We start from the raw sequence: 144179 nt of genomic DNA, 5'->3' as shown, positions 1-144179 counted from the left end.
CCGTCATATAGCTGGAATATTGCTGAGTGCGGCGTTAAACAACAAACAAACAAAACAAACAAACAAACAGTTATATGGCACACTTCAGCTTGCTATGTCAAGGGTCAGTGATTCGGGTAGTTCCGCTTTCGTTTTGTTTGTTGGTTGTTTAACGACGCACTCAGCAATATTCCAGGGCGGTCTGTAAATAATCAAGTCAGTGTTGGTTTTAATCAAGCGTCGTTATTTATTCTGAATCTCATTTGTGTCAGTGTGACAAAATTCAAAACCATAAGCGTTTCTCATAAGTTTTTTTCATCTAAGATCGTGTGCGACTAGCGGTTTTAATAATTGAATTTTAATTGTACAGTGTACATGTTTATTAATTATACATGTCATAACATATTTGTATAAAGTGTATGTTTAACTTTCTTTGGCAAGAGTAATTGTATTTTGTTTCATTAAAAAAAATCCCTTCTAGATTATCTAAAGTATTGAAAGATAAATGGATCCCCTGGACCCACCCAAACAGCCTACCACCCCGCCCTCTGGACCCGCCAATGAATAATGTGACCTGTCGCGGTATGTGGTAAGGCGGGTCCTATGGAACGGGGTAAGCGGAAGTTGTAAGTATCGGAGGGGTCCGGAGGGCCTCGGAGGAACATACGATTTCGCTAAAATTAGCGTAAACATTATAGAATGAAATTATGAATAAAAATAGGTAACAAACACAAGTCCAGATAAACAATGAACACTTAAATAGTGTAATAAAAGGGTTAAATTGCGTAATTCAATACGGATTTGTTGATATCCAATTTCCGATGACGGAACATGACAGTCATAAATGATTCTAAAGAAAAGTATGTGCGTATAATATGCACGAGAGAGATATATTTCCAGGACTTATGCACATAATTAACGGTGCATATTATACATGAACAAATAAGTTTTGTGTACAGTGATCAATCGAAGGGCGCTTTTGGGATTGTTCACTTGCCAATATATATTAGCAAATATCTCCGTGGGCACTTTCTAGTTGGAGCGCTTATTTCATCGAATACGGTTTGTTGCAAAACCACACTGGCGAAACAATACCCGGTGCCGTAAGCTTATCAACATTGTTGCTGGGCTCGGCGGGTGTGCATAAACTCCTCTCAGAGATCTATCATCTCTACACGCAATGTCATTAAAAAAGCCCAGCGATGTTGAGAGTTTTGAATATATGTTTACTAAATACAGCCTGCGATGTCGCAAGTTAGTGCTGCGTTGACCGTCTTCACACACCAGTATAGAGGTACAGTCGAAGTAGTCGTCGTTCTATACGTAAACTAGAAGCCGTTTTTGTAGTAGTAGCAGTGGTAGTTGCTGTGGTTTTCATGTTAGTTGATTATTAGTTTGTTGAGAAATAGATGTTGTCATTGCTGTAGTCGAATGTTACCGTAGTCGTTGTGGTATACGGTAGTTGTTTTTCATCCTTTTATTTCTCAATAACCACCATCAGTAGTACATGAGTCATTCACTAACATGAATGACAAAGCTGTAATAGATGTACATCAAGATGGCATATGTGGTCGAATAAATGTCAGGGTATAGCATTCAAATGTCTAAAGAACTGCATCAGCTTTTTTTAAGTAGCTAATTTATCAAGTTAGGATAAGATATATGGATGAACAACTTCTTTATTACAATCAGGAGGGATGTTTTGGTGTAGGTTCTAACACCGTTATCAAGCAAGTGATGTACAGGGTATGGTTGACAAGCATATATACAGGTATAGGAGGCAGTGTTTATACTGTTGAATAGATTGGTATGTAGTTACACTGGAGTCGAGACAAGCATACATTTATATTTACAGGCTGGAGGCAGTGTTTACTGTTTATACTACTCTCCTCTTGAGTGTAATGACTAGGGCTGGGACGAGTCCACATTTACTACCCGGGTACCGACCCCCTATTACCCGACCCTACCCGGGTACCCACTGCAGGTCTCAACAGATGGGAACAAAATGTCTAATTGGGAATCGTTTTACCACTGCCCTTGCCCAAACTATTTAGATACATGTATCAGACAATCAGATCATGCGTTCACTGAAGTTGACTGAAGCTTTATCTTTTCTCAAACATATACAATCAAAAGGAATGTGTGCATCGTCAGAAAGAAATGCGAACATTAGCGACTTGTAGTGTAACCACTGTGCTATAGTTTTTGTCATTAAACAATATATCACGTGATTAACCACCTGTCTGGGTAGTCCTGTGGGTACCCGGGTCCTACTCAGTACCCACCCGACCTGGGTACCCGAGTTACTCGTCCCAGCCCTAGTAACTACACCCTATCTACCTCTGAGCCAGGTTTTTGGTAACAGTAACAGGGTGTTGTTGTACAAAACAACCTTAGCGCTGCGACAGTCGTAAGTCTATGTTAAGGTATGGGAGTTACGATCGCTTTGTACAACGGCACCCAGATACAATATAAGATTGCAATAATCAACATAGACTTGCTTCAAATGAGAAAATGAGGCAATATCTCTTCATTCAACATAATTTAATGTCATCATAATGAGATAGATTGTCATAGCAGCCTTCTGAGAAATATCAAATTCACTCTCAATACATTTCTTAAAATGTCCATAAAATTCTTCAAACATAACATCATCCTTTCTGATATAACAATAAACGATGAGTGGGATTTGTTATCATTCAGTAAAACACTGCAGTGAGAATAAACCATGGTCTTTCCTGCATATTCTTACAATTTTCACGTCGATTATCTGTACCTTTTCTCACACTATCGATTGTCACATCTCTCCCACTTTTGGATGCGATTGTTCGGCCATTGCGTTTATCTACGTTGCCCAGCTTCATCTATGGGGAACAACTAACTAAACACTTCCCTCTGAAAAATAATGTTGTCCAACTTACAACGTCATAAAGTTGCGAGCACTTGTTCGATTCTCCAGAAATGACGTCATGACAGAACAATGTTTTATCGTGAAATAAACCAAGCTTCGTTCTTCATTGTTCTTTGCGATTTATCACATAGCTATCTTATATATATATATAAATATATATATAAGACATTGGCTTCCTTTCTTTTATATACCGTATTCAACGTAATAAGAAAATTAGAAATAGGGGGCTCTTATTAGAATATTATTTTGTCAAAAAAAAGAGTTGAAAGATAAATTTTGTGGTTTATGCTGACGGTCTGATGTTTATATACGAGAGATATATTTTTCCAGAATTTAATTGCCCATAATTAAGGGTGCATATAACACACGAGTCCGTATTATACACGAATAAATAAGTATTGTGTACATTGATCAATCGGAAAGGGTGGTAATTGGGATTGTTCACGCACCAATATATTAGCAAATATCGCCGTGGGCGCTTATTAGAGCGGGGCGCTTATTACGTCGAATACGGTATATGTGTGTGTCTATGTGTCTGTGTGTGCGTGTAAGGGAGGGCATGTGTGTTTTTTGTGCCTTTGCATTCTATGGTATTTACCCTAAGAGTATTTTTATTCTGATTTCAAGCTTTGAAAACTTGTAGTCGTTTACATTCCTGTCCAAACCAGGGTTTACCAGAACTGCTACCATGTTTACAATGAATAGTAGTATTTACCTTAACGGGACACACCCAAATACAACCCGTACAAAATCAACAAGTACATGTATGTGCGTTACTTTATAAGAGAGTGAATTAATTGCGTCAGATAAGTCTGGGTCAGTGAATTTATGTCCATCTTCCTGAGGCAAGATAGTTAACTGACTCTAAAAGTCCAGTTTCCACCCTTTCTGAACTAGGCTGGTATTATGGAGTTACATTTTGGCTGGACTAATGAGTCTATGCATAGCCAAATCAAAATCGCGCACCGAAATCGAAAGTCAATTGTAGTCAATTAACTCTCTTACTTCGGGAAGATGATTTATGTCATGTTGTGCAAAGACTGACAGTTTACAATTATCAATCTTGTTTTGCTGCTTGCCAGTAGACAGGGTATCTTTAATGTTGATGACATGATTCACACTCTCTTTATTTATAATTTTTAGATCCCACCAAACTGGACCATGTACCTCAGATAACAATGGGCACAAGTCACCTACACTAGAGTGAGAGAAGAAAGGCAAAGCGGATGGAGAGGAAGTAATATAGTCAATGGTATTTGTGTCTTTACATGTGATTCTTCGATAGTATCGTCACCCAATCCAGCATTAATAATAGACTGTCTCCGTGGTCTAGTGGTAGAGCGTCCGCCCGGAGAGCAGAAAGTCCTGGGTTCGATCCCCGGCCACGTCACACCGAAAGACGTTGAAAGATGGTACTTGTTGTCACCCTGCCTGGCGTTCGGCATTAAGGGGTTAAACAAGGATTGGTCGGCTCGGAGTTATTCATTTTAAACTGCGGTATGGTATCTTAGTGAGCTAGTACTATAAATCGGCATCAGTCCGGACTAGTACAGGCAGCCGCACACACGTGCATGCACGTCGCTACATAAGTGCAATAATCTTGGACGCGACGTTAAACCCCATTTCACCTCACCTCACCTCACCTTGCTGTAACAATCAGACGATTTGTTCTTTAGAATGTTTCGGGGTGGGGGAGATTTGTCATCTTTTGATGACTCTTGTTGAATATACATTGAGCCCTGAGAGTTGTAAATGTTAATGGTGCTTTGATTTGGTTTTGGTTGTTTGTTGTTTAACGCCGCACTCAGCAATATTTCCTGTTATGACAAGCATGGGTTGCTGACGACCTATTCTATCCCTGATCTTCACGGGTCTTGATTTGGTAGTATCTTCTTAGTCCTCTACAGCACAAATAATATTTGTTTTTAATAATTTGGTAACATCTGTTTTAGGAACTGATATTATTTGAGAAATTGGATGCCATGGATACCTCTCCTGATCTGGTGTGTTTGTGTTTCAGGCCCATGAGGTGGTGAAGCAGCTCCCCGACAGCAGCTACGACTACCTGGACTCCGACGAGATGAGGGAGCTGACCGGGGCTCTTCAGCAGATGCCGTCTCCCATGTCCTCTCTCTCCATACCCCTGTCGTCCTTCGAGGTGAGTCCTCTTTCTCCCCATACCCCTGTCGTCCTTCGAGGTGAGTCCTCTCTCTCTCTCCATACCCCTGTCGTCCTTCGAGGTGAGTCCTCCCTCTCTCCATACCCCTGTCGTCCTTCGAGGTGAGTCCTCCCTCTCTCCATACCCCTGTCGTCCTTCGAGGTGAGTCCTCTCTCTCTCCATACCCCTGTCGTCCTTCGAGGTGAGTCCTCCCTCTCTCCATACCCCTGTCGTCCTTCGAGGTGAGTCCTCCCTCTCTCCATACCCCTGTCGTCCTTCGAGGTGAGTCCTCCCTCTCTCCATACCCCTGTCGTCCTTCGAGGTGAGTCCTCCCTCTCTCCATACCCCTGTCGTCCTTCGAGGTGAGTCCTCCCTCTCTCCATACCCCTGTCGTCCTTCGAGGTGAGTCCTCTCTCTCCATACCCCTGTCGTCAATCAAGGTGAGTCCTCCCCCTCTCCATACCCCTGTCGTCCTTTGAGGTGGGTCCTCTCTCTCTCCATACCCCTGTCGTCCTTCGAGGTGAGTCCTCCCTCTCTCCATACCCCTCTCATCCTTCGAGGTGAGTCCTCCCTCTCTCCATACCCCTCTGGTCCTTCGAGGTGAGTGCTCCCTCTCCACACCCATGTCGTCCTTCGAGGTGAGTCCTCCCTCTCTCCACACCCCTGTTGTCCTTTGAGGTGAGTACTCCCTCTCCATACCCCTGTCGTCCTTCGAGGTGAGTCCTCTCTCTCCATACCCCTGTCGTCCGTCAAGGTGAGTCCTCCCTCTCTCCATACCCCTGTGGTCCTTCGAGGTAAGTCCTCCCTCTCCCCATACCTCTGTCGTCCTTCGAGGTGAGTCCTCCCTCTCTCCATACCCCTGTCATCCTTCGAGGTGAGTCCTCCCTCTCTCCATACCCCTGTCGTCCTTCGAGGTAAGTCCTCCCTCTCCCCATACCTCTGTCGTCCTTCGAGGTGAGTCCTCCCTCTCTCCATACCCCTGTCATCCTTCGAGGTGAGCCCTCCCTCTCTCCATACCCCTGTCGTCCTTCGAGGTGAGTCCTCCCTCTCTCCATACCCCTGTCATCCTTCGAGGTGAGTCCTCCCTCTCTCCATACCCCTGTCGTCCTTCCAGGTGAGTCCTCCTTGTCCACACCCCTGTCGTCCTTCGAGGTAAGTCCTCCCTCTCTCCATACCCCTGTCGTCCTTCGAGGTGAGTCCTCCCTCTCCATACCCCTGTCGTCCTTTGAGGTGAGTCCTCTTTCTCCATACCCCTGTCGTCCTTCGAGGTGAGTCTTCCCCCTCTCCATACCCCTGTCGTCCTTCGAGGTGAGTCCTCCCTCTCTCCATACCCCTGTCGTCCTTCGGGGTGAGTCCTTCCTCTCTCCATCTACCCTTGTCCTTCGAGGTGAGTCCCCTCTCTCCATCTACTCTCATCCTTCGAGGTGAGTCCCCTCTCTCCATCTACTCTTGTCCTTCGAGGTGAGTCCCCTCTCTCCATCTACTCTTGTCCTTTGAAGTGAATCCCCTCTCTCCATCTACTCTCGTCCTTCGAGGTGAGTCCCCTCTCTCCATCTACTCTCGTCCTTTAAGGTGAGTCCCCTCTCTCCATCTACTCTCGTCCTTTAAGGTGAGTCCCCTCTCTCCATCTACCCTTGTCCTTCGAGGTGAGTCCCCTCTCTCCATCTACTCTCGTCCTTCGAGGTGAGTCCCCTCTCTCCATCTACCCTTGTCCTTCGAGGTGAGTCCCCTCTCTCCATCTACTCTCGTCCTTTAAGGTGAGTCCCCTCTCTCCATCTACTCTCGTCCTTTAAGGTGAGTCCCCTCTCTCCATCTACCCTTGTCCTTCGAGGTGAGTCCCCTCTCTCCATCCACCTCTCTCTCTCTCCCCTTTGAGGTGTTAATTCTTCACCATTCCAACCCTTTATCAATAGCTGACTTGCTTTTTTACACGCTGCCATCATTTAGCTTGAATATTCCTTTGTGCAACATAAAACAACACAAGCCAAAAACTCACTTTTTTAAATGATGCATTATTTCCCAGGTGCGGTCATCGAAGGCGGGAATATTCACCAGTAAGGTGTCGCTGAATGTGGACATTCAGCGAGGATGCTTCTATGCTGTCAAACCCTCCAAGGACGTCCAAGAATCAAGAAACACCTTCACACATGACCGAAGTAAATAACCAGATGATTAATAATCAACTGTCCATAATATGTCCAAACCATACAGTGTGCTAGAGGGCAAGTATTTGTGTTCAGAGAACGAATGTACATTTGTCAGGCCAATATATACTACAAAAACTCTTCTAGACAAGGTTCATGTGAGCCATTTTTTCTCAGATCTGAATTATTACAGTGAATCTGTTGTATTTTCAACTAAAAGATTTGTTTCTTTCAACTCTCTGCTCCCTCTGAAGCTGTGCATGAGAAACTCACATGATAGTGGTGACCTTGAGATCATAATCAGGGTCACGATGGCTTTAAACTTTTGGATGTGAATGATGTCAGAGCTCATGGATGTGAGATCTTGACATGGATAATTGTTGCAACGGCACTGTAAATTGCGGCTCAGTAAATTGTGACACTGTAGACCAGTCAAGGCAGTACAAAAGTATAACATCAGGGTGAATGGATGTGAATGAGTGAGTGAGATGGGTTTAACGCCACTTTTAACAGTATTCCAGTTATATCACGACGTGTCAGCTTAATGTGGGAGGGAAGCCCGAAGTGATGCAGGTCTCAGACGTTTACCACTTCGGTGAAACCCATGAGCACGGGTAGGGTGCTGACAAACCTAGAAACATAATCGGGGCGAACCGGGATTCGAACTCACAATCATAGGTTTCTGGCTTGATCAAGGGAAGCAACTCTGCACAGCAAATCGAGGCGCCTTAGGTGACTGGGCCACCCGTGCCTCCTGGATGTGAATGATGGCTTGGACTTGAAAAGACAACACAGTATTTATTTTTGTAAATGTTCCTGAAATATTTTACTTATTGTTCTACCATATCTCACATAATTTTGTTGTTTACTTCCAGTCCTTCAGCTAGTGAAAAGCACGTCCGACAACAGCCGTCTTGACGTGATCATCGAGGGCAAGAAGAAGACATCCTACATGTTTGAGAACGCCCATGCTAGAGAGAACTTCTGCCTCCAGATCCGACACATGAAGAGCTTACATTCCAAGGAAGAGAAAGTGGATCAGATCTCTGTGTTCATTGGGACGTGGAATATGGGTAGGTGGAAGTGGAATATGGTAGGGAGATGTGGAATATGGGTAGGTGGATGCAGAATATGGGTAGGAAGATGTGGAATATGGGTAGGTGGATGTGGATTATTGGTAGGTGGACGTGGAATATGGGTAGGAAGATGAGGAATATCGGAAGGAAGATGTGGAATATCGGTAGGTGGACGTGGAATACAGGTATGTGGATCCGGAATATGGGTAGGTGGATGTGGAATATGGGAAGGAAGATGTGGAATATCGGTTGGTGGACGTGGAATATAGGTAGGTGTACGTGGAATATAGGTAGGTGTACGTGGAATATGGGTAGGTTGATGTGGAATATAGGTAGGTGTACGTGGAATATTGGTAGGTGGATGTGGATTATTGGTAGGTGGACGTGGAATACAGGTATGTGGACGCGGAATATGGGTAGGTGGATGTGGAATATGGGTAGGAAGATGTGGAATATTGGTAGGTGGACGTGGAATATTGGAAAGAAGATGTGGAATATCGGTTGGAGGACGTGGAATATAGGTAGGTGTACGTGGAATATGGGTAGGTTGATGTGGAATATGGGTAGGTGGATGTGGAATATGGGTAGGTGGACATGGAATATGGGTAGGAAGATGAGGAATGTCGGAAGGAAGATGTGGAATATTGGTAGGTGGATGTGGAATATCGGAAGGAAGATGTGGAATATAGGTTGGTGGACGTGGAATATAGGTTGGTGGACGTGGAATATGGATAGGAAGATGTGGAATGTGGGTAGATGGACAGAGAATATGGGTTGTGTGATGTGGAATGTGGGTAGGTGAATGTAGAAGGTTTTTAGCTTCACTAAATCTGATCTGAGAGTGTGAGCGTTCAGCATTCAGTCATTGGTCGCCACGACAGGTGACGCCATGATCCTACTGCAACCTGTTTACCTCAGTTGCCATGGTGTCTTCCAGGGAAGTCGGCCCCCGACCACACGCTGAAACACTGGCTGAAGTGTAATGGTGAAGGCAAGTCCCTGGATCGCACACTGTCCCGCATTCCACACGACATCTACGTGATTGGCACACAGGAGAGTGCTCTCAACGACAAGGACTGGGTCAACACGCTGAAGGCATCGCTGAAGGCCACGCTCATGGTAGACGTGGAGATGGTATGCACCGTTGTTTTTATCTTGAAAATACATATAAAGTTTTGGTATTTTTTAACTTTTCCAACTAGTTGGTACATGCATTGCTGATCCATTATTTCAGCTGGAGATGTGCAACTTGTGGGGTATCCGCGTCGTTGTCCTCATCAACCCACAACACCGTCACTGCATCTCCCACGTACAGAAGTCCTCCGTCAAGACCGGCATCGCTAATGCTCTTGGTACGTCGCTATAGAAACATCACATCCATTGTACCCTGTTAGGAGAATAATACCCCATGCAGTGTTCGAAAACAAGGGGAAAACTCGGGTCCCTAAGGCTTTGTATGGTATTTGAATCCAGGGACCTTCATGTTTTACTTGTAACATTAGGGTTATGACACCTTGACCATGCTTAGTTCCAAACACTGCTGGTAGTCTTTTGGGTATAGGCCGAGTCTTTAAGACCAATATCCATGGTCGATCAACTAATGTTCTTTGAAAGTGGGGGCACGGGTGGCCCAGTCGTCTAAGTTGCCACGATTCGCTGTGCAGAGTTGCGTCCCTTGGGCGCGCCAGAAACCTATGATTGTGGGTTCAAATCCCGGTTCGCCCCGATTATGATTCTAGGTTTGTCAGCACCATACCCGTGCTCGTGGGTTTCAGCGAAGTGGTAAACGTCTAAGACCTGCCTCACTTTGGGCTTTCCTCCCACATTAAGCTGACACGCCGCGATATAACTGGAATACTATTAAAAGCGGCGTTAATTCCGACTCACTCACTCACTCACTCACGCACTCTTTGAAAGTATTTGCAGGAACAGTATATGTAAACACAATATGTGCACCAGTTTTGATGACATCATAATTACACTGGTCTTAAAAACAACAACAAATTTCTAACCCTTGAATAGACAGGTGTCAGAAGTGTAAAACAATTCTTTTAATCTAATATCTAGTTTCTAAATCTGTTCTTCACTATCTGTCATGGTTTTACTTGATACCAACTGCATCCTGTATATGAATTGAGAAAGGAAACATATAGTACAATGTGAGTCATATGTTACACCAAAAATCGTGACTGTTTACATTGTTCACTCTCATGCACTTGTATCATGACTGATATTTCTTGTACATTGAAAGCACATTGTTTTATATGTACTATGTTGAAATACTTATATACTGGAACATGCCTTATATGTGTCGTTATACCCGTGAAGATCCAGATTAGAATTGGTCTTCATGCTTGTCGTAAGAGGCGACTAACAGGATCGGGTGGTCAGGGTGGTTGAAACATGTCATCGTATTCCAATAGCGTAGCTCGATGCTCATGATGTTAATCACTGGATTGTCTGCTCGAGACTTAATTATTTTCAGACTGCCGTCCTATAGCCGGAATATTGCTGAGTGCAGCGTTAAACAAAAAACAAACAAACAGATATTTGTCATTTAGTAATACTCTACTTTGTGCAATGCCCGTATCTGAAAATATATAACAAAGAGTGACTGTTATTTCTCCTCAGGTCAGGGATAGACACCATTAGTTAAATCTAAGTAGTCCCCGGGTCACTTAGATGTCGTTATCATAATTAACGAGTACTGAACTAAATATTCTTGCACTAATCATGTTTATATTCAATAACATCTGCACATATGGAAACGTTATTTATAACTGACTGATTTTTTAAATAAATAAATATTTCTTAATTTATTTACTTTCTGTTGCTAGGCGACAAAGGAGCTTCAGCTGTTTCATTCCAGTTCAACGGTACCTCCATCTGTTTCATCAACGCACATCTGACTGCGAGGGAAGAGAATTTGCACAGGTGGGTTGTTTCTTGGGTAGCATTACTTCACTGATAAAGATAAGAAGATTTTAGAATATCAAAGAAATAGTCATATTCTGATGGTTGTGACCTTTAACTTTCACTGTGATTCAAATTATGACATTTCAGGCGGAACCAGTGTTTCAGAGACATCCTTAAAGGGTTGTCACTTGGTCCAAAGAGTTTCGAAGGATTTGATGTATCGCACAAGTTCCACCACGTTTTCTTCTTTGGAGATCTCAACTACAGAACTATGGAGAAAGTTGATGTGAGTGGTTAGGGTTAGCTTTGTGAGAACTGATCGAGTTCAGATCTAAACTACAGAATTGTGGAGAAAGTAGATGTGAGTGGTTAGCTCTGTGAGAATTGATCAAGTTCAGATCTCAACTACAGAATTGTGGAGAAAGTAGATGTGAGTGGTTAGGGTTAGCTCTGTGAGAATTGATCGAGTTTAGATCCCAACTACGAGGTAAGTGGCGAGTTGTCTAAAGGACCCTTATGATTCTATATCCTTTGCTTCAATCCATGGTTTGTCTTCATCATAGCCATGTTCTTCTGCTTTAACAAAGTCATATCTGACCAATACTTCCGTGATCTCCCCATGTTCTCCCCGTGTTCTCCCCGTGTTCTCCCCCTGTTCTCCCCGTGTTCTCCCCGTGTTCTCCCCATGTTCTCCCCCTGTTCTCCCCGTGTTCTCCCCATGTTCTCCCCATGGTGTTCTCCCCATGGTGTTCTCCCCCTGTTCTCCCCATGTTCTCCCCGTGTTCTCCCCCTGTTCTCCCCGTGTTCTCCCCCTGTTCTCCCCCTGTTCTCCCCCTGTTCTCCCCTGTTCTCCCGGTGTTCTCCCCGTGTGCTCTCAGTGTTCTCCCCCTGTTCTCCCCGTGTCCGTGTTCTCCCCCTGTTCTCCCCGTGTTCTCCCCCTGTTCTCCCCGTGTTCTCCCCGTGTTCTCCCCGTGTTCTCCCCGTTTTCTCCCCCTGTTCTCCCCATGTTCTCCCCGTGTTCTCCCCCTGTTCTCTCCGTGTTCTCTCCGTGTTCTCCCCTGTTCTCCCCGTGTTCTCCCCCTGTTCTCCCCCTGTTCTCCCCCTGTTCTCCCCGTGTTCTCTCCGTGTTCTCCCCGTGTTCTCCCCTGGTCTCCCCGTGTGCTCTCAGTGTTCTCCCCCTGTTCTCCCCGTGTTCTCCCCCTGTTCTCCCCGTGTTCTCTCCGTGTTCTCCCCGTGTTCTCCCCGTGTGCTCCCTGTGTTCTCCCCTGTTCTCCCCGTGTTCTCCCCTGTTCTCCCCGTGTGCTCTCAGTGTTCTCCCCGTGTTCTCCCCGTGTTCTCTCCGTGTTCTCCCCCTGTTCTCCCCGTGTTCTCCCCCTGTTCTCCCCGTTTTCTACCCATGTTCTCCCTGTGTTCTCCTCATATGTCAAAAATGAGGTGAAGTTAAGCATCATCGGTTGCGGAGAGTCCTTTGATGGGTGACCATGGCAGCTTGGCTCCTGAGAGTTTCGGCTTCGGTCATGCCTCACACTGATGCACATGTAGCACACGTGATGTCTCCTAAGGAAAGTTAATTTGTTCAAGCAGCGTATGGGTACCTGGTAGGATGAGATGCGAATGTGAACCTGCACTGGGTTGTATACTCCCCAGAGAGCTGAGAATGAACATCAAGGGCTCACTAATGGGTGTCATACTAAGATCTATGAAGGTTTTAGCGCATTCGAGTTGTTACAAAAAAAATTGCGCTTTACAAAATCATAATATAATGATAATTATAAACACAATCACTCATTCTATATAATAAGGGGAGGTAACTCAGAAATACACGTCGTCTGTTGTGTTTGTCTGCAGGTTGTGCTGAAGAGAGCCGAAGATCGCGACATTCAATTTCTGCTAGACAGAGACCAACTGAGGAAGACACAGTTTGACAAAGACGCCTTCTTCAACTTCAGTGAGTCGTTAGCCTGCCTGTGTCCTCATGTGTGATCTGTTTGTCTGTCCGTCGACCTGCATCAGTGCTGTCTGTAAATATCACATATATACACATTTAAAATATGTAGTAGAATGTTAATTCATAAAGTTTGTTCGAGAAATGAATTAGTTTAGCATTATATAAGCATGTTGAACTTTATTAATGTATGTTACATTTATAACTTCCTTTCACCCCTTTTTGGAATGTTCTAAGATAGCGGCCCTTCGTACCCTGTGTGGTTATGCGTTACAAGAGAGCACAGTTTTCAATGTGCTCTTGCTGTCATGGAAGAATGGAGCATAACCTACTGTGTTTTAAAATTTGTTCCAAATTAAAATAAGAGGTATCTACTCTACAGTGTGACTACGTCAAATTTGAAAAAAGGTTATCTCCTGCTTAAAACTTCACATGCTTGTTGCCACCAATGGTGACACCTGAATTTTCTCAAGGGGTTCAAGTCCTATTTTCAAAATGGCCGCCACAGCAGACCGAATCCCAAACCTGGTTATGGCCACTGCTTAGTCCTGTAATGTTCTTACATCCTCATAAACATTGTAGTCGACCCGTGAGGATCCGGGGTAGAATAGGTCTTCAGCAACCCATGCTTGACATAAAAGGCGACTATGCTTGTCGTAAGAGGCGTCTAACGAGATCGGGTGGTCAGGCTTGCTGACTTGGTTGATCCATGTCATCGTATCCCAATTGCATGGATCGGTGCTCATGATGTCAATCACTGGTTTGTCTGGTCCAGACTCGATTATTTACAGACCGCCATCATATAGCTGGAATATTGCGGAGTGCAACAACAAACAAACAAACAAACATAACATTTTAGTCTCTGAAATTGCCAGACTGAGGAAGCTTAAATTTTGTCGTCTCTGTTTCTCCTTTTGATGACATCATATTTTTCATTAGGATTTAAAGTGCTTTTTGTAAGACAATTGGAAAAATTGTATGGCATTAGGAAAATATGATTTTTCATTTGTGTTTCTTTCTTTTTCACCATTCAAATAAAGCAAAATATTCACAAATATTTCTGACGTGGTCAGGTAGCCTAGTGGTTAAAGCAGGGTTTGATTCCCGACATGGGTACAATGTGTGAGGCCCATTTCTGGTGTCCCGCCGTGATATTGCTGGAATATTGCTAAAAGCAGCATAAAACCATACTCACTCACTCACTCACTCACCAATATTTCTAAAGCTGAGTCCTGTATGTTTCAGATGAGAGCGAGATCAACTTCATGCCAACCTACCGCCTGTACCGAGGGATACCTGGCTACAGGTACGACTGGAAGAAGGTCAAGATGACTGGGGTGGGTTGGTAGCAGGGTCTATAACATAGTGGCCTCGTACTTCAGGCAGTTGTTTGCAGATTCCTTTACTTCAAACTCTTCTTCTTAGTTGAAACGTTGTTTATCCGGACTGTAGATTTCCCAGTAAAATCGTCCGACTTAACAAATTTTCGGATTAATGCAATCTTGTTAAAATCAGATTTTAGTTTTCGCTACTGCTAAACAAAGATCTGAGGACATCACATTACGGGTCACGTCAGAACGACCTTTCGCGAATTTTGACCGATCAATGAAATGACTGACAAGAAATCGACATTAGCTAATCAGAAGGCAGCTTTCACGAGCTTTACGACACTAGTTTCAAACATATTTTGACGTATTCTCGATTAAAACTGATAAGAAGAACATTCTGGAATGGCTTATAGATGGCATAGATTGTATGGATATAATCAAAAAATCCATAACTGTCGTTCGGAATACCCCGTGTTAAATATTTCGTGGTTGCATGATTAGAAAACACATTTGGACTGTCACTTTCCTGATCTGGTAAGCGACGCTTTGATTGGTTGGATGAAAGGTTGTTCTGACGTGACCTGTAATGGGATGTCCTCAGATTTTTGCTTAGCGATAGCGAGAACTAAGATCTGATTTTAATGAGATTGGGATTAATGTATCATGGGTATGGTGTTCTTTATGTAGATTTTCTCGTGTTCATATCAACAGCGTACAGAGCAGGGTTTCCCTGTACCTAACATATTCTTTACGGGTGTATTTATGTTATTTCAGGAAATAATCAATGTGCCGTCTTGGTGTGACCGAGTACTCTGGCATTCCTACCCGGGGACCTTCATCGAGAACAACGCATATGGTGGGTTGTTAAAGTATCGACTGCCTCTGTGGTCTGGTGAATAGAGCTTCTGCCTGGAGAGCTTACTCCTGTGGTTCGATTCCTGGTCAGGTCATATCAAAATATGTTAATATATGGTGCTTTTTGTTACCCTACCTGGCACTAGGCATTATGCTGTGTGGTAGAGTACACTGTGTCTGAGTGGGTCGTTCATGTTAAACTGTGGCATGGTATCTTGTGGGTTGGAACTATACTGAACAACAAAAGTTCCTGTGACATTGAATAAGATTTAATGCAAAGTTATGTTTTTTACCAAATCTGAAACAATTTCGGTTTGCAACAGAGAAAAGACTCCTGTAAGTGTTCAAATGGTTTAATTGTGTGATTTCATAAAAAACATCAAAATGTCAAAATGTCAATTACAAATCAATAGCGTGTGTGTCCACCTCTGGTTGTGATGCAAGCCACACGTCTTCGTCTCATGGAATGGACCAGGCGTCGGACAAAGTCCTGTGGGATATCTGTTCATATCTGCTCGAGCATGTTTCGAAGTTCCTGGAGTGTCTGTGGAACACGTGGTTGACATCGAAGGCGTCAATCCATCTCATCCCACATGTGCTCGATTGGTGAGAGATCAGGGGAGCGAGCCAGCCAGGGGATGACATTCACGTTGTTTTGTTGAAGAGAATCCTGAACAAGTCGAGCAATATGAGGCCGGGCGTTGTCATGTTGAAAGGTAATGCCTGGGCAGTGACGACGTAAAAATGGTAGAACAACAGGGCTGATGATCTCGTCGCGGTAGCGCTGTCCATTGAGATTTCCCTCTACCACTATCAAACGGGTCCTCTGTCTTGCTGTAATCCCACCCTATACCATCAACCGATCTTCTTCCATGACACAATGATTGACGTAACGTTCACCTCGACGTCGGTACACTCGAATCCGTCCATCGCTGTGGCTGAGGTGAAAACGAGACTCGTCAGTGAATAGAACTCGTCCCCACTGCATGGCCGTCCAGTGTAGACTCTAGCTGCACCACTGAAGACATGCTTGGCGGTGGTTTCCTGTCAAAATGGGACGTCTGGCGGGTCTTCTGGCAACAATCCCTGCACATCTGAGGCGACGACGTACGGTTTGTGAAGATATTCGTCGAAGGCCAGGGATGCTTTTTGCAGTCACTGTTGCTGGCTGGAATCAATTTCGTAGTTGTCTTGTCGATTATTGGTTACACGTAGCCTGCCACTCCGAGGTTGGTCTCTGACTGCATTCGTCTGTTGCCAACGTTGCCATAAACACCAAATGGTGTTTTTGTTGGACGTTAAATTGTCTTTTCTGTAGCAGTTGCGTTTTTGTGACTTGATTCCATACATGTACTACAATATTGAAAATCAAACTTTACTTGTTTGAAAAATACACTAAAATAGTGGTGTCACAGGAACTTTTGTTGTTGAGTATATATCAGCATTAGCCCGGACTAGTACAAGCAGCAACACACAAACACATGCATGCATGTCGCTCTATAAGTGCAATAATCTTGAACGCGACATTAAGCCCCATTTCACCCCATCTCATCCTATTAAAGTATCCGAGTTACGACACTCTTGGTGCTACGACTTTTGACCAATAGTTGGAAAGGGATTGCCTGAGAATCAAGTTTTTAAACTTTCCCGCCTTGTTTCATTTTGAGGGTGTTACTGTTTCAGGAAGTGTGGAGAACCTGCTGAACAGTGACCACCGACCTGTGTTCGCGTCCTTCACCGTCGGGATCGCGTCGCAGTTCGTACAGAGCCAAGCCATGCTCACAGAGAACTCCAGCATTAGAATCCTCTTTAACAGAATTGAGGCGCAGGTAGAGTAGGATTCTGTGAATATTTAGAGCATAATTTAACACACGGTTGGGTGTTATCCCTCAGGGATGGGGGTGTTAAAATTGAACTTGACTATGGTCCAGTAATGTCATACAATAAAATCATGCCAATATAGTTTTGAAAGAGAAAAATATCCATTTATATTTTAACTAAATGTTTTTGGTTACTCCCTTTAATGTGTATAGCCCAATCATCTAAAGTGTTTCTGTGTAGAGTTGTGTCCCTTAGGCATGACAGGAACCAATAATTGTGGTTTCAAACCCCAGGTTTGTCCTGATTGTGCTTTTTAGCTTGTCAGCACCATACCCATGATGATGGGTTTTCACCAAAGTCGTCAGTTCTGGTTGTCCTCAATCAAGCTGACACACGCCGTGATATAACTGTTCAAAGTGGCGTTAACCCCAATACAGAATGTTCTCATCCCTGAGCCCTGTGGTGAAGTGTGTACCTCCTTCACAGATGATCTGGGCTCAACTTTGGTTCAGTTTGTGAATTCAATTGTTTGATTGTTAATCGTCACCAAGTATGCTGAATAATGTTGTGTGGAAATTGGAAGGTTAATTTGTAAATTAAAGGTGATGTTGCTGTGTTTCAGGTGCGGACGTGTGTCCGGCAACACTTCATCTTGGAGTTCTATTCCAGCTGTCTGTCAGGTGAGTCCTTAACAACATTAATATATCAGGAGCATCCTGTGTGGGCCACTTGTCACCCCATGGGGATTCCATCTTCCTGAGACAAGGGCGTGAACTGACTATGAAAGTACACTTTCCACCCTTGCCGAACTAGGCTGGAATTTCTGTGCCCGATCATAGCTCCATCAGTGGCTATTTTGAGCTGTGTCACTTCTATGTCCCTCCTACTGACCAATCAGGGGCAGTCGGGTTGCCTAGTGGTTAAAGTGTTCACTGGTCACGTTGAAGACCCAGGTTTCGATTCCCCACATGGGTACAATGTGTGAAGCCCATTTCCGGTGTCCCCTGCTGTGATATTGCTGGAATATTGCTAAAAGCGGCGAAAACCACACTCACTCACTCACCCACCCACCCACCCATTCACTCACTCACTCACTCACTCACTCACTCACTCACTCACTCACTCACTCACTCACTCACTCACTCACTCACTCACTCACTCACTCACTCACTCACTCACTCACTCACTCACTCACTCACTCACTCAGGTTCCACCTCTCAAATCACTTGCATTTGCTTCAAACAAAATGGTGGTGCTAGTCAAGATGATCTGATCAATAATCAAGATTTATATTGTAATAAAACAGTTCTTACTTCGCAAAGTGCGTCATATCACGTGAGCACCTTGATTAAAAACATGAAAAGATTTGGAAAATATATGTTGACACCGCTATCCAAATCCTGCAATTGACTCCATAATTAATGTCTCCATAATTCCAGCCTAGTTCAGCAAGGGTTGAAACTGGACTTTTTTCAGTTAATTGACCTCGGGAAGATGTGGGGATTCCAGGTTAGGATAGATCCCAGCAAATTATACTTGTCGTACGAAGCGACTTAAAGTATCGGGTGTTCAGTCACGGTGACATGGTTGATTGTGTGCCACTGTACCCATGTACCCAGAAGATATGGATCATTGCTCAAAATGTCAATCACTGGTTTGCCTGACTCAATTATTTTCAGACTTGTGTCGTGTGGCTGGAATAATGCTGTTGTTCTCGACATTAAACAACTAACAACAACAAACTTCAGTTGGGCCCCTTTGCCTCAAACTCGGATGTGTCGAATCCCTGGTTGTGTCGAACTTGGGTGTGTCGAATCCCTGGTTGTGTCGAACTTGGATGTGTCGAATCCCTGATTATTTTAATGCTTTTGTTGTGTGGCTGGAATAATGCTGTTGTTCTCGACATTAAACAACTAACAACAACAAACTTCAGTTGGGCCCCTTTGTGTCGAACTCGGATGTGTTGAATCCCTGGTTGTGTCGAACTCAGATGTGTCATATCCCTGGTTGTGTCGAACACAGATGTGTCAAATCTCTGTCTGTCAAACTTGTATGTGTCGAAATCCCTGGTTGTGTTGAACTCAGATGTGTCATATCCCTGGTTGTGTCGAACACAGATGTGTCAAATCCCTGTATGTGTCAAACTCGGATGTGTCGAAATCCCTGGTTGTGTCAAACTCAGATGTGTCATATCCCTGGTTGTGTCGAACACAGATGTGTCAAATCCCTGTATGTGTCAAACTCGGATGTGTCGAAATCCCTGGTTGTGTCAAACTTGGATGTGTCGAAATCCCTGGTTGTGTCGAACTTAGATGTGTCGTATCCCTGGTTGTGTTGAACTTAGATGTGTCATATCCCTGGTTGTGTTGAACTTAGATGTATCGAACTCGGATGTGTGGTATCCCTGGTTGTGTCGAACTTAGATGTGTCGTATCCCTGGTTGTGTCAAACTTAGATGTGTCGTATCCCTGGTTGTGTCAAACTTAGATGTGTCGAACTCGGATGTGTCGTATCCCTGGTTGTGTCGAACTCCCAGCAAACATGGTCTAGAGGTAGAGTGTCCGCCTCGGAGAGCGGAAGGTACAGGGTTCATACCAAAAGTATACTAGTCGGCTCGGAGTCAGTATACTGTGTCTGAGTGGGGTATTTATGTTAAACTGCGGTGTGGTGTCTCAGTGTGCTAGCACTATAAATCAGAATAAGTCGGGGCTAGTACAAGCAGCCACACACACACACACACACACACACACACACACACACACACACACACACACACACACACAGCCCAACACACACACACAGCCCAACACACACACACACAGCCCAACACACACACACACACACAGCCCAACACACACACACACACAGCCCAACACACACACACAGCCCAACACACACACAGCCCAACACACACACACACACAGCCCAACACACACACACACACAGCCCAACACACACACACACACACACACAGCCAAACACACACAGCCCAACACACACACACACACACACACACACACACACACACACACACACACACAGCCAAACACACACAGCCAAACACACACACACACACAGCCCAACACACACACACACACACACACACACACACACACACACACACACACACACACACACACACAGCCAAACACACACACACACAGCCCAACACGCACGCACGCACACACACAGCCCAACACACACACACACACACAGCCCAACACACACACACACACACACACACACACAATCTTGGACGCGACGTTAAACCCCATTTCACCTCACCTCAACTCTTACTGTATGTACAACTATTTTAACCTGGATGTGTGTCAAAATGGATGTGTCAAATGGCTGGTAGTCCCGTACTCAATTTATAGTCCAAAGAGTCCAAATTTTGAACTTTAAGTGAAACTAAGCACAAGTTTGAAATAGTATAATACAGGTGCATCAGTTTATATTCTTATTATACAAATGGTTTTTTTACCTGACATGTGACGTGGTTCTGATTTTTTCTGATGGTTTGGTCACGGTAAGGTCGAGTCAGATGTGTCGGAACCTCAGAAATGTCAATCTTTTTATCAGGTACACATGAGATTGAGATAATGAGTTTCGACTGTATGTTAAAAAACAGTGGATTAACTGGAGAAATAGGGTACGTGAACTTGGAATGACTCTAGGAATGACTCGTATACTGGATGTACGACAGGTGTGTCACTGTGTGTTTCAGACAAGGTTATCAAGAGCAAAAGCAGCTCCTGTCCGGAATGGCATGCTGACCAACTGCCTCAGGTACGTCCTGTGTGATGAGAAATACAGCTCTTCCTTGAAACCTGCCACATAAAAGGGATGCAACTCTGCAGAGCAAATTGTGTTGCCTTAGACAATAGTACAATAGTACTGGCTGCTTGTGTCAAAGTACTGACTGCTTGTGCATAGTACTGGCTGATTGTGTCATAGTACTGGCTGCTTGTGTCATAGTACTGGCTGCTTGTGTCATAGTACTGGCTGCTTGTGTCATAGTACTGACTGCTTGTGTCATAGTACTGACTGCTTGTGTCATAGTACTGACTGCTTATGGCATAGTACTGACTGCTTGTGTCATAGTACTGACTGCTTGTGTCATAGTACTGGCTGATTGTGTCATAGTACTGACTGCTTGTGTCGTAGTACTGACTGCTTGTGTCGTAGTTCTGACTGCTTGTGTCAAAGTACTGACTGCTTGTGCATAGTACTGGCTGATTGTGTCATAGTACTGGCTGCTTGTGTCATAGTACTGGCTGCTTGTGTCATAGTACTGGCTGCTTGTGTCATAGAACTGGCTGATTGTTTTGTAGTACTGACTGCTTGTTGCATAGTACTGGCTGCTTGTGTCATAGTACTGACTGCTTATGGCATAGTACTGACTGCTTGTGTCATAGTACTGACTGCTTGTGTCATAGTACTGACTGCTTGTGTCATAGTACTGACTGCTTATGGCATAGTACTGACTGCTTGTGTCATAGTACTGACTGCTTGTGGCATAGTACTGACTGCTTGTGTCATAGTACTGACTGCTTATGGCATAGTACTGACTGCTTGTGTCATAGTACTGACTGCTTGTGGCATAGTACTGGCTGATTGTGTCATAGTACTGACTGCTTGTGTCGTAGTACTGACTGCTTGTGTCGTAGTACTGACTGCTTGTGTCATAGTACTGACTGCTTGTGTCGTAGTACTGACTGCTTGTGTCATAGTACTGACTGCTTGTGTCGTAGTTCTGACTGCTTGTGTCATAGTACTGACTGCTTGTGTCATAGTACTGACTGCTTGTATTGTATTTCTGACTGCTTGTGTCGTAGTACTGACTGCTTGTGTCATAGTACTGGCTGATTGTGTCGTAGTTCTGACTGCTTGTGTCGTAGTTCTGACTGCTTGTGTCATAGTACTGACTGCTTGTGTCATAGTACTGACTGCTGGTATTGTATTTCTGACTGCTTGTGTCGTAGTACTGACTGCTTGTGTCATAGTACTGGCTGATTGTGTCGTAGTACTGACTGCTTGTGGCATAGTTCTGGCTGAATGTGTCGTAGTTCTGACTGCTTGTGTCATAGTACTGACTGCTTGTGTCGTAGTACTGACTGCTTGTGTCATAGTACTGGCTGATTGTGTCATAGTACTGACTGCTTGTGTCATAGTACTGGCTGATTGTGTCTTGGTATGAGCTGAATTGTGCCATAGTACGCTTTACCATTATCTCCAAGAAGATCAGGGTTAGAATTGGTAGACAGCAACCCAAGCTTGTTGTGAGAGGCGACTAACGGATTGGTTGGTCAGGGTCAGTAACTTGGCTGATGCATGTCAATGTATCCGCAATGGAATGGATGTTGCTCACAATATCAATCACTGGTTTGTCTGGTCCAGACTATATTAATTAGCGACTGTGTAATATAGCATGAATATTGCTGAGTGTGTTAAACAACACACAAGCAAAACAAAACAATTTGTTTTTGCAGCTGCGGCCGATGTTCGGAGACAGGGACTATCTGGAGGAGCAGCACATACTAATAGCTGTCCGGGGATGTGATGACAATAAGTCTTACGGTAAGTACCATCTGTCTGGAACCTATATGATAACATGTCTGGGGATGTGATGACGATTATGGGTCTTACGGTAAGTAGCATCTATCTGGAACCTATGTAATAACATGTCTTAGGATGTGATGACGATTTAGGCTCTTATGGTAAGTAGCATGTCATGATTTATTAACTATATTGTTGTGTATGTTTACAGGTGAGTGTGTGGTTTCTCTGAAGGATCAGTTCTCGCCAGACTTCCAGTGTTTTGAGTGTGTGCTGACCCACAACGGAGAGGAGACAGGGAAACTCAGGTAACAATGTCACTGTAATACACAATCAAACAACATCAATATATGGAGAGAAGTAATCCTTTGACTTGGTGAGATACATGTCAGATAGTGTGCCTGTTTCTCCTCCAGGGGTGAGATATGTGTGTGATAATATACTTGTTCTTCCTCCAGGGGTATGATATGTCTGATAATGTCCTTGTTTATCCCCCAGGGGTGAGATATGTCTGATAATGTCTTGTTCCTCCTCCAGGGGTGAGATATGTCTGATAATGTCCTTGTTTCTCCTCCAGGGGTATGATATGTCTGATAATGTCCTTGTTTATCCTCCAGGGGTGAGATATGTCTGATAATGTCCTTGTTTATCCTCCAGGGGTGAGATATGTCTGATAATGTCTTGTTCCTCCTCCAGGGGTGAGATATGTCTGATAATGTCCTTGTTTCTCCTCCAGGGGTATGATATGTCTGATAATGTCCCTGTTTCTCCTCCAGGGGTATGATATGTCTGATAATGTCCCTGTTTCTCCTCCAGGGGTGAGATATGTCTGATAATGTCCTTGTTTATCCTCCAGGGATGAGATATGTCTGATAATGTCTTGTTCCTCCTCCAGGGGTGAGATATGTCTGATAATGTCCTTGTTTCTCCTCCAGGGGTATGATATGTCTGATAATGTCCCTGTTTCTCCTCCAGGGGAGAGATATATATGTCTGATAATATACTTGTTCTTCCTCCAGGGGTATGATATGTCTGATAATGTCCTTGTTTCTCCTCCAGGGGAGAGATATATATGTCTGATAATGTCCCTGTTTCTCCTCCAGGGGTGAGATATATATGTCTGATAATGTCCCTGTTTCTCCTCCAGGGGTGAGATATATATGTCTGATAATGTCCCTGTTTATCCCCCAGGGGTTAGATATATATGTCTGATAATGTCCGTGTTTCTCCTCCAGGGGAGAGATATATATGTCTGATAATATACTTGTTCTTCCTCCAGGGGTATGATTTGTCTGATAATGTCCCTGTTTCTCCTCCAGGGGTGAGATATATATGTCTGATAATGTCCCTGTTTATCCCCCAGGGGTTAGATATATATGTCTGATAATGTCCGTGTTTCTCCTCCAGGGGTGAGATATATATGTCTGATAATGTCCCTGTTTGTCCTCCAGGGGTGAGATATATATGTCTGATAATGTCTAGGTTCTCCTCTAGGGGTGAGATATATGTCTAATTAAATACTTGCCTCTCCTCCAGGGGTGAGATATATTTTTGATAATGTCCTTTTGACTTCATAAGAATGAGGTTCTGTCACGTCAGTGAAAAAGGTTAAATTTCACCACTAAACATTGCACAAGATTCATGAACTTCATCAGTAATATCCTAGTCAATATTTGCTGAGGTGGTCGGTCCAATTGCTGGCCAAGATACAGTTGCAAGTTGCTGTGGTATCATAATGATGAGTTGTTATGTCGTTATTAACTGTTTACCCTTGGAATTATAACATTAAATGAGTGATACCAGTACTAGAATCATTGTTTTTCATCTTTAGTCAAAGGTGTTGTCCTTAACAAAAGTAGGGCGGTCGGGTAGCCTAGTGGTTAAAGTGTTCACTCATCACGCCGAAGGCCCGTGTTTCATTCCCCACATGGGTACTATATGTGAAGCCCATTTCTTGTGTCCCCTGCCCAGATATTGCTGAAATATCACTAAAAGCGGCGTAAAACTATATTCACTCACTCCATTGGTGTGATTTATGTCTGATAATGTCTTGTTTCTCCACCAGGGGTGAGATATGTCTGATAATGTCCTGTTTCTCCACCAGGGGTGAGATATGTCTGATAATGTCTTGTTTCTCCACCAGGGGTGAGATATGTCTGATAATGTCCTGTTTCTCCACCAGTGGTGAGATATGTGTCTGATAATGTCTTGTTTCTCCTCCAGGGGTGGGATATGTGTGTGATAATGTCCCTGTTTCTCCTCCAGGGGTGAGATATGTGTCTGATAATGTCTTGTTTCTCCTCCAGGGGTGGGATATGTGTGTGATAATGTCCCTGTTTCTCCTCCAGGGGTGAGATATGTGTCTTATAAATTCTTGTTCCCCCTCCAGGGGTGAGATATGTGTGTGATAATGTCCTGTTTCTCCACCAGGGGTGAGATATGTCTGATAATGTCTTGTTTCTCCTCCAGGGGTGAGAAAAGTGTCTGATAATGTCCTGTTTCTCCACCAGGGGTGAGATATGTGTCTGATAATGTCTTGTTTCTCCTCCAGGGGTGGGATATGTGTGTGATAATGTCTTGTTTCTCCTCCAGGGGTGGGATATGTGTGTGATAAATTCTTGTTCCTCCTCCAGGGGTGAGATATGTGTCTGATAATGTCCTGTTTCTCCACCAGTGGTGAGATATGTGTCTGATAATGTCTTGTTTCTCCTCCAGGGGTGGGATATGTGTGTGATAATGTCTTGTTTCTCCTCCAGGGGTGAGATATGTGTCTGATAAATTCTTGTTCCCCCTCCAGGGGTGAGATATGTGTGTGATAATGTCCTGTTTCTCCACCAGGGGTGAGATATGTGTCTGATAATGTCTTGTTTCTCCTCCAGGGGTGAGAAATGTGTCTAATAATGTCCTGTTTCTCCACCAGGGGTGAGATATGTGTCTGATAATGTCCTGTTTCTCCTCCAGGGGTGAGATATGTGTCTGATAATGTCCTGTTTCTCCACCAGGGGTGAGATATGTGTCTGATAATGTCCTGTTTCTCCACCAGGGGTGAGATATGTCTGATAATGTCTTGTTTCTCCTCCAGGGGTGAGAAATGTGTCTGATAATGTCCTGTTTCTCCTCCAGGGATGAGATATGTGTCTGATAATGTCCTGTTTCTCCTCCAGGGGTGAGATATGTGTCTGATAATGTCTTGTTTCTCCTCCAGGGGTGAGATAAGTGTCTGATAATGTCTTGTTTCTCCTCCAGGGGTGAGATGCGTGTGTCTGTGGAAGGGGAGTATGTCAAGGAAGACATATGGTAAAGTGACACATTTATTTTTCAGTTTATGGATTTGACTGGCCACTACCATTTCCTTATTAAAAAAACAAAATTAAATATACTTGCATTAAACTATATGTTTCGTGAAATTGATTTCAGTGTAGAGCTGGGCTACCTGTAGATTTAATAGCACTGTATCAACTTTGGACCCAACGCAGGGGTTGGAATAATCCTTGAAGATGGGAATGTATGGTAATCATGGTAATGAGAATTGTTAGATCTACCGATACTACTAGTACTGAATTAAGATGAACAGAAAGGACACACATATGGTAAATTATGATGAAATATTTTATGATGTATTTTTTCTATATATGTTAGGATATTTGTTATGTTATTTGTTTGGAAGTTGTTTCTACAAAACATGTTTGTTTATTTTAGAAATTGTTGCCTTGGATACGGAATACTGAAGACATCCATCCCTCCACTCCACAAAAAGAACAATGCAGTATTCAGTAGAAGTCTCTTACGGGAATTTACATTAAGAGTAGTTGTGTGGCAAGCACACAATGCATCATCATCGAAAATCTTTGCCCTCCATTAGAAATGGACTTTTCATCTGGAGATGGCAGATTAGCTGATACGTGGAGAAGATGGCAACAAACTTTGAAACTGTACATAGGTCCGAGTTTGAGTGAGTGAGCGAGTGAGTGAGTATGGTTTTACACCGCTTTTAGCAATATTCCAGCAAAATCACGGCGGGGGACACCAGAAATGGGCTTCACACTTTGTACCCATGTCGGGAATCGGACCCTGGTCATCGGTGTGACGAGCAAACACTTTAACCACTAGACCGCCCCGTCCGAGTTTGAAAGATAAAGGGGAAGATGAGTGAGTGAGTTATGTTTAACGCCGCTTTTAACAGTGTTACATCACGGCATGTCAGCTTAATGTGGGAGGAAAAGCCTAAAGTGATGCAGGTCACAGACGTTTACCACTTTGGTGAAACCCACGAGCACGGGTATGGTGCTGACAAATCTAGGAATGTTATTGGGGCGAAATGTGATTCGAACCCACAATCATTGGAATAAAGGAACACTCCAATAGATGACATTGCTTCGCTTGCTCAAATAGGAATGAGTCAACAGCTGATTCAAAGATAATTAATCAGAAGACGAAAAAGAAACAACTCAAACAGAAGCAGTGACGAGAAAATTCTGCCCAAATTGAAGGAAAGAGAAGATGTTGTCCATGTACAACAAGCTGGTAGATGGAAACCTGCGGCTATAACCAAGGATGATACACCTTGATCTTATAACATGGAAACAGCAGTAGGTCAACGATGAAGAAGAAACAGGCGCCACTTGCAGAAAACTTGGAGAAAGAATTCTTGGAAGACACCCCAGCAGATGAGTCTACAGAAAAGCCGTTAGACTCACCACCAAAAGAGATGCTTACTCCAGTCCAAGAAACCAGAACTGTCAGAAGAACAAGAAGACCAGAAAGATCCAACGATTGACTGAGAATAACTCTCTGATATTGAAGTGCACAAGATCTAGACTGTAGATGCGTAAATGTGTTAGATTTTCCGATATTTCCAAAAGGCTCAAAGACTTGACAGGTTTGTAGTGTGTAAGTAATTTGTGTGAATCATTCAGTTTCCAAAGGGCTATAAATGATCAAAATTATTTAAAGTAATTTTTTTAAAGGAGAGTTGCAATTTTCAGTAGAAGTCTCTTAAGAGAATTGTACATGAAAAGTAGTTTTGTGGTAAGCACTCAGTACATGTGCGCATGCGCTTCAGTGTACAAGCAGTTTGCAGCAACGTCTCTGGTTGGCAGCACGTGTAGTGTGCGGTCACTCACATTCGTCCTGAGACCAAATTGTATGTCGCAATCCAGTTGTCTTGCAACGGACATGCATCACCTGCCTTTCAGACAAGACAGCCAGTCATGAGGTATTGCGTTGTCTGGGCCATTAGATGTACAGTGGTGTTGTGTAAGTGTGTTCGATCTGATGTCTGTTTCACAGATGCGTGGTTGAAGTCCGCTGTACATAGGTCTTATGTTGGTGTATCTATATTTTGTAAATATGCTGGTAGATGCGATGTTGTTGTCATTTATTGTCCAATGCTGCACCAATCTTAAAGAAAGTGCTACGATCGTTATTTGTCTGTCGAAATGTAGAAGTCGTTGCACTTCAAAGCGCCTTGGATTGAATCCGTCTCAAACCCGTTTTTTGTCAGCTTGGATTTTGTCTTTTTGTTGTCGCTGTGTGTGTTTTTGCTATTGTGAAATTCAAAGTAGTATGTAAACAATTCTGATGAGATTTTTATCGATATTTATTTGCTTTAAATGACTTTCCCCTTATTGGTGGTGTCACAGCATGTCTTACTGTGGGGTGGATGGGGTGTTGGGTGAGTGAGTTTTGGGCCGCTTTTAGCAATATCACAGCTAGCGAGGGGACACTATAAATAGGCTTCACACACTGTACCCACTGTAATCGAACCCAGGCTTTCAGCCTGATGAGCGAACGCTTTAACCACAAGGCTACCCCACCGACCCTCCTCTGGAGAAGCGACATTACTGTGTCACCTGTTTGTGTTGCCCTAGTCGTCTAAGGTGCTGCGATTCGCTGTGCAGAGTTGCATCCCTTGGGAACACCAGAAACCTGATTGTGGGTTCGAATCACGGTTCGCCCCCATTATGTTTCTAGGTTTGTCAGCACCATACCTGTGCTCGTGGGGTTTCGCAGAAGTGATAAACATCTGAGACCTGCATCACTTGGGGCTTTCCTCCCACATTAAGCTGACACGCCGTGATATAACTGGGATACTGTTAAAAGCGGCGTTAAACCCAACTCACTCACTCACTGTTTGTGTTGCATCCTTATTCAGTCTGATTCGTTGAAAAACATTAAAAGTGATTCAAGTCCAGAAATCTGGACATTTCACTGTGCATGAATAATATTCCAGCTATATGGCGGCGGTCTGTAAATAATCGTGTCTGGACAAGACAATCCAGTGATTGATATCATGAGCATTGATCCACGCAATTGGGATACGATGACATGCATCAACAAGCCCCGTTAGTCGCCTCTTACAACAAGCATGGGTTGCTGAAAACCTATACTACCCAGGATCATCATGGGTCACCAATCTTGATTAGTTTTTTCTTATCCCTCATTACGGGATTTTCACCTTGGTGGAATGGATACCATGATAATTAAATATTTAGCTGGATCAATACTTATCAGAACAACTTTATCTGTTTTTTTCCATTCTGCTAACCAGACGAGTCCAGTTATCTCGGAATCATGTGACGTCATTCATTGTATTATGACGATCACATTCCAGAGTGACGTCATGTCTAAATGTGAGAGTTCACGTAGAGAGAGTGCTTTAGGAAATGACTGATAACGTTTGTATATACAAATGTCAAAGTGGACACAATCAATGGATAACAACGTCGTTATTATACTGTAAAAGCACCATTTTGGTATTGATCCTTATAGCGTTGTCAAGTAAGGCTGAATAATGAACAACACCTGAAGATCCGGGTAGAATTGGTCTCAAGCATACCATGCTTGTCCCCCACGAAGATCCCGGGTAGAACAGGTCTTCAGCAACCCAGAACAAGTCTTGTCCAGACTCCATTATTTACGGACTGCTGTCATATAACTAGAAAATTGCTGAGTGCAGCATTAAACAACAAACAAACATAGATGAAAGAAAGAATAATGAACCATGGTACAGAATACTGTAAATCGTGAAATTAATGCGACCCCACCCCTGAATGAATCCCCACCCCACCCCTCCTCTCAAGCATCAGTAGATTTCTATCTAGAGAAAATGTCCTCTGTCAGGTTAACAGGAGAATCCTCACCTGATTCCAATCTTACATTAATCCAATCACACACCAAATAGCACCGCTTATTAGCGCTGAGTAGCGTACTTCCGCTAAAACAATACAGCCCGCTGGCTCGTGTCGGCCCTTGACGCAGTCGCAAAGAACAAAGACACCATGTTGGGAGGCGTCTGTCTGGACTTGCAGGTGTGATCAGTGATGAGAACTCTTGTCTTGACCTCAGCAGTGACAATACACAGGATGTAATTAGTGTTTGAATGACATTGTTGACAATATACTTGTTACAAGTGCTGCTCAATAAACAGCGGTGTTGAACACATAGTTGTTTGTTTTCAGCATATGTGTAAGTTGGTATTCCTGCTGTCCAAAATGTCTTATTTTTACATAAATGCGATGTTTAATAATGCGACCAAAGACCTTTAGCATTTTTCGCATTTAATACACGCTCGTGTTAATATCAAGATGTATATATTAAATGGAAGCTTTTCCTATGAGGGAGGGGCTGAAGTTGAGATGACTTGGTCTACATGTTTGTGTGTATAATTGTTGAGATGAGTGAAGAATTCCCAGAGGTGTTAGATCTCAGCTTTGGGGTCCGGAGAAGAAAGGTTGATGGTTCATATGGTGAGTGAGTGAATATTGTTTTACACTGCTTTTAGCAATATTCCAGCAATATCAAGGCGGGGCACACCAGAAATGGGCTTCACACATTGTACCCATGTCGGGAATCAAACCCGGGTCTTCGGCATTTCCTCCCACATTAAGCTGACACGCCGTGATATAACTGGAATACTGTTAAAAGCGGCATTAAACCCAACTCACTCACTCACTCACTTTTTGCTGCTGCGCAAATCTACAATGGAACCAATTTAGAACATTGCTGACTGCAGAGCTTTTCCCCTCCCCCTCTCAGTTACACAGAAAATATGTCAGGAGTGCCTTTTTGTGTTGTCACAATTCAGGTTGGTCAATTCTTCAGATTAATTTCTACTGCTGCTGATCACAATACTTTCAAAAATTACAGAGTAAATTTTCAAAACCGACACACTCCAAATTGGATTCCAGACGTTTAGGCTTGTGTCCCTGTGTTATCATTGTTTAGGCATGTGAATATTTCAAGCCAATTTCCCCTGCTGCCAAGTCCTGCCTCTCTCCAGGAAATGATCCATCCATGTAGTATTCATCGAGAACAGCCACAGCGAGGTATTCATTCCATAGAACAACTATTTCAGTGATGATGCAAACATTATCACTTACAGTAGAGCAATCATTGGGTGACAGACATTGTGAGCAATGATCGATGCAATCAACCTAGTCACTGAGTACAAAGTTGTGTAATGTTGTAGTCAGCAGTGTTCCTGTAAATCATTAAGTCTGAACCACACACCACATTCCTGTAATTCATTAAGTCTGAACCACACACCATACTCCTGTAAATCATTAAGTCTGAACCACACACCACATTCCTGTAAATCATCAAGTCTGAACCACACACCACATTCCTGTAAATCATTAGGTCTGAACCACAATTTTCCTGTAAATAATTAAGTCAGAATCACACACATTATTTCTGTACATATTTGAGTCTGAACCACACACAATATTTCGGACCCGTAAAGATCCGGGGTAGAATAGGTCTTCAGCAAACCCATGCTTGCTGTAAAAGGTGACTGCTTGTCATAAGAGGCGACTAACTGGATCGGGTGGTCAGGTTCGCTGATTGGGTTGATGCATGTCATCGATCCCAATTGCGTGGATCGATGCTCATGATGTGAATCACTGGATTGTCTTGTCCAGACTCTATTATTTACAGACCGCCGTCATATAGCTGGAACATTGCTGAGTGCGGTGTTAAACAACAAACAAACAAACAAACCTCAATATTCCGGTACACAATTAAGTACAGATTGGTCCAGATTAATTAATGGTCCAGATTACCCGAGGTACTGAAGCTCACCTTTATCAGGTGATGTCAAACAAGAGACTGACTTGTCCTGAAACCAAACTAACCAACAGTTGGATATGATACAATGACTTTGTATTCTTAAAGCTCTGCAAATATTGGTTTGTTTGTTTGTTGTTTAACGCCACACTCAGCATTATTCCACCTATATGATGGTGGTCTGTTAATAATCAAGTCTGGACCAGACAATCCAGTGATTGACATCGTGAGCATCAATCCACGCAATTGGGATATGATGACATACATCAACCAAGTCAGTGAGCCTGACCACCTGAAGATTGGTCAACAACCTAACTTGTCCTGAATCCAAACTATCCACCAATTCGGTATGATACCATGAGTTTTTATTCTTAAAGTTCTGCAAACACTTGTGATGCCCTTTGGTAAACTCAACATTTGTTAAGGTGAGTGAGTATCGTTTTACACAGCTTTTAGCTTTATTCCAGCAATATCATGGTGGGGATACACACACTGTACCGATGTGGGAATCGAAGCCAGTTTCGGCGTGACGAGTGAACACTTTAACCACTAGGCTACCCCGCCGCCCTACATTTGTTAAGGACGACACCTTTGACTAAAGATAAAAAACAAAGATTCTAGAACTGACATCACTCATTTAATGTTATAATTCCAAGGGTAAACAGTTGATAACGACATAACTCATCATTTTGATACCACAGCAACTTGCAACTGACGAGTAAATGCTTTAACCACTTGGCTACCCGACCGCCCCTCCAGCACCTGACCACTGGCCCACCAAGAGCACTTAACACAGACACAGTACCATGTGAGGCTGAGTCCCCCTCCTCCAAGAATGACTAGACTGTTAGGCCAGATGTTTTGTTGGGCACTCCTTGGAACTCCAAACCACCAATATTATGATAGAAAGGAATCAGTGGGCATAATCTTATCTGTGCATGTCTACTGCTGCATGCTGGGGGAATTAATTGGCGAGAATAGTGTTTTCCTTGTTAGCTTAGCGACCCCATGGTACAAGCACTCTGATGTTGCCCAATTGAGATTTCCGAATGCTGCCAGCTCAAGTCGAGGTCCTCTCCCACTCTTGGCCTATGGACATCAGGTCAAGTTTTAAATGCACTCCTGGCCTACAGACATCAGGTCAAGTTTTAAATGCTCCCCTGGCCTATGGACATCAGGTCAAGTTTTAAATGCTCCCCTGGCCTACAGACATCAGGTCAAGTTTTAAATGCACTCCTGGCCTATGGACATCAGGTCAAGTTTTAAATGCACTCCTGGCCTACAGACATCAGGTCAAGTTTTAAATGCACCCCTGGCCTACAGACATCAGGTCAAGTTTTAAATGCACTCCTGGCCTATGGACATCAGGTCAAGTTTTAAATGCACTCATGGCCTACAGACATCAGGTCAAGTTTTAAATGCTCCCCTGGCCTAAGATCATCAGGTCACGTTTTGAATGCACTCCTGGCCTATGGACATCAGGTCAAGTTTTAAATGCACTCCTGGCCTACAGACATCAGGTCAAGTTTTAAATGCACTCCTGGCCTACAGACATCAGGTCATGTTTTAAATGCTCCCCTGGCCTAAGATCATCAGGTCATGTTTTAAATGTACCCCTGGCCTACAGACATCAGGTCAAGTTTTAAATGCACTACTGGCCTATGGACATCAGGTCAAGTTTAAATGCACTCCTGGCCTACAGACATCAGGTCAAGTTTTAAATGGACTCCTGGCCTACAGACATCAGGTCATGTTATAATGTGCTGTATGTCAACAAAGCAATGCTATGTCTGCAAGCAGAGTTTTAATTATTCATTGCTGATTAGGTTTCACAGCTTTAACAGATAACAACGTACACATATCTCACAAATGATTTCTAAATGACTGCTATTCAGCATAGCAGTATTATTTTCTCACTTCGGAATAAAGATTCAGTTCATAACAGTACACATTATTTGGTTTACAAGTTTGTCAATGTTGTTTCAAATGTCATGTCTGATCTATAGAAACTTGACACCTGTCCTGATTCAATTGTGTACTTATAGTTTAAATAACTTCATCAAGACTCGACTCAGATGCTCTTTGACGACAGAAACATTGGACAGACTGATGCGAATTTTAATTTGCAGACCAAGACTGAACGACTTTGACCCTAGACCAATCTCATTAAAATCAGATCTTAGTTCTCGCTACCGCTAAACAAAGATCTGAAGACATCCCATTACGGGTCACGTCAGACCGACCTTGCGCGAACTTTGACTAACCAATGGAATGACCAATGAGAGGGCAGCTTTCTCTAGCTTTACGGCACTAATTTCAAACTGGCGACTACGCTTCGAAACATATTTTGACAAATTCTCGATTACAAATTTGAAACCTGAACAAAAGAACATTCTGGAATGGCTAATAGATGGTCTAGATTGTATGGATTCAGTCGTTAAACCTGTAACTATCGTTCGGAGTTAAAGTTTTCGAGGTTGCATGATTAGAAATCACATTCCGACTGTCACTTTCATAATCTGGTAAGCGAGGCTCTGATTGGTCGGATGAAAGGTCGTTCTGACGTGACCCTAATGGGATGTCCTCAGATCTTTGTTTAGCGGCAGCGAGAACTAAGATCTGATTTTAATGAGATTGACCCTTGACCGACGCTACGACGATGGAAGGGCAAAGGAAACAGACATTTATACAGCGGCAAGGCATCGATAGCCAAGATATTGAAACCCACCAGTTGATAGATGATGCAGGAAAAGTATATCGGTGTTTTTATTGTTTTTATTGTTTATATATCATGAACACGTGTAACTTTTGAAAGGTCTTTCTAAAATACGCTAGGGGGCGTGGCCTAAATGCAAATGTCCGATTGGGATTTTAAATTTTTCGGACCCCTGATTTAAACTATCTGTGAGTAAGTGTTTCCTTTCCTCAATAACTGACTTCCTTATCACGAGGCCAAAGTTTGAGCACATGTAGCAAACTTTAGAATTAATGCTCACATGTACCCAGATACTTTGTTACAGATCAACCTGCATTGGATACATGGCGGGAGTGTTTGTTTTGGTTTTTAACGCAGCACTCAGCAATATCTATATGACGGCGGTCTGTAAAATCTTGAGTCTGAACCAGACAATCCAGTGACTGACATCATTAGCATTGATCACGCAATCGGAATACGAAGACATGCATCAACCAAGTCAGCGAGTCTGACCACCCGATCCCCTTAGTCGCCTCTAACGACAAGCATAGTCACCTGTTACGGCAAGCATAGGTTGCTAAAGACCTATTCTACCCTGGATCTTCACTGGTCTTGAGGAAGTGAAAGAAGAGGAAAGGTACACATGTAAGTGTTAAAAATGCCTGAGGCATATTTCCAATATCTCTGAGAATACCATCCGCAACAGTTCAGTGACACTGTTCACCTGAATGCTCAAAGCACTATAAGCCTCCCTCTGAGAAGATTGCCCAGATTCGATGACCATCTGTGAATTTAGAGAGTTCTTTGTAAACCTCCTCCCTGTCAGCATTAGATGTGATAACTGACATTTCTCTGGCAAACTAACTCTACTAAATGGTTACTAATCCTTGTTGGCGTTAACCACACAAATAATCAAAGAGAAGTTGGTAAATTCATTAAATAATTCCTAAAAAATAAAATCATTTCCGATTCATCCACTCTTATTATTTGTTATTTCCATTTACATGTACACAGTGAGAAACTCTTTTATTAGAACATTTGATAAAGTCATCAGCCACAAGAAGAATCTGTTTAAAATTTATCTTAAAATTACTTTTTACCTACCTACTTAACATTTTGAGGAAATGAAATGACATTGAAATGTTTGTTTTTATTTTTTCGACCTACTGACCTGAATTTGGGATAGAAAATATGTATCCCCACCAAAAAACAGTCTGGCCTTAGTTATGACTAGCATGGAAACATCCTACTTAATATTCAAAACAGTAACATGAATGAAACCACATCAATTCCCCCTTGACCACCTCCAGGAAGTGGTGTCTGGTGGAGAGAGTGAGTGAGTGAGTATGGTTTTACGCCGCTTTTAGCAATATTCCAGCAATATCATGGCAGGGGATACCAGAAATGGGCTTCACACATTGTACCCATGTCGGGAATCGAACCCGGTTCTTCGGCGTGACAAGCGAACGCTTTAACCACAAGGCTACCCAGAGAGAGTCTGGCAGGAGGCGAAGTGTCAGAGGTATGATACCCTGGCTTCGTCATACCAAAACACGTTCAAATATGGTACTTGTTGTTACCCTGCCTGCTGCTTGTCATTAATGAAATAGTAGGATTGGCATCCGTATACTGTGTAGGTGTTGGGTATCCATGGTAAATTGCGACATGGTATCTCAGTTGGCTAGGTCTATGAAACCAGAAGTCCAGACAAGAACATGACAAAGTTGAAGCACGCACACATGTATGCATGTTGCTATAGAAACATAGAAGCACCATTTAACTCCATTTCACCTCACCAATTACATTCAATATTTTATGGATGTTCCTGAAAGGTTTTAGTCTTCCTCTATTAAACAATTTATACCACTAGTCTTATCACACAGTGTTCTTATCATCTTCATGAAAGATTAACACACTGTCATGTTTCTGAAATTTCTCCAAGACTAGCACAAATTTTTTCGTTTTGTAAATGTCACACGACTAGAGGATACAGGTATCCTTGTACATAAGATGGTCCTGACGATGGCCTCCAGACACATGCGACAGGCAGCTTGGCTGATCCCGAGCCGGGACAAATAGTTGACATTTTCCACTTTGGTGTATCTCACAAGCAGAGAAGCTCATGGTTGAGGTTACATTACCCTAGACCACTGGGACATTCCTAGACCACTGGGACACCCCTAGACCACTGGGACACCCCTTGAACACTGGGACATCCATTGACCACTGGGACATCCCTAGACCACTGGGACATCCCTAGAACACTGGGACACCCCTTGACCAATGGGACCCCCCTAGACCACTGGGACACACCTTGACCACTGGGGCACCCCTAGACCACTGGGACACCCCTAGACCACTGGGACACCCCTAGACCCCTGGGACACCCCTAGACCACTGGGACATCCCTAGACCACTGGGACATCCCTAGACCACTCGGACATCTCTAGACCCCTAGGACATCCCTAGACCACTGGGACACCCTAGACCACTGACACCCCTAGACCACTGGGACATCTCTAGACCACTGGGACACCCCTAGACAACTGGGACACCCCTAGACCACTGGGACACCCCTAGACCACTGGGACATCTCTAGACCCCTCGGACATCCCTAGACCACTGGGGCATCCCTAGACCCCTGGGACACCCCTATTTACTTGGGACAATCCGAGACCACAGGGACACCCCTAGACCGCTGGGACACTCCTAGGACAACCCTAGGCCACTGGGACACCCCTTGAACACTGGGACACCCCTAGGCCACTGGGACACCCCTTGAACACTGGGACATCCCTTGACCACTGGGACATCCCTTGACCACTGGGACATCCCTAGAACACTGGGACACCCCTTGACCACTGGGACACCCCTTGAACACTGGGACATCCTTTGACCACTGGGACACCCCTTGAACACTGGGACATCTCTAGACCATTGGGACACCCCTAGACCACTGGGACACCCCTTGACCACTGGAACACCCCTAGACTACTGGGACACATCCTCCTCCTCCTCATCCCTCCTCCTCTTCCCTCATAATAAATTATGAAAAGTTTCTGAATCATGTTCCTGAAAATCTGTGAAGTTCACACATCCTTCCGTGGGGCGTAGAGGTTGTCATCATTTACGCTGTTCTGGCAAAGAATACGTTTTAGTCACTGGAACCTGACCTTGAGTGTGAAGCTGACCTTGAGTTTGAAGCTGACCTTGAGTTTGAAGCTGACCTTGAGTGTGAAGCTGACCTTGAGTTTGAAGCTGACCTTGAGTGTGAAGCTGACCTTGAGTTTGAAGCTGATCTTGAGTGTGAAGCTGACCTTGAGTGTGAAGCTGACCTTGAGTTTGAAGCTGACCTTGAGTGTGAAGCTGACCTTGAGTTTGAAGCTGATCTTGAGTGTGAAGCTGACCTTGAGTGTGAAGCTGACCTTGAGTGTGAAGCTGACCTTGAATTTGACCTTGAGTTAGAGTTTGACCTTGTACTTGACCTTGATGTCTTTTAGTCTGGTCTATGCGTATGTTATCCAGCTTCTCAAGGAGCTTGCGCACATGCTGCATTCTGTGGATTGCCATGTGGAGATCTTTCTGGGGGCCATACACAGAACCCTCATGGGCGTTGGCTGGAAATCAGAGGAGAAATTAAATATTATGGGTACAGCTATATGTCCCACACAAAATATTCTGCTTGCTGTCTGTAGAGCCAATCTTAAGGGAAAATGACTTCTGTTGAGAAATAAGAACAGCCTGTCTCGAGAAAGGAGAAAGTGGCCTGTGTGGAGAAAGAAGAAATGGTCTCCATTATATAAGGAGAAATGGCTTCTATGACAAGAGGAGAAAATGTTCTCCACGCAGAAAGAAAAAAATGGCCTCCTTGTAGAAAGGGGAAATGGCCTCTGTGATCAGAAGAAGAAAGAATAAAATGGCCTCTATGGAGAAACAAGAACACAGCCTCTATTGAGAAGAAAAGGCTTCTATGGAGAAAGATGAAATGGCCTCTATGGAGAAGAAAAGGCCTCTATAGGAGAAAGAAGAAAATGGCCTCTATGGGAGAAAGAAGAAAATGGCCTCTATGGGAGAGAGAAGAAAATGGCCTCTATGGGAGAGAGAAGAAAAAGGCCTCCATGGGAGAAAGAATAAATGGCCTCCATGGGAGAAAGAAGAAAATGGCCTCTATGTGAGAAAGAAGAAATGGCCTCTATGGGAGAGAGAAGAAAATGGCCTCTATGGGAGAAAGAATAAATGGCTTCTATGGGATAGAGAAGAAAATAGCCTCCATTGGAGAAAGAATAAATGGCCTCCATGGGAGAAAGAAGAAAATGGCCTCTATGGGAGAAAGAAGAAAATGGCCTCTATGGGAGAAAGAAGAAAATGGCCTCTATGGGAGAAAGAAGAAATGGCCTCTATGGGAGAAAGAAGAAAATGGCCTCTATGGGAGAGAGAAGAAAAGGCCACTATGGAGAAGAATAAATGGCCTCTATGGGAGAGAGAAGAGAATGGCCTCTATGGGAGAAAGAAGAAAATGGCCTCTATGGGAGAGAGAAGAAATGGCCTCTATGGGAGAAAGAAGAAAATGGCCTCTATGGGAGAGAGAAGAAAAGGCCACTATGGAGAAGAATAAATGGCCTCTTTGGGAGAAAGAAGAAATTTCCTCTATGGGAGAGAGAAGAAAATGGCCTCTATGGGAGAAAGAAGAAAATGGCCTCTATGGGAGAAAGAAGAAAATGGTCTCTATGGGAGAAAGAAGAAAATGTCCTCTATGGGAGAGAGAAGAAAAGGCCACTATGGAGAAAGAAGAAATGGCCTCTATGGGAGAAAGTAGAAAATGGCCTCTATGGGAGAAAGAAGAAATGGCCTCTATGGGAGAGAGAAGAAAAGGTCTCTCTGGGGAAGAAGAAATGGCCTCTATGGGAGAGAGAAGAAAAGGCCTCTATGGAGAAGAATAAATGGCCTCTATTGAGAAAGAAGAAAAGGCCCCTATGGAGAAGAATAAATGGCCTCTATGGGAGAAAGAATAAATGGCCTCTATGGAGACGAATAAATGGCCACTATTGGAGAGAGAAGAAAAGGCCTCTATGGAGAAGAATAAATGGCCTCTATGGAGAAGAATAAATGGCCTCTATGGGAGAAAGAATAAATGGCCTCTAAGGGAGAGAGAGGATAAATGGCCTCTATGGAGAAAGAAGAAAATGGCATCTATGGAGAAGAAAAGGCCTCTATGGAGAAGAATAAATGGCCTCTATGGGAGAAAGAATAAATGGCCTCCATGGGAGAGAGAAGAAAATGGCCTCTATGGAGAAAGAAGAAAATGGCCTCTATGGAGAAGAAAAGGCCTCTATGGAGAAGAATAAATGGCCTCTATGGGAGAAAGAAGAAAATGGCCTCTATGGGAGAAAGAAGAAAATGGCCTCTATGGGAGAAAGAAGAAAATGGCCTCTATGGAGAAAGACGAAAATGGCCTCTATGGAGATAGAAGAAAAATGGCCTCTATGGAGAATGAAGAAATGGCCTCTATGGAGGACGTACAATAACAACACAAAACAAATTGTATGGGAGCAAACTCCACATATTAACAAGCCCATACCGCATACATTAACATAAAGTCTCTGTGTCGACAAAGGATGTTGTCTCAAGACAATCATTACAGTTCACAATAACTTTGGGAAAAAAACTAATTCTTCCTGATTTCCAGGAACATGTAACCCATGGTTACGCAGAACTCTGTGATCTTACCGTTGGAGTACTGTGTGAGATAGTTGATCTGAAGCGCCATCCCATTGTCTATCCCCTGCAGGGTCTTCAGGAAGTTGGTGGTGTGGTTTGTTACACTGTTTGGAACCGGTTTGTCCTTGGCGAGTTCTTGTAGAGCTAAACCTGGACAATATATAAAGGAACGGACGCAGCCTGACATGAACCGCAGTGGGTTATCGCCATCTCTGATGACAGATTTGAAATCAACAACCAATGAAATAGAGCCACAATAAAAAAAACAAGGTCTGAGCGAACCCTCGCTATTATCTAATCAAATCTGACATTTGCCTGAGTATTAAAACAGTATAAGGTGGTGTCAGTGTTCGACACGAAACATTTGTCCACTAGTCCAAGTCTATCATATTTACTTAAGCACCAGTAAAATTAAATAAATGTTGGTCTGGTGGTCTAGTGTTTGTTTGTTTGTTTCACGCCACACTCAGCAATATTCCAGCTATATGACGTGGTCTGTACCTAATTGAATCTGGACCAGATAATCCAGTGATGATATAATCAAGTTATATTGTGACGTGTCAGCTTAATGTTGGAGGAAAGCCAGAAGTGATGCAGGTCTCGGACGTTAACCACTTCGGTATACATACATACATACTTCGGGTATGGTGCTGACAAACCTAGAAACATAATCAAGGGGAAACAGGAATCGAACCCACAATCATAGGTTTCTGGTGTGCCCAAGGGACGCAACTCTGCACAGCGAATCGCGGCGCCTTAGATGACTGGGCCACCCGTGCCCCCGTTCATGCATTATATCACAACAAAGTATATCAGTACACGTGCACCCTACTCATCACTGTTAATCTTTAATCACTCATCTACTCTACAAATTGATTACAATTTGTCTACTTCATACAGAAAAACACTTGATGGGACGGTACAGGTAGCCTAGTGGTTAAAGCGTTCGCTCGTCATGCCGAAGACCCTGGTTCGATTCCCGACATGGGTACAATGTGTGAAGCCCATTTCTGGTGTCCCCCGCCGTGATATTGCTGGAATATTGCTTAAAGCAGCGTAAAACCATACTCACTCACTCACTGATGGGACTGAAATATAGTTTCAATATTATCAAAGACTCTGGGCCCACTTGCACAAAGTGATCTTAGTGCAAACGACTATTGTAAGTCTCTGTTAAAGTACTAAGATCGCTTTGTGCAAGTGGGCCCAGAAATGGCTAAATGTTGGCTACTTTGAGTTAAAACTAAAAAATATCTGTGGTCCCAGACTTATTTAGTCCTACTAACAGGCCTATATTTGGCCCTAAGTCTATATGAAATTTAAGTAAAAATTTCCAAATTGGAGCTTATTTATTCCTGATTCATGTAAATATAGTTATAACAAATATACTTGTATTTCAGTAATCATTGCGGGGTGGTCTGGTAGCCAAGTGGTTAAAGCGTTCGCTCGTCACGCCTAAGACCTGTGTTCAATTCCTGACATGGATACAATGTGTGAAGCCCTTTTCTGGTGTCCCCTGCCGTGATATTGCTGGAATATTGCTAAAATCGACGTAAAACCATTCTCACTCACTCATTAATCATTGCAGATAACAGGACCAATAAAAAGGAGGAGTCATTACCATATCGAATGAAATGTTAAAATACTTCCATATTCTAGAATATAAACAACTTAATCTGTTTTTAACAATTTGCCTGCCAAGGGCACTTAATGTGGATTCCTATAGAAATCCCTGTTGGTTGTGGAACCCTATGTCAGTACTGCTGTAATAGCAATGTGCAATGCATTGGCAAATGTTCATGTACATCAGACTGCGAGGGTCAATGATGAAAAAGTGGTCATGAACATCGCCAGGCATTTCACTTGACTAATTCCGGTCAAATCAAAATGTTACGGACAAATAATAGGAACTTTTTTCTTTCTCTTTTGAAACTGCTGCAATAACACTGGCCTCAGCCCACAGTTAGCTCCCCTAAGTCTTTTCCATAAACGAGAACGTTTGCTTGTTTGTTGTTTAATGCCCACTCAGCAATATTCGAGTTATATGACGGCAGTCTGTAAATAATCGAGTGTGGACCAGACAATCCAGTGATTAATATCATGAGCATCGTTCCACGCAATTGGGATCGATGACATGCATCAACCAAGTCAGCGAGCCTGACCACCCGATCCCATTAGTCGCCTCTTACGACAAGCATAGTCGGCTTTTACAGCAAGCATGGGTTGCTGAAGACCTATTCTACCCCGGATCTTCACGGCTCTGGCAATTTGTGCATGATGTGGACTACTGCATCAAGCGAAGTGATGCCATGTTGAAGAGTAGTGGGATGAAATGTGTTGAAACAGGTTAGTCACCGGCAGCAGGAGAACTGCCTCTATTAATGATCGTGAACTGTCATAACATGGGGGACACTTTAATTTAGAAAATTGAGTTCACTCCTTAATAGTATAAAAATACTTCTCTCTTTTATAAGTAAGAAATTTCAAATACCGTATTCGATGTAATAAGCGCCCCGCTCTAATAAGCGCCCACGGCGATATTTGCTAATATATTGGCAAGTGAACAATCCCAATTAGCACCCCTTCCAATTGATCAATGTACACAAAACTCAAATATTCGTGTATAATACGCACTCGTGTGTTATATACACCCTTAATTACGGTCAATTAAATTCTGGAAAAATATATCTGTCGTATATAAACAGTTCAGACCGTCAGCATAAACCATGAAATTTATCTTTCAACTCTGTTTTTTCCCACCAAAATAATATTCTTATAAGAGCCGGCTCTTTGTACACACTTTTGCTTGAAACTGGAGTGAGTATGAGACTGAGTTTGGTTTCATGCCGCTTTGAACAGTATTCCAGTCATATCATGGCGTGTCAACTAAATGTGGGAGGCAAGCCTGAAGTGATGAATGTCTGAGATGTTTACCACTTTGGTAAAACCAACAAGCATGGGTAAATAAATATCAGAATATAACTTTGTCAGGCCTAAAAAGTTTAAAATTTTACCAATTAGCCATATATGGCAACAAGTATTTTTTTCAGGTAGCCAGTGGTAAAATCGAGAAGTCAAGATAATATTGTAGGTCGCCAAAAGCATTTGAAATTATCTTTTATCAAATAACTATTACAGGTACAAGTCACAGCACTAGTCTTGGAATTGTATATTAGTGGAAACTGTACTTGATTTTTGTTACTTGTGACTTGAACAATGATGCAATTTATGTCACCAGATTATATAGGTATATCCTTGCTTATCCAATGAGCATTGATAACTAAAATAAAATACTAATTACATTAATATTTATGTATTTTGGTTCATTGTCGACTTTAGGAGGAATTATTTGCGAGAACAATTATTAGCAGGTCTACATGTTTACCAAGATCAGCTTTTATTTATTTTTATGTCTACATATGGGTAGCAAAAGAATTTAGTTGCCACAAGATATTTTCAAGGTAGTCGTTTGGCCACGCCTAAAATTTAGACAGAAGACAAATCGAAATTTAGGTCGCACTGGCGACAGTTTTAGTCGCAACTTTGAGGCCTGTTTGTCCATTCTGATGTCATTTAATTCTCAGTTAAATTCCTCCAGCAGAGTAACCTTGGTACAATTGTCTGTTTGTTCTCATGCATTGATGTGTAGGAAAGCAACTCTTTAATAGACACTACCACCCACATCCTGCCTCCAAAAGTTATATATATTTACAGTTAGCGTGTTTCTTCCATGTATAGGTGTGATCAGGTAGCCTAGTGGTTAATGCGTTCGCTCGTCACGCCAAAGACCCGGGTTCGATTCCCCACATGGGTACAACGTGTGAAGCCCATTTCTGGTGTCCGCAGCTGTGGTATTGCTGGAATAAATATATTTCGTAGGCGGAAGACGGGCGGAAGTCTTACCAAAGATTAATTGATTTATTGACACTGTAGATAACAAAACAGAAAATAATTTTATGTCTGAGCCACATTTGAGCCCCGGTTACTGTGGCATAAAACAACATTCGCTCATTTTTGAAATTTTGAATAATTTTTTTCCTTTTCACAGTGACAATGGACTGACAGAACGCCATGCGGTCTTGTACTGAGGTTTGAGCTCGAATGGTCCTGTTGCTGTATCTCTGAACACTGCTTCCAAATAATATTCATCAACATTACGAACTTTCTCCGTGGACTTTTTATGGAAGCATAGTTTGGTTGCTTGGTAACTTACAAATGTGACGCATGTACATGCAAAAGTTACTTTAAACACTATTAACTCATAGGGAACAAACGGACGAAGTACCCCCGTTCTACAAACCGGCATTTTGTATACAGAGACCAATGTCGTGTTCTATTTTCTCCAGCTGCATGAGACGGTCACGAGGTCCTGTCGCCATACTGTTTCCTTGTTTGCCAGAAAGGAACACGTTGTCGTAAACCCGGATGTACATCAGTGGGCAGGGCACTTTTGATTTCTTGTTGCGACCCAAATAAGCAAGGCAGGTTTCTCACACGAACAACGTCATTTTTTTTTTGGTGTCCCGTCGAATATCATTATCTTTGCTAGATCTATATATTTTTTCATTCATATAAATAGGTATGACTTTTTTAAAGCTTTGGCTTACCAATCCGCCGACTCGAATAACTTGTCATGTGAAAAGAATGACAATGATAAGCAGTGGCTTTTTTAAATTCCGATAAACAGAAATAAGTAAAATGTTTAAAAAAATATTTTTACTGTCGCTACCAATAATATTGTTTAAAATACTATAACTAAAACCTATTTAAAATTTATCTAAATAACTATACCTAACAACCGTTTTGAGGAAATACAAATCATTTTTTTAAATTTGAATTTAAAGAAAAGAAATAGTTTTTCGACCTACAGACCTGAATTTTCGTGCCAAAATACAGTGAACTACACACATCTAATAGCCTACTGATTAATTGTAGCTGCCTGATCGTTTCAATGTTTTCAGTACGCTCTGTTTTCACTATTTTCTATCCTACATTGGTCCGATATCTCATGATGATAATATTTAATGAGATTGGTATTGGTCGCATACGCGGTTTTTTGTTGTTGTTTAACGCCGCACTCAGCAATATTCCAGCCATATGACGGCGGTCTGTCAATACTAGTAATCGAGTCTGGCCCAGACAATCAAGTGATTAATATCATAAACATCGATCTACGGATTTGGGATCGATGACATGCATCAACCAAGTCAGCGAGCCTGACCACCCGATCCCGTTAGTCGACTCTTACGACAAGCATAGTCGCCTTTTACGGCAAGCATGGGTTGCTGAAGACCTATTCTACCCCGGATCTTCACGGGACGGTTGCGTATTCAACAACGGACTAAGAAAGTAGATGCATGGGGGATTCATAGCTGCAGCTACACACAGTACGTAGATCTATCCTGTGTCGCAGCTGATGGTGATCGTGATGGTGATGGTGATGGATTGGCAATCTCGTGTCTCGTGGTCGGGGTCACAGAACTCAAGAAACAACAAATAATATTGCATGGCGAGGGCCATTTGTGAAGGAAACATATCCGGCTTTAAGTGACCAATCGTACGACCACCTTTCCTATGGAGCCTATCTGAGTGTGTCATACTACCCCGCGAGGGAAGGCGGGGTGGCCAAGAGGTTAAAGTGCTCGCTCGTCACGCCGAACATCCAGGTTCGAGTCCCCAAATTGGTATGATGGCTCAAGCCTATATTTGGTAAAATCAGTCGTCACAATGTTGGAAGTTTGATCACTGTATGGCTTAAAACCATATTCACTCACTGATTCCCGACGGGTTAAATAGATGTAAGCTGATTAAATGTTTGAATCCACAAAACAGCTTTTTACACGTGGTACAAAACCTATTCACTCTTTCACTGGCATTTATGTTTGTGTACAAATACGATTCGTTTTCTGCAAAAGAATAGACTGCTAAACGCAATTTAACCCTTCGTATTCATAAGTACAGGGCCTAGTAACTTGTTTTATCAACGTTTACAACCGAATATCTCAATCAAAATATATCCCTGGGCTTAAATATGCAAACACCATTAAATTCTCCATTTTATTCAATTTTAATTAATCATCTGTTTTCAAATTCAATAGTACAATAAAACCTATAAATAATTATATAATGCGCAACTCATTCACCAAACTATCTTGAACTACCATTGCGGAGACTGGTGTGTCTCATAAATATGGAAGCCCCTCACAGCGCTTATAACACTCACGTTACACTCACTAACATTCCACGTTTCGAAACAGCCGCTAGGGTGGATCACTCGAAAATGATTTCTTAATGTCCCTACATAAAACGACCAGTGAAGATCCGGGTTAGAATAGGCCTTCAGCTACCCATGCTTGCAGTAAAAGGCGACTATGCTTAGGTGGGGGGTGGGGGTGGGGGTGTAGTCATGCGAGTTGTCTCTCCATTGTGATTGAGGAACACAACAGGTGCCCGTTACCCCATGAATGTGTCCCTGCTGTGATTGAGGAACACAACAGGTTCCCGTTACCCCATGAATGTGTCCCTGCTGTGATTGAGGAACACAACAGGTTCCCGTTACCCCATGAATGTGTCCCTGCTGTGATTGAGGAACACAACAGGTTCCCGTTACCCCATGAATGTGTCCCTGCTGTGATTGAGGAACACAACAGGTTCCCGTTACCCCATGAATGTGTCCCTGCTGTGATTGAGGAACACAACAGGTTCCCGTTACCCCATGAATGTGTCCCTGCTGTGATTGAGGAACACAACAGGTTCCCGTTACCCCATGAATGTGTCCCTGCTGTGATTGAGGAACACAACAGGTGCCCGTTATCCCATGAATGTGTCCCTGCTGTGATTGAGGAACACAACAGGTGCCCGTTAACCCATGAATGTGTCCCTGTGGTGATTGAGGGATACAACAGGTTCCCGTTACCCAATGAATGTGTGTATCCCTGTGATGATGAGGAACACAACAGGTGCCCGTTAACCCATGAATGTGTTCCTGTGGTGATTGAGGAACACAACAGGTGCCCGTTAACCCATGAATGTGTGTATCCCTGTGATGATTGAGGAACACAACAGGTGCCCGTTACCCCATGAATGTGTCCCTGTGGTGATTGAGGGATACAACAGGTTCCCGTTACCCAATGAATGTGTGTATCCCTGTGATGATGAGGAACACAACAGGTGCCCGTTACCCCATGAATGTGTGTATCCCTGTGGTGATTGAGGAACACAACAGGTTTCCGTTACCCCATGAATGTGTCCCTGTGATGATTGAGGAACACAACAGGTTTCCGTTACCCCATGAATGTGTCCCTGTGATGATTGAGGAACACAACAGGTTTCCGTTACCCCATGAATGTGTCCCTGTGGTAATTTAGGAACACAACAGGTGCCCGTTACCCCATGAAAGCATATATCCCTGTGGTGATTGAGGGACACAACAGGTGCCCGTTACCCCATGAATGTATATATCCCTGTGGTGATTGAAGGACACACATTCCGGGTAAGAATATACGATTCCGCCAACCCATGTTTGTCGTAAGAGGCGACTAAAGTGATCGGGTGGTCAGATGGAGTAACTTGGTTGGTCGCTGTCATCGTATCCCAATTGCGTAGATCCATGCTCATGATGTCAATCACTGGAGTGTCTCGTCCAGACTCGATCATATACAAACCGCCGTCTTATAGCTGGAATATTGCTAAGTGCGGCGTTAAACAAACAACAAATTAACAAACATGTGAATGAACACTGACATGAATAAACGTCGAAGGGAAACAGTTTTACAAACTTTATTGTGAAGAACTTTTTTACATGAAGCAATACAAAGAGAACGCCAGTGTAAGTAATGAGAATATTCTGTTTGTACAACACAGATCTATAGTAGTGTGTGGGTACCTGTCACGGATACCGTGACAACCTGTCACGGGTACCCGTGACTGCACGTCACACAGCTTCACACAGCAGTAACAAGCATGGACGGTTTCAGAGTAACTCGTTTATCACCAGTAGATTATAATAAAAACAACTGTAAATATTTCTCAACAATACATTTAACTGGATGCTAAATTCTAAAATCGTTCAAACAATCCAAAACAGGCACAGTGGCGTTACGACGACATCAGTCAAGCTTGGTTGAGATGTCGGGACATATACACACTGACCGTACACCACATCAGTATGTTAACAAAGAATAGGCACATTCTGTATGTCGTACATATTTCATATATACACTATCTTAGATTCAACATATCTCTTATCATACCACCAGATCTGATCTTGATAAAATACTGTGTATCCCGCCTTGGAGGGGAATAAAGTCATAGGCTGATTAAATCTCTTACACCCCGCCACGAGCAAGTCAGGCTGCACGTGGATTTCTGAGAGGCTGAATAAATCCCTCATATCCTGTTTCAAAGTAAAAAGCTAGCCTCAGCTCAAGTTGTTTTCTACAGTGGCCCATAAGGGCAAGGGGTCTGTTTTTCAATATTTTGATATTTCACTACTTTTATCGTAACCTTTTGCAAATTAACACAATTTGTTATACAAATATGTGATAAATCATGTATAAAAACAACCGAAAACATGGAAAATGTACTTTCAAGTAGCTATTGAATCGCAGGAAAAGTGAAGCGAAAATGTCAAAAACTAAAATGAAAATGTCAAAAACAAAAAACGAACATTTTCGCTTCACTTTTCAGCGATTCAAGATCTTCTTTATAAATGATTTATCACATATTTATATGACAAATCGTGTTAATTTGCAAAAGGTTACGATAACAGTAAGTGAAATATCAAAATATTAAAAAACAGACTCCATGTCCCTTATGGGCCACCGTAGTTTTCTATCATTTTTGAATGTGTTTGAATTCTTTTATAATGTCATGTTAAAACATGTCGATAAGATAAATTCGTTGTAGCAGGATCATTCGAGGTACATGAGGTTTTATGCGTCCCTTGTTAGGTTTTATTCCACTCGCATAAAACGCATAAAACCACATGTACCTCGAGTGATGCTGCTACAACTAATAACGTCCTTGTTAGAAGGGAAATTAGCCTTCAATTGTCAAGTCAATAGTATGGGAGTCGGTGGTATATGTAGGCAGGACAGCCCTATAACAAAGGAGAAATGTGTGTTTGTGTGTGTGTAAAAATGTTTGTGTACGTGTGTGAGACAAGAACGTTTTAAAAAAAATAATCCGATTTTTGTGTTTGTCTGTTTGTTATTTAACGCCGCACTCATCAATATTCCAGCTATATGACGGCGGTCTGTAAGTAATCGAGTCTGGACCAGACAATCCAGTGATTGACATCATGAACATCGATTTTTGTGAGTTGTATTGATCTGTGTATCAATACATGTGTTATGTATGAATGGGTGGCGTAATTTAAATGTGAATTATAACTAGAGGTGTCTGTTTAATCAGTCTCATGTTAAAACACCTCGTGTATGACAAGTGTTATAGATAGAAAACATTGAAAACACAAAACAATCAACAAGTTAAAACAATCGATATCAATAATTACAAGCATGGTTTCGAGTGTATCACGACGACACTGGTACACAGATGTTGGGATTGTTTCGTAGACTATGTTTCAATTTCAAAATCGTTACCGTTCCAATCTTTAAAAAAGTGTTTGGCCGATCATATATTTTACATCAAAATAGACCAAAAATCTGTTTATATCACTAATCTCCATGAACCACGTTACTACATCTGCACCACAAAACTCACAAAATCAATACAAAGGAAATGTGAACTCATCTTCGATTATCAAGGGTACTATATTTCAACTCTATTACGATACATACCCTTAACAAATTAGCTACCATAGCTTCTTTTGAAAAATGACGTCACATTTCTCTCTCCACTATCAGCAACCTTCCACAGATTTTCTCAGACACGTGATAGCACTATACCCCTTTCATTGGACGGCTATTCTTAGCATCGTGTCATTTGAATCGGGCTGAAAACGAAGCCATGGTATTAGCGATGGGTCAAGGATATCTGTCACGGAGATAGCCGAAGAGATAGCACTGGAAAGCCGAAGATGAGCGTAGCGGGACGTTTCTCAGTAATTGCTGCCGAGTGGGCCGTTAAATAAAAGTGTTTACTATGTAAAAGGCTAAATGTGTCGCCAAAGCGTTAACATAGAAATGAACAACAGTTACACTTTCTGACAAAAAACTGTTCTACACTGTAAAAATACATCGCCTGGGCTTGTATATGTACAACTGCACATCTGATGGTCTATACGTACAGTTGGCAAAGTTTCCAAACATATGTGACATCTTGATACCCATTCGTCACCACTCGCCCCTTTCCGTAACCTTTTCCGGAAAGACACGAGTGGTTACGAATGCTTGACACTGTGTGCCATTATAGTGTTGTAGATTATGCAATCCAATTTCTTTCAATTTCAACATACATATTTACTGAATCTAATGCATGCAAATAAATAAAAAAGACTATCAAAAGGTCATGTGATACTTGTTTTCAAGCAGTACAAAAAGGCACGTGCAGCAATGTACCTATGTATGCTGAATGAAGGTATTAATGCAACAGGATTACCCATAGTTCTTTCGTTGTATTGTTTATGTCAAAGTTAACAGGTGCGTGGCTAGAAAAAAAAGGTGTTGGACCAATTAAAACATATAAAAATTTGATATAAACCATAACACCACTCAACGCTGGGGACAATATGCTCGTCGGATCCTTCAATTCCAACACGTGACATTCGCCAGGCTGTTCAAATATTAAATCATGTCATGTTTTATTCTTTAAAATGCGCCAAATATCATTTCTTGCCCATAGTGGGTTAATAATTTATTTGTTCGGGGCTCACATAGAAAAATTTCATCCATAAATATGTCTAAGCTATATCAGCAGTATTGATAAGTGTTACATTCTCCCATAAGACAACATCACATGAAAACATAGAAAATATTCAAAATAAACGACGCCAGCTTCTCCCCTTTCGTTTCATTTTGCAAAATATCACAAGTGACCCTGTGAGCACCTCACTTCATCTTTTAATTCAAAACTTTTCAATTAATTTTGTTTACTGAACGTATGTCCCCGGTACACTCTTGGGTGCAGTAGAGCCTCGTTCATCCGTATCATTCGATCATGGTGGTCTGGATAAACGTGTCTCCGGGCTGGAGGAACGTCATGTTTGAGAACGATGTAGTTATCCATCTATCGAATGAACTAAGCTGTTTCCAAAGAATCGGGGTCTGGATAAACGAGGCTCTAAACTGCGATCATGACATTTTAACGATGTGGCGTTATATACCACATTCGGGTTACAAGATGCCCAGATCTGCCCCTAATCATGGCGAATCAACAAAGTGGACTATCTTACCGTTTTAAGATCAGGCCATCCAAATTTTTAAACGCAAAAAATATTATCGCATCAGTTGTTAGGGCTTTAGATTGCGTATCTTAAGGATTTTAGAATCCCTTCTGAATTAGAGAGAAATTTGTTTGGTCTTGTCGTCATAAAACGTAAATCGGATCCTAGGTTGACACATTCGTCACCAGTGCTCTAAATATGGTCACGGTGCCATGGAAACCATCGCGTCAGTGCCTTTGTCGTTGTCGGGAGACATTGTGCCGCTGAATAACTTTATAAGAAAGATAGGTAACACTTAAAATTTAAAATAACAAAAACAGGAGACGGATGTGTGTCGATGCGGAAAGGCCCCGGGATGCCGAGCTCAGTAATCGTCTGTGCTAGGGACGTATTGTCCATCAATTTTCATCGTAAATACGATGCCTTCCTTGGCGTGGCTTGACGTCTTCACCTGTGCAACGTGGTCGTTGAGCGTGAATGTGATGACGGCCCCTTCGTCATGGAACTCGTGCTGAAAAATAACGGAAAACAGTTCATATAACGGTAACCTTTGACATTACAAAGTTGACATTACAAAGTCGGTAGACCCGTGAAGATCCGGGGTAGAATAGGTCTTCAGCAACCCATGCTTGCCGTAAAAGGCGACTATACTTGTCGTAAAAGGCGACTAACGGGATCGGGTGGTCAGGCTCGTTGACTTGGTTGATGCATGTCATCGATCCCAATTGTGTGGATGTAAATCACTGGATTGTCTGGTCCAGACTCGATTATATACAGACCGCCGTCAAATAGCTGGAATATTGCTGGGTGCGGCGTTAAACAACAAACAAACAAATACAAAGTCGGTAACTGCAAAATCCCAAATAAACTGCCGCTCAAAAGAAAGTATACACACAATGAAAATGAAATATATAAAATAATATGAAACAAACAAGAATTTTTTATTTGAGGCGATGTTTTTGATACGGGTATCATAGTTGTGTTTTGGATCATAAGTTTGCAGTGTTTCGGCGACTGTTTTTAGCCCTGTAACGTTTTGATAACGTTTGTAATGTTTTGGTCAAATCCAATTTTCAAGCCTATTCTTTCTTTCGTCCGGCAGTTTATTATGATGGGACTAAATAACTCATTTGTAATCCTGGGTATTTTGGGAGGGAAGGAAACACGCATTTTACGTCTTTCAGGTCTGTCACGGTGTTGCTGACAGCGGTTCCTGGCACGACCAAGGGACGCGACTATGCAAACTAACTATACCTATTGTTGGGAGAAAGCAGATGCCCTACCCAAACACCCCTATACCCTTCGATAATCACTCCCCAAAAATTAAACGGGTGAGTGAATACACGGTTTACGCTGAGCCATGGAGAGACCACTTTTGCATAGTTATTCAAACCAGGCACAGAGAAGCTCTAACACTTCGTCCTTTGATGCCAGTGAGGAAAAAAATCGATATTTTCTATTAACGGGAAAACCATTTTCTGTTTCTAATCATGCTTCGGACTGTTAAATAAACAATTGATTGGCACAAAAAACTTACATTGTTGAAAGGTGCTTCTGAAAATATTATTCAGACTCACTCAGTTCTAATTTAAAAAATATATCTGGTTTTGCAGCTATAGCTGAAAAAATGTAATCTTGATACAAATACCCAGCCATTCCCCCCCCCCCCCCCCCCCCCCCCCCCCACACACACACACACACACACACCGAATATTGTCGATACCAGGCCGCCTTCAATATAATATTTTTTTATTTTTTTTATTTTTTTTTATAAATATGTGTAATCATACCTGTCTGGTTCGGACAAACCGGGGACCTCAGTCTGTTTGTTTTTTGTTTAACACCGCACTCAGCAATATTCCAGCTATTTGACGGTGGTCTGTATATAATCGAGTCTGGACAAGACAATCCAGTGATTGACATCATGAGAATCAATCCATGCAATTGGGATACGATGACATGCATCAACCAAGTCAGCGAGCCTGACCACCCGATCCCGTTAGTCGCCTCTTACAACAAGCATAGTCGCCTTTTACGGCAAGCATCGGTTGCTGAAGACCTATTCAACCCGGATCTTCACGGGTCCCATCACATAGATTGACCATTTTGTAATACGCCGTTATAACACAATAAATAAGTGTATCAATGAATAACAATGTTTTTACCATGTTTTTACCGTGTTTACCACGTGCCACTCAACTAATTGGCAATATTACATGCACCACCGAGCTCTTTACGAAACCATTACTTCTCAGCGTGAATCTTATAATTTAGATCAGATTATTCTCCTTCTGAAAACACCCGCTGTGAACAGCGATATAAAACACGTAGACACGTGCATTTACATCGATATCGTACACTGGCTCTGTGGTCGCGAGGCAATAACTCATGCCAGGTCGTGGTTTAGCACGTGTATCAATATGTATCCACGCTGCATACAGATATGGGTAATATTGCCCAGGGGAGGATTTGATTCGGTTCCATTGTCATGGAATCCCATATATATAATGCCAGCGACATAAGCACCTCCTTACTGGAACCATGCACGCAATAACTAAGAGAAAATCGTTTGACGCACAGCATTGTGATCAGTCGGGTAGATTAATGGGTTGTTTAGAGTTGACGGGCAGTAGGACACAAGGTTTCAGAATGGCTTCGTCGGGCATTTAACACTTGTCAACCCCGGAGCAAAGGTATCGGGGGAAAAACAAAGAGTTTATAGAGGCAAATCTTGGATTTGAGCCTTGGATTCTGTAGGTTAAAACGTGCATCAGCTGTGTGTAACCGTGGCAAAGTAGGTCCCAAGTATCCCATGCTTGTCTCTGTGTGTGGATTCCAGGGCAGAATAGGTCCCAGTACCCCATGCTTGTCTCCCTGTGGGATTCCGCTACAAAACAGGTCCCCAGTACCTCATGCTTGTCTCCCTGTGGGTTTCCTTTACAGGACAGGTCCCAGTACCCCATGCTTGTCTCCCCGAGGGATTCCGTTACAGGACAGGTCCCCAGTACCTCATGCTTGTCTCCCCGAGGGATACCGTTACAGGACAGGTCCCAGTACCCCATGCTTGTCTCCCTGTGGGATTCCGTTACAGGACAGGTCCCCAGTACCCCATGCTTGTCTCCCTGTGGGATTCCGTTACAGAATAGGTCCCCAGTACCCCATGCTTGTCTCCCCGTGGGATTCCGCTACAAAACAGGTTCCCAGTACCTCATGCTTGTCTCCCTGTGGGATGCCGTTACAGAATAGGTCCCCAGTACCCCATGCTTGTCTCCCTGTGGGATTCCGTTACAAAACAGGTCCCCAGTACCCCATGCTCGTCTCCCTCTGGGATTCCGTTACAAAACAGGTCCCCAGTACCTCATGCTTGTCTCCCCGTGGGATTCCGCTACAAAACAGGTCCCCAGTACCTCATGCTTGTCTCCCCGTGGGATTCCGCTACAAAACAGGTTCCCAGTACCTCATGCTTGTTTCCCTGTGGGATTCCGTTACGAAACAGGTCCCCAGTACCCCATGCTTGTCTCCCTGTGGGATTCCGTTACAGAATAGGTCCCCAGTACCTCATGCTTGTCTCCCTGTGGGATTCCGTTACAGAATAGGTCCCCAGTACCCCATGCTTGTCTCCCTGTTGGGATTCCAGGGCAGAATAGGTCCCCAGTACCCCATGCTTGTCTCCCTGTGGGGATTCCAGGGCAGAATAGGTCCCCAGTAACCCATGCTTGTCTCCCTGTTGGGATTCCGTTTCAGAATAGGTCCCCAGTGCCCCATGCTTGTCTCCCTATGGGGATTCCAGGGCAGAATAGGTCCCCACTACCCCATGCTTGTCTCCCTGTGGGGATTCCAGGGCAGAATAGGTCCCCAGTAACCCATGCTTGTCTCCCTGTGGGGATTCCAGGGCAGAATAGGTCCCCAGTAACCCATGCTTGTCTCCCTGTTGGGATTCCAGGGCAGAATAGGTCCCCAGTACCCCATGCTTGTCTCCCTGTGGGGATTCCAGGGCAGAATAGGTCCCCAGTAACCCATGCTTGTCTCCCTGTTGGGATTCCGTTACAGAATAGGTCCCCAGTACCTCATGCTTGTCTCCCTGTGGGATTCCGTTACAGAATAGGTCCCCACTACCCCATGATTGTCTCCCTGTGGGATTCCGTTACAAAACAGGTCACCACTACCCCATGATTGTCTCCCTGTGGGATTCCGTTACAAAACAGGTCACCACTACCCCATGATTGTCTCCCTGTGTGATTCCGTTACAGAATAGGTCCCCACTACCCCATGATTGTCTCCCTGTGGGATTCCGTTACAGAGGTATGGTATGACTCTCTATTATCGCGGGCTCTATATTATCGCGGTATCGGTAAATCTCGAAATCCACGGCCCTCAAATGTTTACTTATGCAAATCTAACTACGTTATTTCATCGCATGATCGAATACAGGACTCGTGTCACGGCTACTCGTAGACACACGTTAACTTTTTTTATGATAGTTTCTGAAATGTTTTTGAAGTGGAATTACCGCTTCCTCCATTAGAATATGGTTAGAAAAGAACCCATCTGTTTGGACGATGTCCCTTGACCCAACCTAAGTCGTATGAAAACTGATTATGCATAATCCAAAACAGGAAGTGATGTAAACCACATAATCCACACGGATCACACCACAAATAGTGATACCGCTTTAACATAGAGTTGCCCTTGAGTCGCCCATGACAGGTACTTTGTTTACCGAACTCGGTAAAGAAAATCAGCATCAATCAGTCCTAACTGTTGTGTCATTAAAGTTGCAAAAAGAACATGAAACATTTTGCGTATGACATCTTAGTAAGCATTCGCCATTACAATCCATTATAAATCAACTACCGCGATAATATAGCGTACCGTGCTATATGTCAACGATATGCCATGCTTGTCTCCCTGTGGGGATCAGTTTCAGAGCAGGTCCCCGGTATACCATGCTTGTCTCCTTGTGGGGATCAGTTTCAGATCAGGTCCCCGTATACCATGCTTGTCTCCCTGTGGGGATCAGTTTCAGATCAGGTCCCCGGTATACCCTGCTTGTCTCCTGGTGGGGATCAGTTTAAGAGCAGGTCCCCGGTATACCATGCTTGTCTCCCTGTGGGGATCAGATTCAGAGCAGGTCCCCCGGTATACCATGCTTATCTCCATGAGGGGATCAGTTTCAGAGCAGGTCCCCGGTAAACAATGTTTGTCTCCCTATGGGGAACAGTTTAAGAGCAGGTCCCCGGTATACCATGCTTGTCTCCCTATGGGGAACAGTTTAAGAGCAGGTCCCCGGTATACCATGCTTGTCTCCCTATGGGGAACAGTTTAAGAGCAGGTCCCCGGTATACATGCTTGTCTCCCTATGGGGAACAGTTTCAGAGCAGGTCCCCGGTATACCATGCTCATCTCCCTGTGGGGATCAATTTCAGAGCAGGTCCCCGGTATACCACGCTTGTCTCCCTATGGGGATCAGTTTCAGAGCAGGTCCCCGGTATACCATGTTTGTATCCCTGTGGGGATCAGTTTCAGAACAGGTACCCGGTATACCATGCTTGTCTCTCTGTGGGAATCAGTTTCACAACAGGTGCCCAGTATAACATGCTTATCTCCCTGTGGGGATCAGTTTCGGATCAGGTCCCCGGTATACCAGGCTTGTCTCCCTGAGAGGATCGTTTCAGAACAGGTCCCCGGTATACCAAGCTTGTCTCCCTGTCGGGATCAATTTCAGAGCAGGAACCCTGTATACCATGCTTGTCTCTCCTGTGGAGATCAGTTTCAGAGCAGGTCCCCGGTATACCATGATTGTCTCCCTGTGGGGATCAGTGTTAGAGGAGGTCCCCGGTATCCTATGCTTGTCTACCTGTGGGGATCAGTTTCAGAGCAGGTCCCCGGTATACCATCCTTGTCTCCCTGTGGGGATCAGATTCAGAGCAGGTCCCCGGTATACCATGCTTGTCTCCCTGAGAGGATCGTTTCAGAACAGGTCCCCGGTATACCAAGCTTGTCTCCCTGTCGGGATCAATTTCAGAGCAGGAACCCTGTATACCATCCTTGTCTCCCTGTGGGGATCAGATTCAGAGCAGGTCCCCGGTATACCATGCTTGTCTCCCTGTGGGGACGAGTTTCAGAACAGGTCCCCGGTATAACATGCTTATCTCCCTGTGGGGACGAGTTTCAGAGCAGGTCCCCGGTACACCATGCCCGTCTCCCAGTAAATCGCCAATACCCCTTACCTGTCGCCCAGCACCACGTTTGTTGTAGAACCCGACTTGCATGTATATCGGATGGTCACAATGTCTGTCTTGGTTGCTGTCGTGTGACACCCGAATATATAGAGATTATTCTACGAGCATCTGTGTCATACTAACTTTATAAACGTGCGTCAGAATCAGTGTGACACACATGCGAGTACAAAGGTTTCTTAATTACCTACGAGGGCAAAAACATATCGGGGTTCATAAAAATCTTATGTGACCTTGGGTCATATCACGTCACGAGACAACAGTGTATTGTTTCCGTCATCCGGACGTCATTCGAATCTTATTGTGACGTGAGGTTGGAATGCCGTCACACTAGAAACGCTGAAGATTGTTGACGTCATTCGACAAAGTGTGGTTCCGCTGATGTTTCGCTTGCTGTCCTCGTAGGTAAACACTAAAATTCGTCTCTGTATGTAGACGTCTTCATCTCTTATAAATAGAACATCATACTCGTGTTCATGTCATACTATGTTGACGATACTCGTGCCTAAATTCCGCTCGGGAAATTCCGGTATTTAGACACTCGTGTCGTAAACATAGTATGACTTGAACACTCATATAATATCCTCCATTTATTTGTTATGGGTTGAGAAAATTACCTTGGGGGCATGGGGGTGACTAATCGTTGGAAAGACGTAGACAAAATTATTAAAGATACTATCTTTGTCTCACACATGTATGATGGTATGTGTATATACGATAATAAGTTTTTGTCATTGTTGTGAAAACATTAAATAGTTTTGTTTTCATGATACGTTTGTTTCCTATTTATAAATTACATATGTAGTCTCAGATATGTAATTTCTCATTCCTGATTCTGAAGGTACCACATGCAAATTAGGATTTGTTTCATCATCAGGGTTACATATGTGCGCTTTATGACAGTATATGTACTTGCATAGAATAGGCAGGTATACTACAGAATTTCTTCGCGCCGTGTTTATCCTCTAGATCAAAGTTTTCTTGTTACCCATTAATTCTTACACTTTTCGAGCTCCCCTACATAACAAGTATGACATACTCATATCCCCTGCCAATATGTCATGTCCAGTGTGCAAGTCAAGAAGTAGTGTACGGTTTTCAAGATCTGCTCCAGAAGTCTAAGTCAAAGTCGTTGCCATGGAAACTCGTAAAATATATTTTTTAAAAAGGCACAGTTCAACACTAGACCTATTTACGTGCCAAGTTTGTTTGAGATATCTTTCACGAAACGTGAAGGACGGAAGGACGGACACCAATTCCTTTTTCTCCCTTTCACTTCGTTGCGGGGTATAAAAATGCACTAATCACGACCGCTGTCTCAGAAAACCATAATTGTCGAAAGACGTCAACAATCTTCAGCTAGGCCGTCGTTTATTTACGTCACAATACAATTCGAGTTGCGTTAGAAGTGATATTTGCACAAGTGCAATTACGATTTTTATTAATTCGGTTATCTTTGATAAATATTCATATCAAACCTTCCCAAAATGACCTTTAACAAAATTACATTTACAAGTAAACCCGTCTGTTTCATGAATATAAATATCAATTAAACCGCAATTCAAATATGCTATTTACTGTGACGTTTACAAGATTGGCGGTGACGCCGAGGTTTAATTCTGCACGTCACCCGTTCCATTTCGTTGCCTCCAATAACAAACAAATATTACTGGGGATATTCTCCAACCCGTAATCCTAACAGGGGAATAAACTGTAGCGAAAGAGACGTGTGTATTTTCGAACGATTTGTTTGGTTGGTTGGTTTATTGTTTAAAGCCGCACTCAGCAATATTCCAGCTATATGACGACGGTCTGTAAATAATCGAGTCTGGACAAGACAATCCAGTGATTAATATCATGAGCATCGATCAAAGCAATTGGGACACGATGACATGCATCAACCAAGCCAGCGAGCCTAACCACCCGATCCCGTTAGTCGCCTCTTACGACAAGCAAGTCCCCTTTTACGGCAAGCATCGGTTGCTGAAGACCTATTCAACCCGGATCTTCACGGGTCCCATCACATAGATTGACTATTTTGTAATACGCCGTTATAACACAATAAATAAGTGTATCAATGAATAACAATGTTTTTACCATGTTTTTACCATGTTTTTACCGTGTTTACCACGTGCCACTCAACTAATTGGCAATATTACATGCACCACCGAGCTCTTTACGAAACTATTACTTCTCAGCGTGAATCTTATAATTTAGATCAGATTATTCTACTTCTGAAAACACCCGCTGTGAACAGCGATATAAAACACGTAGACATCAAGGAAAATAAATGCACTGTGATAACACTCGTATTCACTCAAATCTGTTTTTCGACGAAGTACTTTTTTTTCAAATTAAAAGTCCATTTTATGCACAGGTAGATATATCCCGCGTATTCTCACAATCCTCACGTCGATTACCTGCGCGTTTTCTCCCAGTACCGATTGTCAAATCTCTCCCGCTTTTGGATGCGATACGACGTCATCAAGTTGCGAGCGCATGTTCGAATCTCCAGAAATGACGTCATGATAGAACAATACTTTATCGTGAAATCATTTTTTCATTAAGGATTGACTGTGTATTTTTTTCGGTTCATTGAGGTATGAATCGAAAAACCAATGTGCAAACTGTATGAATCCGCGTAGCGAATTCTTACAAAAGTTGGCACTTCGGTTTTTCGATACAAAATAACCCAAACAAACAAAAACTCGTAATGACAACTGGTGAGCGAGCTACGCAATTTCAGACCTGTTCGGCAAGAGTGGAAACTGGACTTTTTCATCAGTTAACTCCCTTGCCTCGGGAGGTGAATGCAGCTATAAGCTCTTAAATCAATAAAATATCCTCCTTTCAACAGTTTGTTTTATAAGTGATTATTAGTTCATTAAAGGGGCTCTCGCAGGTGTTTGTCAGTGCAATACCTGTAGAGTTACCACTTATATTTTAGACATTGATTCAAAGCTTGTACATTAGTGCACTGAATCGAGTTTTTACTGTAGTTCCGGGTTCTAAATTATTTTCTGCAATTATCGAAAAATAATATTCAATTTTGATTCCACGTGAGCCAAGCAGAATCGCGAAAAATAGGATAACACACACACTTTGAAATTATATTTGGTTATCATACAAAAATAACTACTCACAGCTGCCGGGATCGCTATGCCATTACATGATACCGCCAAGGAGGTTTTGTCTGAAATAATATAAAAGATACATTTTAAATCATCTCTAAAATATACACAACTCTATTCATTCCAACATGTTAATCTTCCAGAGAAGGGCGTTTGGGTGGCCTAGCGGTGAAAGTGTTTGCTCGTCACGCCAAAGACCCGGGTTCGATTCACATACAATATTGATATTGCTGGGATATTGTTAAAAACGTTGTAATTCCATACTAACTCACTCTTCCAGTTAAAGTTGATACAATGGGTCTGTTATCATCACAGCCAAGTTTGGAGAATGTAGGCCACCCATGACGCCATAACACCAGAAAATATTTATATGTTTCTCATGAAGATAACGGTAACGAGGTCGGGGAATATAAAACAATCAGTTGTGAAATATGAGCGTTAAATTTTAAACATAATTAGTTTCAAATAGTTTCGTTATCACGAAAGTGATACACTCGGGGTATGAAGAATTAATGAGGGTGCTTTTACTCGATGCCATGTTGCGCAAAGCGCTGTGAGTTGGTTATCTCAATAAACCGTATTTCCTCTATTAGAAGCCGCGACTCCAATACATACCGGCCTCTAATGGACGCCACGACATACGCTCTGTCCGGGAATAAGATAGAAGCCGGACCTCTATTAGACATTTAATAGATGCTGGGTCCATCATTTGATGAACTTAATTATCCATTGTTTAACTGCAGTAAACTACGGTTATAACGAACTCAAAGGGACTACTAATTTTAGTTCGTTATAACCGTAGTTCGTTATAAGCATATATACAGCATAACTACAGCAAATAGTCGGGACCAAAAAAGTAAGTTCGTTATATCCGTCAGTTCGTTATAAGTGTGTTCGTTATAACCGTAGTTTACTGTACATATATGTTACGGCGGAATACAGGGATCGTTGGATGTCCAAGGTAATAGTTTCCAAGTTTATACTGTTACGTGTTGGTGATTATTGATTACCGTTTCGTGTAAATGTACCCTTTGTGTCTACCCTTTATCCTTGTGACAGCCTTAAACAGAATAGACACCGAGTCAACGTCTTGCGAGAAATTAATAGATCCCCGGGCGTCTAATAGAGGAAAAACGGTACTTTAACATAGGACTACGGTGAGGTGACGTGTAAAGTGTCATCCCGCTACCAAACAACAGTTAAACATGGATATCCCATTCAGACGCAGTCTCCCGTCTTTGATCCCCTTTACGAACCACCGACCTTCCAGGTCTGGATAGACGCTCTATCCACTAGACCGCGGACGCGGTACATAGGATTTCCACGGTGGCGTGGCTATGGTTGCTTTCTAATATGGGGTCGTGTTTAAAGTTGGGAGTTTGACAGACGTGTTAGTTATACCTTAATAAAGGGGCAGAGCAGTTTTGCGCTGTCGTCGCTTGATGACACGGGTTCCGCATGGTAGTGTACATGGAGTCAATCATGTATATATATTCTACTCGGGGCAGCAGATGGGTTAGCAGTATATTGACCCTAAAGCAACAAGCACGAAATACTCATATCCCCCGCCAAACTATCAAAAGACACCAGTTTAGGCACCACTAGACCTATCTATGTACCAAGTTTGGTGAAGAAATATTGTACGGCTTTCAAGATCTGCGAGCACTACCGCCATTTCCTGTCTAAGAGATGGAAACTCGGAAAATATTTTTTTCAAAAACCCCAAACTCTGTTATCAGTTCAACAGTAGGCCCATCTGTGTGCGAGGTTTGGTCAGAGACCATAAAATATTTTGTTTTATAGACTCTGGTTTGGTTAAGATATATCTCATGTTTTTTAGTTCTGCTTCGGAAACGAAACGTGAAGGACGGACGGACAGCACCCATTCCTATATCCCCGTCTTTTTCGTGGCGGGAGATAATAACAGCCGTGGCTTTACCCTTCACGCATTGTCGGTAAGCAGTGCTACAAAAGTCTGCTTCACTTCAATTCGAAATAAATATCCGTTTACACGTTTAAAACCAGCTTTCAACTATGTTACAATTGTACAGTGTATTGTACGAATTCTGCGGCAGATAAATGGAAAATTCTGCATGATCTGCACGAGTTCTGCCCAAAATGTACATTTCTGCACCGAGTGGGCATTTCTGCATAAATTCCGCGACCGAGGAATCGCGGAATACAGCGGGTATTGAACTGTGCCACTATCCCAGCGCTGGTGTGATCAGGGCAATCTGGCATATCCCCGCTCTGGGATATATGGTGAACCTTGTGGTTTTATACCATGATACAAAAGCACAAGGCTCTGTAGCTCACCTGAGTTTTCTGGAATATTGGCAACATTAGGTGCATAAACCCCCTGTGAACTGGTGAACATGGACACGACAAACTTAATAACAGGTACAACCATAAATGAAATTTTACGGTCTATGTATCATGTGTGCAGTAGTGGGCAAAACCGAAAAGTGTCAAAATAGCATCCATTTTTATACCCGCATCGGAACTCTCTAAACAATGTTTAGGACCAAATACACACCACTTCAGCTTCTCAGACCTAAGGGGCGTTGGGTAGCCTAGTTGTTAAAGTGTTCGCTCATCACGCCGAAAGTCTGGGTTCGATTCCCACATGGGTACAATGTGTGAAGCCCATTTATGGCGTCCTCCGCTGTGATAATGCTGGAATATTGCTAAAGCAGCGTAAAACAAAACACACTCACTCACTCATAGGCCTACTGGTTTCAGAGGAGATGAATAACGGACGGGTGGATGTTTGGACAACGCGACAAGACGCAAATACGTTTAAACAGTCGGTTAAGGTGCGCTGCATCCCTTGGAGCTGACCGAGTACGCGCCGATGGCGTCTTCTTTGCCGTATCAGCATACTGAATTGGGAATTGGGTGGTCAAAACGGCCACCGAGGATGAATAGTTCTAGGGTGGTTGAAGGATGAAGCCTGGCAGTGCCTGCTTGACTGTGTGTGATCTGACTCCAGCGGCGTGGACCGCTGCTCACGCTGTCGACCACTCGTTTGTCTAGTTAAGTGTCCCGTTTCCCAAAGAAAAACGTAGCGCTACGATCGACGAAAGTCTCATAGGTTTCTTATTCTCAACATATACTTTACTAATAACAGTCGTAGAGTAAAGATTGATTCGTGGAACCTGGCCTGGGGTTGTATTTATCAGTAAAGCTTTCAAAAAGTTTTATGGTAACATGTGGAAGACATTTCCAATGTTGACGCATCAGTGAAAAATGTCCGATGCAATTCCCTATTTTGACTTGTACCATATGCTCCCGAGGTTTTTCAGGTGAACATTTGACTTGCCTTTGCGTGTGTCTGTGACGGGTGCCACCAGTTAGGTAGGATACACTGACCGTTTCGCGAACAACTGATATCAGTGCTATATGGTGGTGATTCATGGACGAATGCTAATGCAATAGTCGGACTCTGCTTTTGGTTGTGGTTTCTTGTGAATTTATAAGGGTTTTATCGCTTTTATTTACAGGCAACCATGATTGTGGTGACACGTGGTTCTGTGCACAGATCACAAAACAGGTGAAGTTAAGCAACGTCGGTCTCGGAGAGTACTTGGATGGGTGACCAAGTTCAGCAGCTTGACTCCTGAGAGTTTCTGGGGCTTCGGTCCTGCCCCACACTGAAGCACATGTACCACATGTGGTGTCATCTTAGGCAAGTGACTTTGTTCGAAATGTGCCTCTGTTCACCCAGCAGTGTGTGGGTACCCGGTAGGATGAGATGGTAATGTGGCTGTTAACCTTCTAGCGCCTCACAGGCAGCTTGGTTTGTATACTCCCCAGGGAGCTGAGAATGTAAATCGAGTGTTCACTGATTCATTGACAGACAGACAGACAGACAGACATGTTTAATCAGTAAAAGGCCAATGGCCCAAAATACAGACATGTGAGCATGACATTTACAGGGCACAGAATTTATCATTAATTATTTTGTGAGCATAATATAAGAATTTACAAACTAGAAATAATGTTTGCTCATTATAATTACTAAGAATATTCATTACATGAGAATTACTGTAATGAGTAGGCATAGGAAGATTAACAAGGTATTTTTGTCTTAGGGCAGAATATAAATTACAATTAAAGAGTACATGGAATTCATCCTCAATGACATTAACTCCCTCACTACTACAATAGTTACAGAATCTGAGTGAACGGTCTGTTTTACTATATCTGCCAGTTTCTAAAGCTATTTTAAAATTTGAACATCTGAATTTAGTAAAAACAATTCTTAAATGGGTAGGGAGTGGACATGACAAGTACCTTTCAACATTTAACATGGATTTAAAATGCTTATAAAGATCACATTTTGGAGAAGAGTTTACAGAAGCACTCCAGAATTGCTGTAAATTATCTTTGAGACTTTGCTTAAAATGGGGAATAAAAGCTTTAGAGTCACCCACCTCTTGATTGAGCCATACAAAACCAAACCCAAATTGGAATAAAATATTTCTAACTTTTGTCGCCAAAGTTACCCGCCCAACATCATCTAAAGATTTAAGCATTAAATAGCAAAGGGGTTGAAGATGTAAGAGCCTGCACCAATATTTAATTACTTTAGTCATGTAAGTGAGTTGTAAAGGAAACCTCCCACATTCCCCTAAAACCATATTTGAGCAGGTTGATTTGTTTACTTTTAAATAATGCTTACAAGAGGCGATTTGGACAGATTCGATTTTTTTACAATAGCAAGTACCCCAAATTTCAGAGCCATAGGTTATGATGGGGGTGACCATAGAGTCAAAAGCCTTAAACAGATCTGTACAAGTGATATTACCAATTATCCTTTGTAAAGAGTTAATGGCTAAAATTGCTTTGGTGGCTTGGGATGCTAGAGTAGTTTGTGCCTTACTCCATACAAGCTTAGGTGTAAACATTAAGCCAAGATATCTATAGCTTGAAACAGTTTCAATAGGTTCACCATGATAAAACCACTTATCATAATTGCGAAGATGGCCACCTTGCCTAAATACAATTACTTTTGTTTTTTTAAAGTTAATTTGCATGCCTGTTTTATTACAAAATATTTTCAAAGCATTAATTTTCTTTTGAAGCTGGGCACAACTATCTGAGAGAGCAGAAACATCATCAGCGAAAAAAAGAGCACATACATTATCTATATCAGGAGAAATATGAATACCTTTACCACCTAATTCCTCAAATACTGTGGACATATTATTAATAAAAATTAAGAACATTTGTGGGCTTAAGACACAACCTTGGCGAGTACCTACATTACATGGAAACACTTGAGATAAACCTTTGGCTGATCTTACACAGGATGATAAACCACTGTACATGGAAACTAGGACATTATAAATGGGACCGATATACCTACTTTCTTTATTGAATCTAACAGCACATCATGATTCATTGACCAGGGTGATAATAGTGTAGGGCTATAAGCATCCACTTGGTGAATGGAATCTGGCGCATATAAATGCACTTATCATTATTATATAGTTGCTACAATATTGTGTTGCAGTGCTAATGGGTTATACAGAAACAATCTTACTACATTTCCCCAGGCATGTACAGAGATCATATGATTATTCACCCGTGTTTCATATTAATTATGTACGCCCGTCAACAGGTGACAATTCATGACACATTCACACACACATTCACTGAACTCTCCTGGGTGCATTTGCACTAAACCATCGCAGAAACACGGCCACAGTTCATAAGCGGTTCCAGGTGCTTTGGTGGGGTGTTGTTGTTTGTTGTTGTTTTTGTGTGGTGTGTTGTTTTTTAATTTTTAATTTTTATTTTATTTATTTATTTTTTTATTTTTCATTTTTTTATTTTTTTATTTTTAATATTATTTTTTAAATATTTTTATATATTTTTTTATATTTTTTAAATTTATTTTTAGGGGGGGGGGGGGGGGGGAGGAGGGATGCAAGGCATACTAAGTGGCCGACCATTTGATATTCTTTAAAAAAATGTGAAATTGGCTGCAGCAATATTCCAGCAATGTCACGGCGGGTGACACCAGATTTTATTTACTTTTTTCTATTTTTTAGAAAGAATATTAAGGCTCACAGTTTTAATTACAAAAATATATGGTTTTGCAATTGTAGCTGAACACATAGGTAATCTCAAAACAGAATCCTAAAAGTAAACACAACATTACACCATGACAACTGTACTTGGTATTATATTTGAAAAATAATGAACGTGAATTGCCAGGTAACTAAATGAACTCGTTTGACATAAGGCATCCGACTATGTAGTTGGAATACGTGACAAAAAATTAAGTATTTCTATAAAGATGGTTCTAGGAGTGCACGTGCACTAAGATCAACGACCCAGATAAATGAGAGGAAAGGTCGTTTCTTGGGGGAATTTCTTCCAGGAAATAAGTTGTCGTTAATATTTTACCTTATTTCATAAATCATGTGATACGTGATCCTCAAAATACCCATGAGCATAATTTCTCGATCGTAAATTATGGGATACACGTGTCATGTGACCTGAGTCACGACGTCTACTGGGGAATACATTGCTTCAATATAGTATACTGAACCTTTGACACGTCTCATTATAAACTGCCGGGTAGACATGGTTATTTGATGGTGATGTATTTGATATGGGTATCATAGTTGTGTTTTGGATCTAAAGTTTGCAGTGACTCGGCAACAGTTTTCAGCCTAACTTTTTGATGACGTTGTAATTTTTTGGTCAAATCACATTTTCAAGTGTATACTTTCTTTTGCGCGACAGTTTACATACATTATGTGTTATAAGAAATATGTATAGTGTAGACAAATAGGAATACCTTTGTGGTATCTGACGGGCACGAGTGCAGTAATCTGTTTCTTACTCTAAAATCGCACAATTTTAGGATAGAATTTTCATGATCGCTTACAGTTTGTTTGTTGTTTAACGCCGCACTCTGCAATATTCCAGCTATAAGACGGCGGTCTGTAAATAATCGAGTCAATCCAGTGATTGATATTGTGAGCATCAATCCACGCAATTGGGATACGATGTCATGTATCAACCAAGTCACCGAGCCTGACCACCCGATCCCGTTAGTCGCCTCTTACGACAAGCATAGTCTCCTTTTAAGGCAAGCATGGGTTGCTGAAGACCTATTCTACCCCGGATCTTCATGGGTTGCTGAAGACCTATTCTACCACGGATCTTCATGGGTTGCTGAAGATCTATTCTACCCCGGATCTTCACGGGTCTCTGGCTAAATGAGAACTACACATACCTAGTGGGAGCTGTATCTGTGGATTAAGCAGGGGGGTGGTGATAATGCAGACTAGATAATATAAACATCTATTAACCTCTCTAAAACCTTAAAGATTCGACACAGACGTAGGTGATTTCGACTGAAGGTGAGAAACTGATCAATGAATTAGAATCAGGAAAGTAGTCCGTCATAATCTGACCTTAGGTCATCACCATGGAGTAGCCAATCACGGACGAGCATTTCGATCTCCAAAAATACCATCTAAAATGGGTTTGCCACCCTACGATGATCAGCTAACGCCTGAACTACTAGGCTACTCGGTCGTCCTGTCTGTTAACATTCCAATATTGAATATGACAAGTATTTCGCTCTAGCATTGTTTTGTATAAGTATTGATAAACTGTTTACACGTTTCTTTCTTCAATCAGTGTGTACAGGACGTTACCCCGAAGGCCTGGATTCGATTCCCACATGGGTATACAAAAGTACGAAGCCCCTTGACGTTGTTAAGACAGGTTTAAACTTTTTTTATGGACTGGTCATTAATAATAGGCTGAGAGGGCATGAAAAATATTACATAACCAACTATTATTGTTGTTGTTGTTATTATTATTATTATTATTTGTCTCTGTTCTTTTTGGTTGTTTTTTGGGGGGGAGGGTTTCTTTTGCGTTTGTCTCAAAGATCATCGGACCTCTGTTAACAAACTCGACCTGAAATCCGCTATTTCCGAACACATCCTGAAGAACCAAAACCTTAACATCACGTGGGAAGCCACCAAAGTCCTATCTTCCAACAACAACTGGCGACAAAGAAAACTACAAGAAGCCATTGACATCTGGAGACACCAGCCAGCCATGAACTGTGACAAGGGAACCTATCTGCCTAGTGCTTGGGACTTATTGCTTTGATCTTTGTCGGGGCTAATCACCTAGCTGGCTTCACTTTGCCCCTTGCTATGTCCATTCCTTCACCTATCAGTGCTAAATGTGGACTGTGTAAAGTGTGACGCTGGTCTGTGGCAGAGGCAAACTCCTGTGCAGGGCCGCCATTGGGCTCGTGTCTTGCTATAGTTACGAGGTACCGCTTGTTCAGAGACCGGTATGTGTAAAGATTATGTTCACCGCAAGGAACACTGGGTAGGAAAGCGGTGCGTGTCCCAACACGGCTTCCGGTCATGCCTAACTCGCGCGTTTTTCTCATTGAACTAATTAAGACGGCGCCACCAATCTCTACGGAAGCCTTTTAGGGCCATTTGTTTTTTTGTTTTTTTTTCGATACCATCTTGAAATTACAAGATACTAAGTTGAAATTTCAAGATATAGAAGTTGAAATTTCAAGATAATAAGTTGAAATTTCAAGATAGTATTTTGAAATTTCAACTTAGTATCTTGAAATTTCAAGAAACTATCTTGAAATTTCAACTTAGTTTCTTGAAATTTCAACTTAGTATCTTGAAATTTCAAGATAGTATCTAAAAAAACCAACAACAAAACAAATGGCCCTAAAACACTTCCGTAGCATCTTGATATTTCAAGATTATTCACTTATTCACGTATTTTTACATCTTAGGATGTTAACTTATTATCTTGAAATTTCAACTTATTATTTTGAAATTTCAACTTAGTATCTTGAAATTTCAAGATAGTAACGAAAAAACCCAAAACAAAATTTAAAAAAAAAAAAATGGCCCTTCAAGGCTTCCGTAAATCTCAGACATCTTTCACGTTTCGGAAAACCGATAACTTGGCAACAACCAGACAAGGACGGGCTATGTTAGTCAGACAGCGTTCAGTCGACCTTGAAACGCTCAACATGACGTTCATGACTTGCCATCGTTGTTTTCCGTGTCATATTTTGATTTCTAGTTAAAACCAGCCACTCGTAACTTTGAAATACTCAATAACCTTGTAATCGAAAATAATTAAAAAAATACTCTTTGTGTATTGAGTTGGTACCGCGTTGAAAGTGTACGTTTTGTTTATGTGCATTGATGCGACACGTACGTACTTATGAAAGGTATTCTTATAAATAAGTAATCAACATGGATATAATATACTCGATAAGGATATAGCTATGGACGACTTCCAAACCAATGTCTTCATCATGGATCTAAAACGCGCCATTGACGTCACCTTATTAACATTGTAAAACTGGAGCCCGCGTTAGACTGGAACCGTGTCCACGTTATAAAATTATGTAAATTATGTATCAAGTAGTATTAATTAACCTTAAAGAAGCAATAATTTTTTTGTAAAAAATAAGCCTTGTTCCAAAATGCATTCGGAACACACCAGGGAAGTGGAATACATATACCCTGGATATTTTTTATTATTTTTTAAAATCATTCAGGACATCCTGACTGCTTCCAGCGTTATACCCGTATGTCCTGCTCATTGATCCCGAGGGGCGGTCGGGGAGCCTAGTGGTTAATGCGTTCGCTCGTCACGCCGAAGACCCGGGTTCGATTCCCGACATGGGTACAATGTGTGAAGCCCATTCTGGTGTCCCCCGCCGTGATATTGCTGGAATATTGCTAAAAGCGGCGTAAAACCATACTCACTCACTCACTCACTCATTGATCCCGAAGGAGAGACTGTGGCTTTAATGGAGATTAAAGCTCCAGCGTCAAAAGATGAGGTGATGTGAAATGAGCTTCAACGTCGCCTTCCAGATTGATACACCTACATAGCGACGTGAGATTCGGGGTAGAATAGGTCTTCAGCAACCCATACTTGCCGTAAAAGGCGCCTATGCTTGTCGTGAAAGGCGACTAACGAACGGGATCGGGTGGTCAGGCTCGCTGACTTGGTTGATGCATGTCATCGATCCAAACTGCGTGAATCGATGCTCATGATATCAATCACTGGATTGTCTGGTCCAGACTTGATTATTTACAGACCGCCGTCATATAGCTGGAATATTGCTGAGTTCGGCGTTAAACAACAAACCAACAACAACAACAACAACAACATAGCGACGAGCATGCACGTGTATCTGTGTGGCTGCTGCTTGTACTGGTCCGGATAGCCGTGCTCCATGGGTGCATAGTAATTCTATCCTTATATCGGGAAGTCGAGATAAGCGGACAGTACAAACTACGGACGTCATTCCCTAGGAAGGGTGTTCTTTTTATTTATATCATCTAGAAATTATGAATTAAACTTACAGTGAGTGAGTTTTGGTTTTACGCCGCTTTTAGCAATATTCCAGCAATATCACGACGGAGGACACCAGAAATGGGCTTCACACATTGTACCCAAGTCGGGAATCGAACCCGGGTCTTTGGCGTGACAAGCGAACGCTTTAACCACTAGGCTACTCGACCGCCCTATTAAACACATATGTTTTGCCTTAGAGACTTGTGCAAATCGATGGTCCGGACTAACGCCGGTTTTAGTCAGGCCACTAAGACACCTATCATGCCGCAGGCTAACATGGATACCCACTGAGACTCATAATACTTACTCCGAGCGGACCAGTGTTATCCCCTTAATGCCAGGCAGGGTAACAACAAGTACCACCTTTTAACGTCTTTTGGTATGACGTTGCCAAGGGATCGAACTCCCTCTGGCATTCCTGGCACAAAAGAATTATAACCCACTGGCACAACTGACCTACGGCAGTCGTAGCTTTAGGGTCTGTCTCCATTTAAGTAAAACTAGACTTAAAGACATGCATGAATAACCATTACAATCAGCACAAACTAAAACGAACATGTGTTACTACCGTTTCAGCGAATTCCTGTATACCATACAAACTAAAGGCGATCAGTTAGCCCATATGTTAAAGCGTTCGCTCCGTCAGGCTGTTGGCTTGGTTCGCTTTCCAACATGGGTACAATGTGTGAAGCCGTGATATTGTTGGAATATTTTTAAACGTAAAGTAAATCTATACCCACATACTCGTACAGCGCTATTTTTATAACTGGAAGGACAAAGGGTCATTTTCAAAATGGCTGCCGTGGATCGGCTCTGTTTCCAGGGACACTATTGATTCATAGAACCAGTCCTTTGAGAAGAGATGCCACAAAGGCATTGGCGACAGGGCTCTTGTAGTTTTCACGCTTGAACTAGGACAGGGGCGGTCGGGTAGCCTAGTGGTTAAAGCGTTCGCCCGTCACGCCGAAGACCCGGGTTCGAATCCCGACATGGGTACAATGTGTGAAGCCCATTTCTGGTGTCCCCCGCCGTGATATTGCTGGAATATTGCTAAAAGCGGCGTAAAACCAAACTCACTCACTCAATTGAAATAGGATCGGAATAATGGGAGCGTATTCAAGGGACTCTGTTACTTGGGGCGTTGAAGCCAAATTTCTGTATCACGTGCAACCCCCATCAGGATTAGAATTGATCTTCAGCAACCCATGCTTGCCGTACACGGGGACTATTCTTGTCGTCAGAGGCGAGTAACGGGATCGGGTGGTCAGGCTCGCTGACTTGATGCGTGTCATCGCATTCCAATTTCATAGATCGATGCTCATGATGTCAGTCACTGGAATGTCTGGTCAAGGCTCAATTATTTACAAACCGCTGTCATATAGCTGGAATATTGCTGAGTGCGGCGTTAAACAATAAACGAAATAAACAAACAAAATCATACAAAGATATACGTCAGAGGGACCTTTAGTTTGGCTAATAAGTACAAATTATTAAGATGGAAATATTTACACAAGAAGGATTTGTAACAAAGAGCCCACAATGATGTAAGTAAACTACGGTTATAACGAACTCAAATGGACCACTAATTTTAGTTCGTAATAACCGTAGTTCGTTATCAACATATACATACAGCATACGAGGGCTGGCTGAAAAGTTCTAAGCATAACTGTGAAAGACCCGTGCGAGTCGATGGTTTTCATTTATTTCTCCAAATAGTCCCCGTCCAGGTTTACACACTTTTGCCAACGATACTGCAAGGCCTGGATGCCGGTTAAGAAGAAAAAAAGTCATTCACAGCGGAAATGACGTCATCATTACTAGGAAAATGGCGACCGGCTAGTTCCTTTTTCATTTTGGGAAACAGGTGGAAGACTGACGGGGCCAAATCGGGTGAATAAGGGGGATGGTCAATGAGTTCGAAGCCACAATCATGGATCGCTGACATGGCAACCACCGATTTGTGAACAGGAGCATTGTCTTGGTGGAACAGGACTCCTTTAGTGAGCACTCCCCGTCGCTTAGCTTTGATAGCTTCACGCAACTGTCTCAGTAGGTCAGCATAATATCTTCCATTGATAGTCTGGCCTTTTTCAAGATAGTCAATCAGCAGAATACCCTTGGAATCCCAAAAGACTGAAGCCATCACCTTTCCAGCAGAAGGAACCGACTTGGCTTTTTGGGGGGCTGGTGATTCCGGATGCTTCCATTGTTTAGATTGAATTTTGGTTTCTGGTTGAAAGTGATGAATCCAGGTCTCATCCATGGTTACAAATCGGGCCAAAAAATCATCGGGATCTGCTTCAAAACGGCATAAATTGTCACGGGACGTCAGGAATCTGACACGTTTCTGATCCGCTGTCAAGAGCTTTGACACCCATCTTGCAGAAACTTTTGTCATTCCCAACTCGTTGGTGATAATGTGCTCAACCCTCTCATGAGAGATGCTCACAACACTGGCAATATGTCGAGAGGTCAATCGTCGATCGGACATCACCATGTCAAGCACCCGGGTAATGTTTTCCGGAATGGTTGCTGTCGAAGGCCTTCCTGGACGCGGGTCATCGTCAAGGCTCTCTCTGCCACGCTTGAATTCTGCAGCCCACTTCTTTACAATGGAAAAGGAAGGGGCATCATCCTCTAAAGTGGAGACCATGTCAGCATGTATCTGTGTTGGAGTTAGCCCTTTCAGTTGCAGGTACTTGATAACTGCCCTATAGCCAGTTTTGTCAATTTCTGGTGATTTCAATGGGTAGGTTCACAAGATGGTCTGGTACAAAGAGAATAACACTACAGTTGCAGTTCTTATGTCTATGGTTCATTAAATGATTGTACTTGTTGGTGGCAAAAGTTTGTTTCAATCCGATTGAGATATCCCACTTAGGCTTAGAACTTTTCAGCCAGCCCTCGTATATACAACAAATGGCCAGGACTAAAAAATAAGTTCGTCATATCGATCAGTTCGTTATAAACGTAGTTTGTGTTTGTCTCCTTTGAACTTCCTGTCATGCTTTGCGAAACGTTACCGTTTGTATTAATCCTTAAGTAACAACTAAAATTGATTTGTCATCAGTATACCTTGGCCTTGGAGACCGAAGTGCGCTATATTGATCTGTATTGACGTTGTCGTTGAGTAAGCTGTAGCCCAAGACGACGTCGTCTCCATGACCGGCAGTCGTACAGGTGATGGCTTTTGTACGAAATCACCCAACCGTTATGATTTAGGCTGTTGGTGGGGGCATTATGAATTAGCTATTGTCATACTCGGTGTCTAACAGGGAGTTTGGATCTGCGGAATTGACTCTGAACTCGAACAAAGAATTTCCTTACGTGTGAACACCGGTGTACATTGTAGCGACCATTATCTCATGTTGTCTATATGAAGTATGGGAGGAGACAATAGAGTGTTAGGCAGCGAGCTCTCACAATGAGGAAATTATTGCAAAATGCTACAGGTATAAATAACAACGTTAGCATTCGTTATGTTTGTTGTCTATTTGTTTGTTTGTTTGTTGAACGCCGTACTCAGCAATATATCAGCTATATGACGGCGGACTGTAAATGATCGAGTCTGGACAAGACAATCCAGGAGGAAAGCCAGAAGTGCAATCTCATTAAAATCAGACCTTAGTTCTCGCTACCGCTAAAGAAAGATCTGAAGACATCCCATTAGGGGTCACGTCAGAACGACCTTTCATCCGACCAATGAGAGCGTCGCTTACCAGATCATGAAAGTGACATTCGGAATGTGATTTTTAATCATACAACCTCGAAAACATAAACACGGGGTATTCCGAACGAAAGTTACAGGTTTAACGACCGTTTTCCATACAATCTAGAGCATCTATTAGACATTCCAGAATGTTCTTTTGTTTAGGTTTCAAAATTGTAATCGAGAATTTGTCAAAATATATGTTTCGAAGCGTAGTCGCCAGTTTGAAATTAGTGCCGTAAAGCACGAGAAAGATACCTTCTAATTGGTCAATCTATTGGTCGGTCAAGGTTCGCGCAAGGTCGGTCTGACGTAACCCGTATTGGGATGTCCTCAGATCTTTGTTTAGCGGCAGCGAGAACTAAGGTCTGATTTTAATGAGATTGGCCAGAAGTGATGCAGGTCTCAGACGTATACTACTTGGGAGACCCCCACGAGCACCTGCAACACAGTGCACCAAGGGTAATATTCGGGCCAACATATGGCCAAGTAAAATCAATATTCCTAATAAGCGAAGACATGATACGACCAACTAATAACTGTACATATAATATAATATAATATAGAGATAACATCACTGCACATGTTGGTAGTCGAGAATACTAAAGATTATATCAGGCCGCTGTATGCCTTAAAAGTTATTAATATGTCAACTGCGGATGCAACAGGTGGTAAAAGATATATTAAATAGATAGCAGAGGGTTTTATAAGTATGCCTTAGTTCAAAGCATAGCAGTTCCCGTCGTGGTCCGATCTAGTGCAGACGAGCTGTCAGTCTCAGGTAGTCCAGGCATAGCAGTTCCTGTCGTGGTCCCATCTAGCGCAGACAAGCTCTCAGTCTCAGGTGGTCCAGGGATAGCAGTTCCTGCCGTGGTCCCATCTAGCGCAGACAAGCTCTCAGTCTCAGGAGGTCCAGGCATAGCAGTTTCTGTCGTGGTCCCATCTAGTGCAGACAAGCTCTCAGTCTCAGGTGGTCCAGGGATAGCAGTTCCTGTCGTTGTCCCATCTAGCGCAGATTAGCTCTCAGTCTCAGGTGGTCCAGGGATAGCAGTTCCTGTCGTGGTCCCATCTAGCGCAGACAAGCTCTCAGTCTCAGGTGGTCCAGGGATAGCAGTTCCTGTCGTGGTCCGATCTAGTGCAGACAAGCTCTCAGTCTCAGGTGGTTCAGGCATAGCAGTTCCTGTCGTGGTCCCATCTAGTGCAGACAAGCTGTCAGTCTCAGGTGGTTCAGGCATAGCAGTTCCTGTCGTGGTCCCATCTAGTGCAGCAGACAAGCACTCAGTCTCAGGTGGTTCAAGCATAGCAGTTCCTGTCGTGGTCCCATCTAGTGCAGCAGACAAGCACTCAGTCTCAGGTGGTTCAGGCATAGCAGTTCCTGTCGTGGTCCCATCTAGTGCAGCAGACAAGCACTCAGTCTCAGGTGGTTCAGGCATAGCTGTTCCTGTCGTGGTCCCATCTAGTGCAGCAGACAAGCACTCAGTCTCAGGTGGTTCGAGCATAGCAGTTCCTGTCGTGGTCCCATCTAGTGCAGCAGACAAGCACTCAGTCTCAGGTGGTTCAGGCATAGCTGTTCCTGTCGTGGTCCCATCTAGTGCAGCAGACAAGCACTCAGTCTCAGGTGGTTCAGGCATAGCTGTTCCTGTCGTGGTCCCATCTAGTGCAGCAGACAAGCACTCAGTCTCAGGTGGTTCAGGCATAGCAGTTCCTGTCGTGGTCCCATCTAGTGCAGCAGACAAGCTCTCAGTCTCAGGTGGTTCAGGCATAGCAGTTCCTGTCGTGGTCCCATCTAGTGCAGCAGACAAGCTCTCAGTCTCAGGTGGTCAAGGGATAGCAGTTCCTGTTGTGGTCCCATCTAGTGCAGACAAGCTCTCAGTCTCAGGTGGTCCAGGTGGGACAACGTTGGGAATTCAAACACCATGCAGTTTCTGAAGTCGTCTCCTTGTTGCTTCTTGACGATGTTACACAGGGGTATGGAAGTCACAGCCCAAAGAACATCATCGTAATCGATAATGGCTCCAGGGAGAGCCGGAGAAGGCGGCACAACAAATTACCGCTCAACCTCTGGGACGCCCGTATGCCCATGTTGATAGAAAAGTCGGGAAAAAGACCGAAACTGAATAATTGAAGGGGCCCAACGACAAGGAAATAAGCAGAACTGTTTAAAAACCCGTAAAGATTGAAAGACTTAACATACACCAGGAGTGTTTTCATGGCAACATTTTTCAATAAGAATATATGCTGTCATTCAAAACTAATATTGTAAAAAAAAACTTTGATAAAACTAAAAGCACATGAGTGAGTATTGTTTTCACACTTAGAGCCATGTAGGGAAAAGGAGCACACGGCTACCCACCTTAAAAACAAACAGAAAATATATTCTGCTGTGGTCTCGTGTCTGGAAACTAACTTTAGATATTGCTTTCAAACGTGTCAGTCGGTTAGGTTATACGGCGAATTCACGGGAATATAGAGAGGTTATTTTGCAGTGTAAAATGTCAACGCCGTCAAACGTCCTTATCTGTCGAAAAGATTTCATTGGGCGTAAAAAGCAAAAAATATATGAATGGATCACAGGAAATCAGTGATGACACCGGGTGTTCGTGAAAAGAGTAAGCACAAGAAAAGCCGATTGTTCTACATATTGTAGTGAGTGAGTGAGTGAGTTGGGTTTAACGCCGCTTTTAACATTATTCCAGTCATATCGCGGTGTGTCAGCTTAATGTGGGAGGAAAGCCCGAAGTGATGCATGTCTCAGACGTTTACCACTTCGGTGAAACCCACGAGCACAGGCATGATGCTGACAAACCTAGAAACATAATTGGGGCGAACCGGGATTCGAACCCACAATCATAGGTTTCTGGCGTGCCAAAGGGACGCAACTCTGCACAGCGAATCGCGGCGCCTTAGACGACTGGGCCACCCGTGCCCCCACATATTATAGACACCACTCACAGTTGGTAGGGGTCTTCTGAGTGTCAAGTTTTGGGATAGATGTGACCTTTCGTTGCGATTCTTTTTTTTCACAGCATATATTGTACATTTTCGAACGCGGGAAAAAAATTCAACACGGGTATAGAAATAGATAGTTTATTGAACATGTCTTTCTTTAATAAATTAGATAATGACAGACAAGTTTAAATTTTACAACGAAAAAATAAAAATTTCCTTTCGTATATAAGCGGAGATTTCATATTTTAAAACATTCGTTTTATTTTATTCCTAAATATTTTTTTTTCGTTTTTCAATAATGAACGAAAATAGGACAACTACAGTCAATTTAGTAACCGTTTTACATCTTCCAGATGTCACGAAAATTCCAGAACTATTTGACTGAATAAACTGAGGTTTCTGCAAAAGTAAATATTTATCAGAATGTCTTGAAACTTCTTGAAATAGGACAGTAGATTGTAGTATGCACTGGTGTTATTTCTAATAATGCTAACTACCCGTTAAGTTTGGACTACCGTATCGGTTTCATTTTAGTTGTATATGAAATGACAAAATATACGAACTAATAGATGGAATGTTACCAAATTGGCTGATTGCAAGTGAAGCAGGCGTATCGGTTAATGGATGTTGGTTGGAGTTGAACCGGCGTATCGGTTAATGAAGGGAAGCTTGAACAGGCTGTGTTGGTTGGAGTCAAGCTTTTTGTGGTACAAAGTCACTTCAACTCGTTTATCCCTGAGAGAATCACCGAAGGTCGTAACCCGGTGGTTTTCAGAGATAGTAATGTCTGCTTTTACGACCAAGTTTACACCAACCCCGAACTTCATACGTTACAGGGGGGCCGGTGTGAGTGATTGCCACTGTCGCAGGTTTTAATGCCATGTTCTTTCTATAACATTAACACAACTCCCTGCTTTATGTGCGATCTATATTCGAAGCGAATACTACAAATAAATAAAAAGAAATAAAAGTAGCCACGAATTGCTTCCTTTCCAAGTTTCAACAGTTCACTTTAAGTACGCCACCTATCATTTATACATGTATATACGACCGTGGTTTTTAAAACACGTTTTGACACGTTTGTGAAACCTAATACTTAGGATCACATAATAATCTTAATAATTCTTAATAAATCATAATAAGCGGCATACAATTACAAGTGGACGGCGGATAATTCTGGATTAACAAAATATTTTTATTCTTTCGGCGGACGAGCAATTTGCAGGTGATGAGTGAGGTGGGTTTAACGCCGCTTTTAAGAGTCTTCCAGTTATGTCACGGCGTGTCAGCTTAATGTGGGAGGAAAGCCCGAAGTGATGCAGGTCTCAGACGTTTACCACTTCGGTGAAACCCACGAGCAGGGGTATGGTGCTGACAAACCTAGAAACATAATCGGGGCGAACCGGGATTCGAACCCAAAATCATAGGTTTCTGGCATGCCCAAGGGACGCAACTCTGCACAGCGAATCACGGCGTCTTGGACGACTGGGCCACCCGTGCCCCCGCAGTCGATGAGACACAAGTAGTGGGTAGTAAGGAGCCTTAATTTCATCCAATATTCTGTGAAGTCATCGACCACAAGCTCTGACATACATGTACCGTATTCGACGTAATAAGCGCCCCGCTCTAATAAGCGCACACGGCGATATTTGCTAATATATTGGCGAGTGAACAATCCCAATTAGCACCCCTTCCGATTGATCAATGTACACAAGACGTATTTATGCACTCTTAATTATTGGCAATTCAATTCTGGAGAAAAAATTCTGGCTGTCAGCATTAACCACGAAATTTATCTTTCAACTCTGATTTTTTCACCAAAATAATATTTTAATAAGAGCCCCCTATTTCTAATTTTGAGAGAGCCCTGGGCGCATATTACGTCGAATGCGGTATGTAGATGTTCAAGAAGCCTGTGGTCTTGTGACTCATGGCGGTTCCACCTCTTTCACCAAAGTGTCTAACTTCGACCTGACTCACTACGGGCTTTCCTCCGACATCAAGCCGACACGTTGTGATATATATTGGTTGGTTGGTTGTTTAACGCCGCACTCAACAATATTCCAGCTTTATGACGGCGGTCTGTAAATAATCGAGTCTGGACAAGACAATCCAGTGATTAATATCATGAGCATCGATCCAGGCAATTGTAATCGATGACATGCATCAACCGTCCAAGTCAGTGAGCCTGACCACCCGATCCCGTTAGTCGCTTCTTACGACAAGCATAGTCGCCTTTTACGACAAGCATGGGTTGCTGAAGACCTATTCTACCCCGGATCTTCACAGGTCCGTTGTGATATCGCCCGGGAATTGTTCAAAGGGGCGTTAAACCTATTGTACAACGGATAAAAAACATTTCCTAGGCTGCAGTTATTTGAGTGCAAACCACATTATTAAATAACTCCCTGCCCCCAATATTTTTTAATATCAAAAGGGAAGTTCTGTTTGTCTGTTTCATGCCGTACTTGATGAGCTTTGAGCTGCGTCAAATGTCAACCAGACAACACCGTACAGAATGAGTGCAAATGGCGTGTTCTGTTAATCCTTCATATTTTTTTCAAGAATAATTACTGCTCGAGTCCCGTTTTATGACTGAATGGTCGCAGTTCCGATAGGGCCAAGAGCATGTTTGCTTGTGAGACTATGTCAGGAACACAACTGATTATTGATCGCCGACATCCACGTGGACGCGGAGACTAAAGCGCCTACATTGTGTTGCACAACATCAATCACGTTCACATAAAGGCGATGGGACACCATGCAAACAGCACCACGGTCGCACAATTGTACACAAACACGGCCAAAACACCAACAATCTACCGCAGCTTTTAATGAAAAAGGAAAATCACGGAAAGTTGTAACGATGGAGGGGTTTTCATTTGTATTCAATATCGGGACTGTATTGGTTATTGTTCGTCCAGGGGAGAGTTGTTTGTAAGGAGAATTGATCCACGTCCATTGATCGTTATTTATTATCGTATTCACAAACACGAGCCGTATTCCGCACTTAATCACATACTGCTTTCTGATTGGATGAAGGAAAGGGTAGACATGTATCACTGTGCGGTTTGCAGATCTAAGTCTTATCCGCCTTTCAGGCTACGTGTGAGAGCTTGAGCTTTACCAAAGGGAGTCATGTGCGCACTGACAGTTTAGACTTGTTACAAAAAGCCACTGGCCTGAAGAACAAGAGTATTTCTGCATTTTGCGCTTCCTTGAGACATATGTACACCCTATTAATTAACCACTGAACAAATCGCAATGGATTTTTTCTGGCGTAAAAACTTTATTATGTCCGATTCAATTCCCTATTTTGAAATATTCCCGAAAATATAGAAAAGATACTGGTATTTGAAAAATGCATTCTTAAAACCTCTGAAATCAGTTTTTTTTATACATTTTAGTCATTAAACCATTTTTAAATTCGACATTCGTACATTAAGAACATTTCAAAATATCATTCATCCAAAATATTCCAAAAAGTTGATAAATATTTGCTCATTCCTTAAATAATGTAAATTTAATTTCCCAAAACACTCCTCATCAAATCTTCTTCTTTAGAATAAAATGTGTTTCTCCAAGTCCATAATTTGCAAAACAATGTATTCCTGTTTTTTACCGACAGCGCGTAAAATGTCATCATGTTTGTTTTCAAACTTTTTTTCGAGGTCGTTTGGTTCGCGTCAATGTCATCGAGGTCAGGTGGTTTGTGTAATCGGAAAATATTATTTTAAAAATTTTTTTTACAGCTTTATATGCTACTTTAGATATATGTTAATTCTATAAGATGCACTACAGCGTAACGCAACATCCTTGTTGGTGTTGTGTAGGTTGGAGTGTGTTGTGCATAGTTACGTGTTATATTCCCCTGTGAAACAAGGGTCGAATCTGCCGACAATGCACTCAATGTTCTAGACCTGGTGTTTATTGCTTCTTCTAGTTGAGTCAATAATTCCAAAGTCTGTCTTTGGTGCCTTCTGTTTAAATTGATTAAAACGCAATTGTTTTCAAAAGAAATTCACGTTTTTAAATCAATACTTATCATTGTCATAGATTTATGAACGCATTAATAACGCGGGTACGATGGCTCGATTTGAGATACACGTCCATGGGGAAATTAGTTTTATAGTGATATTCTACCTACTCGATCGCTGTGCCTTGTTCTTTGGATGTTCTGTTCGTTTCAAGGTGTCCGATCTCCGAAAAGGTGGTTGTGTTTGGTTCTGGTGTTCCTATTGAGTTTGATTTTTAGCTATTTATCTTTTTAAGGAGCAGGGGAGAGGGGTAGTCTAGGGGTTAAAGCGTTTGCTCGTCACACAAAGGGCTGGGGTTCGATTAATCGCATTTTTTTTTTGTTGTTGTTTAACGCCGCACCCAGCAATATTCCAGCTATATGACGGCGGTCTCTAAAATAATCGAGTCTGGACGAGACAATCCAGTGATTGACATCATGAGCATCGATCCACGCAATTGGGATCGATGACATGCATAAACCAAGTCAGCAAGCCTGACCACCCGATCCCGTTAGTCGCCTTTTACGACAAGCATAGTCGTCTTTTACGGCAAGCATGTGTTGCTGAAGACCTATTCTACCCCAGATCTTCACGGGTCTCATCGCATGGGTGCAATATGTCCATGTGTGGTGTCCCCAGACGTGATAATGTTGGAATATTGCAAACAGTGGCGTAAAAGTGAGTGAGATGGGATTAACGCCGCTTTAAACGAATTGTTCGAATACGCGATCGCGAAAGATTTGCAGAAAATGTTACTTACAGAAAAGTCGCGGAATGGCCCCTTTTTATCGATATATACCCTAATTATAATTATTTTCAACCTTTTTGTACAATGTTTCCATCGAGTGATGGCCAAACATTTAACATGCGATTTAAACATACAATATATGAATCCTACAATAAAACATCATTTGAAATAAATAATTCTCACTTTTAAACGTTCTGGTATTATGACCACACAAACTGAACGTTGGTTAAATCTAATCAACAATCATCAGTGACACTATGCATATGAGTTTGTATTAAATTTTAAATTTTGAGGGGGAAATTGTTGTTTGTTCCCCAGAATTATGTAGTTTTAGCTGCAGAATTTTGATAATTTTACTGCAGAATTCTTCTTGGATTGCAGTTATATCACGGCCTAGAGCGGCGTAAAACAATACTTAAGTATCAATATTACACAATAACGCCACCGATATAACCACATTTCAAACATACGTTAATGTTGTTCAATCCCGTGTAGGCAGTATTCTAGCCATATCACTGCGAGGGACACGACTTCCCACGCTGTTACATGTTTTGTTTGTTTGTTTGCTTAACGCCGCACTCGGCAATATTCCAGCTATATGACGGCGATCTGTAAATAATCGAACCTGGACCAGACTATCCAGTGATTGACATCATGGGCATCGATCCACACAATTGGGATATGATGACATGCATCAAACCAAGTCAGCCAGACCACCCGATCCCGTTAGTTGCCTCTTACGACAAGCATAGTCGCCTGTTACGGCAAGCATGGGTTACTGGAGACCTATTCTACCCCGGATTATAACGGGTGTTACATGTGGAGATGACCAAATTGGATCACGTGGGTCTTCGGGTAGATTTACAAGACAGCTGCTGACAGCTCAAAAAGGAAAACATGCTGATCATTAAAAAAAACATTGATAACTGAAAATATTCACTGTGATATTGGCTGAACGTCTTTAAAGACTCATAACTCTACTGACTACACAACAAATCTCCCAACACCGACTAGTGTACCGCGATGCCGTTTTAATGTGAATTGAGCGAAACATCACACTCCAAAAAAAATTTCCCTTCTAAAAATGTTGTCAATCTCTATTTGGAAATGACAACAATCAGACAGTTCACTACAACTATTGTAAAGAAAAACAAATAACTGGCCAGAATTTGAATTTGAAATTTGAAAAATTGAATTTCGAAAAATAAGTCTTTTGTTTATTTGTTGTTTAACGCCGCACTCAGCAATACTCCAGCTTAATGACGGCGGTCTGTCAATAATCGAGTCTGGACCAGACAATCCAGTGATTGACATGATGAGCATCGACCCATGCAATTGGGATGCGATGACATGCATCAACCGAGTCAGCGAGCAAATAAGTAGACCTTTAAAAAGACCAAGGGTTCAGCATTATGGGGGGAAGAGAACTTTAAATTTTAGAAAAAAAAGAATTCTGCTTTTAAACACTCACAATGTGATAAATAAGAAAATGATCAGTTTTTTGCCTTGAGTTTTCTTCTTTGCCTTGTATATTAAGAGGAGACAACTTAGTTATCAATTACTCAAAATAATTTGTAAGATTAACTATAGTAAACTGAAAGATTCGTGTGTTGTTTAACTTTCTTTGAGTAGTATATGACAGAATAAAGATGAAATATGGACTCACGAAAGAGGATGTTGAAGACCACGCCCTCCATGTGGAATGTCCAGTTCTTCTCCATCTTGTTGTGGTTCTTCTCCTTCTCCTTCTCCTTCTCGAGACGGCTCTTCCTGGAGAAGACAAACCATCACATTAGATTCAAACTCAGGCTCAATCACAAGCCTAGCTGTAAATACATTACTGTGAATTATCTTCACCAATTTACACCTCTGTGGTGTGGTAATTAGGTGGCTCAAAGGTTCGAGTGTTCTCTGATGGATCGGGTTTGATTCCATTCATGGAATACTTTATCATAGGCTTACGCATAATGTGGGGCGGTCGGGTAGCCTTGTGGTTAAAGCGTACGCTAGTCACGCCGAAGACCTGGGTTCGATTCCTGACATGGGTACAATGTGTGAAGCCCATTTCTGGTGTTGCCCCGCCGTGATATTGCGGGAATATTGCTAAAAGCAGCGTAAAACCAAACTCACTCACTCACTCCATTCATGGGCACAATGTGTGAAGCCCATTTCCTGTGTTTCCCCGCCGTGATATTGCGGGAGTATTGGTAAAAGCGGCGCAAAATCATACTCAATCACTCACCCCCACTGTGATATGGCTTTGATACGACGACACACCGTGTAACACCCTACTCACTCACTCACTCATTTAATCACGATAATGGTATTTATACCACTCAACGTTTGATAGGGATAATTAAATGTCATTCTGATTAAATATACATTTGACATATCATGAGAATCATATTTGTGTATCATGTAAATATTAAAATATCCCTCTCAAAAGTGGAGCAGTATATTACGATTAAGTGATTAAGAAAAACAAGGTAATACGGATATGAAGATTTAAATATATCCGCAATCCTGTTTCGGGTAATGCTTGGAAATGAAAACTGATTGTCTTTCTTTTGTTTGTTTGTTAGTCTGTTTGTTAATTTGTTAGTCTGTTTGTTTGTTTGTTAGTCTGTTTGTTTGTTTGTTTGTTTTTTTGTTAGTCTGTTAGTCTCTTTGTTTGTTTGTCTGTCTGTTTGTTTGCTAGTCTGTTTGTTTGTTTGTTAGTCTGTCTGTTTGTTTGTTAGTCTGTTTGTTTGTTTGTTAGTCTCTTTGTTTGTTTGTCTGTCTGTTTGCTTGCTTATTTGTTTGTCTGTTTGTTTGTTTGTTAGTCTGTCTGTTTGTTTGTTAGTCTGTTTGTTTGTTTGTCTGTCTGTCTGTTTGTTTGCTTGTTTGTTTGTTTGTTAGTTAGTCTGTCTGTCTGTTTGTTTGTTAGTTTGTTTGTTTGTTGTTTGTTTGTTTGTTTAACCGTGGCCTGTAAATGATGAATCTGGACCAGACCAACCAACCAGTGATTGATATTATGAGTAACGTCCCGCGCCGTTGGGGTACGATGACACGCAATCAACCAAGTAAACGTGTGTGACCTCCCGATCTATTAACTCGCCCTTTACGACCAAAGGGGACAGTTGAGACCCTGAATACCATCACGTGACGTCCTGTGATTGATGCATCTCCTTTATTCTCTGCGCGGGTTTTGTCCCTAAGACATCTCGAACTCTAAACAATTTGTTTGCTAAGCGCGGAGACGGTAATGCCTTAATCATCAAATGACGTAATTTTAAAGATCAATCCTTCTTGGTTGATATTTATGTCGCTTTGACTGAAAGAAACATCAATTATTACAAAAATAAATTTGTGCAATGACTTTTTCACAGAGATAGACCTAATCGTTAAATCAGTACTAAGCGGTCGATGGGGATCAATGGCTTCCGGCTACATACCCCGAGATAACACTAATCAACCAACTGTCGTTGGACATAGCAACATGGCTAGATATTTGCTACAGAAACATGTCTGCTTCGCCAAGCAGCCACAACATGGATTTTTCAAGTATCAGAACTGTTATGACGAATGACGTCAACTAGATCCCCACTGCTTAATGTCGGCCATATTGAAACCGGAAATGACGTTTATGGAAGGGAGAAATTACTAAATCTCTGCGCTTTAGATAAGGATATTTCAACACCGAATTGTTCGATAAACATTATGAGGTTGAACAACACCAATATACCAACAGAGCAACAACTCGCAGGGTAGTGTAAACCTTTTCAAGTGCCTCCACTTCTGCGCCTATTGTTTTGTGGATTGAATGTACATGTGTATCGAAAATCAATAAAGTTTCCAAAATAGTCCCTCGATCCAATACGTGGCTCAATACACTATCGGGATGGGAGCCCTCGCGGGGAGAAGATCATCCAATATCAGAGAACAGACACACAGCTTGAAGGCCTCAAACTTAATCTCATGATCGTTCAAACTCATTGCCATACAGTTTAGCACATTAAAACATTCACGGTTTTGTAAATACATAACATTTAAACAAATAATTAAAATCCAAGACAAAGGTTCTCGACTATTATTCCCGGCAAGGAAAATCAATTTGATCCAAGATTCATTGCATGTGGTAGAGGGTATATCGATGAGAACCGGGTTTACAGTGTGCTTGCGTAAGAAATGAGTGTGTTCCTATGAAATACGCTTACCATATCTTAACTATCGTTAGCAATACGATACAAGGTCGTTGTCTTTGTTAAAAACTGTTTTTTACTTTCTTGGGTTGTTTGATAAAGAACTTATGCTTGCAGGGTATTTCGGTGTATGCTCTTTCTGTTTGTTCGTTTGTTTGTTTGTTTGTTGTTAAACGCCGCAGTCAGCAATATTCCACGGCGGTCTGTAAAAATTCGAATCGATATCATGAGCATCGATTCACACAATTGGGATACGATGACATGCATCAACCAAGTTAGCGAGCCTGACCGCCCGATCCCGTTAGTCGCCTCTTACGGCAAGACAAACCCGTGAAAACAGGAGCCATTAAAAGCGACAACACTATATCCATAATGATAATAAGAAGGAGAAGAAAAAAAGAAGAAGAAGAGAAGAGCGAGTGAGTGAGTATGGTTTTACGCCGCTTTTAGCAATATTCCAGCAATATCAAGGCAGGAGGACACCAGAAATGGGCTTCACACATTGTACCCATGTGGAAAATCGAACCCGGGACTTCGGCGTGACGAGCGAACGCTTTACCCACTAGGCAACCCCACCGCCCTAGAAGAAGAAGAAGACGCGAGAGACATATCTGCTAAAAGCTGAGTTCATTGTACGAGTACAACCATATCATAAGCATGTGTTTATGAATCACTACCAAATAGTGGTGATACCAGAAGTTCGCACAAAAAGGAGCGGCTCCGGCCCTACAGGTGGCGCCCGTCACAAACACATGCAAAAGCAAGTCAATTGTTCACCATGAAAGGAATGCCTCGGAATAGACACACAATCAGTTAGGAAATAGGATTCCCCTTTTACACGATGACCTGTTTGTGACGGACCCACTCAAGGCAGTCCTACACTGCTGTATAATACTGGCATATTGACTCGTGTCACAGATTTCTCAATCGGTCATCGCCGTTTTTCTATTTAAGGACCCATTCATCATGGATCTCACTCGTCATTAGGCCAATATATATGATATACACATCATATACATATCTCCTTATCTAGACCACATCCGTGATGGTTGACCGTCCTTATCAGGTCAATATATATGGTAAATTACATGACGGCCCTTATCAGGTCAATATGTTGCGATATAGACATGCATGGCCGTACTTATCAGGTCATTATATATGAAATGCACATGGATAACCGTCTTTATCAGGTCAATAAATATGATATGGACATGGATGGCCGTCCTTATCAGGTTAATATATATGATATGCACAATGATGACCGTCCCTTATCAGGTCAGTATATATGATACTTTCGTTCGTTGACAGACCAAACTGAAACCGGTTGCAAAATCTGTTTGCGCATGAATTTGTTTACATTTCTGGGCATACGCATTAACAACATGCGCCTGCAGTTGTGTTTGCAAAGATCCTTTTGGAAGAATTTCTTCAACGTATGGTAATTCAAGCACCATGTTGTTAGTACGCAGGACACCTATAAGAAAATTTGAAAAGAGACATTAACGCCGCGATCTTAATATCGGACCAACAGTCGGTCCCGTCTGTGCATTCAAAATGGTTCGGTTTTCTTGGTCTATGAGCTGAATTTATATCACGCCCGTACCATTTTGGAAGATGGAATCAGAATGCTCGACAAAGACATTCATGTTAACTGTACCACCCTATACTGAAGACGTGATAATCAACAAACTCAAGTCTGCTTGCACGTCAGTGACAGCTTCGAACGAAGGGCAAGGTCACCACCGGAATAAGAAAAGACAACCGTGATCTTCTCACAGCGTTGTACGCTAGAGATAGGGAATGTTATTGTTCACATTTGGGATGTTTTGGGCCACATAATCAGAAATCAGGCACACTTCTACGGACTTTTCGAATTATTTGTATCGGAATTGTTCTCTTTGAGTGATCTGGTCATACAGTCATGAACAAACAACTCCCGAAACAGTGCCACAAAATACGCTTCGAAGGGGACACTGATGGAAGAACCGGATTGTCCCAAGTAAGTTAAAACCAGATAGTTTAAAGTGACTTCATTTCACCACGCTTATCCTTTTACGTTAAGTCAAATTAATAGTTCCGAAAGTGGTCGGGTGCGTCACGCTCATAGGGACCCTCGATCTATTGTTCGGAAGTCGTACATTGTTAATGGATACAGCTCGATTATATATTGTCTGTAAAAGCTTCATGCATAACTTATATAGGATGCAAACCGAATTTGATGCGTGTGACTATCTTGTTTGATTTAATAAAGTGTTTGTAAATATCTCTCGCTCTCATGAGATTGCTTCGGTTCTGCCTTGTAGTTGCAAAATGAATGACGTCTCGTGATTTTTTTATGAATGAAAAAAGTAGTCCCGGTGTGACAGAGGACACGGTTATCCAATCAAAATGAATAAAACAAGGACAACTTTGTACGACACACGTGTGACGTACGGATTTAGTATCTTACCACCTGTATCTTCACCACGTGGGTTATAAAAACATGGATGACCGACCTTATCAGGTCAATATATATGATATGCACATGGATGACCGACCTTATCAGGTCAATGTATATGATATGCACATGGATGACCGTCCTTATCAGGTCAATATATATGATATGCACATGGATGACCGTCCTTATCAGGTCAACATATATAATATGCACATGGCTGACCGTCCTTATCAGGTCAATATATATGATATGCACATGGATGACCGACCTTATCAGGTCAATATATATGATATACACATGGATGACCGTCCTTATCAGGTCAATATATATGATATGCACATGGATGAATGTACTTATCAGGTCAATATATATGATATGGACATGGATGAATGTCCTTCGGTCAATATATATGATATGCACATGGATAACCGTCTGTATCAGTTCAATATATATGATTTGCACATGGCTGACCGTCCTTATCAGGTCAATATATATGATATGCACATGGATGACCGACCTTATCAGGTCAATATATATGATATACACATGGATGACCGTCCTTATCAGGTCAATATATATGATATGCACATGGATGAATGTACTTATCAGGTCAATATATATGATATGGACATGGATGAATGTCCTTAGGTCAATATATATGATATGCACATGGATAACCGTCTGTATCAGTTCAATATATATGATTTGCACATGGATGACCGACCTTATCAGGTCAATATATATGATATACACATGGATGACCGTCCTTATCAGGTCAATATATATGATATGCACATGGATGAATGTACTTATCAGGTCAATATATATGATATGGACATGGATGAATGTCCTTAGGTCAATATATATGATATGCACATGGATAACCGTCTGTATCAGTTCAATATATATGATTTGCACATGGATGACTGTCCTCAGGTCAATATATATGATATGCACATGGATAACCGTCTGTATCAGTTCAATATATATGATATGCACATGGATGACTGTTCTTAGGTCAATATATATGATATGCACATGGATAGCCGTCTGTATCAGTTCAATATATATGATATGCACATGGATGACCGTCCTTATCAGGTCAATATATATGATATGCACATGGATGACCGTCCTTACGCATTGTGGCTTCTCTAACAAGGTCGGTCAAATGAAAATGATAAACACACAGCTGCGTGGCTATATGGGTGCTTAACTTCTATACAGACCATGGCTGCTTTGCCCTGAAGGAACGAAATATACGATATACACATTAAGCTGCAACAAGATATATTTAACAAACACCATGGCTGCTCTGCCATTAAGGAACGAAATATAGGATATACACATTAAGGTGCAACAAGATCTATTTAACAAACACCATGGCTGCTCTGCCCTGAAGGAACGAAATATAGGATATACACATTAAGATGCAACAAGATATATTTAACAAACAACATGGCTGCTCTGCCATATAAGGGCAAAATATTTGATATACGCAACATGGCCGCTCCATACCGGGTCAATACTGCGGAGAAGATGGTAACACTATGGCCCTCCATCATTGTCTCGGTTTAGCTTTATCTTATCAGAAATCGCAAAAATGACTATAACTATAGCCATTACTCAATAGTCCGAACTAAAACATACTTCAAAGAATAACTGTATGGAACTAAACCCTAGACTTATCAATATGAAAGAACACTTAAAATCCTAAACATTCCAATAAAATCTCAGAATTTTACACTCATGAAACGCATGGTGACAAAACGTCATCGAGGTTACTGATTATCTGCAATCAACATAGAACTCAACACAACGCTACAGACAATGGTCGACTCAAATAGGATTCAAAGGAAATACTCTTTGAATTTTATCGAATTTACATTGGATCTCAACACTCATGGATCTTTAGTGCTCGGGTGGTCTGAGATTGTGCTGGGCTAGGCTGCAGAACCAGATCTATACGCCTAGCTCTCACCGCCTCTTGTGACGACACGTTTCCGTAGGTTTTACATGCATACGACGACAGGAATAATTTCTACAGCAATGATGTTGATATACATCAGAATATACATTATAATCAATAGCTTACATGGCATTTACACAAAAGAAAGGTTAAGTATATACAAAACCTGTATTTCAATAATTATCAAATAGTGATTACGTACAACTATTGTTTTCAATTCTCGGAAAGAGGGAGACTTTGAAGTGAAAGGCAAGTTCTGTATGACGGTGGCTGTTCACTCATTGATCCCGCGCCGAGGCCTGTTTACATCAATGTATTGTCGATCAATAGTTTGTTGAAATCAATTATTTGGACGCTATGGAGCTGGGACGGGATTGCCTGTACTACCGGCAGAGTACAGGCTTACCCATTATTTCGAACACCTGGTGTCATCACTGATTTTCAGTGATCCATTGATAGAACTGTCACCGCTATTTTGACATTTACGCCAAATGAATCTGTTTCGGCAGATAATCGAGACTGGTTATTCTCTGTCATTGACGTCATATATTCGTTTAACCTTAAAAGATTTCCCATAAAAAAATGAAACGCCAGGGATTAACAGTCTCAATTACTCGCTGAAAAAGATTAACACATTTTTGTGTCATCGACAAACACATAATTGGGTACCTCCTGACAGGTATTTCTTCGTAATCTTGGTTTACGAAACTTACGGATCTCCCTCCCCCCCTCCCCCCCCCCCCCTCCTCCTCCCAAAAGTGAAATTTTTTTACGATAGGCAGTAGGGTTTTTTAAATGATAAAAATCATTTACAGTCGCTATCAAATATAATATATTATTTGAAATACTATAATTAAATTTGTGGCAAATTTAAACATAAAACACCCGCCCCACTGTCTCGTTTCCCATCTAACATTTTCAGGATAATAATAAAAAAAATATATAAATAATAATATTAAATATTGGGTTTTTTATTCCATTCTTTTCGAATTACCGACCTGATCTTTTTGTCCCCCAATCAGTAACCTTTAAAAAAGAAAATAAGGGCCCTTTGGGAGTAAAATCGTTTATTTATTAAACATTTTGCTTTTTTAAAGTTCAAGTTTTCTAAGATTAAGAGGTATTTTAACAGTAATGCATTAATTGGCCCAGGAAACACACACAAAAAAGTCCGCGCAATTCTCGATGAATCCTCCGCTCTTACAGTTTTTGTCAACACATGTTATCTCTCTTATCACCATGGACAACTGTGAAAGGAGCCAAGCGCCGTGCAATATTGGTAATTACTTCCTGAGACGTCCAATGGGGCTTTGGACTTTGTGACTTGAAAGTACATGGTCAATTCATTCAAAGCGGTTTTGATCTTTTGGTTTAACGAAACATGTCTTGCCCGGCGGTGTTTATAGTGTCTATTCATTAAATATTTCAATTGACATTTTTTTCAAAGTGTGTTGTTATCTTTTAATTTGTCACAAAATATATTGTGTACACGGAGTTTATTCATACATATCATATATACTACTGACAAAATGTACGGGAACTTATGATTTGAAGGTACAGAAGTGTCGTTGAGGTGTACATTTACAATACCACGGCGTTGCGTCTGAACGCAACATCTAATCACAATGAAATTTCACCTCATGCATGAACAGCGAAAGTGTGTTCGCCTGTAGGGGACTCACAATCACTAATGTTTGTTTGTTTGTTTGTTTGTTATTTAATCGCACTAAGCAATATTCTAGCCACGTGACGGCGGTCTGAAAACAATCGAGTCTTGACCAGACAATCCAGTGATTGACATCATGAGTGAGTGAGTTGGGTTTAACGCCGCTTTTAACAGTATTCCAGTTATATCACGGCGTGTCAGCTTATTGTGGGAGGAAAGCCCGAAGTGATACAGGTCTCAGACGTTTACCATTTCGGTGAAACCCACAAGCACGGGTATGGTGCTGACAAACCAAGAAACATAATCGGGGCGAACCGGGATTCGAAACCACAATCATAGGTTTCTGGCGCGCCCAAGGGACGCAACTCTGCACAGAGAATCGCGGCGCCTAAGACGACTGGGCCACCCGTGCCCCCGATTGACATCATGAGCACCGATCTACGCAAGAGGGATACGATGACACGCATCAAACCAGGTCAGCGAGCCTGACCACCCGATCCCGTTATTACAAGCAAAGCCATCTTTTACTGCAAGTATAATCGCCTCGTAGGACAAGTATGGGTTGCCGAAGACATATCAATCACTAATGCAGTTGAGCTAAGCACACGCTTAAAAATGCCTCCGAGATGGTACCTCAATGAACAGACTAAATTATGAATTGTGGGTCAATATCCCAAGTTGTCCAAAAAGTGAAACTTCTCACCGGTGGGATTTATCAACACCAGAGATGGACTGTGCGCCCATGGCGTTACACCTTGTTTAGAGACCAATCAAGGTTTTGCCTCGATTCACAGATGGCAGAAAATGTTATTGGCGACGTAGCGGCGAGCGGTAGGCTAGGGCAACCATTCTTGACCATGGTCGGTAAAGGGTCAGTTGTGTAATAGTGTGAGGCGGTATCACACATGACAGGCGAACTGATTTGGTAATTGAGAATGGACATTTGTCAGGCCAGCGATATTTTGATGAATTGTTTTCGTCCTGTCGTTGTTCTATTCGTTAGAATTATCGGCAGATATTTTAAACCTCAAGATGACAAAGCCAGATCCCGTCACTATCTCTGACGAGATAAAATACGAACATAAAACTGGCCTGCTAAGTCCCCTGGCGGGCGGAGAGGGTACGCCGGAGACCCAGCACCACCTACGACACACAGCTTTGGGAAGCTCTTCAGGCGGATTGGCGGGCAATACTAAGTGCAACAATACCCAAGTTCATCAGTATGCCAACCGTATGCCATCATGGCGAACATGAATTAATGATAGCTGACAATACATATTAACTTTTTTCTACCCATGTATATAATCGTTATATACACTCTTCTAGCTTTATGGAATATTGTTTGAATAAATATTTATACGGATATTGAAGAGCAACAGTGGGTACACGTGCACCTGACAAATACAGTAAACTACGTTTATTACGAAGACGCTTATAACGAACATATTTTTCGTCCCGGCCATTTGCAATATACATGTCGTCACGATATGGCTGAAATATTGCCGATGTGACGTAAAGCATTAACTCACTCACTGCAATATATATGCTGTATATATGCTTTCAACGAACTACGGTTATAACGAACTAATATTAGCTGTCCCTTTGAGTTCGTTACAACAGTAGTTTACTTTATAGGTATATTCAAGTCAATAATTCACCAGTGATTTGTCAATCATTTGTCAACTTGTCAATCATCTCGAAGTAGCAACAAAGATTCGCTTCATCTGTACCTGGCTCTGTACCTTATGTAGTATTTGTTATGACGCATTTTCAGGTTGTGTTTAACAAACACTTAAAGATGAACGAAGCCATTGAACCTCGTTTTGAGTTACAACTGAGGAAATTATGCATAATGCTCCGTTCAGTGTCGTACCTCAGCCATCTCTTCAACAAGCACTGTCGCCAGGCATCCAGCTAGTCCCTCATCAGCGACACGTGATATTAAAATATCAATACATTTTATAAATAAATTACTTCAAAATCCAGGGTACAAAAATCAATACCCAAGGGAAGGTGTGCAATTAAAGTTATATGAGAGTGGTGTTCTTATCCAGAGTAAGGGTCAGACCATTTGATACGTAGGGGTGGGTGGGTAGGATCATGTTTTTTCTTTCTTCATTTTGAGAGGCGGATACTTTTTTTTTCATAAAAGAGAGCAGAGATTTCTTTTGACGTCACATTTCAAATTCAACATATGGAAAGAACGGTAACATTTTTTCACTGTTCACTAAGGCAGTCCTGATGTAGGTGATTTTAAATCAGTACATTGAAATTAACAGTATAACAAAGCAGTTCTATAAAAAAACATTTTATATAACAGATTGTGTAGGAAAAGTCAAGTATGCATTTTCTTCAGGGTGGCAGAAAACCGGTCAGCGTGACATGTTTGTACTCACAACTATCGAGGAATGTACTTTTCAGGTACTGATATTGTGGATGACGGACATTAATAGCACAACTTTTGAAGTAAACTAGTGAAGAAATGTTATCAAACTGACATTTGGACACGTTGGGTCCAAACCCCGAATAGAGGAACAAAATGGCTGAGAATCAATCAAAACACAACCGAAACAGTTTGCTGAGTACTGAACGTAGTACAGTACCCAGAGCAATGGGACTTGAGTTTGAAGTGAAATTTTGGCTGCCCTCAAGCATGCCATCCTGCCAAGGTGTGGGTATAAAAGGAACGATGTACAAACCGTTATAAGATTAACCCTACAACAGAAAGAACAGTTTGTTGATAGATACACCAAGGAGCAACGCATGTCCACGTTGCAAGAAGTTTTGACTGTAGACGTAGATGGTCACCAGGCGCATGGCCTGATTCAGGCAGACTGGGCCGAAGTGAGACAGGACACCGGAAGTGACCACCACCAAGGAAGCTGTACATGCGCATCCTCCTTCTGAGAAACGATATTATCACTGTGATGTCATCAGATGAGACAGTCATCCTGTCGCTGGACAGTGTTCAGAAGACTGCGTGGGTACAGTATCAGACATTGCAGACCACTACAAGACGTAACGCTGACACTCCAACGTTGCTAGAAAAGAAACTGGTAAAGAGTCATGTTCACAGGAGAGAGCAGAGTCAAGCTTTTCCTGGCAAATGGAATAATTTTTGTCAACTTCCGACAAGGAGAACATTGTTATATTCAAGATGTCGAACCGTTTGGAGGTGGCAGCATCTGTAGCCCTGTCAATGCGGCATCATTAGTCCTGTCAAGGCGGCATCTATCATGAAGAGCCTCCACATTAATCAAACCACGCCCTCCCATCGTAATTGGTAAATATAAGCGATTGAGGGAAGAGCTAGGGTGGTGGGATCTATTGTCTGACATGATTCTTTGTGTGAGGGTGTCAGTACCCTGAATTTCTTGTTTCGTCCCATCAACAACAATGAATACGAAAGGAAGGGCACAACATAAGTATTTGTGGCTTTTATTTTATTGCGAGCATTCAGTTCTGAACTCCAGATTTTCTTTAGTCTACATTTGTACTCTGCCCGAAGCTTGCACTTGACATGGGCATTCTGGGGTTTGTCCCTAATCTGCATCCCTAAGTACGTATAGGCCTGACCTTCCACGAGATGGTCAATAACTCCTCCAAGTAAACTGACTGATCCTCCCTCTTCTACCTTGCCACGTTTCAAATGAAGAATGTTGCATTTGTCGAGTCCAAAGGACATGCCGATATCATTAGAAAAGGACTCGACTCGAAAAGGAGAATCTGTATTTTGAGTGTGGATCCTCCATTGGCAATAAGTTCAAGATCATCCATGTAAAGGAGGTGAGTAAGGGGTGTTGGGGAGCCGTGCTCTAGGAGGTCCAGGATGATAACCTTCCTCTTTGCTAGGCAAAAAGCTTAAAGGATTTAATGACAAACTGAAAAGCAGAGGACTGAAAGAATCGCCCTGAAATATTCCTCTTCTAATAGAAATAGGTTCCTAAGTCACCACCTGCCGCTGTGAATACATCTCAAGTCGAGTTGACTAGCAATTCGTTAAAGACTTGAGTAAAACAAGTAGTGGCTCGGGGAGGTCAATACATTCCAGTGATTTCAAAATCCATTCATGAGGTACAGAATCATAAGCTTTTCTGTAGTTTATCCAACACACTGAGAGGTTACGTTGGTAAGTTTTAGCCTCTTCAGGGATCATTTTCTGAACCAACAATTGATCCTTACAACCCCAACATCCCTTTCTGGCTCCTTTCTGCTCCATGTAGATCATGTCATTGGAAGCGCAGTACGATGACACGAGATAAGAAAGACACCCCGTAAATAGTTTGTACTGTGTATTATTATTATTATTATAATTATTATAATTATTATTATTATTATTATTATTATTCAAATCTAGATATACAGCTATACGTTGCCATCATACAGAACATGCGTACATTTTGTGGGACTTGTTTGAAGAATGTAGGAATATTTTCCCCCCGAATATGTAATGGTCGGCCTCTAAGCATGGTAAATGGTATGTAAATGAAGGTTCACTACTTATTATATAACACTGAAGTCGTGATTTGTGAGCGGCGGCTGGGTCTTTTGTTTCACGACACATTCAGCATGGCTTATGTGTAATTACAGCTTAATCTGGGTCGTTGAACTTGACAGGTTGATATCCTTCCAGGCAGAAAGGTATTCAGCAATGACAGATTACTATTGACAGATTACTATTGACATATTACTATATAAAACGTCGATTATCCACTGAAACAGATCCTATTGGGCGTATAAGGCAAAATAGCGGTGAAAATCATATGAATGGGTCAGTGGAAATCACTACAGTCACGATCACCATTAGAGTCACTTTACAGAATTGTATTTTCGGATCAATGAGCGATTAATGCACCAAACTACCAAGGCAGAGACCGCGTCACACGTCGTATGAATCCACCTCTTGTGATAGTTCTAGCAAAGTCACTGACACGTACGTATGGGCTGAGTTACTCTGTGAGCTGGGTTTAACGCCGCTTTTAACATTGTTCCATTTATATCACGTCGTGTTAGCTTAAATTGGGAGAAGAGCACAGACATGTATGTGGGGATTTGCTAACATTTATCACAAACAAAACCTTCAAATTATATATGCCTAAGTTATTGACTGAGCAGGAACATTAATTTCAAAATGGCCGCCTGAGTTGCCGTGTTTAAAATCTTGTATAAATTTGGTTGGCCAAGTTGACAAAGCGTTAACTCGTCATGACGAATACCCGGGTTCGATTTCCATTATTGGTACAAAGTGTGAAGCTCACTCTTGGAGTCCTTGCTGAAATAATGCTGAAGAGGTGCAAACTGCAACTTTATTTTATCATATCATCCCTGTATCTTATTAGTTTCAGAGAATATAATCCAACCAGAACATAACTTCTTTGGATTATACGCATGCATTATCCAATAAACTCATGGACATCCGGTTTAGAATTTGGACCCCGGCGACAGAATGGTTCGAATCTTTATCCTCGGTGACATGGCTGAAGGCGCATCATCATGATCAGGCGGTATTGAGTGAGTGAGTATGATTTTACGCCGCTTTTAGCAGTCTTCCATCACTATCACGGCGGAGGACACAACAAGTGGACATGCCGCTGCATGTGTTTGTGATAGGATCACCCGTCGGTGCGCTCTATAGTAGTACAGATCACCCGTCGGTGCGCTCTATAGTAGTACAGATTAACTACAGCAATATGAAAGAATCGAACCTTCTTTACCCTCTTTTGAGTAGTACAGATTAACTATAGTTATATGAAAGAATCGGGTGTTCTTTAACTTCTTTGTGCAGAATAGAATAACTACAGCAATATGAAAGAATCTGACCCTCTTTAACTTCTTTTGAGTAGTATAGATTAACTATAGTTATATGAAAGCATCGGGCGTTCTTTTACTTCTTTGTGCAGAATATAATAACGACAGCAACATGAAACAATCGGGTGTTCTCTAACTTCTTTTGAGCAGAATAGAATAACTACAGCAATATGAAACAATCGGGTGTTCTCTAACTTCTTTTGAGCAGAATAGATATATGAACCTGAGCTATTTCCACAGCTAAAAGGGATGAAATAAATACCAAATGTTCCCGCAGAGTTCCTTGAGCGGAGATCATATCTATATCGCAAGTACGTCACAGACGTATATAAATATCATTCTTTAATATTAATAGTTCCGGTGGAAATAGAAATCAATTGATTGAAAGAGGAACACGTTTTCACTAAATAGAGGACGCAAAATAATACCAAAACATTCACGACTCCCCTGGTACCAGATGTAACAAATAGCCTAAATCTGTGTGGTAACTCGATTATCCGCCGAAAATGATTCTATGGGGCTTTAAAGGCGAAATAGTAGTGAAAGGTATATGAATGGATCACTGAAAATCAGCGATGACGTCAGGTGTTCTCGAAAATCGTAAGCATGTCCTACCGTACCAGTAGCGCCCGTCTCTCAATTTGCATAAAATAGTAAATGTTTGATGCATGCCTGACACGACACACGGCGCTTAATGTATGCCTATCCAAGCAGCGTCAAGGCGAGGAACCGCGTAGAAAGGGCTCTGTATCATAGAGCTGCGTACCTACATGAAGTTTCAGCCCTGTTGTTACTACGAAAATTGTTAAAGATTTTCAGACATTGAAGTTATACCATTTTCTTTAAAAAAATAATTATCATATTTTACTGGCATGAAGAAATCTGACACCCATAGCATTGCAAAGATTCAATGGTTGTTAGAATTCGTGGCTTCTTGCAAGAAGATTGTAAAGATTCTAACAGAATGTGTTTCTTTATTTCAAATGCAATGACCAAAGTCCTATGATGGTTCATGACATCCCCTAAATTTGCCTGCCCTTTCCTTCATACGGTACAGATAAGAAGTCGAAAGTCAATTACTGGACGGAAGTACTTCACTGGTACACCCCGTCATGATCAGCCGACGAAGACGTTACTGTTACAGAGGAGGTTAGTTACCCCGTAACTCACCATCCTTCGTGTCAGCTGTTGCCATGGGGGAATGTCTATGGTAACGGGGGCTAAGTGATCTGTTTTGGGGATCCTCCGAGTATAAGCTGATCGCCGGCTTAGTATTGAATTTAGTGAGTTTGGCTTTACGTCGCGGTGAACAATGTATCAGACATATCACGGTGTGTCAGAGGCGTTCGTAGACTTGAGCGGATTCATAGACGCGAGTGGGTTCGTAGACGCGAGGGGGTTCTTACACGTTAGGGGTTTGTAGACGTGAGGGGGTTCGTAGACGTGAGGGGGTTCTTACACGTTAGGCGTTTTTAGACGTGAGGGGCTTCGTAGACGCGAGTGAGTTCGAATACGTGAGGGGGTTTGTAGACGTGAGTGGGTTCGAAGACGTGAGGGGGTTCTTACATGTTAGAGGTTTGTAGACGTGTGTGTGGGGGGGAGGGGTGGGGAGTGGGGTGGGGGGGGGTTAGGGGGGGTTCGTAGACGTTTACCTCTTTGGTGAAATCCACGAGCATAGATACAGAGTTGATAAACACGTTAAATGTGCTCACCGTTCAAGGATCATAATCGGAGAGCAATAAACACGACGTCACGACTAACGGATCCTGGCATATTCAAGGATAACGAGCCCTGTTCTTTGGCGTGACGAGCGAACGATTTAACCACATTGGGAGTGTACAGTACAGAACTCAGAGACGTTTGCATGACATGCAGAACGGAAAGAAAACATGCATCATGAGGTATAGATGCTGAATAAAAGCACGTGCCCTTGCCTTGCTTAAAGTTCTTCAGAGTACGGTAAATATCGCCTAAACCATACTGCCAAAGAGGCGCACATGGTACAATCTGACCATGACTCTGATACCCGTTGGTATTGCGTCAATCGTCAGAGATCGTCTAGCACCAGCTATCGTTTCTGTATGCAAATGTCTCAGCACAGAGTTCATGCTTTGGTTTGTCTGCACCATTCCCGTGCTTGTCGAATAATGTACAGAAAATCACCATTCAGACAGCCCAAACATGAGAGTATCTTTTGTTTGTATGGTCTACAGATTAAAACATTTGTTTATATGGTCTACAGATTAAAACATTTGTTTGTATGGTCTACAGATGAAAACATTTGTTTGTATGGTCTACAGATTAAAACATTTGTTTATATGGACTACAGATGAAAACATTTGTTTGTATGGTCTACAGATGAAAACATTTGTTTGTATGGTCTACAGATGAAAACATTTGTTTATATGGTCTACAGATGAAAACATTTGTTTGTATGGTCTACAGATGAAAACATTTGTTTATATGGTCTACAGATGAAAACATTTGTTTGTATGGTCTACAGATGAAAACATTTGTTTATATGGTCTACATATGAAAACATTTGTTTGTATGGTCTACAGATGAAAACATTTGTTTATATGGTCTACAGATGAAAACATTTGTTTATATGGTCTACAGATGAAAACATTTGTTTATATGGTCTACAGATGAAAACATTTGTTTGTATGGTCTACAGATGAAAACATTTGTTTATATGGTCTACAGATGAAAACATTTGTTTATATGGTCTACAGATGAAAACATTTGTTTGTATGGTCTACAGATGAAAACATTTGTTTGTATGGTCTACAGATTAAAACATTTGTTTATATGGACTACAGATGAAAACATTTGTTTGTATGGTCTACAGATGAAAACATTTGTTTGTATGGTCTACAGATGAAAACATTTGTTTATATGGTCTACAGATGAAAACATTTGTTTGTATGGTCTACAGATGAAAACATTTGTTTATATGGTCTACAGATGAAAACATTTGTTTGTATGGTCTACAGATGAAAACATTTGTTTGTATGGTCTACAGATGAAAACATTTGTTTGTATGGTCTACAGATGAAAACATTTGTTTGTATGGTCTACAGATTAAAACATTTGTTCATATGGTCTACAGATTAAAACATTTGTTTGTATGGTCTACAGATGAAAACATTTGTTTATATGGACTACAGATGAAAACATTTGTTTGTATGGTCTACAGATGAAAACATTTGTTTATATGGTCTACAGATGAAAACATTTGTATATATGGTCTACAGATGAAAACATTTGTTTGTATGGTCTACAGATGAAAACATTTGTTTGTATGGTCTACAGATGAAAACATTTGTTTATATGGTCTACAGATGAAAACATTTGTTTGTATGGTCTACAGATGAAAACATTTGTTTATATGGTCTACATATGAAAACATTTGTTTGTATGGTCTACAGATGAAAACATTTGTTTATATGGTCTACAGATGAAAACATTTGTTTATATGGTCTACAGATGAAAACATTTGTTTATATGGTCTACAGATGAAAACATTTGTTTGTATGGTCTACAGATGAAAACATTTGTTTATATGGTCTACAGATGAAAACATTTGTTTATATGGTCTACAGATGAAAACATTTGTTTGTATGGTCTACAGATGAAAACATTTGTTTGTATGGTCTACAGATTAAAACATTTGTTTATATGGACTACAGATGAAAACATTTGTTTGTATGGTCTACAGATGAAAACATTTGTTTGTATGGTCTACAGATGAAAACATTTGTTTATATGGTCTACAGATGAAAACATTTGTTTGTATGGTCTACAGATGAAAACATTTGTTTATATGGTCTACAGATGAAAACATTTGTTTGTATGGTCTACAGATGAAAACATTTGTTTGTATGGTCTACAGATGAAAACATTTGTTTGTATGGTCTACAGATGAAAACATTTGTTTGTATGGTCTACAGATTAAAACATTTGTTCATATGGTCTACAGATTAAAACATTTGTTTGTATGGTCTACAGATGAAAACATTTGTTTATATGGACTACAGATGAAAACATTTGTTTGTATGGTCTACAGATGAAAACATTTGTTTATATGGTCTACAGATGAAAACATTTGTATATATGGTCTACAGATGAAAACATTTGTTTGTATGGTCTACAGATGAAAACATTTGTTTGTATGGTCTACAGATGAAAACATTTGTTTATATGGTCTACAGATGAAAACATTTGTTTGTATGGTCTACAGATGAAAACATTTGTTTATATGGTCTACAGATGAAAACATTTTTTTCTATGGTCTACAGATGAAAACATTTGTTTATATGGTCTACAGATGAAAACATTTGTTTGTATGGTCTACAGATGAAAACATTTGTTTGTATGGTCTACAGATTAAAACATTTGTTCATATGGTCTACAGATTAAAACATTTGTTTGTATGGTCTACAGATGAAAACATTTGTTTATATGGACTACAGATGAAAACATTTGTTTGTATGGTCTACAGATGAAAACATTTGTTTATATGGTCTACAGATGAAAACATTTGTATATATGGTCTACAGATGAAAACATTTGTTTGTATGGTCTACAGATGAAAACATTTGTTTATATGGTCTACAGATGAAAACATTTGTTTATATGGTCTACAGATGAAAACATTTGTATATATGGTCTACAGATGAAAACATTTGTATATATGGTCTACAGATGAAAACATTTGTTTATATGGTCTACAGATGAAAACATTTGTATATATGGTCTACAGATGAAAACATTTGTTTGTATGGTCTACAGATGAAAACATTTGTTTGTATGGTCTACAGATGAAAACATTTGTGTATATATGGTCTACAGATGAAAACATTTGTTTATATGGTCTACAGATGAAAACATTTGTTTATATGGTCTACAGAAGAAACTACATTCATTTCATGGTCTACAGACGCGATATCATTATTTGCCTGTGTGGTCAACAGAAGAAAACATTCGTTTATACAAGTATGTTCTACAAAAGAAACTACATTTATTTACATGGCCTACAGACGAGAAAATATTTGTCTGTATGGTGTATAGAAGAACATTTCGTGGTGGGGTCTACAGAAGAAACTACAATTTTCAATAAGTTCTACAGAAGAAAGTACATTTATTTATATATTCTACAGAAGAAAGTACATGTATTTATATATTCTACAGGAGAAAGTACATGTATTTATATATTCTACAGAAGAAAGTACATTTATTTATATATTCTACAGAAGAAAGTACATTTATTTATATATTCTACAGAAGAAAGAACATTTATTTATATATTCTACAGAAGAAAGTACATTTATTTATATATTCTACAGAAGAAAGAACATTTATTTATATATTCTACAGAAGAAAGTACATTTATTTATATATGCTACAGGAGAAAGTACATTTATTTATATATTCTACAGGAGAAAGTACATTTATTTATATATGCTACAGAAGAAAGTACATTTATTTATATATTCTACAGGAGAAAGTACATGTATTTATATATTCTACAGAAGAAAGTACATTTATTTATATATTCTACAGGAGAAAGTACATTTATTTATATATGCTACAGAAGAAAGTACATTTATTTATATATTCTACAGGAGAAAGTACATGTATTTATATATTCTACAGAAGAAAGTACATTTATTTATATATTCTACAGAAGAAAGTACATTTATTTATATATGCTACAGAAGAAAGTACATTTATTTATATATTCTACAGAAGAAAGAACATTTATTTATATATTCTACAGAAGAAAGTACATTTATTTATATATTCTACAGAAGAAAGTACATTTATTTATATATTCTACAGAAGAAAGTACATTTATTTATATATTCTACAGAAGAAAGTACATTTATTTATATATTCTACAGAAGAAAGTACATTTATTTATATATTCTACAGAAGAAAGTACATTTATTTATATATGCTACAGAAGAAAGTACATTTATTTATATATTCTACAGAAGAAAGAACATTTATTTATATATTCTACAGAAGAAAGTACATTTATTTATATATGCTACAGAAGAAAGAACATTTATTTATATATTCTACAGAAGAAAGTACATTTATTTATATATTCTACAGGAGAAAGTACATGTATTTATATATTCTACAGAAGAAAGTACATTTATTTATATATTCTACAGGAGAAAGTACATGTATTTATATATTCTACAGAAGAAAGAACATTTATTTATATATTCTACAGAAGAAAGTACATTTATTTATATATTCTACAGAAGAAAGTACATTTATTTATATATTCTACAGAAGAAAGTACATTTATTTATATATTCTACAGAAGAAAGTACATTTATTTATATATTCTACAGAAGAAAGAACATTTATTTATATATTCTACAGAAGAAAGTACATTTATTTATATATGCTACTGGAGAAAGTACATTTATTTATATATGCTACAGAAGAAAGTACATTTATTTATATTTTCTACAGGAGAAAGTACATGTATTTATATATTCTACAGAAGAAAGTACATTTATTTATATATTCTACAGGAGAAAGTACATTTATTTATATATTCTACAGGAGAAAGTACATTTATTTATATATGCTACAGAAGAAAGTACATTTATTTATATATTCTACAGGAGAAAGTACATGTATTTATATATTCTACAGAAGAAAGTACATTTATTTATATATTCTACAGAAGAAAGTACATTTATTTATATATTCTACAGAAGAAAGTACATTTATTTATATCTTCTACAGAAGAAAGTACATTTATTTATATATTCTACAGGAGAAAGTACATGTATTTATATATTCTACAGAAGAAAGAACATTTATTTATATATTCTACGAAAGAAAGTACATTTATTTATATATTCTACAGAAGAAAGTACATTTATTTATATATTCTACAGAAGAAAGTACATTTATTTATATATTCTACAGGAGAAAGTACATTTATTTATATATGCTACAGAAGAAAGTACATTTATTTATATATTCTACAGGAGAAAGTACAATTATTTTTATATTCTACAGAAGAAAGTACATTGATGTATGTGGCCCACAGAGGAAAAATAATTATTTGTCTATGGCGTACAGAATAAAATATTTTGATGGTCAACAGACGAAACATAGTTCAGATAGAAGAAACATCGTTCACGCGGTCGAAATGAGAATGTGTGATTTGTCTTTCTGTCTGTAGAAGATATTAGTGTCTTCATGTTCTTCGTTAAAATCATCATTTGTTTATATAGTCTACAGAAAAAAGTAGCACGATTACAGAAAAAGCATAATTTATCTATAACAATAGAGAATGAAAGACCTCGTTCAAGCGATCTTCTAAAGAAAAGATTATTTGATTGGAGAATTAAGCATAATTTAGTCAGTGTACTGAAGAAAGGATCATTTGTTTCTTCAGAAGAAATCATAAACACGAAAACATAATGTTTTTAAATGGACTTCAGAAGAAAGCATCATTCTACTGAAGAAAGCATCATTCTACTGAAGAAAGCATAATTTTACTGAAGAAAGCATCATTCTACTGAAGAAAGCATCATTCTACTGAAGAAAGCTAGTTTAAATTACCTTTAAAATACAACGCGATTCAAAGAAATGTTCAAAATTGATTGCCATGCATGGTCTGCAGAAGAAATTCTTTGGTTCACATGAGCTGTACAAGTAAGCATGGTTAGAGGGTCTACAGAAATATAATGTTCAAAAAGCCTGCATAAGAAACAATAATTTTCTTCTAGGGTTTACAGAAGAAAATAACATTTCTGATAATTAGTTGATAATTTGACTGATAGAAAGAAGCGTCATTTCTTTATTTAGCCTGAAGAAGAAAGCACTGTTCAGACGGTCTATTGAAAAAAGCCCTGTTCAGACGGTCTGTAGAAGAAAGTACTGTACAGACGGTCTAAAGATGAAAGCACTGTAGAGACGGTCTATAGAAGAAAGCACCGCACAGACAGTCTATAGAAGAAAGCCCTGTTCAGACGGTCTATAGGAGAAAGCTATGTACAGACGGTCTATAGAAGAAAGCACTGTAGAGACGGTCTATAGAAGAAAGCACTGTTCAGACGGTCTCTAGAAGAAAGCACTGTTCAGACGGTCTATAGAAGAAAGCTTTGTACAGACGGTCTAAAGAAGAAAGCACAGTTCAGACGGTCTATAGAAGAAAGCACTGTTCAGACGGTCTCTAGAAGAAAGCACTGTTCAGACGGTCTATAGAAGAAAGCTTTGTACAGACGGTCTAAAGAAGAAAGCACAGTTCAGACGGTCTATAGACGAAAGCACTGTTCAGACGGTCTATAAGAGAAAGCACTATTCAGACGGTCTATAGAAGACAGCACTGTTCAGACGGTCTTTAGAAGAAAGCGCTGTTCAGGCTGTCTATAGAAGAAAGCAATGTTCAGTGTTCAGACGGTCTATAGAAGAAAGCACTGTTCAGACGGTCTATAGAAGAAAGCACTGTTCAGATGGTCTATAGAAGAAAGCGCTGTTCAGGCTGTCTATAGAAGAAAGCACTGTTCTGTGTTCAAACGGTCTATAGAAAAAAGCACTGTTCAGACGGTCTATAGAAGAAAGCCCTGTTCAGATGGTCTTTAGAAGAAAGCACTGTTCAGACGGTCTATAGAAGAAAGCACTGTTCAGACGGTCTATAGAAGAAAGCATTGTTTAGACGTTCTATAGAAGAAAGCACTGTTCAGACGGTCTATAGAAGAAAGCACCGTACAGTACTGGACTAGAAGAATGAATCGTCTAGGTGGTCTATAGAAGTAAGAATCGTCTAGGTGGTCTATAGAAGTAAGAATCATCTAGGTGGTCTATAGAAGTAAGAATCGTCTAGGTGGTCTATAGAAGTAAGAATCGTCTAGGTGGTCTATAGAAGTAAGAATCGTCTAGGTGGTCTATAGAAGTAAGAATTATTTAGGTGGTCTATATAGAAGTAAGAATCGTCTTGGTGGTCTACAGAAGTAAGAATAGTCAAGGTGGTCTATAGAAGTAAGAATCATCTAGGTGGTCTATAGAAGTAAGAATCGTCTAGGTGCTCTATAGAAGTAAGAATGGTCTAGGTGCTCTATAAAAAGTAAGAATGGTCTAGGTGCTCTATAGAAGTAAGAATTATTTAGGTGGTCTATAGAAGTAAGAATTATTTAGGTGGTCTATATAGAAGTAAGAATCGTCTAGGTGGTCTATAGAAGTAAGAATTATTTAGGTGGTCTATATAGAAGTAAGAATCGTCTGGGTGGTCTACAGAAGTAAGAATAGTCAAGGCGGTCTATAGAAGTAAGAATCATCTAGGTGGTCTATAGAAGTAAGAATCGTCTAGGTGCTCTATAGAAGTAAGAATCGTCTAGGTGCTCTATAGAAGTAAGAATGGTCTAGGTGCTCTATAGAAGTAAGAATGGTCTAGGTGCTCTATAGAAGTAAGAATCGTCTAGGTTGTCTACAGGAGTAAGAATCGTCTAGGTTGTCTACAGGAGTAAGAATCGTCTAGGTTGTCTACAGGAGTAAGAATCGTCTAGGTGGCCTACAGGAGTAAGAATCATCTAGGTGGTCTACAGGAGTAAGAATCGTCTAGGTTGTCTACAGGAGTAAGAATCGTCTAGGTTGTCTACAGGAGTAAGAATCATCTAGGTGGTCTACAGGAGTAAGAATCATCTAGGTTGTCTACAGGAGTAAGAATCGTCTAGGTTGTCTACAGGAGTAGGAATCGTCTAGGTTGTCTACAGGAGTAAGAATCGTCTAGGTTGTCTACAGGAGTAAGAATCATCTAGGTGGCCTACAGGAGTAAGAATCGTCTAGGTTGTCTACAGGAGTAAGAATCGTCTAGGTTGTCTACAGGAGTAAGAATCGTCTAGGTTGTCTACAGGAGTAAGAATCGTCTAGGTTGTCTACAGGAGTAAGAATCGTCTAGGTGCTCTATGGAAGTAAGAATCGTCTAGGCGGTCTATAGAAGTAAGAATCGTCTAGGTGGTCTGCAGAAGTAAGAATCGTCTAGGTGGTCTATAGAAGTAAGAATCGTCTAGGTGGTCTACAGAAGTAAAAATCGTCTAGGTGGTCTACATAAGTAAGAATCGTCTAGGTGTTCTATAGAAGAAAATAACACACAGGCAGTCTATCAAAATTTGGAAATGGAATCTACAAAGGCAAAACAAGTGTTTGTAGTTATAAGTATACTTACTGTGTTTGCTGTGCTTGATTTTTACTGTGAATATAAATTTAATACGTCAACATTATCCGAAAAGCAAAACGTGATGACAATTATACGAATGGATCTCTGAAAACCACTGATGACACTAGGTGTTCTCGAAAAGGGTAAGCAACACTAGGCATCTCCTGCTCTAACGGTAGAACACACCACTCACACAATGCTCTTTAAAGACGCTAGTGCCAATGAGTAAGCAAGTGTAAGAACACCCCGTTAAGGCCACAGTTTGGGAACGCATTGTCCACCATGTTGGCCAAAACAATTCACAGTTAGTACACTCCTCAGAAAGTCCACCATAACATTTCTGGAATGACTTAACCAGTCGTTGATGGTGACACTCTGATTAAAAAGCATAGATGTACAAATGTGTCTTACTGTTAAATTTGAGTACAATATACATGTACCTTGGTAACTGCTTAGGTCAATGGTATAGCACGACGCGAAGGGGAACTTACAATTGCAAAATCATTCCCCTTGCCGTACAGACAGTCGTCATTTTGCACAAATCCAGACAGAAACTGAATATGGTTTTTCATTTGTTTCTTTGGTCAACAACTGTGATGGACGCACGAAGTGACCGAACTCAGTTATCTTTCTTAACCAGAAAGTGGAAAGATCCTGGAACCTGCATTTGTTCACAGAAGTAGGTGGGCGGTCGGGTAGCCAAGTGGTTAAAGCGTTCGTTAGTCACGCCGAAGACCCGGGTTCGATTCAAAACATGGGTACAATGTGTGAAGCCCATTTCTTGTGTCCTCCGCCGTGATATTGCTGGAATATTGCTAAAAGCGGCGTAAAACCATACTCACTCACCCGAGTAGGTGTATGAGTTAATACAAAAACGCCCCTGATGTTGGCCAACCTGGGGTTTGTCACATGTTTATTATAGATTCTGACATTTTTCATCATCAATTTGATGTTTTGCCCTCATGTTAATTGTATCCTGCATCTACCTGCCACGGAATGTGGAGTTGTCTGATTTTAGACGTGCATTAACGGTGAAGAATTATTGGCTCATAATGTTTTTACCCTTCAAATATAGTCGGAGGTCGGGAAACCTGACAAATAGACAGGCGATTCAGTATCAGGACATATGTGAACGCTGACATATACTACTCAAAATAAGTCAAAGAACACCCGAGTTTTTCATGACTATAGTTAGTCTGTCATGATATGACAACTAAAGTCATGAAAAAATCGGGTGTTCTGTCATGACATGACAGATTAACTATAGTCATGAAAAATCGGGTGTTCTTTTACTTATTTTGAGAAGTATATATACGTCTGGGAAAACGTTCGTCGATACCCCTTCTGTCTTTCAAATATCCAGAACCTTCATGCATCTGTTGTGCCTATTCACATGGGACAGGGGGACGGGTGGCCCAGTCGTTCCTTGGTACGCCAGAAAAATGATTGTGGGTTCGAATCCCGGTTCATCCCGATTATGTTTCTAGGTTTGTCAGCACCATACCCGTGCTCGTGGGTTTCACCAAAGTGGTAAACGTCAGACCTGCATCACTTCGGGCCTTCCTCCCACATTAAGCTGACACGCCGCGATATAACTGGAATACTGTTAAAAGCGGCGTTAAACCCACCTCACTCACTCACTCACTCAAATGGGACACTGATTACATTTTGATGAATGTTTAAGATGTAACCAAATCCCGATCCATGATTGACGTAAGAACACGGTACGTTCCTCCTCATTGGGGCGGTCGGGTAGCCTACTGGTTAAAGCGTTCGCTCGTCACGCCGAAGACCCGGGTTCGATTCCCGACATGGGCACAATGTGTGAAGCCCATTTCTGGTGTCCCCCGCCGTGATATTGCTGGAATATTGCTAAAAGCGGCGTAAGACCACACTCACTCACTCACTCACTCACTCCTCCTGATGGCCGCCTTAGCCTGGGTCATATCTTATAAAGTCAAGAAGCAGAGAGTGAGTGAGTGATTTATAGTTAACGTCGCATCAGCATTATTTCAGCAATACAACGACGAGAACAAGTTGATAAATATGCAAATGAGTCATGAATACCAATTATATTTAAAAACAAATTTGTCAAAAATATTTATCATAACAATATTATTTACAGCTGTTTCAAACACGGCCTAAAAGCCATCGGCCACCTAGCTGGGGATCATGGTGACTTACAGTGCCTCAACTTCCTGCACGATACCCCATCAGGATGAAGCAGATGAAAGTTTTATCAAATAACTATTGTACATGAAGGCTTATGGTATGGAAGTCATTATAATGTTATTTGTTTGGGGGGTTTTCTTGAAATTTCGAGATCATTATCTTGAAATTTCAACTTAGTATATATCTTGAAATTGCTACTTAGTATATATCTTGAAATTTCAACTTAGCACCTTGAGATTTTAACATAACATTATAAATGTTAAGTTAGTATCTTGAAATTTCAAGAAAAAACTAAATAAACAAATGGCCCTAAAATGCTTCCGTAGAATAAGCCATGCACGGCTTGTTTCTGAATGTATGAGTGTATAGACTATAGTTGTTGGGGATTGTGGTGGTTCTGTGTAGAGAACACAGGTGAGAGTGGGTGACTGTGTTTGGCAGCTTGATTTCCGTGAGTTCTAGGGCTTTGGTCCTGACCCGCACTGAAGCACATGTAGCACAGGTGGTGTCTCCTTGGGCATGTGACTTTGTTCGAAATGTGCCTCTGTTCACCCAGCAGTGAATGGGTACCCGGTAGGATGGGATTGTAATGTGGCAGTTAACCTTTAGCCTGACGTGTATGCTACCCAGGGAGCTGAGACTATTTTCAGGTGTGGATTTGGGGCATTATAAACATACACTATGCTATGATTATAGGGACCGCCTCCGTGGTCTAGTGGTAGAGAGTCCGCCCGGAGAGCGGAAGGTCCGGGGTTCGATCCCCGACCGCGTCATACCAAAAGACGTTAAAAGATGGTACTTGTTGTTACCCTGTCTGGCGCTCGGCACTAAGGGGCTAAGACGAGGACTGGTCGGCTCGGAGTCAGTATATTGTGTCTGAGTGGGGTATTCATGTTAAACTGCGGCATGGTATCTCAGTGAGCTAGCACTATAAATCGGCATCAGTCCGGACTAGTTCAAGCAGCCACACACACACATACGTGCATGCACGTCGCTATATAAGTGCCATAATCTTAGAACGCGACGTTAAACCCCATTTCACCTCACCTATGATTATAGGTCCGATTAGATCCCTAGGTCCCTTTCCACGAAGCCATCTTACAGCTAAGATGATCGTAACTCCCATACTTTAACATAGGCTTACGCATAATGTTGGGTGGTCGGGTAGCCTTGTGGTTAAAGCGTTCGCTAGTAACGCCGAACACCCGGGTTCGATTCCAGACATGGGTACAATGTGTGAAGCCCATTTCTGGTGTCCCCCGCCTTGATATTGCTGGAATATTGCTAGAAGAAGGGGTAAACTAAACCACTCACGGACTATAACTAATGAAGCGCTAAAATCGCTTTGTGGGATTACCCCAGGTATGTTGCGTTTGTTGTGAGAGGCGACTTGGCGGATTGTGTGTCATCGTACCCCGACGGCGGGGATCGTTGTTCATAATATCAATCACTGGTTTGTTGGCCCAGACAGATATGAATTGAATTTCTGTTGATAATAACATGAGTTTCTGCTCTGATTAATAACTCACATATATATCTTATATTTATTTACGGGCGGTCGGGTAACCAAGTGGCTAAAGCGTTCGCTCGTCACGCCGAAGACCCGGGTTCGATTCCCGACATGGGTACAATGTGTGAAGCCCATTTCTGGTGTCCCCATCGTGATATTGCGGGAATATTGCTAAAGGCGGCGTAAAACCATTCTCACTCACTCACTATATTTATTTACAGTGTACATTCTGTCTGCTTTCGACCAGACACAGGTACTTCTTAAACATATGAATATGTTTTTGTCTTTAATATCGTACATTATTTAATAGTTTAATTTATTATTTGCACCTTAATCATTTCATCTAACCGCTAAGTTTATACATATAAATTATACAACAGTATATGTACAACCAAAGAACCATATATACTATTTGACCCGTGAAGATCACGGTAGAAAACAGGTCTTCAGCAACCCATGCTTGCTTGGAATATTTCTGAGTGCGGCGTTAAATAACAAACAAAAATAGAAACTGTCTATCTTGAACTCAAAACGTTGCATTCAAGATCATCTTCACAGATTACACGTGCGTGTTTTCATCAAACTACGCATGCATTCCTTATATATACATGTAGCAAAATTTCACGAGGTCCTTGCCTTGGTCATAATATTTCACTGGTTAGATTCTCACTAAAATATTCATGACCTGATTCAAAATACTGATCTATCGATAGGTTTCGAGTAGCATTCTTTAAAGTTTTATGAAGTCATTCGGTTTGTTATCAGTACCCATTACTGAGTGCTCAGCGACGAATGTGAACATATCGATATCATATTTCGACCGTTTTGTAATTTAAGAATTTGCATTGTTTGTCATGTTGTATCAAATTTGTAATTTAATAATTTTCATATCAACATGACACTTAATATAACACCGCCCGTATATATAAAGTTGAATGTTGTGGTCAAAGGACTAAGCTTGGCAGTCCAGCCCTGGCCTGTCAGACGTTTACCTTTTCGGTTACATGTGTTACAATACAACATGTCTGGTTCGGACAAACCGGGGACCTCAGTCTGTTTGTTTGTTGTTTAACGCCTCACTCAGCAATATTCCAGCTATATGACAGCGGTCGGTCAATAATCGAGTCTGGATCAGTCGCCTCTTAGACTCAAAGCCATGACCTGAGGGTGGCAGTTGGTTATGTGACCCGTGAAGATCCAGGGTAGAATAGGTCTTCAGAAACCCATGCTTGCCGCAAGAGGCGACTAACGGGATCGGGTGGTCAGGCTCGCTGACCTGGTTGATGCATGTGATCGTATCCCAATTGCGTGGATCGATACTCGTGGCGTCAATCACTGAATTGTCTTGTCCAGACTCGATTATTTACAAACCGCCGTCAGATAGATGTAATATTGTCGAGTGCGGCGTTAAACAACAAACAAACAAAACCTTGGTTATGTTCCACAAAGCAATCTGAGCCACGACGTGGATAACTCATTGACATGGTCCTATGATGTCGAACATTGCTGACATCGCCAAACGATTTTGTAACTCGTCGTCAATGTCCTACGACGTCGTATTTCGGTGGCTCTTCACTGGACTTGAATATTCCACCCCAACGCCCCTACACAGCTGTTATGTCAATGAATATCCCTCCCTACACAGCTGTTATGTCAATGAATATCCCACCCTACACAGCTGTTATGTCAATGAATATCCCTCCCTACACAGCTGTTATGTCAATGAATATCCCGCCCCTACACAGCTGTTATGTCAATGAATATCCCCCCCTACACAGCTGTTATGTCAATGAATATCCCGCCCTACACAGTTCTTATGTCAATGAATATCCCACCCTACACACTTGTTATGTCAATGAATACACCGCCCTACACAGTTGTTTTGTCAATTAATATCCCACCCTACACACTTGTTATGTCAATGAATACACCGCCCTACACAGTTGTTTTGTCAATTAATATCCCACCCTACACACTTGTTATGTCAATGAATACACCGCCCTACACAGTTGTTATGTCAATGAATATCCCGCCCTACACAGTTGTTATGTCAATGAATATCCCACCCTACACAGCTGTTATGTCAATGAATATCCCGCCCTACACACTTGTTATGTCAATGAACAACCCGCCCTACACAGTTGTTATGTCAATGAATATCCCACCCTACACAGTTGTTATGTCAATGAATATCCCGCCCTACACAGTTGTTATGTCAATGAACAACCCGCCCTACACAGTTGTTATGTCAATGAACATCCCGCCCTACACAGTTGTTATGTCAATGAACATCCCGCCCTACACAGTTGTTATGTCAATGAATATCCCGCCCTACACAGTTGTTATGTCAATGAACAACCCGCCCTACACAGTTATTATGCCAATGAATATCCCACCCTAAAAAGTTGTTATGCCAATGAATATCCCGCCCTACACAGTTATTATGTCAATGAATATCCCACCCTACACAGTTGTTATGTCAATGAACATCCCGCCCTACACAGTTGTTATGTCAATGAATATCCCACCCTACACAGTTGTTATGTCAATGAACATCCCGCCCTACACAGTTGTTATGTCAATGAACAACCCGCCCTACACAGTTATTATGCCAATGAATATCCCACCCTAAAAAGTTGTTATGCCAATGAATATCCCACCCTACACACTTGTTATGTCAATGAATACACCGCCCTACACAGTTGTTATGTCAATGAATATCCCGCCCTACACAGTTGTTATGTCAATGAATATCCCACCCTACACAGCTGTTATGTCAATGAATATCCCGCCCTACACACTTGTTATGTCAATGAACAACCCGCCCTACACAGTTGTTATGTCAATGAATAGCCCGCCCTACACAGTTGTTATGTCAATGAATACCCCACCCTATACAGTTGTCATGCCAATGAATATCCCGCCCTACACAGTTGCTATGTCAATTAATATCCCACCCTACAGTTGTTATATCAATGAATATCCCGCCCTACACAGTTGTTATGTCAATGAATATCCTGCCCTACACAGTTGTTATGTCAATGAATACCCCACCCTATACAGTTGTCATGCCAATGAATATCCCGCCCTACACAGTTGCTATGTCAATTAATATCCCACCCTACAGTTGTTATATCAATGAATATCCCGCCCTACACAGTTGTTATGTCAATGAATATCCTGCCCTACACAGTTGTTATGTCAATGAATATCCCGCCCTACACAGTTGTTATGTCAATGAATATCCCGCCCTACACAGTTGTAACGTCAATGAATATCCCGCCCTACACAGTTGTTATGTCAATGAACATCCCACCCTACACAGTTATGCCAATGAATATCCCGCCCTACACAGTTGTTATATCTTAGAATATCCTACCCTACACAGTTGTTATGTCAATGAATACCCCACCCTATACAGTTGTCATGCCAATGAATATCCCGCCCTACACAGTTGCTATGTCAATTAATATCCCACCCTACAGTTGTTATATCAATGAATATCCCGCCCTACACAGTTGTTATGTCAATGAATATCCTGCCCTACACAGTTGTTATGTCAATGAACATCCCGCCCTACAGTTGTTATGTCAATGAACATCCCGCCCTACACAGTTGTTATATCTTAGAATATCCTGCCCTACACAGTTGTTTTGTCAATGAACATCCCACCCTACACACTTGTTATGTCAATGAATACACCGCCCTACACAGTTGTTTTGTCAATTAATATCCCGCCCTACACAGTTGTTATGTCAATTAATATCCCACCCTACACAGTTGTTATGTCAATGAACATCCCGCCCTACACAGTTATGTCAATGAATATCCCGCCCTACACAATTGTTTTGTCAATGAACATCCCGCCCTACACAGTTATGTCAATTAATATCCTGCCCTATACAGTTGTTATGTCAATGAATACCCAACCCTACACAGTTGTTATGTCAATAAATATCCGGCCCTACACAGTTATGTCAATGAATATCCCGCCCTACACAATTGTTTTGTCAATGAATACCCCACCCTATACAGTTGTTATGTCAATGAATACCCAACCCTACACAGTTGTTATGTCAATGAATATCCTGCCCTACACAGTTGTTATGTCAATGAATATCCCGCCCTACAGTTGTTATGTCAATGAATACCCCACCCTATACAGTTGTTATGTCAATGAATACCCCACCCTATACAGTTGTTATGTCAATGAATACCCAACCCTACACAGTTGTTATGTCAATGAATATCCTGCCCTACACAGTTGTTATGTCAATGAATATCCCGCCCTACACAGTTGTTATGTCAATGAATACCCCACCCTATACAGTTGTTATGTCAATGAATACCCAACCTTTCACAGTTGTTATGTCAATGAATATCCCGCCCTACACAGTTGTTATGTCAATGAATACCCCACCCTATACAGTTGTTATGTCAATGAATACCCAACCTTTCACAGTTGTTATGTCAATGAATATCCCGCCCTACACAGTTGTTATGTCAATGAATATCCCACCCTACATAGTTGTTATGTCAATGAACATCCCGCCCTACACAGTTGTTTTGTCAATGAATATCCTGCCCTACACAGTTGTTATGTCAATTAATATCCGGCCCTACACAGTTGTTATGTCAATTAATATCCGGCCCTACACAGTTATGTCAATGAATATCCCGCCCTACACAGTTGTTTTGTCAATGAATACCCCACCCTACACAGTTGTTATGTCAATTAATATCCTGCCCTATACAGTTGTTATGTCAATTAATATCCTGCCCTATACAGTTGGTATGTCAATTAATATCCTGCCCTACACAGTTGTTATGTCAATGAATATCCCACCCTACACAGTTGTTATGTCAATGAATATCCCACCCTACACAGTTGTTATGTCAATGAATACCCAACCCTACACAGTTGTTATGTCAATTAATATCCTGCCCTATACAGTTGTTATGTCAATGAATATCCCGCCCTACACAGTTGTTATGTCAATTAATATCCCGCCCTACACAGCTGTTATGTCAATGAATATCCCGCCCTACACAGTTGTTATGTCAATTAATATCCTGCCCTATACAGTTGTTATGTCAATGAATACCCCACCCTACACAGTTGTTATGTCAATTAATATCCTGCCCTACACAGCTGTTATGTCAATGAATATCCCGCCATACACAGTTGTTATGTCAATTAATATCCTGCCCTATACAGTTGTTATGTCAATGAATACCCCACCCTACACAGTTGTTATGTCAATTAATATCCTGCCCTACACAGTTGTTATGTCAATGAATATCCCGCCCTACACAGTTGTTATGTCAATGAACAACCCGCCGTACACAGTTGTTACGTCAATGAACATCCCGCGCTACACAGTTGTTATGTCAATGAATATCCCGCCCTACACAGTTGTTATGTCAATGAATATCCCACCCTACACAGTTGTTATGTCAATGAACATCCCGCCCTACACAGTTGTTTTGTCAATTGATATCCCGCCCTACACAGTTGCTATGTCAATTAATATCCTGCCCTACACAGTTGTTATGTCAATTAATATCCGGCCCTACACAGTTATGTCAATGAATATCCCGCCCTACACAGTTGTTTTGTCAATGAATACCCCACCCTACACAGTTGTTATGTCAATTAATATCCTGCCCTATACAGTTGGTATGTCAATTAATATCCTGCCCTATACAGTTGGTATGTCAATTAATATCCTGCCCTATACAGTTATGTCAATGAATACCCCACCCTACACAGTTGTTATGTCAATTAATATCCTGCCCTACACAGTTGTTATGTCAATTGATATCCTGCCCTACACAGTTGTTATGTCAATTAATATCCTGCCCTATACAGTTGTTATGTCAATGAATATCCCACCCTACACAGTTATGCCAATGAATATCCCACCCTACACAGTTATGCCAATGAATATCCCACCCTACAGATGCTATGCCAATGAATATCCCGCCCTACACAGTTGTTATGCTAATAAATATCCCGCCCTACACAGTTGTAACGCCAATGAATATCCCGCCCTACAGTTGTTATGTCAATGAATATTTCACCCCTACACAGTTGTTATGTCAATGAACATCCCGCCCTACACAGTTGTTATGTCAATTAATATCCTGCCCTATACAGTTGTTATGTCAATGAATATCCCACCCTACACAGTTATGCCAATGAATATCCCACCCTACACAGTTATGCCAATGAATATCCCACCCTACAGATGCTATGCCAATGAATATCCCGCCCTACACAGTTGTTATGCTAATAAATATCCCGCCCTACACAGTTGTAACGCCAATGAATATCCCGCCCTACACAGTTGTTATGTCAATGAATATTTCACCCCTACACAGTTGTTATGTCAATGAATATTTCACCCTACACAGGTGTTGTGTCAATGAATATTTCACCCCTACACAGTTGTTATGTCAATGAATATTTCACCCTACACAGGTGTTGTGTCAATGAATATTTCACCCTACACAGGTGTTGTGTCAATGAATATTTCACCCTACACAGGTGTTGTGTCAATGAATATTTCACCCTACACAGGTGTTGTGTCAATGAATATTTCACCCCTACACAGTTGTTATGTCAATGAATATTTCACCCCTACACACTTGTTATGCCAATGAATATTTCACCCTACACACTTGTTATGTCAATGAATATTTCACCCCTACACACTTGTTATGCCAATGAATATTTCACCCTACACACTTGTTATGCCAATGAATATTTCACCCTACACAGTTGTTATGTCAATGAATATTTCACCCCTACACACTTGTTATGTCAATGAATATTTCACCCCTACACACTTGTTATGTCAATGAATATTTCACCCTACACACTTGTTATGTCAATGAATATTTCACCCCTACACACTTGTTATGTCAATGAATATTTCACCCCTACACACTTGTTATGTCAATGAATATTTCACCCCTACACACTTGTTATGTCAATGAATATTTCACCCCTACACACTTGTTATGTCAATGAATATTTCACCCCTACACAGTTGTTATGCCAATCAATATTTCACCCTACACAGGTGTTGTGTCAATGAATATCCCACCCTACACAGTTGTAACGCCAATGAATATCCCGCCTTACAGTGTTGTTATGGCAATGAATATTCCACCCTACAATTGTTGAGTTGAAGGATATTCCAACCTACACAGTTGTTGAGGTGAGGGATATTCCACCCTAGACAGTTGTTGAGGTGAGGGATATTCCACCCCAGACAGTTGTTGAGGTGAGGGATATTCCACCCTAGACAGTTGTTGAGGTGAGGGATATTCCACCCTAGACAGTTGTTGAGGTGAGGGATATTCCACCCTAGACAGTTGTTGAGGTGAGGGATATTCCACCCTAGACAGTTGTTGAGGTGAGGGATATTCCACCCTAGACAGTTGTTGAGGTGAGGGATATTCCACCCTAGACAGTTGTTGAGGTGAGGGATATTCCACCCTAGACAGTTGTTGAGGTGAGGGATATTCCACCCTAGACAGTTGTTGAGGTGAGGGATATTCCACCCTAGACAGTTGTTGAGGTGAGGGATATTCCACCCTAGACAGTTGTTGAGGTGAGGGATATTCCACCCTAGACAGTTGTTGAGGTGAGGGATATTCCACCCTACACAGTTGTTGAGGTGAGGGATATTCCACCCTAGACAGTTGTTGAGGTGAGGGATATTCCACCCTAGACAGTTGTTGAGGTGAGGGATATTCCACCCTACACAGTTGTTGAGGTGAGGGATATTCCACCCTACAGTTGTTGAGGTGAGGGATATTCCACCCTACAGTTGTTGAGGTGAGGGATATTCCACCCTAGACAGTTGTTGGGGTGAGGGATATTCCACCCTACAGTTGTTGAGGTGAGGGATATTCCACCCTAGACAGTTGTTGAGGTGAGGGATATTCCACCCTAGACAGTTGTTGAGGTGAGGGATATTCCACCCTAGACAGTTGTTGAGGTGAGGGATATTCCACCCTAGACAGTTGTTGAGGTGAGGGATATTCCACCCTAGACAGTTGTTGAGGTGAGGGATATTCCACCCTAGACAGTTGTTGAGGTGAGGGATATTCCACCCTAGACAGTTGTTGAGGTGAGGGATATTCCACCCTAGACAGTTGTTGAGGTGAGGGATATTCCACCCTAGACAGTTGTTGAGGTGAGGGATATTCCACCCTAGACAGTTGTTGAGGTGAGGGATATTCCACCTTAGACAGTTGTTGAGGTGAGGGATATTCCACCCTAGACAGTTGTTGAGGTGAGGGATATTCCACCCTAGACAGTTGTTGAGGTGAGGGATATTCCACCCTAGACAGTTGTTGAGGTGAGGGATATTCCATCCTAGACAGTTGTTGAGGTGAGGGATATTCCACCCTAGACAGTTGTTGAGGTGAGGGATATTCCACCCTAGACAGTTGTTGAGGTGAGGGATATTCCACCCTAGACAGTTGTTGAGGTGAGGGATATTCCACCCTAGACAGGTATTGAGGTGAGGGATATTCCACCCTAGACAGTTGTTGAGAGGGATATTCCACCCTAGACAGTTGTTGAGGTGAGGGATATTCCACCCTACACAGTTGTTGAGGTGAGGGATATTCCACCCTAGACAGTTGTTGAGGTGAGGGATATTCCACCCTAGACAGTTGTTGAGGTGAGGGATATTCCACCCTAGACAGTTGTTGAGGTGAGGGATATTCCACCCTAGACAGTTGTTGAGGTGAGGGATATTCCACCCTACACAGTTGTTGAGGTGAGGGATATTCCACCTTAGACAGTTGTTGAGGTGAGGGATATTCCACCCTAGACAGTTGTTGAGGTGAGGGATATTCCACCCTAGACAGTTGTTGAGGTGAGGGATATTCCACCCTAGACAGTTGTTGAGGTGAGGGATATTCCACCCTAGACAGTTGTTGAGGTGAGGGATATTCCACCCTAGACAGTTGTTGAGGTGAGGGATATTCCACCCTAGATAGTTGTTGAGGTGAGGGATATTCCACCCTACACAGTTGTTGAGGTGAGGGATATTCCACCCTAGACAGTTGTTGAGGTGAAGGATATTCCACCCTAGACAGTTGTTGAGGTGAGGGATATTCCACCCTAGACAGTTGTTGAGGTGAGGGATATTCCACCCTAGACAGTTGTTGAGGTGAGGGATATTCCACCCTACAGTTGTTGAGGTGAGGGATATTCCACCCTACAGTTGTTGAGTTGAGGGATATTCCACCCTACACAGTTGTTGAGGTGAGGGATATTCCACCCTACACAGTTGTTGAGGTGAGGGATATTCCACCCTAGACAGTTGTTGAGGTGAGGGATATTCCACCCTACAGTTGTTGAGGTGAGGGATATTCCACCCTAGACAGTTGTTGAGGTGAGGGATATTCCACCCTACAGTTGTTGAGGTGAGGGATATTCCACCCTACAGTTGTTGAGTTGAGGGATATTCCACCCTACACAGTTGTTGAGGTGAGGGATATTCCACCCTACAGTTGTTGAGGTGAGGGATATTCCACCCTAGACAGTTGTTGAGGTGAGGGATATTCCACCCTACAGTTGTTGAGGTGAGGGATATTCCACCCTAGACAGTTGTTGAGGTGAGGGATATTCCACCTGTTGGCTATGAGTGAGTGAGTGAGTGAGTGAGTGAAGAACAGGAGTTAACAGAACAGTTTCCCAGGAATGTAGAACAGTTTGAACATGTAGCAGTTTTAACTATTTTATTTGGTAATTTGATTTGAAATATAAATGTTTGTTTTGTAATAAACTTTATTTTGAGGATACAAAATATTTTTATCAGTTATCTCCTGTCTTGTGGAATGGTACCAACATATAACCGATATGTATGATAAAAATATAGAATATTAAGGTGGTGTGGAATCGGGTTCTAACATCCTGTTCAGGATTATTCACTTATATAGTGCAAGAACGTGTGTGTGTGGCTGTTTGCACTAGACTAGACTTATAATGGTTTTCCCACTGAGACCATGCCCCAGATTAACTTCAATAACCCACTCGGGCACAGTATACTGGATCCGAGTAGACACGTTTCTGTTTTAGCCCCTTACTGCCAAGCGCCAGGCAGGGTAACAACAAGTACCAGCGTTTAATGTCTTTCGGTATGACACGGCCAAGGGAGAGAAATAGTAAAACACATAAGAGAGACTTTAATGTTTTGTGATTATTTAATTAAAGTGGGTACAAAACCAGTCATAAATGATAGATTGGGCGAAGATAGATAATCATAACGACCTTGGGTGATTTACCACAAGGTTAGTGCATTTTGACATCATAGTGAATTAGACAGAACCTTTAAACGATTTCGACATTCACAATTATTTGAGATACAACAAATCTCAAACAACCGGATCATGGCGCTACGATTGTGGTAAGTCTATGTTTAAGTGCGGGAGTCTTTGCGCACGATTGTGGTAAGTCAATGTTTAAGTGTGGGAGCCATAGCGCACGATTGTCGCAAGTCTATATTTAAGTGTTGAAGTATAAACGATATGATAAACGCTAACGCTACGTCTTAACGCTACGATTGTTGCAAGTTCCCATGTTAAAGTGTGAGAGTCTTTAACGCTAATATTGCTTTGTTGTATAATCACTTCCAGTCGATATTTTCAAGGACTGTTTGGCCATTATATCTAACAACGTCAATACTAACAATATTTGATTTAAGTTGGAAGACTATTTTCCAAATGCCAGTCCATCGATTAAGGTCTTGGGGCGATCACGGCGATGACGTCATAAACATTGTACCCGGGTGTGTATGTAGCTACGCAAAGGTTCTTTATATATCTAATTAGCATACACATATTAATACATAGTTTATAGGTCACATCCATAAACGCTTAAAGGTCAGTTTCTTTCATTCTTTTTCACTCTCGTCAAGCCCGGGCTCAATTCCTAGCATTGGTACGACATATGAATCCCATTTCTGGTGTCCCAAACCTAAATATTGCAGGAATATGGCTAAAAGTTGGGTAACATTATACCCACGTACTCATTCACTCATTCCTTTCCAAACTATCAATGTCTATGTGATATTAATGTTGGCTAGTTAAATTACATTTTAATCATTCTTAATGACACATGGAAAACGCCTTGCAATGCATTGGATGTTTGGCAAGTGTCATCTCTTTTGATGTTCATAATTAAATACCCCCGCTCAGAACATCATGTAAGGGAGAGAGATTTCAAAACAATCAGAAATCCTCCTTTAGAATATATTTGGTTCAGAAAAGTGTCATGATAAAATTTCATTATTTCAAAGTACGTGACAGTCGTCATGTAGAGCTACTACCATAGAGCTCCATCACGTACGGGAGGACGAGACTTGGCTGGGCGCCATTACGGGTATACACAAAACATGGCGGCTCTGACTTTCCCGCAGCGGGAATCTCACCTTCTAACATTCTCCGCCCTCTGCCTAATCTTCCTCAAGTGTTGTGCGTTCATTAAAATCGACATGTTGACGTTTTCGGGCAAACAGGTTCCTAGATGTCTTCTGTATCTCCCGACTACTATCGCTCTCCTCACAGCAGACGACACAACTTGTCGCAAAGCAGACGACAAAGTGAATGCGCGGGATGGTGCTCTCTGACCGTCCCGTGCCGTGTTGCTAGGCGATACTTCCTCGTGCTAAACCAATCAATACCTATCTGGGATACCAGGGTAGAGTCTGCCTTCCTGCGCCCCACCAGCAACAGCCAGTCCATCAAATATTAACCATAGCGGAGGATCGAGGCTTTCAACTTTCTGTAGTGGCATATGAGTTTCCGTCCCCGTTACAATACATGAAAGATGTTGGACTTGAATGATAAGTATCTCAGATGACATTCGGAGAACTTGTATTATTGTGGTTTGTAACAACCTTCGTTAAAAGTGAATCCGTTTAACATGCAACGGGAATATGTACTAGCAACGGCATATCCAGGGTCGGTTATTGATGATTGAAAATTATACAGGTGAATGTAGGACTTGATTTGAGCTCAACGTTCTTCAGGCTAAATCAATATACAGTAAAGTACGGTTATAACGAACTCAAAGGGACTACTAATTTTAGTTCGTTATAACCGTAGTTCGTTATAAGCATATATACAGCATAACTACAGCAAATAGGCGGGACCAAAAAGTAAGTTCGTTATTTCCGTCAGTTCGTTATAAGCGTGTTCGTTATAACCGTAGTTGACTGTACTCTCCTATCCACCCTGTCGTGTCAGGAATATATTGACATCGGTGCATAAGATGCAGTGACAATGCAGCAATGAAAAACCATGAAGAACACATACAGGAATAAATTTTTATTTCTGTATTTGTTACATTTTGCCACATTAGGCTACAAGAAAAATAAATTAACAAAGGGTTGTTTTTACCTTTAGAGTAAGTGTGCGAGCGCGCGAGTAGGTTTTACGCTGATTTTTGTCATGACACTGCCGGAACTTTGAACCCGTCCGGTCTTAGGCGCAACGAGAGAACACCTTAAACAGTCGAAGATTTCACCACCCCACCAAGGCTAAGATACAGTTTCAAATGGAACCCCTAATGCCCGGTACCCTTCGTGGCTAGGAGCTGATTAGACGACCATGCTGGGAGACCCATCAATCGGCCCACCTCGCCCCTTTCCGTAACCGCAAAGAACATTGTGAATGTTGGAAATGGGGCAACTTTACACTGACATATAGTCTATTAATTTTTTTAATACACAACATACACAGCAAATCACTTGAGCACTTTGATTAAAAACATGAGAACATTTGGAAATGTCGACGCCCAGTTGATAGAACACATGCTCTGCAATTCCTGCAATGGACCGAAATCTGCACGGCAGCCGCCATGTTGTTTATGAACCCAATGTTGATAAGGTACCGTGATTTTAATTGGACTATGCATAGACTCCTTAGTCCAGCCACACTATAACTCCATAATTCCTGCCTTGTTCGGCAAGGGTAGAAACATGTCTTTCAAAGTCAGTTAACTCCCTTGCCTCGGGAAGATGCTGTGCAAGTGTCAACAGTGTTCTGTCTAACATGTAATGCGTTCCATCCAGGACAAATACTGTCAGTGTTTGTTTGCTATCGTGGGAAATATTTCCAGGTAAAAACTATTCCATGAGAATAATTCCCAAGAGAGAAGAAATACAAAGGAATGGTATCAGTACAGGAACAGATACTCTTTGACACTGGCAGGAATTGTACAACGTATAAATTATTGTCTGCACATTCAACATGGTTTTGGTTGTTGTTTAACGCCGCACTCAGCAATATTCCAGCTATATGACGGCGGTCTGTAAATAATCGAGTCTGGACCAGACAATCCAGTGATTAATATCATGAGCATCGATCCACGCCAATGGGATCGATGACATGCTTCTTACGACAAGCATAATCGCCTTTTACTGCAAGCATGGGTTGCTGAAGACCTATTCTTCCCCGGATACCAATACATCTCTCGCACGAAATATGGTCCACACCAACAAATGCTGGTGAGAGGCGACTAAATGGATCGGGTGGTCAGGCTCGGGCAGTCGTTGGTAGCAAGGATTTGTATCATAATGGCGTGGATCGATTCTCAGGGTGCCGGAAGCTTTCATACATCCTTGTTCAACAAAAGCTCCAATAATCGTGAAACATGTTGACAAAGACTAGTCGCACTATAGAGTAACAGTAACAACGGCATACTCACCGTGACATGATATGGTATAAGGTTCAATGGAAACAATCAGCTTACAACAAAAATCTACACATAATTATGTGCTTGCAACATAACAATACAAATAATGTATGTATACACAAGGTGCATGCTCGAAGGGCTAACATTATTACCCCGGTCAGTGGATCAGTGTGCACTCGATTATCATTCTCAGCTCCTTGGGGAGTATACAAGCCAATAATATAGTGTTGGTTTATAATGCGCCAATCCACATACGAAAATATTCTCGGCTCCCTGGGGAGTATACAACCAAAGCTGCCTATGCTGCGCTTGAAGGTTAACTGCCACATTACCATATCATCCTACCGGGTACCCATTCACTGCTGGGTGAACAGTGACACATTTCGAACAAAAGTCATTTGAAAAAGAAGGGATGTCCTACATCAGCTTCAGTGTGGATCAGGAACGAAGCCCTTGAATTCCTAAGGCGTCAAGCAGCCGTACGCGGTCACCAATCCAACTATTCTCCGAGACCGCTGCTTTTCACCTGATTTGCATCTTCCCGAGGCAAGGGTGTTAACTGACCATGACTTTTATAGTCATTTTACGCCCTTGCCTCGGGCAGATTCCTGATTTGTGAGCTGTCGACAAATTTCTGTTGCATGAAATACAATTTTACAACAACAACAAAAAATCACCACACAATATGCATTGCATAATCACCATCTGATAAAAATATGGGCGCGAGTGAGTGGATTGGTCTTAACGCCGCTTTAAACAGCATTCCAGTTTTGCCGTAAAAGGCGACTATGCTTGTCGTAAGAAGCGACTAACGGGATCGGGTGGTCAGGCTCGCTGACTTGTTGATGCATGTGATCGTATCCCAATTGCGTGGATCGATGATCATGATGTCAATCACTGGATTGTCTGGTCCAGACTCGATAATTTACAGACCGCCGTCATATAGCTGAAATATTGCTGAGTGCGGCGTTAAATATCCGTCCTCGCGTCCTCCCTTTCTTTCAGACCCCTGAACGTCACATCACATCACTTCACAGCAGGACAATGCACGCCCTGATTTTGCACGTGTGGTCACACACTTTATTTCACAACATAATATCCTCACAATCCCTCTGGCCTACTGTTTCGACAGATATGTCGCCCATCGAACATGTGTTGGTTGAACAGAAACGTTGTTTACGTCGACATCCAAACCAGCCGGTGACGTCGATCCAGCTGCGACAGGTCTTGGTCCAGATTTGGATGACATCGCACCAACCTTCCGCAACCGCTTTGGACCCGTTAAGATTCCGGGGTAGAGTAGGTCTTCAGCAACCCATGCTTGCCGTAAAAGGTGACTATGCTTGTCGTAAAAGGCGACTAAGGGGATCGGGTGGTCAGGCTCGCTGACTTGGTTGATGCATGTCATCGATCCCAATTGCGTGGATCGATGCTCATGACATTAATCACTGGATTGTCTGGTCCAGACTCGATTATTTACAGACCGGCTTCATATAGCTGGTATATTGCTGAGTGCAGCGTTAAACAACAAACCAACCAACCGCAACCGCCTTGTGTCGTCAACGAGGCGCCGTTGTCAAGCTGATGTCACCGATGATGTCATCCCCGACACTGACTTGTGACCTGACAAGAGACCCCACGCCACTTCCAGCCTGAGATGACGTTCACAGAAGACATGTTTAGTTTAAACATATTTTTATTTCAATTAAAAATTGGAATCGGTAAACAAGACAGCGCTTATTTTAATACCTCTCCCTATACAGAAATCAAGTAACAGAAGAAATCAAGGTGTTTACATATATGTACATAAAAAACACCTCAGTGGTCAGTTATCAAGCATGATCAGCAGTGTCCGGTTTTCATAATAATTATATTAAGTACTCAAGAAAGAGTGAGTGAGTTGGGTTTAACGCCGCTTTTAACAGTATTACAGTAATATCGCGGCGTGTCAGCTTAATGTGGGAGGAAAGCCCGAAGTGATGCAGGTCTCAGACGTTTACCACTTCGGTGAAACCGACGAGCACGGGTATGGTGCTGACAAACCTAGAAACATAATCGGGGCGAACCGGAATTCGAACCCACAATCATAGGTTTCTGGCGTGACCAAGGGAAGCAACTCAGCCCAGCGAATCGCGGCGCCTTAGACGACTGGGCCACCTGTGCCCCTAATCCATAATGAACACAAGACACATGTATATTATATGTGAGGGTTTGGTGTATTATTTAAGTTTAAATCTATAATTTATGATGAAAGTATGGACAGATAGAAGAATTTCATGAATCAGATGTGTTGACACTATCATGATAAAAATCATATTTTTTAAACATTAATATATTGTTCTGTTACAAAATCGTTACTTGTCTGGTGTATTTATTATTTCCTATGACAGTCAGTGATACACAAGAGCTTCTTTCCTCTAGTATATAAAATAAAGTTTTGCATGAGACTTGCACGTTTCCCTTCATCGAAGTACAGTGATAGAATATCCAGTTGGTTCTGTCATCCTGATATGGTGCTTGACATAATTAATCATCATCCGCAACAGCAACATCAAAAGTTCTATTATGTCACTAAATAGTTGGACTCCATGTTTTCCAGGAAGGGAAATTTCATTGAAGAGATCATTGATGAAGTAAAAACAAATAGCATAGGGCTTAATGCACATCCTTGGCGTAGAACGATGGGACAGTCAGCCACAGCATCGCCACATCAAACACATGATTTAACATTTCGATAAATTGATTTAAGTATAACCGTAAATCCATTTTGCCATCTAGGTTGTGTTTTTGTAGACATTTCCAAAGTCGCCGTCTAACCGCAGAATCGAATTCATTTTTGAAGTCCACAAAGGCAACATATAATTTACGCGTATTTTATGAGAGGTATTTTTTCAATTGCATGCAAAGTGAAAATACTCGTATGGTCAAATGTGGAATAGCCTTCCCCGAATCCAGCCTGCGCTTCGGGTATCAGATCCTGCATGTTCGACTACCGAATCAGTCTGTTATTGATAATGCTGATAAATACTTTACCTAAAATTCTAGTTAGAGAAAAACTCCGGTAGTTCCCAGTGTTGTTCCCATTTCCATGTTTAAATATGGGAATGATAACTGATTTCGTCCATGTTGATGGGAACGTACCCTCATCAAATATTTTATTGAAACATCTCACAAGAAATGGTATAGAGTTCGCCGGAGAATATTTCATCATTTCCGATATAATTTGGTCGACACCGGCAGATGTTCTAGTCTTAAGGTGGGAAATGGCGTCATGGATTTCTTTAGATGTGATAAGTGATGCTAGAATTAGGATGTCTACATCTTCCTTATTGTGAGGCTGCTTGACAACATCTTCAGGATATAAGCTATCAGAATTATATGGTGCTTCATCAGATGAAAATAGATTTTTAAAATGTGATAGTCATTTAGTTGCTGGTTTATTTGGTTTATGAGTGTTCTGGGTTTGATATGAACATATCTCTTTCTAAACTTGGATGGGCTGTCTAACCTGCAATAAAGTTCTGTCAGTCTTGATCTTTGGATGTTAGATTTGAATTTCCTGCATGTTGATTTGTAGATATTTATTAATTTATAATACTGTTTCCTATCATAATCGATACGTTGGCATCTGAATTTCCGTAAAGCCCCCCGAGCTGCACGTCTTGATACTCTACACTCCTGATCGAGGGGTAGTTTATCGTGGCGACTACGGTAAAGCCTTTGGATACGTCTCTGATGTATACAGTTCGCTGAATCTATCAAAATATCAACAAAACTAGCAATCCCATCTTCTGGAATATTTTCCAGTGTTTAATCAATCTGTTTTCATGACTATCCAACCTATCTTTAACTGTTTTTGAAAATAAGTCTATCTTGGAGTCATCGCAAACATGTATCGTATCAGTAATTTTAATGTCACTCTTATCGTTATTTTTCTAGTTGTTTCCTCCGAGGGAGTGGTCAGATCAGTTCTAAGGGGAAATGGTCTGAATCTACACGGTCACCAACGTCAAGTGAGACACAATATTGGTAGAAATCGGTCGATGATTTAAAGTAGACGACAACACTGGATGCATTTTCTATTGCAAAAGTGTATTCACCTCCTCTATCTCCATCTATTCTTCCATTTAGAATGAACAATCTGTAGACATAACACAGTTGTAGGGTAACACGTCCGAATCTATTGACCATATCATCGTGGGATGATCGCTCTCCTATTGGCACATTATCGACATCTATATACACGTCATTATTAAAGCCAACGCCATCATTTTTTTCTTCGCCTCAACACACACTCATACATGGGTTTCATTAATATCAGCAAAGTGTTCTCAGCAGCAGTATGACACCCGGAATTGGCCCCAAAAAATGTTGACCCAGTTGGGGGAATAAACATGCCGATCAATAAAAGATCTATAACTAGGCAAAACATTCTTTAGGAAATCTCAAACAGATAGAAATTTCTGAAACATTTAATATGTGTACAGTTGGCAGCAATTGCCTGTCAAACACAAACACATACACCCCCTGAACTCCTCCCAGATGAAGCAAGTTTAACTGCTGGTGAATTATATACGTCATAACCATTTAACCAGTTGTGCTCAATAATATCTGCAACACATGTTTCCTCGGGACATCTAATATCGTAACAGTAAATATTCAATAAAGTCCCAGTCATCAAGCTTCTGTTTCAGACCACCTTATATTCCACAATATGGTATTGTGAAAATGTCACTTGTCTCCTGTGTGAGAAGTTCTGGGCCTTGGCCAGATCAGTACATACGGTTGTTCCCATTACGTTGTGTGCAGCTCCTGGCTTGTCTCCTTGTTCCTTCTGGGACGTCTCTTCCTTGTTCCTTCTGGGACGTCTCTTCCTTGTTCCTTCTGGGACGTCTCTTCCTTGTTCCTTCTGGGACGTCTCTTCCTTGTTCTTTCTGAGACGTCTCTTCCTTGTTCTTTCTGGGACGTCTCTTCCTTGTTCCTTTTGGGACGTCTCTTCCTTGTTCCTTCTGGGACGTCTCTTCCTTGTTCCTTCTGGGACGTCTCTTCCTTGTTCCTTCTGGGACGTCTCTGTCACGTGTAGGCTGGTCGTGTCTTCGTTTCGTCATCAGTTAGCCTACTAATCCTTGGTCTTTAACGTCCTCGAGTTGGCGTTGTCTCATAGTATGATCACTGGAAACGCCGTCTCCACCATCCCTGAGAGAAGAAAGGGACTCCAGAATGTCCACCTTGACATCTGAGGACCTCAATTTTGCTATTATTCGCCTTGGTTTAGTAGCACCATCCTTGCGAACCCCAAGCCTGTGCGAACGAATAACGTCAGTATCACGCCATGTCTTCACGTTGAAGTTTTCATTTAAGATAGATATTACCTTGGTTTTACTGACCTTATGTGATTCACCACCTGCCATGTTGTACAGGATGATGTTATCACGTCAACTGAATGCTTCAAGTCTCGATGTCAAATTTTCCGTTTTCCCCTCTACTTTCTCCATTTTCATAGTTACAAAACCAACGTCTGTATGGCGTCTTGGGTGTGGCGAACATATTCCATGTTTTCGCAGGAGAGTTGTGAAGTTAGTTTCGAGGTGGCTATATTTTACACTTAAGCTGCGAACGTCACCACGAAGAGTGTCTATCTGGACGCTGAGGTGAGTTTTAACACAATGTTATTCCTTCAGGACGGTTTCTTTATAATTTATTATTAAGTTTTCAAATCGCCTTGGGTTCATTTCCACATCGTAAAAGCATATTATTCTGTGGGTGATAACCCCAGCGGGCACTGGGTTACCACCTTGTAAGCACGAATGAATCGTCACTTGTTTACACAGATTCACAAATGTGATCTTTTGGTAGGTATAAATGGCAATTTGCATCTTTTAATATATCCACAAGAGTATAGGACATGGAGAATACTACACTCATGAACTTTCTGTGGTATTTGACCTCGCTTTCGCTCGGTCAGATACCATAGACAGTCCACTCGTTCCGTAAAAATGGTATCTAACGAGTGTGGTATTTTATTTATTACCCAAGTTAAATATATATATACATAATAACTTTCGTTCGTTGACAGACCAAACTGAAACCGGTTGCAAAATCTGGTTGCGCATGAATATTGATAAATGCCCAAATATGGGCATTGTTGACATTTCTATGCACACGCATTAACAACATGCCCTTGCTGTTGTGTTTGCAAACATAACAGCACCGACGCTCAAGATCCTTTTGGAAGAATTTCTTCAACTTATGGTAATTCAAGCGCCATGTTGTTAGTACGCAGGACACCTATAAGAAAATTTTAAAAGTCACATTAGCGCCGCGCTTTGAATATCGGACCAAAGGTCGGACGGTCGCACTGCCTGGGTCCCGGCTGTGCAATCAAAATGGTTCGGTTTCTTGATCTATCAGCTGAATTTATATCCTGTCCGTACCATTTTGGAGAAGGGAAATCAGAGTGTTCAACAAAGACATTCATGTTAACTGTACAACCCAATACTGGAGACATGAATATCAACAAACTCAAGTCTAATTGCATGTCAGTGACAGCTTCGAACGAAGGGCAAGGTCACCACCGGAATAAGAAAAGACAACCGTGAACTACTCACAGAGTTTCACGCTAGAGATAGGGAATGTTATTGTTCACATTTGGGATGTTTTGGATCTCATAATCAGAAGTCAGGCACACTTCTGTGGAGTTTTCGAATGATTCGTATTGGAAATGTTCACTTTTAGTGATCTGGTCGTGCAGTCGTTCATTCATGAACAAACACCACCGGAAGCAATGTCACAAAATACGCTTCGAATCCCGACACTGATGGCACAACCGGAGTATCAAACGTAAGTCTAGATATCTGTCCAGATAGTTTAAACCGACTTCATTTCACCACGCTTAACCTTTTACGTTAGATTAAATTGAAAGTCGCGAAAGTGGTCGGGTGTGTCACGCTCATTGGGACCCTCGATCCATCGGCAGACATTGCATATGGATATGCATGGCTCGATTATATAATGTATGCAGTAGCTCTATGCATACCCAATTTAGAATGCGAAGCAAATTTAATTCGTGTGACGATCTTGTTTGGTTTAATAAAGTGTGTGTGTGTAAATGTCTCTCGATTTCGTGAGATTCCTTTAGTTCAGCTCACTCTCCTACCCAGAGTTCCTTGCGGCCGGCAGCCAGCCAGCATAGTATAGAGTTATGCTGAGTCACCACTGTGCCGGAGTGTGAGTTCTGCTTTGTAGCTGAGAAAGCGAATGACGTCTTGCGATTTTTTTTGAACGAAAAAAGTAGTTGACAGAGGTCACGGTTATCCAATCAAAACGAATAAAACGAAGTCAACCTTGTACGACACACGTGTGACGTACGGATTAAGTATCTTCACCACGTGGGTAATAAAGATAAATATGTAGGCTAAGGAACACACTGCAGTTCAAGCGTCTAAAGTGTTCATCGATCGATATCATTTCCGAATTGAAAAAGAACATTACAGATGGTTAATCGATAACTTCTATATATTCTTCAGAACAATATCTTTCGTTTCATTGTTATAAACAAGGAAAAGTTTGCCACTCGACGTGAACACACCACTTGTCAACAAAGGGCACGTAACTCGTCCACACCAAAGGTGAACTCAACATGTGACCTTGCCCTTGTATTAATAAAAGGATTGTAAATGAGCTGTCCATTTTAGTTGCGTATCAACTTATCACAACAATACGGGAGACTCAATGGGTGTCCGTCATCGCTTCATCGAATCAAAGTGGAATCCATCTTGCTTTGGCGTTATTAGTTTGGAGCAATGCCAATACACGTGTATAGATCAACATTGTTCTTGTTCTTGTCACGGAGGTTCCATTAATTGAACAGTTACTCACCTTTAAAGGGTTAAGGTGATTGCTGGCCTTCGATTGTGGACAAGCACTGTAACACAAGAGGATACCAGACGGAATACCAGATGCTTGAATAGAACGGTTCATTTCCTATTATTAGTATATTTGGAATATTGGGTCGATACATATGGATCTTCAGCAAAATGCTTGGACCTTTATCAAGATACTTTTAAGTAATGCTATCTACCTTTGAACAACCTAACTGTCTGTGATACGTTTTCCTTTCAACAACCGTTCTGTCTGAGATACTGTCTTCCTTTCAACAATCTTTCTGTCTGAGATAATGTCTTCCTTTCAACAATCTTTCTGTCTGAGATACTGTCTTCCTTCAGCAACGTTCCTGTCTGAGATACTGTCTTCCTTTCAACAACCTTTCTGTCTGAGATACTGTCTTCCTTTCAACAATCTTTCTGTCTGAGATACTGTCTTCCTTTCAACAATCTTGAATCAAAGTGGAATCCATCTTGCTTTGGCGTTATTAGTTTGGAGCAATGCCAATACACGTGTATAGATCAACATTGTTCTTGTTCTTGTCACGGAGGTTCCATTAATTGAACAGTTACTCACCTTTAAAGGGTTAAGGTGATTGCTGGCCTTCGATTGTGGACAAGCACTGTAACACAAGAGGATACCAGACGGAATACCAGATGCTTGAATAGAACGGTTCATTTCCTATTATTAGTATATTTGGAATATTGGGTCGATACATATGGATCTTCAGCAAAATGCTTGGACCTTTATCAAGATACTTTTAAGTAATGCTATCTACCTTTGAACAACCTAACTGTCTGTGATACGTTTTCCTTTCAACAACCGTTCTGTCTGAGATACTGTCTTCCTTTCAACAATCTTTCTGTCTGAGATAATGTCTTCCTTTCAACAATCTTTCTGTCTGAGATACTGTCTTCCTTCAGCAACGTTCCTGTCTGAGATACTGTCTTCCTTTCAACAACCTTTCTGTCTGAGATACTGTCTTCCTTTCAACAATCTTTCTGTCTGAGATACTGTCTTCCTTTCAACAATCTTTCTGTCTGAGATACTGTTTTCCTTTCAACAACCGTTCTGTCTGAGTTACTGTCTTCCTTTCAACAAACTTTCTGTCTGAGATACTGTCTTCCTTTCAACAATCTTTCTGTCTGAGATACTGTCTTCCTTTCAACAACCTTTCTGTCTGAGATACTGTCTTCCTTTCAACAACCTTTCTGTCTGAGATACTGTCTTCCTTTCAACAACCTTTCTGTCTGAGATACTGTCTACCTTTCAACAATCTTTCTGTCTGAGATACTGTCTTCCTTTCAACAATCTTTCTGTCTGAGATACTGTCTTCCTTTCAACAATCTTTCTGTCTGAGATACTGTCTTCCTTTCAACAACCTTTCTGTCTGAGATGCTGTCTTCCTTTCAAAAACGTTCCTGTCTGAGATACTGTCTTCCTTTCAACAACCTTTCTGTCTGAGATACTGTCTTCCTTTCAACAACCTTTCTGTCTGAGATACTGTCTTCCTTTCAACAACCTTTCTGTCTGAGATACTGTCTTCCTTTCAACAACCTTTCTGTCTGAGATACTGTCTTCCTTTCAACAACGTTCCTGTCTGAGATACTGTCTTCCTTTCAACAACGTTCCTGTCTGAGATACTGTCTTTCTTTCAAAAAGAATCATGTCTGAGATACTGTCTTCCTTTTAAAAACCTTACTGTCTGATATACTGTATTCCTTTCAACAACCTTCCTGTTTGAGGTAATGTCTTCCTTTCAAAAACTTCATGTCTGAGTGAAAATCTTTCTTCCAACAAACTTCTGAAAGTAAATATCGCTATTTTTTACTTTTTACTAAACTTAAACTCACAGTGTAATTTCCTGTATATATTTGAAATCAAAATATCTGACATTTGCAGCGAGAATTCAGTTACAGAAGCATCACATTAGTGCATGTGTAATTTATGAAGAAATCTGCATGAACTTATCGCTATATTGCCCCGTGGGGGCCCAGGGTGGAAGGTGTCCCCAGCACCTCATTGTTTGTTATTGAAGGCGGCTATATGGGCAACCTGTTTGCCCTGGGTTGCGCCCCTGCGTCGTCGGAGGACGGGAGTCTGGTGGTAGAGGGCTCTTGTTCAATAACAGTGTTCCTTTGCCCAAAAAAACACCTTGACCCTAACTTCAAGACGAGTGGTGGAATGACTGAGTGAGTATGGTTTTACGCCGCTTTTAGACACATTCCAGTAATGTCACGACGGGGAACACCAGAAATGGGCTTCACACATTGTACCCATGTGGGGAATCGAACCCGGGTCTTCCCCGTGACGAGCGAACGCTTTAACCACTAAGCTAACTGTGGTGGAATGAGCCTGGTTATATCAATCGGCTGGTCATGTCATTTTTAAGCTAGAACCTTGTTTGTTTTGAGTGAGTAAAATAGATTTTGTGTTTGGGCTAAATGTTGTTTGTTATAAATATAGTTTAATTAGTCAAATGATGTTTGCCTAGAGTCCTGTGCCAGAAGGCGGTGGCTCAAGGACTAATCTGGTGAAGTCCACCTCCGAATTCTGTATGTTTCTCATTTTCTCTCATGGGCAGAACTAGCTGGGCAGGTATTGTGGAAGACACATGTAGCTAGTCGCATTGTATTCACCCCTGTAGCCGTGGTGTTGAATACTGGCTTCCTCTGGGGCATCGTCCTTGTTGACACTCGATGGCGGGTGGGAATCAGGGGTGCTGAATAATATCACCCCACCATGTCCACAACTAACACTGTGGACGATCGGAGAACAGACATCGTATGTCTATTCTTTATCGTCTGATGAAGAAGTCTCGCCTGATATTAAAGATTCCTGATCTTACAAAGAAGGCGTATAGTAATCTCCTCTGCCAATGGAAACCTGTTCTAGTTGAACCCATTTGAATCGGCTTGCTAGGTGCCTGTGAAGAAGTAGAGCATGTCACTCATCTTCGCACTGGCTCACTCCTCGTGGCATGTGCACAAAGACAACAAGCTGCCATTCTGCTGGGGTTACAGCCTTACGTAAACGTCCAGGTAGTTGTCTTGGTGCACAGTACACTAAACATACGTCATGTCAGACACGAGCGAGGACAAGAGTGTTTCAGAATTCAGGAGTAACAGCAGTCAAGAGATTTACAAACAAACAAAAATGACACTGTTACCAAAACAAATACTTTTTCACTTTTGCACCAAATCTTCCAAAATTTATAAAAGCCGAATATGTTCACGTCGGAGTGGAGGTATATGTGCCCAATCCACTCAGGCGTTACAAACGCCAACAGTTTGGCCATGGTACCGGGACCTGGGCTCGCAACATGATATGTTCCTGCTGTAGTGGGGTCCACGATAGCCCAGAGTGCACTATTGCAATCAAGTGTGCTGCATGCGACGGTGGCCATTTGGCATCTTCCAAATCTTGTCCCATGTTTGTTTATTAATCTAAAATCCTAAAAGTCAGATGTACAAATAATATTTCATTTATTGAAGCAAAGTTGGTTCCTCATCCCTTTAACACTCATACTACTTTAACCATTTCTGCATCAGTCTCCTCCGTATAACCGTGTCTACATTGTGCCAGACTGTCATTCATGGGTTGAAGATGGGCAAATATCAAGAGAAACACCAGTCACGTCAGTGTCGGCCTCTCAAACAGAGGAACCAATATGAAAGACATCATCCCAAGAACTGTCTGAGACTGCCCAAGGTGCTGTTCACAAAACTAAAAAGGAAAAGAAGCGGCTGAGAAAAATGAGCCAAGGCAAAAAGAGAAACTACATCATTCACTGGAATTGTGGAGGACTTCGGAAGGAAACTAAGATCTTCAGCTATGAATTTTTAATTACAAACCATCAGCAAAACAAGATTAATTATATTTACAACATTACGATTCTTACCATTGCGTTTCTCCTCCAGGTGATGACGCTACTGGAGGATCTTCTGTTATGGTGAGGCAGTGCGTTATTCTCAGAACTGTTCCTTAATACCCCTCTTCAATTTTATTTGTTTATTCCAATTTAATGAGTGAATTTTAATGGTCAGCCCCTGACGACCTCTGTGGGAGTGACCATTATCCAACCATATTAAAATCTGTGACACAATCTGACGTTGCCCTGTCACCAAGAAGGAATTTTACTGAGGTGAACTGGGTGTTATATGAAATTCTTTGCTCTTACAAGATGGGTATTTTCTATGTTCACAACCCTAAAAACATTTATCTGAAGGACATCGCAAAAAAAGCTGATGAATGTATTCCGGAGTCATCTGTAAATCCTCACATACGTAAACCATGGTTTAACCATAATTGCAATCAATCTAGAAGGCAAGGAAAAAAGGTGGACAGAATTTCCGTCCCCATCCAATGGTACATTATCTAAATACATTCAAAATCATACATGCGAAAGCCCGGAGTACCTTTTTACAAACTAATCGCCAATCTTGGCCAAATTATGTTTCCAGAATTACCCCACAAGCTCCCATGTGTAGGGTCAAAAGAATACTGTCTTCAAATCAGAGAATGGGGACTACATCGAACATACACCAGCAGCAAGAGAAGACAAATACTGTCTTCAATTCAGATATGAGGATTACATCGAACATACACCAGCAGCAAGAGAAGAAAAATACTGTCTTCAATTCAGATAATGGGGACTACATCGAACATACACCAGCAGCAAGAGAAGACAAATACTGTCTTCAATTCAGATAATGGGGACTACATCGAACATACACCAGCAGCAAGAGAAGAAAAACACTGTCTTCAATTCAGAGAATGGGAACTACATAGAACATACACCAGCAGAAAGAGAAGACAAATACTGTCTCTAATTCAGAGAATGGGGACTACATCGAACATACACCAGCAGCAAGAGAAGACAAATACTGTCTTCAATTCAGATATGGGGACTACATCGAACATACACCAGCAGCAAGAGAAGACAAATACTGTCTTCAATTCAGATAATGGGGACTACATCGAACATACACCAGCAGCAAGAGAAGACAAATACTGTCTTCAATTCAGATATGGGGACTACATCGAGTATACACCAGCAGCAAGAGAAGAAAAATACTGTCTTCAATTCAGAGAATGGGGACTACATCGAACATACACCAGCAGCAAGAGAAGACAAATACTGTCTTCAATTCAGATAATGAGGATTACATCGTGCATACACCAGCAGAAAGAGAAGACAAATACTGTCTTCAATTCAGAGAATGGGGACTACATCGAACATACACCAGCAGCAAGATAAGACAAATACTGTCTTCAATTCAGATAATGGGGACTACATCGAGCATACACCAGCAGCAAGAGAAGACAAATACTGTCTTCAATTAAGATAATGGGGACTACATCGAGTATACACCAGCAGAAAGAGAAGACAGATACTGTCTTCAATTCAGAGAATGGGGACTACATCGAACATACACCAGCAGCAAGATAAGACAAATACTGTCTTCAATTCAGATAATGGGGACTACATCGAGCATACACCAGCAGCAAGAGAAGACAAATACTGTCTTCAATTCAGATATGGGGACTACATAGAACATACACCAGCAGCAAGAGAAGACAAATACTGTCTCTAATTCAGATAATGGGGACTACATCGAACATACACCAGCAGCAAGAGAAGACAAATACTGTCTTCAATTCAGATATGGGGACTACATAGAACATACACCAGCAGCAAGAGAAGAAAAATACTGTCTTCAATTCAGAGAATGGGGACTACATCGAACATACACCAGCAGCAACAGAAGACAAATACTGTCTTCAATTCAGATAATGGGGACTACATCGAGCATACACCAGCAGCAAGAGAAGACAAATACTGTCTTCAATTCAGAGAATGGGGACTACATCGAACATACACCAGCAGCAAGAGAAGACAAATACTGTCTCTAATTCAGATATGGGGACTACATCGAGTATACACCAGCAGCAAGAGAAGACAAATACTGTCTTCAATTCAGATAATGGGGACTACATAGAACATACACCAGCAGCAAGAGAAGACAAATACTGTCTTCAATTCAGAGAATGGGGACTACATCGAACATACACCAGCAGCAAGAGAAGACAAATACTGTCTTCAATTCAGAGAATGGGGACTACATAGAACATACACCAGCAGCAAGAGAAGACAAATACTGTCTTCAATTCAGAGAATGGGAACGACATCGAACATACACCAGCAGCAAGAGAAGAAAAATACTGTCTTCAATTCAGATAATGGGGACTACATCGAGTATACACCAGCAGCAAGAGAAGACAAATACTGTCTTCAATTCAGATAATGGGGACTACATCGAGTATACACCAGCAGCAAGAGAAGACAAATACTGTCTTCAATTCAGAGAATGGGGACTACATCGAACATACACCAGCAGCAAGAGAAGACAAATACTGTCTTCAATTCAGATATGGGGACTACATCGAGTATACACCAACAGCAAGATAAGACAAATACTGTCTCTAATTCAGATAATGGGGACTACATCGAACATACACCAGCAGCAAGAGAAGACAAATACTGTCTTCAATTCAGATAACGGGGACTACATAGAACATACACCAGCAGAAAGAGAAGACAAATACTGTCTTCAATTAAGATAATGGGGACTACATCGAGTATACACCAGCAGAAAGAGAAGACAGATACTGTCTTCAATTCAGAGAATGGGGACTACATCGAACATACACCAGCAGCAAGATAAGACAAATACTGTCTTCAATTCAGATAATGGGGACTACATCGAGCATACACCAGCAGCAAGAGAAGACAAATACTGTCTTCAATTCAGATATGGGGACTACATAGAACATACACCAGCAGCAAGAGAAGACAAATACTGTCTCTAATTCAGATAATGGGGACTACATCGAGCATACACCAGCAGCAAGAGAAGACAAATACTGTCTTCAATTCAGATAATGGGGACTACATAGAACATACACCAGCAGCAAGAGAAGACAAATACTGTCTTCAATTCAGATATGGGGACTACATCGAGTATACACCAACAGCAAGATAAGACAAATACTGTCTCTAATTCAGATAATGGGGACTACATCGAACATACACCAGCAGCAAGAGAAGACAAATACTGTCTTCAATTCAGATAACGGGGACTACATAGAACATACACCAGCAGAAAGAGAAGACAAATACTGTCTTCAATTCAGATAATGGGGACGACATCGAACATACACCAGCAGCAAGAGAAGACAAATACTGTCTTCAATTCAGATAATGGGAACGACATCGAGTATACACCAGCAGCAAGAGAAGACAAATACTGTCTTCAATTCAGAGAATGGGGACTACATCGAACATACACCAGCAGCAAGAGAAGACAAATACTGTCTTCAATTCAGATATGGGGACTACATCGAGCATACACCAGCAGCAAGAGAAGACAAATACTGTCTTCAATTCAGATATGGGGACTACATCGAACATACACCAGCAGAAAGAGAAGACAAATACTGTCTTCAATTCAGATAATGGGGACTACATCGAACATACACCAGCAGCAAGAGAAGACAAATACTGTCTTCAATTCAGATATGGGGACTACATCGAGCATACACCAGCAGCAACAGAAGACAAATACTGTCTTCAATTCAGATAATGGGGACTACATCGAACATACACCAGCAGCAAGAGAAGACAAATACTGTCTTCAATTCAGATAATGGGGACTACATCGAACATACACCAGCAGAAAGAGAAGACAAATACTGTCTTCAATTCAGATATGGGGACTACATCGAGTATACACCAGCAGCAAGAGAAGACAAATACTGTCTTCAATTCAGATAATGGGGACTACATCGAGCATACACCAGCAGCAAGAGAAGACAAATACTGTCTCTAATTCAGATATGGGGACTACATCGAACATACACCAGCAGCAAGAGAAGACAGATACTGTCTTCAATTCAGATATGGGGACTACATAGAACATACACCAGCAGCAAGAGAAGACAAATACTGTCTTCAATTCAGATAATGGGGACTACATCGAACATACACCAGCAGCAAGAGAAGACAAATACTGTCTCTAATTCAGATATGGGGACTACATCGAACATACACCAGCAGCAAGAGAAGACAAATACTGTCTTCAATTCAGATAATGGGGACTACATCGAACATACACCAGCAGCAAGAGAAGACAAATACTGTCTTCAATTCAGATAATGGGGACTACATCGAACATACACCAGCAGAAAGAGAAGACAAATACTGTCTTCAATTCAGAGAATGGGGACTACATCGAACATACACCAGCAGCAAGAGAAGACAAATACTGTCTTCAATTCAGATAATGGGGACTACATCGAACATACACCAGCAGCAAGAGAAGACAAATACTGTCTTCAATTCAGATAATGAGGATTACATCGTGCATACACCAGCAGAAAGAGAAGAAAAATACTATCTTCAATTCAGAGAATGGGGACTACATCGAACATACACCAGCAGCAAGAGAAGACAAATACTGTCTTCAATTCAGATATGGGGACTACATCGAGTATACACCAGCAGAAAGAGAAGACAAATACTGTCTTCAATTCAGAGAATGGGGACTACATCGAACATACACCAGCAGCAAGAGAAGACAGATACTGTCTTCAATTCAGATATGGGGACTACATCGAACATACACCAGCAGCAAGAGAAGACAGATACTGTCTTCAATTCAGATAATGGGGACTACATCGAACATACACCAGCAGCAAGAGAAGACAGATACTGTCTTCAATTCAGAGAATGGGGACTACATCGAACATACACCAGCAGCAAGAGAAGACAAATACTGTCTTCAATTCAGATAATGGGGACTACATCGAACATACACCAGCAGCAAGAGAAGACAAATACTGTCTTCAATTCAGAGAATGGGGACTACATCGAACATACACCAGCAGCAAGAGAAGACAAATACTGTCTTCAATTCAGATAATGGGGACTACATCGAACATACACCAGCAGCAAGAGAAGACAGATACTGTCTTCAATTCAGATAATGGGGACTACATCGAACATACACCAGCAGCAAGAGAAGACAAATACTGTCTTCAATTCAGAGAATGGGGACTACATCGAACATACACCAGCAGCAAGAGAAGACAGATACTGTCTTCAATTCAGATAATGGGGACTACATCGAACATACACCAGCAGCAAGAGAAGACAAATACTGTCTTCAATTCAGATAATGGGGACTACATCGAACATACACCAGCAGCAAGAGAAGACAAATACTGTCTTCAATTCAGATAATGGGGACTACATAGAACATACACCAGCAGCAAGAGAAGACAAATACTGTCTTCAATTCAGAGAATGGGGACTACATCGAACATACACCAGCAGAAAGAGAAGAAAAATACTGTCTTCAATTCAGATATGGGGACTACATCGAGCATACACCAGCAGCAAGAGAAGACAAATACTGTCTTCAATTCAGATAATGGGGACTACATCGAACATACACCAGCAGCAAGAGAAGACAAATACTGTCTTCAATTCAGAGAATGGGGACTACATCGAACATACACCAGCAGAAAGAGAAGAAAAATACTGTCTTCAATTCAGATATGGGGACTACATCGAGCATACACCAGCAGAAAGAGAAGACAAATACTGTCTTCAATTCAGAGAATGGGGACTACATCGAACATACACCAGCAGCAAGAGAAGACAAATACTGTCTTCAATTCAGATATGGGGACTACATCGAACATACACCAGCAGCAAGAGAAGACAAATACTGTCTTCAATTCAGATAATGGGGACTACATCGAACATACACCAGCAGCAAGAGAAGACAAATACTGTCTTCAATTCAGATAATGGGGACTACATCGAGCATACATCAGCAGCAAGAGAAGAAAAATACTGT

The 144179-nt window shown here is 41.5% G+C and overlaps 3 protein-coding genes across 6 annotated transcripts; 1 reads left to right on the top strand and 2 right to left on the bottom strand.

Annotated features, from left to right (window-relative positions):
* Positions 1-1063: 1063 nt before the first annotated feature.
* LOC124144049 (phosphatidylinositol 3,4,5-trisphosphate 5-phosphatase 2A-like) lies at positions 1064-26529 on the top strand. The gene is made up of 19 exons (XM_048384934.1): positions 1064-1273; positions 4034-4142; positions 4911-5048; positions 7072-7204; positions 8068-8265; positions 9206-9402; positions 9503-9620; positions 11106-11202; positions 11332-11470; positions 13033-13132; positions 14375-14466; positions 15232-15313; positions 16996-17141; positions 17756-17813; positions 20861-20922; positions 22626-22713; positions 22904-23000; positions 25939-25989; positions 26392-26529. Coding segments are annotated over exons 2-19 (1800 nt in total). The 5' UTR covers positions 1064-1273; positions 4034-4139; the 3' UTR covers positions 26393-26529.
* A 9890-nt stretch (positions 26530-36419) lies between these two features.
* On the bottom strand, positions 36420-44556 carry LOC124144050 (mediator of RNA polymerase II transcription subunit 11-like). Of its 4 annotated transcripts, XM_048384931.1 has the most exons (4): positions 44472-44556; positions 40181-40321; positions 37717-38070; positions 36420-37626 (listed from the first exon to the last, which is right to left on the bottom strand). In XM_048384931.1, exons 1-4 carry the CDS (start codon positions 44548-44550, stop codon positions 37577-37579), a joined length of 624 nt encoding a protein of 207 aa, XP_048240888.1. In that variant the 5' UTR covers positions 44551-44556; the 3' UTR covers positions 36420-37576. The 4 variants fall into 4 exon arrangements, with proteins under 4 accessions (XP_048240888.1, XP_048240890.1, XP_046369233.2 ...); XM_048384933.1 differs by having other exon boundaries at positions 36420-38070; positions 44457-44556; XM_046513277.2 differs by having other exon boundaries at positions 36420-38070.
* A 5202-nt stretch (positions 44557-49758) lies between these two features.
* On the bottom strand, positions 49759-124292 carry LOC125374134 (fas apoptotic inhibitory molecule 1-like). The gene is made up of 5 exons (XM_048384928.1): positions 124103-124292; positions 108971-108994; positions 84372-84475; positions 60898-60947; positions 49759-52026 (listed from the first exon to the last, which is right to left on the bottom strand). Exons 1-5 carry the CDS (start codon positions 124165-124167, stop codon positions 51880-51882), a joined length of 390 nt encoding a protein of 129 aa, XP_048240885.1. The 5' UTR covers positions 124168-124292; the 3' UTR covers positions 49759-51879.
* Positions 124293-144179: the final 19887 nt, after the last annotated feature.

Source organism: Haliotis rufescens, unplaced genomic scaffold (genome assembly GCF_023055435.1).
Source record: "Haliotis rufescens isolate VD_foot unplaced genomic scaffold, xgHalRufe1.0.p SCAF_52, whole genome shotgun sequence".
Lineage (NCBI taxonomy): Eukaryota > Metazoa > Mollusca > Gastropoda > Lepetellida > Haliotidae > Haliotis > Haliotis rufescens.
This window is presented reverse-complemented; position numbering and strand designations above follow the sequence as displayed.

Excerpts from the sequence above, each read along its gene's own strand:
- LOC124144049 (XM_048384934.1), top strand. Across the intron at positions 9,403-9,502 it reads TCATGGTAGACGTGGAGATG|CTGGAGATGTGCAACTTGTG; the intron begins GTATGCACCGTT and ends CCATTATTTCAG. Across the intron at positions 14,467-15,231 it reads AGAAGGTCAAGATGACTGGG|GAAATAATCAATGTGCCGTC; the intron begins GTGGGTTGGTAG and ends ATGTTATTTCAG.
- LOC124144050 (XM_046513277.2), bottom strand. The coding sequence starts at position 44,550 with ATGGCGACAGGACCTCGTGACCGTCTCATGCAGCTGGAGAAAATAGAA. Across the intron at positions 40,322-44,471 it reads TCTCTGTATACAAAATGCCG|GTTTAGCTCTACAAGAACTC; the intron begins GTTTGTAGAACG and ends TATATTGTCCAG. Across the intron at positions 38,071-40,180 it reads TCTCACACAGTACTCCAACG|CCAACGCCCATGAGGGTTCT; the intron begins GTAAGATCACAG and ends TCTGATTTCCAG.
- LOC125374134 (XM_048384928.1), bottom strand. The coding sequence starts at position 124,167 with ATGTCGATTTTAATGAACGCACAACACTTGAGGAAGATTAGGCAGAGG. Across the intron at positions 108,995-124,102 it reads AGGGCGGAGAATGTTAGAAG|TAAAAATCAAGCACAGCAAA; the intron begins GTGAGATTCCCG and ends TTATATTCACAG. Across the intron at positions 52,027-60,897 it reads GCATAGCGATCCCGGCAGCT|CACGAGTTCCATGACGAAGG; the intron begins GTGAGTAGTTAT and ends GTTATTTTTCAG.